Source organism: Myotis daubentonii, chromosome 8 (assembly GCF_963259705.1).
Source record: "Myotis daubentonii chromosome 8, mMyoDau2.1, whole genome shotgun sequence".
NCBI classification, from domain to species: domain Eukaryota; kingdom Metazoa; phylum Chordata; class Mammalia; order Chiroptera; family Vespertilionidae; genus Myotis; species Myotis daubentonii.
The window spans coordinates 95,570,612-95,713,245 of record NC_081847.1 but is presented as its reverse complement, the minus strand read 5'-3'; the positions used below and the strand labels follow the sequence as shown (position 1 = coordinate 95,713,245).

Sequence of the window (142,634 nt, the reverse complement as noted above, 5' to 3'; positions counted from 1 at the left end):
TAACATAAAAAAACCATTGAAACCTGTAAAGAATTTTTGTGAGTTTATTTGAGCCAAACTGTCGACATAGGCCAGGGAGCAGAACCTCAATGAAATGAGATAATGCTCTGGAGAATGGCGGGGTTACATTTGTATTTATACATTTGCAATCAAAGGAGGGACATAGGTGGGTTATATGAAATTCATTGGTGATAGATTAAGGAAGAGGGAGAAAGCAAAGCAGGGGAACCCCTGGGACTGGATAAAAAGTAAAATGATGGACACATACCTAGGTGGGTGCAGGAACAATTAACATATGATGAAGGAATTGGTGGTCTCTGTCCTGGCTCCCAGCACATTTGGCTGTGCCCCAGGGGCTCCAGATACAGGGAAGTCACAAGTGACCCAGACATTTCAAGGGTATGTTATCACAGATGCAAAAAGACAGACAGGCTCAGTGAAGGTAAAGGTTGACCTTGTCAGGGAAGATACTGGCCTAGGACGTAACTGCCCACCATAACCGCTTTAAGTTAAAGTTTAATTTCAGACCATCCTTTGTGGTGACTTTAGGTCTCTGAGTTTGCAAGAATGCCATGCAGGCCTCCCCTGAGCTTGTCAGGTCAGCATGTAGCCCCTTTTGTCCACATATTCAAACCACATCCAGGGGGGGAGGGGGATTGGCCGTGGGGGATGCCAGCTTTTCCGATGGCAGCGACCAATTCATTGCACAAAGCTTACATCCACCACCCATCCCATCAGAGGTACTCACCCAAGATGCTCAAACACCTGGGCAGGCGTGGGCTCACAAAGTCAAGCCTGCACGGGCACAGGGGCACAGCGAGGGGTGGAGGGGGGAGACATGGCCAAGGGACCTCACCACCCAACGCCATCCATCCTCCCAGGAAAACACCTTCACATGCTTCACATATAAAATCCCATCATCTCCATCACTCACACACCAAGCCTCTGCCACCTTACACATCACACAATTGCATGGCCCATCTACAATAAACCTCCACAGAAGGGGCTCCTCACAACATTGGGGACTGCTGGCCTCGCTTCCAACACACTTGCCTAGGGGGAGCAAAAAACACGCAGCACAATGGACAGGAGGACCGCGGGCCTCAGGGCACATGACAAATAGGAAGACACCTATTCCCTTAGCACCAGCTAAGCTGGGGCAGGTCACAGTCAAGCAGCAATTTCAGGCAGGGGGGTGGGGGGGGGATAGAGCCAGCCTTAGGCATTTGGGACAATTGGGCTCCATGGAAAAAAGACAGGGGCACACACTGGGAGAAGGGACAAGGACACAACACAACCAAGCCTGGGGGGCACTCACATCTCCATAACACAAGGGAACACCAACACTCCACTAACGAAATGCAAATACCCCACAAAGGTCAATATTTACAAAAGAAAGACAAGGAAGCCCTGCATTCAGGTGCAAAAGAAGAAAGCTCACAGGGAACGAGGAGGGACAACCTCACGGGGCCCATGGGAGGGTCAACCTTGGAGCCCAGGACTTACTCGATGAACCAACTCCAAGGGTAATATGGACCCAGCAGAGGGACTAGCAGGCACCACAATCTGCACCCTTGACAGGACATACGGAAAGGAACCCAGTGGGACCCTTTTCACCCTCCCTACGTGGCAGTCTGCACTTCGTCTTCAACACAGCTCCACACTTACTACAACACTTTCTATCCGGGAATTCATTCTGCAATTCCGGCGGGAAAAAAATGCGGGTTCCAGTACAAAAAGGATGTAGCCATGGGATCACCCTCCTCCGCTTTATAACAGCCGCTACCAAGGGGCACCTCTGCCCTCAGTGCCCACTCAGTAGCCTCACATCCTGCAGGGATGACAAGCAAATCTCTCCAGCACAAAGACACAAACATTCCTCAGCTAGGTCTTGGCTCCACCTGCTGGACAAGCAGGGACAGGTCTTTCCAAATGCAATCCTCTCACCAACAAGGGCAGACACACATGGGTTCCCACCTTCCTGGGAGGAAGTTTACAAGACTAGGATGCTCTCCTCCCTCCAGACTTCCATTCCAAGGAACATCTTTTCATTCGGAATGCCTGTGGTTTCTAAAAAAATCTTATTTCTGTAGCGTCATATTCGCACAAGGAGTGCGTGGAAGAAAAAAAAAACAGTACAAACCTTTCACTTTCAACAAAGATTGCTTCTCTTTCCTCAGCAGATTTCAAACACAAAATCAGCAGCTTCGACACGGTCAGAAAGTCATCTCACAGGGAACCTCAGGGCACATGTCTCCAGGACGCCCCTTCAAAGGGCTGCAGGGGGTGCACAGCCCACAGCCAGAACAGTGACTTCAGGGAATTCTCTAGCATCAAGGATTCTCTCTCAGCACAGATATTTCTCTCCCTCCCTCCCTCCTTCCCTCCTTCCCGCCCGCCCTCTCTCTCACTTCCTTTCTAAAATAATACAAATAACTTCCTACCTAAATAAAAACATTGTTTCTGTAACAAGCCATTCAGCACAATCTTTTTCTCCTGCTAGTAACACGTTCCGATTACAAAAAATGGCTCCCCCACGCTCAGGCCAAGCTCCCCGGGCTGGGCCCAGGGATGAAGCTGGCAGCCACAGAATTCAAGAGTAACTCACCTGATAGGTAAACACCAGAGATTGCTGCCTTGCACAACCACTTCAAAAATACAACTAAAAGACGGAACGGACATCACCCAGAACCACAGGAAGGCTGGCTGAGGGGAAATTCTACAACTAGAAGGAAAGAGAAAAGCATACTGAGACTCAGAGGCGGCGCAGTGCTGAAGTAAAATACAAAGGTGTGGAGGTGCTTGCGGAGCGGGCTGGCGGCTGAGGGCGCGGCTGTCTGTTTCAATCCGGAGGGAGTCTCAGGCTCTGAGCTCCAGTTCCGGGCGAGTCTCTGGGGACCCAGACTCAAACGGGAGAAGCGGGACTGTCTGGCATCGGTCGGAACTCGAGGGCAGCTTTCTCTCCAAGGTTTGCAGCGGTTGCTGGGACTCTGAGAAGCAGAGCCTCTGGGGATGGGACTGAGAGCAGCCATAACTGCTCAATCCAACCGCCCTGTTGATCCCCTGGGACCCACCCTGCCCAAGCCTTGCACAGAGGCATTTTCGGGATACCCTTAGGCAAAGGCTAGATTAGCACCTCCCTAGAGGACAGAAGTTCTCCCATTGCAGACACAGCTCATTCTCACAGCCAGTTGGCCTGGAGGTCAAATCCCTCCCCCCCCCCCCCAGTATTACCTACAACAATCAAGGCTTAACTACAACAAGACGGCGCACAAAGACCACAAGGGGGTGCACCAAGAAAGCATAAAAAATGCGGAGACAAAGAAACAGGACACAACTGACAGAAATGGAGGATACAGAGCTCAAAACCACACTTTTAAGGTCTCTCAAGAACTGTCTAGAAGCCGCCGATAAACTTAGTAAGGCCCTCGAAAAGACTGGTGAGACCGCCAATAAATATAGTGAGATCCTCAGGAAATCTAATGAGACCCTCGATGTTGTGATAAAGAACCAACTAGAAATTAAGCATACACTGACTGAAATAAAGAATATTATACAGACTCCCAACAGCAGACCAGAGGAGCGCACGAATCAAGTCAAAGATTTAAAATGCGAAGAAGCAAAAAACACCCAACCGGAAAACCAAAATGAAAAAAGAATCCGAAAATACGAAGATAGTGTAAGGAGCCTCTGGGACAGCTTCAAGCGTACTAACATCAGAATTATAGGGGTGCCAGAAGATGAGAGAGAGCAAGATATTGAAAACCTATTTGAAGAAATAATGACAGAAAACTTCCCCCACCTGGTAAAAGAAATAGACTTACAGGTCCAGGAAGCACAGAGAACCCCAAACAAAAGGAATCCAAAGAGAACCACACCAAGACACATCATAATTAAAATGCCAAGAGCAAAAGACAAAGAGAGAATCTTAAAAGCAGCAAGAGAAAGAAACTCAGTTACCTACAAGGGAATACCCATACGACTGTCAGCTGATTTCTCAACAGAAACTTTGCAGGCCAGAAGGGAGTGGCAAGAAATATTCAAAGTGATGAATGCCAAGAACCTACAACCAAGATTACTTTAACCAGCAAAGCTATCATTCAGAATTGAAGGTCAGATAAAGAGCTTCACAGATAAGGAAAAGCTAAAGGAGTTCATCACCACCAAACCAGTATTATATGAAATGTTGAAAGGTATCCTTTAAGGAGAGGAAGAAGAAGAAAAAGGTAAAGATACAAATTATTAACAACAAATACGCATCTATCAACAACTGAATCTAAGAATCAAGTGAATAAATCATCTGATGAACAGAATGAACTGGTGATTATAATAGAATCAGGGGCATAGAATGGGAATGGACTGACTATTCTTGGTGGGGAAAGGGGTGTGGGAGATTCGGGAAGAGACTGGACAAAAATCATGCACCTATGGATGAGGACAGTGGGTGGGGAGTGAGGGCGGAGGGTGGGGTGGGAACTGGGAGGAGGGGAGTTATGGGGGGAAAAAAGAGGAACAAATGTAATAATCTGAACAATAAAGATTTAATTTTAAAAAAAAGAGTAACTCACCTTTTTTCCTTAAATATGTATTTTCATATTTTCTTAATCCTCACCAGGAGTGAGAATATTTTTCCCATTGATTTTTAGAGAGTGGAAGGGAGGAGTGAGGAAGGGGAGAAGAGAGAGAAATAGGCAGGAGAGAGGGAAACATCAACGTGACAGAGACACATCTACTGGTTGCCTCCCACACGTGCCCTAACTGGGGATGGGATCAGACCTGCAACCCAGGTAAGTACCCTTGTCTGTGAATCAAACCTGCAAGCCTCTGGTGCATAGGACGATGCTCTAACCACTGACCAATGGCGGCCAGGGATGCATGTCCATATTTCATATTTTTTTAATTTACAGTAATTTAATGTCTGAGAATTTTTAGTGTTTGCGAAGCTAAATTTTCAATGATAATGAAAAATTAAGCAACCATTATTGCCTACATGGACTTGTATTAATTTTTTTTTAATTTAGGCACCCAAAGATCCCTGCATTATGGCCATTTTAAGATGAGATTTCTAGTGAAATCACCTTATTTCTGTAAAGTGCTTGCCAGTAAAAGGATTCCTATCAGGAGTATTATTGAAGGCTGGGGTCTGGGAGTTTCCAGTCTGGGAGGCACAATTTCCCATGTAAATTGTAGTGGGGTTTTTTGAACTGTGGCAGTCTGAGAAAATTCTCTAGGGTGGCTATGTAGTGGGTCAAAGTGTGCAGCTTATAGGTTGAGCTCTTTGAGGCCCTTGAGTGGTATTCAACCCTCTTCTGTGCCTCGGTTTCTCTCCTCAGCTGTCTAATGCAGCCGTGAGGACTGGGAGCACTAGGTGACCAACCTTTATATGTGCGTCCCTGGATGAGTCAATTTCTTCATTAGAGCTGAGTTGAAGGTTCCCTGTGGAGCCCTTACAAGTCATGAGGAATGACCTCTGACACCTCCACCAAGATTTTTAGTTTCCTAAGAGCATGAGAAATTCAGGCTGGAGAGAGGACGTGCCCCTTATCTTAGGAGCTGAACTAGTTCAGCTCTCATTTACACAGCAAAGGCATTTGTTCAAACTCTCAGAAAACAATTCAAATGGAAAAGCCAAATTTAAAAACCAGGCACCCATTTTTTCTGTCTCACCTTTATAGCCTGGGTTCTGATAACCTCTATCCTTGTCAGGTTAGCAAGTGGCCTGTTTTCATCCACAGAGTGAAACAAAAGAAGGAATTAAAATAGAAGAGACAAGATCAAGGGGCCCTTGGAGACAGGTTCAGGGAGCTAGCCCAGACGAGGTGCCGCTGCCCACTGCTCCCCCATTGCAAGTCTCACAGGGACTGGGACCTTTAGAGCTTAGGAGAAACAAAGTAAAAACAGGAAATAAGAAAAGGAAAGACATAGTAGTGAGGAACAACACACACCTTTGTTTTAAGGGTTTTACCTGTTTTATTTATTTGGGTTTTCAAATACAGTTTTATTGATTTCAGAGATAGGAAAACAGAGGGAAAAAGAGAGAAACATCCATGTGAGAGGTATATCAATCAGTTGCCTTTTGTTGAACCCACAATCTGGGCATGTATCCAGACCTGGAATTGAACAGGTGACCTTTTGATGCATGGGACGATACTCAACCAAGTTAGTCACAATGGGTAGGGCAAAGGTTTTACTTGTTTTGTTTTATTTTGTTTTGTTTTGTTTTGTTTTTTAGTCCTCACCCAAGGATATTTTTTTTTCATTGCTTTTTAGAGAGAATGGAAGAGAGAGGGAAAAACAGAACAGAGAGAAATATCTATGTGAGAGAAACACATTGATTGGTTGCCTCCTGCACAAGCCCCGACCAGGGCCCTTGACCAGAATCAAACCCAGGACCCTTCAGTCCACAAGCTGATGCTCTATCCACTGAGTCAAACTGACCAGGGCAAGGTTTGACCTGGTTTTTAAAGGTGCCAATTTTAGGGAAGGTCTCAATGGAATATCTCAATAGAATATTTATCAAATCTCCAAGTCTGTCCTTTGCTATGCTGATGCATTACAAAGAGCAGAAACAGTGAGACTCATTCTCTGATCAGTTTCACCTTTAAAAATGTCACTGGAAAGGGATCTGAACCAAGGTGGATCTGCCCAGACATGGTCTGGAACCTGTACCCCATTTGCTTCTAAGCATCCTAGGTTAGGGAAGATATGTTTTTATAATTTATTAGTTGTGCCTATAAATTACTAGGCCCTGTTAGAGTCTCAGATTTTCCATTCCACTTGCCAAAGACTTTTCCTAGCTTTTTCATAACCAGCCACAACTCTATAAACTTGGGAACTCTTATTAGTGTTGAATTCAATGCCATGACCATCAGTGGACAGACATTAGATGTCAGAGCCATAATCAGGACCCCAGACACACACCCTGGACTACAGAACGGGGATCCTACAGCAGACCATAAGCCAAAACCTAGACGCCCCGGCCCTGGGATTCAAACTCGAAGCGATTCCCCTGACTCAAGCATACTATGCAGCACAAAAGCCAGAAACCAGATGCCAGAGATTGACAGTTGATTCTTAAGACCAGATTCCATACACCAAAATTTGAATCTATAACTGCACTCAGACCCCACACAGAACCCAGGACACAAAGCCATACCCAAAGAGACCCAAAACCCCAGACACATACCCAAATACATATTTGACCTAAAACCACAGACCCTGGACATATAGCAGGGATCTATGACTAAGACGCATTAGCCGCAATCCAGAGTTGGAGACAGACTCCAAACCTCAGTTGCCAGATGCCAGATGCATGAATTGAACCAGATTCTCACGTTGTACAAAAACCCTTGATTCAATAAAGAGAACCCATGTCACTCTAAGTCCAAGCAGCTAGTTTGACACATACTTTCTTTTCATGCCAATGTCAATGTATAAGAGAAAAAAATAATTCCTGAACTTCAAAATTCTACCAAATCCTGCAGTGCCACACACATAAGGCTAACAGAATGAAAAAATAATAATACTTACCTTTGCTGGCAGGTGTCCATGATCTCTTGGCTGCAGCAGTGTGAGAAGTTAGCCGTGTCCCAGCCGATAATTTCACAAGGCCAGCTCTTCAAAACTGTGGGAGATTTAAAAAGTAATTATTGCCCTAATCGGTTTGACTCAGTGGATAGAGTGTCGACCTGAGGACTCAAGGGTTCCAGGTTCAATTCCAATAAAGTGCATGTACCTTGGTTGCGGGCACATGCCCAGTGGGGAGTGTGCAGGAGGCAGCTGATCGATATTTCTCTCTCATCGATGTTTCTAACTCTCTATCTCTCTCCCTTTCTCTCTGTAAAAAATCAATAAAATATATTTTTTTAAAAAATAAATAAATACAAAGTAATTATTTGCCTCATACCTCGTAAATTCTAACACCTGGGCTAATAACCAAGTTAACATGATCAAATTGACAAGAGATGCACTACATCAAATACATGCACAAGGAAAACTCACATACAAATGAATGCCAAAGACAATCCTATCTAATAAAAGCCTAATATGCAAATAGTCCCCTCAACTGGGAATTCAACTGGTAGTTGGACCAGGAGTTCAACCAGGGGTCAGGGCTGGCAGGGGCAGGCAGCTGGGGGAAGGGAAGCGCCCCGGCTGGCAGCCAGCAGCCACTAGGGATCCTACCCATGCACGAATTGCATGCACTGGGACTCTAGTAAGGTAATATTAGAAACAGGAAATGTTGGAAAATGTGGGACCACGGTCTCAGATTGTGGAGGTGAAATGGGTGATATTTAGGAAGAGTGCAGGATATCTGGCATGTTAATTTTCGTTAGGTGATCTCAAAAACTATAGGATGGAGAGAAGGGGTAAGATATGAGTATCAAGGAAATCCTGGGAGCCTGGACAGTGTGACTCAGTGGTTGAGCGTCAATCCATGAACCAGGATGTCATGTTTGATTCCCAGTCAGGACACATGCCCAGGTTGTGGGCTCGATCCCCAGTGGGGTGTGTGCAGGAGGCAGCCAATCGATGATTCTCTCTCATCATTAATATTTCTGTCTCTCTCTCTCTCTCCCTCCCTCTCCCTTCATATCTGAAATCAATAAACATATATTTGAAAATAATAAAGGAAACTTCTGAAAAAGCAAACGAATGATTAAAAGCTGCACTGACCAGACAGGAAAATGTATTGTGTTATAAAGCTACAGTAATTTAAAAATTTGGGTAATGTCCTGAGAAAAGAAAAGTTGATGGAACAGAATACAAAGTCCAGTAATAGACTAAAATACACATGGAAATTTGATGTAATAAAAATATCTCCTTAGACCACTGGGAAATGGTGTTGGAACAGGAACAACTGAATGGGAAAAAAATATTGAAACAAAATCAACCAATTTCACTCATAACGAGTATAAAAAACTTAAAGCTACCTAAAACATAAGGGTACAAAGAGATCAAACGTGAAAGAATGGAAAAAGATACATTAAGCAAACATAAACCAAATGAAAATTATATGACAACACACAAGACCTAAAGACAAAAAGCATCAATATAAATAAAGAGCACTTCAGATCAATAACTTCATTTTACCAGGAAGATCCACATTCACAAGCACTTCATAACATGAAATCAAAGCACACAGAACAGAGCTACAAGGGAAACTAAATACTTTTATAATAATAAAATTATAATAATAATACATTTAACACACCTCTCTCCCTCAGAGACAGAGCATACCTCTTTCAGAACCAATAGCCTCACACAAAGACCTCAGTAAAGATGTAAAAAACTTCAACAACCTGAGTAGCAAACTATTCCACATTCAGAGAAAACACTACCCAACCTTTCCTGCTGAAAGGCATGAAGGTGTTATTCCAAAGTTGCACACGAGGTGGCAGCAGAGGAGCACACTTCAATTATAGTTTATGTGACCATGCAGTGCTATGAAGCAAGTTTCAATAAACTTCAAAGAACTGAAATCATATACAGTATGTTTCTTGATGTCATTGCAGTTCATCTAGAAATCAGGAACAGAAGGCACCTAGAAACTCCTAACATTTACAAGATATGAAATACATTTCTAAACAACCCACAAAATACATCACAATTCGAGTTAGAAAATAAATTCAACTGAATGATAATAGTTCATACCAAAACTTATGATAAAAAAATGTGCACTCATATATGCACATATTAGGAATAAAAGCTGAAATTTTACATGTTTTGCATCCATATTAAGAGCCTAGCCTGTCTGGTGCAGCTCAGTGGTTGAGCATTGACCTGTGAACCAGGAGGTCACAGTTTAATCCCAAGGCACATGCCCAGGTTGTGGACTCCATCCCCAGTGGGGGGCATGCGGAGGCAGCCAATCCATGATTCTATCTCATCATTGATGTTTCTATCTCTCTCTCTTTCTCCCTTCCTCTCTGAATATATATATATATATATATATATATATATATATATATATATATATATATATATATATATATACCTAAAACAGTAAAATAAATCAAGAGAAAACAGAACAAAGGAAATGTGTGCGTGTATAGATGTCTGAAGGGGGATATACTTAAAATCATAGCTTTTTTTTTTTTACTCTTGGGGTAGAATTTTGAATTAATTTTATTTTTTCTGCATTATTTAAGTAAACTGCAACAAAGGCATTTTCATTTTAGGAAAAAATGTTCTAGAGGAAAACATGGGATAATCTATAATAATAAAACCATAAAATGCAAAACAAATGAACAACCGAACAGCAGAACAACCATTTGGACGACCTTCCGGACAACCATGCTATGACACACACTGGCGTCAGGCCAGCCAAGGTTAGTGCGATGCCATTAGTCGGAGGGCCCCGCAATTGCCCCACAATCACCCCACAGAGGGAGGCCCAGGCCACCCTCTGTGGGGCGATCGATGGGGGGGCTCCATGATTGATTACCCCAAAGAGGGAGGCCCGGGCTACCAGCCAGCAACGCTGTGGTAGGTGTGCGGGGCCAGCCAGCAATCGCCCTGCAGAGGAAGGCCCAGGCCAGCCAAGCCATCACACTCCACGCCTGTCACCTGCAGAGGGAGGCCACTGGAGGCGGGGAAGGGGGGTGCAGCGCTGCACAGGTGGCAAGCAGTGGCAGCAGTGGGCCCGGGGTAAGCTGTCAGCAGCCAGGGAAAGGAAAGCAAAGCACCAATAGGCACTGATCGCAGGCCAGGCCTAGGGACACTATCCGAGGGGTCCCAGATTGCAAGAGGGCGCAGGCCAAGCTGAGGGACACACACACACACACACACACACACACACACACACACACACACAGTGCACAAATCCCGTGCACCGGGCCTCTAGTTTATAAACAATAAGCTAGACTATTGTGGTGACAACACAAGTCTTTCCTTTGCTCACCAACCTTGGTCTCTTAGTCTAAAGAGACTAGAAGTTCTTTCTAATTGTTTAGCCCAAAGTGGCTCCTTTCGGAATATGCACCTCTTCATGTGTAATCCCAGCAGTTCTGAGAGGAAACTCCTACGTTTTGGGTCCCTGGAATTTACCTGAGCCTGGTTCTAACATTTACAAGCTATTTTCTTTTCAACACAGAACAGACCTCTCGGGGTCTTTATTCTGTAAATTGCAAAAGTCACACACACACACACACATACCCTTTTTTTGGTTAATCCTCAACCAAGGATATTTTCTTCATTGATCTTTCAGAGAGAGAGGGAGGGAAGAAGGGGGAAAGAGAGGAATATCCATGTGAAGGAGACACATTGATTGGTTGCCTCCCACACTCACAGGGGACCAAACCTGCAACCCAGACACATGCCCTTGACTGGGAATCAAACCCAAGACCAGTGGTTCTCAATCTTCCTAATACCGTGACCTTTTAATACAGTTCCTCATGTTGTGGTGACCCCCAATTTCATTGTTACAAATTGAACATAATTAAAGCATAGTGATTAATCACAAAAACAATATGTAATTATAGATGTGTTTTCCGATGGTCTTAGGCGACCCCTGTGAAAGGGTTGTTCGACCCCCAAAGGGGTCGCGACCCACAGGTTGAGAACTGCTGCCCAAGACCCTTCAGGATGCAGGCCAACACTCTAACCACTGAGCTACACCGGCCAGGGCAAATCCCCCTGTTTCATAGCTTAGAACATTCATTGCTGACAGACTGAGCCTCAGCGCCTTGGCTGTGCCTCCAGAAAGACTACAGGATGGGAACATGCAGCTCAGTGAACTAACAGAGAAGCGGTGCTCCAGATGCTGGTGTTCAGCATGCAGGACGTGCCCGTGAAAAGTGGTGCCACGGGAAAGGCTCACTAATGTCCACCTGCCTCTCGAGTCAGGAAAAATCCTGCTGGTCGTCCTTTATCTGTGACCCACTGTTTGTCCTGTGTCCCAAAACCAGTTATTTTATGAGGCATGTTAACACAACTGATCTCGGGAGACATCTTTATCATACAAAATTTAATGATGGATTTGCATAATTTACTAAACCTTCTAAGCTTCTCCATTAATTAACATACAAAATATGCAAAAAAAATGATTAAATATTTGGTATATAAAACATTTTGGGAAATGGTGAGGCAAGGTGATATTTAGGGAAAGCGTAGCACACTTGGCAGGTTGTGTTTGTAAAAAAACAAACAAACAAACCAAAAGCAATAGGACATGTATGGGTGGGCGTGGTCAGCAGGCTCCTGTTTAGAGCCTTAAGGTCTAAAGCTGAGGCAATTAGGATAACGTTCCCTTCCTAAAACCAGGTATCTCCATGGAAATCTCTTAGGAGAAAGTTTATTTCTTAAATTCTTTCTTCTTAACTACCAGTTTAAAATCAACATGCAAAATGCAAAACTTTGGTCTTCTTTATTCCCACCTTTGGAATGGTTAATAAAAGTTTTACATCCAGGAGCTAAATTAGTAGATTGTTCCAAATTTCACTGATAAATTCATTCAGTATCAAAAATGTTACTTTATTTATGTTAAAAAATATTTTTATTGATTTCAGAGAGGAAGGGAAAGGGAGAGAGAGCTACAAACATCAATAATGAGAGAGAATCAATGATCAGCTGTCTCCTGCACGGCCCACACTGGGGATCGAGCCCGAAACTAGGACATGTGCCCTTGACCAGAATCAAACCCCAGGATCATTCAGTCTGCAGTCCAACAACGCTCTATCCACTGAGCCAAACTAGCTATGGCCAAAAATGTTTCTTTAGCTAATCTTGCAAAATGACATGAGCAGGCGCTTTAGGAGATGCTATTCCTACTATGCACACTAGGGACGCAGCAAAGAAGAGCATTTTCTTGGCAGGAAAGGGGGCGGGGCCAAAGGTTCTTTCTGAGTCTTGTTCTTGATAAACAGCTTATGATCAAGATTCCAAGTATCAGCATCAGGTGGCAAAATGGTGACCCCTTCATAAGGAATGTGAATTGTCCGTGATACCAGTATTCTTTAGATTGGTAAATGCATGAACAAACACCTTTCTAGAAATACGCTTTCTCATAGTACAATTTTTTAACGTTCCACAGGACATGTTTGCTAATAGTCCCAATGTCTTTATTTCCTCTATAAGATGAAGCAAAGCATGAATAAATCTGTGTTCAGTAACCCCACTCCTCACCCAAACTCTCACTACATTACAACACACACCGTTTCCCACACCAGCCACCCCCCGCTGGTCCTCTGCAGGTGGACACTTGTTCTGCCTCATGGTTTGTGGAGAGGCCTCCGGTCTATGGAGGTGCCCCTATGTGTCTGCTGAGGCACATGGCGCGGCCTCGGGGACACGGTGCCACCTGAGCAGCGGGCAGTGTCTCCGCCCACTTACTGGGCTTCCTGGGCTTCCGGGCTGCGCTGCGGGGTGGTCACTGGACGCCATACCACAGCCTCCACAGGCACAGAGAGGAGACGGGGCGCTCCCTGCAGAGAACATGACCCTCTTGGAGCCGATGCCATGAGGACCCGCTGTAGGCGTGTGAGGATCTGCTCACGGTTCCCCCTTCATCTTCCCTGACATTAAAGAGGAGAAAGAGAGGCCTCGATCTGACAGAGAAACATCAATATGTCACCTCCCTGACACGCCTGGGATAAAAGCCACAATATTGTGTCCAGGACAATGTGGCAACCAACTGAGCCACATGGCAAGCTCTGAACAGGTTGTTATGGCAAAACACATCATTTCTGAGAGAACATCCACTGAAGCCGGGGACAGTGAGACACAAAGGACTCAGCACAGAAGAAGCCAGAGGAGAGCCTGGACGAGCGGCTGTGGCTCCTGAGAAATAAGTCGCAGCGACAAAGGGGAGCCGCCTGGAGCTGCCTCCCCTGTGGCCCTCACACCTCACACCTCTCACCTCACACCTCTCACCTCTCACCTCACACCTCACACCTCACACCTCACACCTCTCACCTCACACCTCTCACCTCACACCTCACCTCACACCTCTCACCTCTCATCTCACACCTCACACCTCTCACCTCACACCTCACACCTCGCACCACACACCTCTCTCCTCACACCTCACACCTCTCACCTCTCTCCTCTCACCTCACACGTCTCACCTCACACCTCACCTCACACCTCTCACCTCTCACCTCACACCTCACACCTCTCACCTCTCACCTCACACCTCACACCTCACTCCTCTCACCTCACACCTCACACCTCACACCTCTCTCCTCACACCTCACACCTCTCTCCTCTCACCTCACACTTCTCACCTCTCACCTCTCACCTCACACCTCTCACCTCACACCTCACACCTCACACCTCTCACCTCACACTTCTCTCCTCTTACCTCACACTTCTCACCTCACACCTCTCACCTCACACCTCAGACCTCTCACCTCTCACCTCACACCTCTCACCTCACACCTCACCTCACACCTCTCACCTCTCACCTCACACATCTCACCTCACACCTCACACCTCACACCTCTCACCTCACACCTCACCTCACACTTCTCTCCTCTCACCTCACACCTCACACCTCTCACCTCTCACCTCACACCTCTCACCTCACACCTCTCACCTCACAGCTCACCTCACACCTCTCACCTCTCACCTCACACATCTCACCTCACACCTCACACCTCACCTCACACTTCTCTCCTCTCACCTCACACCTCTCACCTCTCACCTCTCACCTCTCACCTCACACCTCTCACCTCTCACCCGGCAGCCTCTCTGCACGTCCTTCACAGCCCTCACTTCTCACCTCAGAACCGGCCTCACTGCTCCCAGGCCACCACTTGCCTCAGGTCCACCAGCTGCCTGCCATGTACCCTGAACCCGTGTAGGCTCCAGTTAGGCCACCTTCCTCTCCTCAGGTCCACACCTCCGCTCCCCTCAGGTTCACGGGGCCTCTTGCCTCCATTCCCTCTCAGCTGCACATCCTGGTGGTAGTCCCACAGGAAAGGCTCACTGATGTCCACCTGTCTCTCAAGTCAGGAAAAATCCTGCTGGTTGTCTTTTATCTGTGACCCACTGTTTGTCCCGTGTCCCAAAATCAGTTATTTTACGAGGCGTGTTGATGCAACTGATCTATGGAGACATTTGTATCTTACACAATTTACTGATGGTTTGGGGTCATTTACTAACACTTCTATGCTGTTCCATTAATTTACATACAAATTTTGGAATATAAACACTTTGGAAACGGTGAGGTAGGGTGATATTTAGGAAAAGCTCAGCACACTCGGCAGGTTGTGTTTATACGAAAACCCAAACCAATGGGACGTGTGCAGGTGGGGGGCCCGCAGGCTCCTGTTTGCACCTTAAGGTCTGAGGCTGAGGCCATTGGGCTCACGCTCCCTCCTGACACCAGGCGTCGCCATGGAAACCTTAGGAAGAAATGGGGGGGGTGGGCCACAGGTTCTTTCTTAACTTACCCACCAGTTTAACATCAACGTGCCCGATGCACAGCTGTGTCCTCTGTATCCCACCTTTGGACGGTAAATAAAAGCTTCACATCCAGACTCTTAAACTGTCTACATATTTCCCCCCTTTAATCCTCACTGATTTCAGTGGAAGGGGAGGAGCTGGAGAAACCCGGACCCGCCGGGACCTGGGATCACAGCCGACACTGTTTGCGTCCAGGACCAGCCGAGTCACATCACGGGGCCATGTTGTTGCAGCTGAAACTCATCTCCGTTCCTCAGAGACCGTCCTTCAAGCTGCGGACAGTGACACCCAGAGGCTCCGCGCAGAAGCCACAGGAGAGCCCGGGGCGGCTGCGGCTCCTGAGACATAAAAGTCCCAGCGACAGGGGAGCCGCCCGAAGCCGCCTCACCTGGGTTCCCGGCCACGGTGCCACCTCACTCCTCACACCCGGAGGCCTCTCCTCACGGCCTCTGCCCCCCTCACCTCACGCCTCACACCCCTGTGCCCCCCTCACCTCGTGCCCCTCTCCTCATGACCTCCGCGGGCTCACCTCAGCCTCAGCCTCACGCCCGCCGCCCTCTCCTTGAGCCGCTGGCCTCACCTCAGGACCCGGCCACGCTGCTCCCATGCCACCACTCGCCTCAGACCCGCCAGTGCCTGCCTCGTACCTGAACCCAAGTGGCTCCACTTGGGACACCTTCCCCTCCTCAGGTCCACCCTCCGCTCCCCTCAGGCTCAATGCGCCTCTCGCCTCAGTTCCCGCTCTGCCCGCATGTCAGGGCGGGTCCTTTGGTTGAAGTCACACAGCGAGGCCACGCCCCTACGTCCCAGACCAGCTCCAGCCTCAGGTCTGGCCCCGCCCCTCCAGAATAAAGCTTTGCGGTTTAGCCTTTTTGTCAGTTGTCAATCCTCAGGTTGAGAACTGCTGGTTTGATGGATCACGGGATAAAGTAAAAGCCAACAGTTACAGGACACTTACTCTATGGGCCAAACAGACTTATACCCACTCTCATTTAACCCTTATAAGTGCATTCTGAGGTACGTTTATCCATCAGCCTTCTGTGAGTTTGGTTTCTGGATATCGGACTCCAAAAGCCTGATTCGCTCTGGGGACCTGATGAGACTGAGTATCTGAACTTGCAAAGTTACGAGTTGGGACATGAGCACTCCGCCAACACGCAGCTTCGAAGGATGCCAGGCTGAGACAGATGGCTGGGCACAAAAGAGATCATCTGTCCCAACCCTTGGTTGACCCAGGCAGCTTATCAAAGTCATTTGTTGCAAGATGCGAGACTCCAAATAGGCAAAACCCAGATGAGAACAGTGACATGCCATGGAGCTCCAATGGGTCATCTCTAGAAACCTGAACTGCTTGCATGATACATGCTGTACTTTCGAAGGCTTGTAAGTAGAAACAAGAATGTGTTCCACTAAAGCAGTTGATGTGTCTCAAACAGCTTGTGGGGGCAAAAGAGGGCATGGGGTAGGGGAGTGCATTGGCAAGGATTCTAACTGCTCAGGAAAGAAGAGGAAACCCTGCTCCCCAAAAAAGCATCTTGATGGAAGACTTGAAACTTAGATCATTGACATTATAATCTTGCCACAATGTATGAATATCTAAAAGGAGAGAATCATTATTATTCTAACTGCACTCTGAGCTGATGAGTCCAAGACCATGATCGCCCTGTGGCCTGTGGCGTGTGGAGTTCCCATCCACTCACTCAGTCATCTGAGCCAGCAGGGTGGGCGGGGCTGGCTAAGTGGCTCTGGTTTGGGGATTAGACCCTTTATTACAGTCTCAAAAGGAAAGCCAGGCCTAGCAACTTTCTTTGACAGTGAAATATTTCTACCTTCCTCCAGACTAGAATACTGATCCAGAGATGTATGTTTATAGCAAGAAAAAATTTTAAAAAAATATGGGCGTTGAAGATCACAGACAACTTGTAAAATAGCACATACCTAAGATCTGGAAGGCAGTGAGGCAGCCTCAGTATAATACGAATGGACGGATTAATGCAGACCCCAGGATATAGCATCGGCGTGGGCTTCAGAGAGACACGGATAGGGAGGAAAAGGAGTGTTTAAAAATATATTTAACATATGTCATATTTATATATGTTTACTAGATATATTTTAATAACTCCTTTCCTTCCCTTCCGTGTCTCCTTGAAGTCCATGCTTGCGCAGTACCCTGGGGTCCACATTTATCCATCCCCTCCTTTCTCCTATTCTTCCATGATGAAATGTGGGAGATCAGATTGTGAACAATGAACAGAGTAGTTGTGGTATTTTTGTTTCAGGATGTGGGGAGTGGTACAAAAGGACAACTATCTCTAAGACTGTGTCTCTGCACACAGGGACAGAACATTCCAACAATTCCAACTGTCTCTTTCAATCACACCAAGCATAGCAATCTGTCCTCACCCATGAGACGGACTAGCTGATCCTCCCAGCTCTCCATAGCTGTATAGAGAAAAAAAACAAAATCAGAAACACATCGATCCCATTGCAATTATTTTATGAAGCAGTTTCAGAATGGTGGCAATTTAGTGCAAATTTGGATGAGTTTTGGGCCAGTGAAAGTAATTATAGACAGAAAGCTATTTTTTTAATTTCACAATTTTTAAAGCTTATATTTTTATTATATATGTATGTATTATTGATTTCAGAAAGGAAGACAGAGGGAAAGAAACATCAGTGATCCCCTACTGGGGATCAAGCCCAAAACCCCAGCGTGTGCCTTGACCAGAATCAAACCCTGGACCCTTCAATCCGCAGTTCAATGCTCTATCCCAAACCAGCTAGGGCTAATTTCACAATTTTTAAATTTTTTAACTGATTTTTTAAAAAATATTTTATTGATTTTTTACAGAGAAGAAGGGAGAGGGATAGAGAGCCAGAAACATCAATGAGAGAGATCGATCAGCTGCCTCCTGCACGCCCCACACTGGGGATGTGCCCGCAACCAAGGTACATGCCCTTGACCGGAATTGAACCCAGGACCCTCCAGTCCGCAGACCGACGCTCCATCCACTGAGCCAAACCGGTTCGGCATAACTGATTTTTAATAATGCATCCCATTGCAGAAAAGTCATCAAGGCATAAAGAAAATAAGAATCACCAATAGCCCTCTTTCCTCCCAGCTGTGAAGGCAGAGCTAAGTGAATCTTCCATGGTCAAGAACCCTAAAATGCTGTGGTATCTGCCCTTCATTCTGAGTGTCTCATGCATAGTCCCCCAGCCAGTGTTGGCACTTCCTGGGCCACCCTTAGTCGTGGGCAGAATTGGGAGCCCCTAGAAAGTGAACGTTCAGGATCCTCAAGAAGGCTTCTGCCCAGAAATACGCTTTTCCCATCTGCTCCCCAGGGTGAGAACACAGGAAACAGCACTTGTTATCTAGTTAAAATTGACTAAATGGAAACACGCATTGCCTTAGACTCACTCACATGGAAACGTTAGTTAAGGACTTTCTGTGTGTCCAGGAGGAGAAGGAGACACCGCAGGACTCTAGGCATCTGGGTTAGGAGGCAGGTGCTCATTCAGGAACAGCCATTCTAATGTCAGGCAGGCCTTCGTCTCAACGGCTCTTTTGAAGCCCAAATGGATCCTAGGGTAACTTTACACATGACCATTCTTTGAGCAAAAGCCACAGAGGGGCTTGTCCCCTGGTGAAATGGCACCATAGCATCTCCATCACCAGGGAAGCTGGTCTGGACACAAGTCAGATCACAGACATCATTTCTTTCCTACCTTCTTCTCTGAAAATAGCCTCTTTCTCTCATGCCTACTAACTGTTAAAATTAATTTAAAATAGCAGTGAGCCTAATCGGGCCAAGTTGTCCAGTTTCACATGAGAATTTCTCATCTTTCCATCGCACACAAATCTTCACACAGTTTATTTTCAAGCCTGATTAGACATGGCTTTGGGGTCACTGAACCGAAAATTGATTAAATCCCTTAAATCTCCTTTGGGAAAGAGTCATTCTGTGTGTTTATTAAATAAAATTATCTAGTCTTTCAGATTCTTTTACAATGAACTAATTCCCTAGTTTCTTTGGAATTCTTTGATGTTCCAAAAGCTTCTGGCACATTTTACATGTGTCTTTTCTAGGTTATTCTTCTTTAGAAACAGGAAGTTGATAAAAAGCTCCAAATATTTATTTTTGTTCCCAAAATTGGGATGGGGGATGTCCAGTGAGCTCTAAAAATAGCAAAAAGCCTTTTAACATTGAATCTTGTTTTTTATCAAAAGATTCAATGGATTTATATTTTTTTAAAATATTTTTTTATTGATTTTTTACAGAGAGGAAGGAAGAGGGGTAGAGAGTTAGAAACATCGATGAGAGAGAAACATCAATCAGCTGCCTCCTTCACACTCCCCACTGGGAATGTGCCCGCAACCAAAGTACATGCCCTTGACCGGAACTGAACCCGGGACCCTTGAGTCTGCAGGCAGATGCTCTACCCACTGAGCCAAACCGGTTAGGGCCAATGGATTTATATTTAGTCTAAAATGTGTCCAAAAGTCTCATGGTTAGGTTTGCATGCATCTTCACATTTGTTAATATTCTTGGCTGTGAATATTACTCCTGTAAATTCTTTTTATGTCTGTTCCTTGACAAGATAGATATTATAATAACAACAAACCTCCCTGGCCAAAAAAAAAAACAACCCAAAAACAAAAAAAAACCCTGTTCTTTAAACCATTATATTGTCTCTTTTATAACAGGAACTGGGATATTATATAGTCTATGGGCCATATCTATACACTTTGTTGTCCTTTTAAAAAAAGATTTATTGAAGTGCAATTCACATGACAAAATTAGTTGTTTTGACGTGAATAATTAAGAGGCATTTAGTAAATTCACAGTGTTGTGCAACCACCACCTCTATCTCAATCCAAACATCTTTATCATTCCAAAGTAAAACCCTGTACCCATGAAACAATTTCTCTCTATTTCCTCTTTCCCCTAGCTCCTGGCATCCACCAATCTGTGTTCTATCTATGGATTTATTTAATCTGGATCTTTCATATAAAAGAAATCATACAATATGTAGGCTTTCATGTCTAGCTTCTTTCATTTAGCACAATGGAGGTTGATCCACTTAGTGGTGTGTGTGGATACTTCATCCCTTTTTATGCTGAATACTTTTCTATTGTCTATGTATCCAACAACTTATTTATCGATAGATGGACATCTGGGCTATATCTACCTTTGGACTGTTGTGAATAGGCTGCTATGAACATGTGGGTACATGTACTTGTTTGAGTCACTGTTTTCATTCTCTTAGGTACATACCTAGGAGTAAAACTGTCATATCATGTGGAGAGCGGCTATAGTGTTTGGACAGGTTCAAGCCTCGGACTAATGAGAGGGCACAGTCCTCTCATGGCCACGTGTAAGTCCCACCTTGGAGGACAGGGCCCTCCCAGCACAATTATAGCCAACAGCTATAGTTGTAAGCTTGAGCCTATGGTCCAAACACGTGGCCCCATGTGCCTGAGTGATGTGGGCTTGATAGAGTTCAGGTGCATGTAATTGAATAGGATTGAAACCCACGAGAACGTTGTAAACATCTTGACCACGCCCTTACTTTGTCTCCTGGAATCTGGCTATAAAATAAAGACACAGCTGTGGGCGCTGTCACTGTCTCTCCATCAGAGAAGCAGCGTCCCACCGAGACCCAGCTTTCATTCTCTTGTCTGTCTTTTCTCAACCCTTCGCCCTCTTTTCTCAGGTTCACCCTTGGCCATGCTGGTGCGGCACAAGGTCATATAGTAACTCTGTGTCCAGGTTTTTGAGGACGTGCCAAAACGTTTTCCACAGCAGCTGCACCATTTTACATTCCTACCAGCAATGTACAAGAGTTCAAATTTCTCCACATCTTTCTAACCTTGCTTTTCTTTTTTTAAATTGTTACAGCCATCTCAGTGTCATTGCCTGTTTTGTGAATAAAGTTTTATAGGAACACAGCCATGACCATTCTTTCACTGTCTATGGCTGCTTTTGCTGCAATGGCAGAGACTGCATGGCTCCTAACCCTGAGTATTTACTTTCTGGTGCTTTAAGAAAAAGGTTGCTTAACTCTATTTTAGAAGATTAGTCCATCTTTTTTCTTTGTCATTTCTTCCCACAGCTCACCAAAATAAGACCTAATAAGATCACTGTGATCTTGGTTGACTTGGCTTATTTTTAGTCTTCAGTTTCCTCACCTATAAAAAGATGAGAGAAGCAGAGAGCGTAGCACGAGTATCACACAGAGAGCATCTCCCATCCCACATGCTCCTCTAACATGAATTGAGCACCATGTCATGGTTTACTCATCGCCTGGCTGAAGCATGATAGGTGAACACACGACAAGCACTCAGAGAGGGCTCAGGAGGTCCCTGTCTGTCCCTCTACACGAGGAGTCGGTGGGTGTTCTCAGCCAGTGCCTAGCTCGGCTGGTCTGGCCCAGCTGGGCCGACTTCTGTCATCAGCAGGTTCTACCCATGTATCCCTGCAGTCCCGTGGGTGCCACTCAGAACTGGGTGGCTGCTCCCTGACACGAGACTCTTATGATTACTGTAGAACAGCCTCTGTTCTGAAATTGCTCCAAGTTCTTTTCCTCCCAGCTTTATTGAGGAATGATTGACAAATAAAAATTGTATATATTTAGATTGTACAGCATGATTTTTTAAAGATGCACAATGTAATTTAGTAGTGTCCATTGAGAAATGGTCACCACAATTGAGCTAATTAACACATCATCACCTCACTTAGTTCCCTTTCTTCTTCAGATTCATATTAAAATCCAGGTCACCTGCCCCCTATTCCATGCACCATGAATCTCTTGCTGGTCCCACCCTGATTCCTCCCCACACTTGGGCACAGACTGTTTTCTCTGCTGGAAGGCACAGGTCTTATACTTTGGCCAACTTTTCAAATCTCTCAAGACACAAATCGGATACCACCTCCTTCAGAGAGCCTTCCCTGACCCCATTGTTTTCCTGTCTCACTTTTACCATCGCATGGATCATACTAAAACATGTGTTCCCATTTACTTGTCTCCCTTCACAGCTGGTCTCTGAGATATTTAAACCTGGGAACCACAGTTCCAGTCCACAGTCTGAGCCAGTACATTAGAGGTCGAATAGCTCAGGCCTCTGGATGATGGCACATCTCCCTGGAGGTCCCTCTAACACATCCTTCCTTTTCTTTACTCTTCTCCTCTCTTCTTTCTTTTCAGGGGAAGAAAGCAGAGGTCCCTTTAGAGCCGTGTTAGGTGACATGCTCAGAGTTATACAACTCCTTGTGCCATTTATCCTCACTCCTGCCTCCGTGCCCGTCCTGTGACACTGTGCAAACACCAGACAGTCAGCATGAAGGTAACTGGCTGAAATTAATTACTATTATTTTTTAAATATATTTTATTGATTTTTTTACAGAGAGGAAGGGAAAGGGATAGAGAGTTAGAAACATCAATGAGAGAGAAACATTGATCAGCTGCCTCCTGCACACCCCCTACTGGGGATGTGCCCGCAACCAAAGTACATGCCCTTGACCGGAATCGAACCTGGGACCCTTCAGTCCACAGGCCGATGCTCTATCCCCTGAGCCAAACCAGTCAGGGCTAATTATTGTTTTAAGTAAAAGATTTATATGACTTTATCCTCCCAGTAACAATCATTCAAAGGCATCAGAGTTGATGGTGAATATATATCTTTCCCTTAGATACCATTATGTTTCTTTTAGTTTAATTAATACCAATCTGAAATGCATTCTTTGTTTGCTACTATCATTTCAATTTCTGCTCCCATAAGTTGGCCAGAATATAAGACCTGTGCCTTCCAGCAGAGAAAACAGTCTGTACTGTTTTACTTTCAATTGTCTTAGTTTCAATTAGCTTTTGGTGTTTTCCTTAGGCTGTGTGTGTGTGTGTGTGTGTGTGTGTGTGTGTGTGTGTGTGATGGGAGATGGAGTATTTACAGTCTGACCTGTCATCTGAGAAGCTTTAACATCCCAAAACCACTGTAGCCACAACTCGGAGATGACAGAGATGCCCAGTCAAAACAACCAAGGTGCCCCATGAGCTCAGCACAGCTGTGTCTCAGTGGCAGAGTGACCCCAAAGCTCTAGACATTGGGACGAACCATCACACAGAGCATCTCACCGAAACAAGCCCTACATGGAATCTTCCAGAACTTTGTCCTTACATTGAATGACTGGGGTCACCACAACTCCAGAACATGATCATGGGAACAATGCTTTCTGGTGCCAAGGGGGTATTCAACCGAGAGAAGATAAGAGAGTCAATACATGCCATTGAGAAAGTGGGATGTAAATTTATAGAGGGTGGTGTAGGCAAGAAGTGAGACATTCTAGGAAGAAGACTATCCTATATAATAAAAGGGTAATATGCAAATTGACCCTAACAGCAAATGACTGGACGCTATGATGCACACTGACCACCAGGGGGCAGATGCTCAATGCAGGAGTTGCCCCCTGGTGGTCAGTGTGCTTCCACAGGGGGAGCACCGCTCAACCAGAAGCCAGCTCATGGCTGGCCAGCACAGCGGCAGTGGCAGGAGCCTCTCCTGCCTCTGTGGCAGTGCTAAGGATGTCCAACTAACAGCTTAGGCCCACTCCCCAAGTTGGACATCCCCCAAGGGCTCCCGGGCTACCAGAGGGGTGTCTGACTGCCAGCTTAGGCTTGGGGAGCAGGCCTAAGCCGGCAGGTAGACATCCCCCAAGGGGTCCTGGACTGTGAGAGGGCACAGGCCAGGCTGAGGGACACCCCCACCCCCTGGGTGCATGAATTTTCGTGCACCAGGCCGCTAGTTTGCAAGTAAAAGAGTTTCCCTGTATGAGTCAACACATTCCTCTGAGTTTTTATTTCCTCACCTGTAAGATGGGAATAATAACACTCATCGTACTGATCACCCAGGGTTCACATGAGGAAATTAGATAAATTAGCTCAATATGAAAACTGTAAAGTGCTCTAGAATTCTACTATTGGTATTCTGTAGTGTATATATAAAGGAAGTGAAGTTTCACTGGAATACCATATATAACAGTGAATGACACTAAAACGCACCAGAAAAAATGATGCAATTCATTGTGAGACTTCTACTTAATTTTCTAAATCTAGGGGGAGAGAGGCAGCTTTGCAAACACAAATAATTAACCGAAGCATGGCCAGGTGGCATTAGGCAGGGACACATCAGGAGGGTGAGGCAGGTAAGTGTGCAATCATGGGGCTGCCACCCCAGGAAAGGGGAGCTCAGTTCCAAGACGAATGCTAGCAGCTGCTATGGACTCAGTGGTGGCTCCCAAATGCATATGTGGAAGCCCTAACCTCCCATGTGACACTATTTGGAAATAGTGCCTTTAGCAGGTAATTGAGGTTAAATGAGGGCATGAGGGTGGGGCCTTGATCCAGTAGAATTGGTGGCTTTAAAAAATAAGGAGAGAGATCCCTCTCTCTCCTTCCCCTGCTCCCTGCACTCCCTCTCCCTCAGAGGAAAGGCCACGTGAGAACAAGTAGCCAGGAAGAGAGTTCTCACCAAACATGGAAACTGCTGGGACCTTGATCTTGGATTTGCCAGCCTCTAAAACTGTGAGAAAATAACCTCCCTTGTTTAAGCCAATCACCCAGTGATATTTCTTGCTGGGAGCCAGCCCCGGCAGGTCCAGGGGTTCCCAAAGGTGTGGACGGAGTCGGTAAAGAATAAATGACACGGAGACAGCGTTCAGTTGATCAGCATAGCGAACTGTGTCAAGCAGCAAGGGTGGACAGTCTTCCAGCAATTTCCTTATCACAGCCCAAGAAGATGGAGACAGTGATAAGTTTTCATTTTTGTTTCACAGCTAAAAACATCATATAAATGACATATTTTATTTAAAACATATTAATCTCTGCAGCTTCTACCCATGTGCCCAGTGAAAACGAGGAAAATGCAATTCCAAAGGAAAAGTCTCACGGAGCACCCATGTCTCAAGAGGAAGAAGTAGATTTTCACAATTCTCTGTTCATCTGTCTCATCAAAATCAACCTGCTCTTTACAGATTGATCCATAGAGTCACTGGGCGTTAGAGTTGCACAGGGTTTACATGTTCCTGGTCTAGTTGTTCACACAGGTGTCAACTTCATTCCTACAGTGGAGCAGCTAAGACCACACGTTGGATTCTGACGACCTGAGCTCATATCCTAGCTTTCGAATCCCTTAATTGTGGAAAACAGAGAGACTTAAAAAGTCTCCAAATCCTAGTTTTCACCCTTGCAAGGTGGGATAATAACAACAGCACATGCCTCGGGCTTGTTTTAAAGAGGAAATGACATAACATACCCCAGTGTGTAGCGTCTGCACCTCCTCTGCTAGGGAGAGGACTATGTGATGTCATTACCCGGCACCCACTATCGACCTTACAAAAGTTTGATGTAAAATTACAAAATACTCTGTAATCAAGTTGAAACTAGAGTAGACCTCCTACTGGGGAGTCAACCTGGCACTCTGCTCTACCCACCAAGTGGCTATCTATTGATCTGTAAAACCAATTAACTGAGTATTTATTAAGGGGAAGAAAGGGTATTGGGAAAGAATGAGAATAAAAGTCATTTACGGAAATCCAATTCAGTAAATCCTTTTACTTAACACAAGGGAATCCAATGTCTGCGTGACCCAGAAAGGCATTATTTCTGCAAATGTGCTCACTGCTCTGCCATCCTAGCCCAGCGTCCTTGCTGGTGGTGTGTCAGGGGTGTCAGCAGAGCAGCTTGCTCAGGGCAGGCCCCCTACACTGGACTGGGTGCCTGGAGGATGCCAAGTGCCCCAGAGGTCACAGAAAAAAGAAATATGGCCCAACTTCCTAAAGTGCCGATTTCATGGAGCACAGTGCAGAATTGGCATGAATTTTTAACAAAGACAAAGTATGATACTTCCACCTGCCATCTCTGGTTTCCAGCTGTGCTTCAGTCTGGCAGGGGCCGCTCTGGAGGAAAGTTGAGGTGCTCTGGTTTTCGGGGAAGAGCCTGGACCAGGAGGCAGCCCATATTATCCCTGCAGACTCCCAGCTGTTTCCTCCTTTCCTGCACCCAGATCTCTGTAAACCACATAGCAGGAGCCATCCTCTGGAGCAAACACCTTCAGCGCGTCCCTCTGGCCATGGAGTGAAGTCATGGTTCTTCTCTTGGCACAGGTGCACTCCAGACAGCCTGTGCTCCCACCACTGTACTCCCTCCAACCTCAGGCCTGTTCCTCATCACCTCCCTCCACACCTCAGCCCTGCTCTCCATTATGTTCCCTGTTTGGTCCCTCCATCTACTCACCTTCCCAGGCTGCTCTGGCTCACCTCCTCGTGGGAAGCTCTCTCCACTCCCCCCCCCCCGCCCCCCACCCCCACCCCACGGCTGTTCAGGACATAGGCCAAGGCTGACCACACTAAATACTGTCAGTAGTTAACTGCCAGCCCTAACCAGCTGGCTGCTAAAATTTGTATTTAACTGGTGTCAGGACCCACTGACTACAATTTTGTACCCCTTCACTTTCTAGTTTGCAGAGAAATTTTCTTCCTGAAGTCGAACTGTTCTTTTGAAATGAAATCTCAGAAGATTTAATTTCCAAACAGAATTAAAACAGGAAGTGAGACGCTAACGTGTGTCCCACGTTAGTCCCATTGTGAGACCAGTGTCCCCATCTCAGCAGCTCACAGCTGAGACTCCCTTGAAACTCCCTTCAAGAGGTTCTTCCTGCCTTTATTTCACTTCCACAAGGTCTGAGAGTTTGGGATGCTAAAGAAAGCCCCTGCAGACTCGGAATGGGATCGTGGGAAGGCAGGGTGCAGGGAAGCAGATGGGGGGGGGGGGGGGCGGGGACCAGAGGGAGCTTAGAGGACACAAAAGTGTGTCCATTAAAAAAAAATAACAATCTCTTGTGGAGGAAGTTCTGTGTCCCCAAGCAAGTTCTAACGTCACTAACATGGCTCTGCAGCCTTTTCAGAGAGGGAGGGAGGAGAGTGCCTGTCCTCTCCACACCAGGGCAGAGCAAATTCATAATAAATTCCCTTCGGCTTCTAAACAAACCTAACTCCACTCGTGATTACCCTAATGGATCAGGAAAACCAAAGTCTGTGGTCACAGCATCAGGCCCCAAACACTGCTACTGCTCTGGTTTTGTCTGACCTCGGTCATTTCTCTTGTTCTGCTCTTCCCACAGTTGGCAACGATCAATAACCAAAAATACAGAGAAAAAGATATCAGCACATCCTTCTGCAAACACAGGCGTGCACCAAAGTCGAAAGGCTGTGAGAACCAGGCCTGCTTTCTCCCGCTCTTTTGGATATGCTAATACTGTCCTGTCCAAACTCTAGCACAGCTCCCTCATTTTGTTGCTCATCCATTCATCTCACAGTCAATGAGCTGTTAGGTATTCCGTCATCCATGAGTGCAACTTCAGTGGTTCACCTTTAGACCATCACAGTGACCCCCAATGAATTACTAAGATACGGACTGTGGGCCCAGGACCCCCGAGTGTCCACTAGTGTAGCAATGGGGTGGCCCCGGGGTTTGTATTTCTTAAAAATTCCCAGGGGTGCCACTGTCAAAGCTCTGGGAGCACGGAATGAACACATCCACCACTGAGTCCGTAAAAGGCCCAGGATTTAGAATCTGTTCAATAAATACTCATCTCACTGAATTGCAGCTGCTTGAGAAAAGCCTGGGCTCCCTGAGATCACAGATTGGCGTGTGGACATGTTTACACGTGTTCCCAGCTGAGACAGAGACAACTGCATAGAGCGGGTGCTCGTTCATAGATCAGATTTGGTTGAGAACAGAGTATTTTGCAGCCAACACACTGGTGAGCTGACAGAGGTGTGGCTTTTTCAGGGATGATTAAGAGAAACAGGAAAATCGTTTTATCATCTTTTCCATCTGGCTCTGAAGTGGCCTCCTCTTTCCCTCCTCTTCCTCGTCCCCTCCCTCCCACCTCTCCCCATTCCCGTCAGCTCTGCAAGGTTATCAGCTAACACGTGTACAAATACTTTGAGTTCTTTGAAAGAAAGAAACTGTTTTGTTGCCAAATTAAATACTTTCTCCCTGTTCTTTAAGATAGGGCAATAGTATCATCCAAAATTGTGTCTTCTTTATAACACCCTGTTTATCACACTTTAGGATCAACAAAAAGCCTCACTTTTTTATGACCCAAATGTCCATAGTCTATGCTGATTTGTGGACTCGGTTGTCCAGTTGGCTATTTTAAACAATACTTTTGAATTTGTAACAGTGGCTGGTTTTCTGTAGGGTCATAGCAAATGTCCTCCTGTGTTCCTGGCTCTTGCACTACTGTTAGTTACTGCTAGTCACCAAGTGGCCAACCTGGAGAAACGTAAATTATATAGGTTTATAATTTAGTTTCCGTCCACTCAAGGTCATCTTCCAAAGAGAGAAAAGTAACTTTATAATTCAACTTTAAAAGTAGGCATAAGTCATTAACTCATTTGTATTTCAGATTATCACTCCAGATAATAATTTAATGCATCTTTTACTGCAAGTGTCTCTCCTACATCAGTCTGGTTATATTTTTAGTGCTTTGTCAACTTTTTTAAAGCTTTCTTTTTATGAATATTTATAAGATATACACTCTATATAAGTGTATTGGGGAAGCAATAAAGGCACCTAATGAAATGTCTAGAAACAGATCTTTGTAGCATATCTCTGTATCAGAATCACAAATCACAATTTTAACTACAGACACTCTAACTTTTAAACTTGGCTTTAGCCTTGTATATAAGGAGAGGCTGGCAACATAAATTGAAGCTGTCCTGTTTCTCGTTGTCAACACAAATAATCTAGGGGTGGCCATCAACCCCTGACAGGCGAAGTGAAAAAGGAGCAGGTCTCTGCTTCCTAATACACATCAGAAGGTGAGAGATGAAGCCACAGATGAGTTAGGTGGGTCCCTCAGACTTCGACAGAAGGTGGTAGGTGAGAGAGGAGTCTAGAAAATTATACACAATCTCCCAAAGATGTTCCTTTCTTTAAGGATAATGATAAAAGGGGGAGGGAGGGAGGGAGGGAGGGAGGGAGGGAGGGAGGGAGGGAGAGAGAGAGAAATGATAGATGGCCTCTTTAAAAAAGTTACTACTTATTGAACACTTATTCTATGGTAGGCACTGGCCAATTACTGAATTTATCATTTTTTGGTTGAAATATAACTCACTTACCATAAAATTGATCTTTTTAAAGTGACTATTTGGTGGGTTTCAGTATATTTACAAGTTTGTACAACCATCACCACTATCTAATTTCAGAGCATTTTTATCGCTCTCACAAGTGAGGCGTTCTCTCACGGGGGTTTGAATGTGCATTGCTCTGATTACTGGTGAGGTTGAGCATCTCTGCATACATTTATTTGTCAATCTGAGATTCTCTTTCCCGAATTGTCTATTCATAGCATTGGTCCATTTTCTACTGGCTGCTTTATGCTTTTAAGCAGTTGTGTGGGAATTCTTTATGTTTTTTGAATAATTCTTTGCTAATTGTAGGTATTACAAAGAGCTCCTCCTAGTTCAGTGATGGCGAACGTTTTGAGCTCAGCGTGTCAGCATTTTGAAAAACCCTAACTTAATTCTGGTGCCGTGTCACATATAGAAATTTTTTGCTCTTTGCAGCCATAGTAAAAGAAAGACTTATATTTTTGATATTTATTTTATATATTTAAATGCCACTTAACAAAGAAAAATCAACCAAAAAAATGAGTTCACGTGTCATCTCTGACACGTGTGTCATAGGTTCGCCATCACTGTCCTAGTTGGTGGTGTATTATTTCCCATTATTTTTAACTAGAGGCCCGGTGCACAAAAATTTGTGCACTTGGAGGGGTCCTTCAGCCTGGCCTGTGCCCTCTCGCAGTCTGGGACCCCTTGGGGGATGTCCACTTGCCAGCGGGGAGCAGGCCTAGCTGCAGTCAGACATCCTTAGCGCTGCTGAGGAGGCGGGAGAGGCTCCCACCACCACCGCTGTACTGCCAGCTGTCAGCCTGGCTTATGGCTGAGCAGAGCTCCCCCTGTGGGAGTGCACTGACCACCAGGGGGCAGCTCCTGCATTGAGCATCTGGCCCCTGGTGGTCAGTGTGTATCATAGTGACCAGTCATTCCCAGTCATTCTGCTGTTAGGGTCAATTTGCATATTACTCTTTTATTATATAGGATAGAGGCGTGGTGCACAGATGGGAGCCAGCTGGTTTGCCCTGAAGGGTGACCCGGATCAGGGTGGGGTCCCGCTGGGGTGCCTAGCCAGCCTGGGTGAGGGGCTGATGGCTGTTTGCAGGCTGGCCAAGCCCCCCAGCGGGGATCCTCACCCATGGGGGTGTGGCCAGCCTAGGTGAGGGGCTGAGGGCTGTTTTCAGGCTGGCCACACCCCCTTCAGGGTAGGAGTACCTACTGGGATGCCTGGCCAGCCTGGATGAGGGGCTGATGGCTGTTTCCAGGCTGGCCACGCGCCCCGGCGACCCAAGCTCCCATCCTCTCCTTTTTTTTCTTTTTTCTTTTTTTTCCTGGGATTTATTTATCTTCTATAATTGAAACTTTGTAGCCTTGAGCGGAGCCAAGGGCCAGCCAGGGCAGGTGGGAAGCTTGGCTTCCTCCATCGCCCGGGCCAATCCAAGCCTCCTGCTTGCTCCAGCTCCGTGGCCGCTGCCATCTTAGTTGGGATACTTAATTTGCATACTCACTCCTGATTGGCTTTGTGGGCGTGGCTTTGTGGGCGTGTCTTGTATGTGTGGCTTCAGCGTATCATAGGGATGGTTAACTTGCATGTTCTCTTTTATTATATAGGATGGCTTTTGAGGGACAAAAGATTTTTTGTAAATATGGTAAGAAATATGAGAAAGATCACTGGGTGTTCATGGAATCTCATGCATTGTTTAGAGCAGATGCTTCCTGGTTATTGGATTTTAGCCGCTTATTGTTTTGAGTTATTTTACAACTTTTAAGTTGCAAATGCTGATAGCAATGCAAACTCATTTTTATTTCTAGATGTGAAGATAAATTCTGTCTGGGGCACTAGATTGACTCCTCCTGCCCACACCCCTGACGACCCTCCCACACCTGCCCATGGAGAGAGCTGGCTTCACGTCCATCTGTTCATTTATTTTAGCACTTGTTTATTCCACATGAATCTGTGGCTCCCTGAATTTTCCTTTTAATAATTAATGGCATCTGCCACATTTCCCCATTAATAATGAAGTAAATAAAAGTGTTTTCTGTCAGTATGAAGTCATGATTTTACCTTTTCTGAAAATTTCCCTTAACAAATGTATTAATCTTTTTCTTTACAGTTTATGTTTTGGAACCTTAAGAAATGATTCCCTCCCCAAGCTTATAAAGATACTCTCATCTACCGGTTAATAATGCGGATTTTTTTCAATAGATGGAGTTACACATATGTTGATATATATGCGATTTAATACGTATGCTATTTTGTTGTAGTGACAGTAAGCTTCAAAACTTTATACATCAAATTTGCTGAAGGTGTTAACATCATAGATTTTTTTATGCTTAAAAATGTCGAATTTTGTGCAAAAAAAAAAAGCATTTGAGGGAAGTTTTAATTCATTACTTTATTTTGAAGAAAAGTGCTGCTGAAAGTTATCATATACTTCAGGAAGCTTATGGTGAACATGCTCCATTTCAAGATACTTGTGAACACTGGTTCAAATGCTTCAAAAGTGATGATTTTGAAGCGAAAGACAAAGAACATCCAGGTCAACTGAAAAAGTTTGAAGGCCAACAATTACAAGCATTATTGGATGAAGATGTGTGTCAAACTCAAAAACAACTTGCAGAAAGATTAAACATTGCTCAGCAAACAATTTCCGATTGTTTACAAATTGGAATTCTATCAGATCTAAATTCTATCAGATTCACAGATTATTTTGGAGAGAATTAACTCCTTTAGGAGACTTCTCATCTGTAAATATGGTAGATATCTCTTCATTTGATTAGGGTTCTTAAAATATTTTTCCATAGACTTTTATAATTTCCTCCACACAAGGAAAATGGGTGCCACATCAACTGAACGAAAAACAAATGGAAAACCGAAAAGTCATCAGTAAAATGTTGCTTCAACGGCATGAAAGAAAGTCTTTTTTGCATCAAACTGTGACTGGCGATGAAAAGTGGATTTATTTTGAGAATCCCAAATGCACAAAATCATGGGTTGATCCAGGTCAATCATCAACATGGACTGCAAGGCCAAATCGCTTAAGAAAGAAGACAATGCTCTGCATTTGGTGGGATCAGGAAGGTGTGGTGTATTATGAGCTTCTAAATCCAGGTGAAACCGTTAATACTGATCACTACCGACAACAAATAATCAATTTGAACCACACTTTGATCGTAAAACGACAAGAATGGGCCAGAAGATATGGCAAAGTAATTTTGCTTCATGATGATGCACCTTCACACACTTCAAAACCAGTTAAAGACAGGTTAAAAGATCTTGCCTGGGAAGAATTAATCCACCCGCCATATTCACCAGACCTTGCTCCTTCAGATGACCACTTGTTCTGATCAATGACACATGCACTTTCTGAGCAGCACTTCAAAACGTACGAAGAAGTGGGAAATTTGTTCTCTGAATGGTTTGTCTCAAAACAAGAAAAGTTCTATTGGGACGGTATCCACAAATTACCTGAAAGATGGGGGAAATGTGTAGCTAGCGATGGACATTACTTTGAATAAAGCACTTTTGATGTTTCTCTTGAAATTATCGTGTTTTCTTTGATTACAAAATCTGCATTATTAACCAGTACACCTGGTTATCTATTTTTCAAGGTCTACTAAAGTTTTGCTTTTGTTACTGAAACTATCTGTAATAGGGTTTTGCTTATGGTGTGAGATGGTGATGTAATTTAATTCTTTTCCTGCTGAGAGCCAGTCTTCCCAGAGTGGTATACTGAGCCACCTACCTTTCCCCAACTAATTGCTAATTCTGTCTGTGCTGTGGAGCAAGACTCCTTTATATGTTTCAGGGTTCCCATTCTTTCCATTCCTGCACCCATGTCACCCAAACCTCCTGCATGTTCTTTGTATTTAAAATAACCGTGGCTGGTATTAGGTCTTTAGTTATCTGCCTCAATTTTAGAATCAGCTTATGAAGACCCACACAATGCCCATTGACATTTTCATCTAAATTCTATCAGATTCACAGATTATTTTGGAGAGAATTAACTTCTTTAGGAGACTTCTCATCTATAAATATGGTAGATATCTCTTCATTTGATTAGAGTTCTTAAAATATTTTTCCATAGACTTTTATAATTTCCTCCACACAAGTTTTGTGCATCCTTTGTTAATTTAATTCCTAGGTAACCTTGGGATTTTGTTGATGTTGTAAGTGACATTTTTTTAATGTCTATTGCCAATGTATAGTAATGTAGTTAATTTTTGATATGTTGGTATTATGTTCAGCAACCCACATACGTGCTCACAGTGAGAATTTTAGTGTGTGCTCTCTCAGCAATTCTTAGTCTTTCTTGGACGTTTCATTTCTGTATTTAAAACTTCCTGTGGAAGATTTTTCAACTTAATACGTTGCAGAGCAGCAGACACATTGCAAACACATTCAATAAATAGTATTTAAATAAGTAATGGCCAAAAGAAAACATCTATATTTGAAGAATCATGCATTTCTCTATGGTTCGCCAAGTCCATGTTTAGCTATGAGAACATGCTATATGCATCTCCTACCTCCCAATTTTAATGTGTAAAATTTAGTTAAAATAAACACTGAGGGCAGCCCTAAGAGAAAGAGGGAGAAATGGAATACCACAGACTAACACCTGGGTGAGGTGATGAGGGCACTGTTGCTAGGCAACTGGCTTTAGGTAAGGTCTCCTTACCTCCCTTCTCTCCCTCGTTCCCCCTTCTCAATGGATAGAATCAAGAAAAAGATCACCGGGACAGCGAAAGGTGGGAGTGAGGAGTGAGAGGTACACTGACCAAACCTCACGTCTGGGACAAAGCTGCGGTTCAGTTTCTGAAACGCACGTTACAGATCAAGATTTATTTTCCCCTTTTGGAGAGGATGGGCTGGTCTTAATTTCTTAGTAGGTGATCTATTTCAGGTTCTGTGATCACAGACTTGGACCACTGAGATCTGAAAGGAACCCAGAGGTGCAGCGGGCCATGTTTTTGAAACTATTGTCCCCTGATGAGGCTCATACAGAAGTTCGAGTCAGATGGTGGCTTCAGGGTTCTTCTCTGATACTGAAATGATGTGGGAGATCCACATACATCCTGAGAAGTGGGGACTAGAGGCAGCCGGACTGTGGGAAGCAGAGACCGACATTTGCAGGTCATCAGCTCTGTGTGAGTGGAGGTTAAAGCCAGGGCGGTAGGCAAATGACTGCAGAGGGTTTGAGAAGAGAGGGAGCTGGTCATGGAGCGCTGGGGAATGCCACCTCTTAGAGCAGTGGTTCTCAACCTTCCTAATGTCGTGACCCTTTAATACAGTTCCTCATGTTGTGGTGACCCCCAACCATAACATTATTTTCGTTGCTGCTTCATAACTGTAATTTTTCTACTGTTATGAATCGTCATGTAAATATCTGATATACAAGATGTATTTTCATTGTTACAAATTGAACATAAATAAAGCATAGTGATTAATCACAAAAGCAATATGTAATTATATATGTGTTTTCCAATGGTCTTAGGCGACCCCTGTGAAAGGGTCATTTGACCCCCAAAGGGGTCACAACCCACAGATTGAGAACCGCTGTCTTAGAGGAAGGGGTGGCCAGAGGCAGACGAGCCTGCCAAAGATGCTACAAGGAGCAGCTGGAGAGGTAAAAGGTGGAGGCGATGGGAGGGTGGGGACAGAACCTATGCAATGTTTTGAGGAGAAAATGGGAAATGAGTAAATACCAAGGAGAGATCAAGGAAGATCAGCAGAGAATGGACTTAGTACAAGTTGGCTAATGGCGACCAAGATGAGCCAATGAGTTCTGCGCTGGTGCCCTGTGACCCTAGAGCAGTGATGGCAAACCTATGACATGTGTGTCAGAGGTGACACGCGAACTTGTTTTTTTGGTTGATTTTTCTTTGTTAAATGGCATTTAAATATATAAAATAAATATCAAAAATATAAGTCTTTGTTTTACTATGGTTGCAAAGATCAAAAAATTTCTATATGTGACACGGCACCAGAGTTAAGTTAGGGTTTTTCAAAATGCTGACACGCCGAGCTCAAAAGGTTTCCCATCACTGCCCTAGAGTGACGAGGTCCCTATCTGCTCCTTTGGTCAAGCCACTTCTATGGGTCTCTGTTTGCTCATCTATAAATTGGTCACGATAGCAACTTCCTTCAGGACTGTTCTAAGGATTATTAAAAGGAGGCTTAGTGTTTTATTGATGTCTCTTCACCCTTTCTGTCTCTGTCCTTCCTCACCTGCATCTAACTCTCAGATTTCATCTGACAACCTGCTGCCTCCCATACCATCTGAGCCTCTCTCTGCAAATTGCTTTGTATTTAAGTTTTCTGTGAGGACCCTCTGATGGAAACATGCATGATGGGAGAGCGCTGAACAGCTTCCTTCATCCTGTGCTCCCCACCCCCCTGCAGTAGCAGGGTCCCACCCTCACCCCAAACCGTAACCATCCCTTCTGACCGGGACGTGTATCCCCTGGAAGCTATGGGAACAGATGCGGTAAATGTTTCCTTTGCAAGATACTGTCCTTTGAGTGATTTCTAGTGGAGATGTTCAAGTGACCCTTTAATTTCTCCACCAAAAGGGTGCATGGTTGCCAGGAAACCAGCAACAGGTGTTCGCCACCCCTGCCTTGAAAATGCTCCCAACCGAAAGCACTATAATTACATTCAGAAGAATTAAAGCTGCTGTTCCATTATCGTCTTTCAAGAATGTAATTTAACAATGAATTATTGAATTTGCACATGCAAAAAGCTTGCAAAGCACGGATCTGATCATGTCACTCAATTCAAGAAACTTCTGTGCTCTCTCACAGAAAGAAAAGAAAGAGAAACCTGTTGAATCTGACCAACAAAGCCAGCCTTACCTCCCCACACTCCCCACTCCAGCCTCACCTGGCTGGGGCTCGCGCGCTCCACTCCACCTCTTGGCCTTCTGAGGTCCCAGCCTGGACAAGGCCTTACCGTTCTTCAAAGCCCAGTCTAACAGGTACTGTTCCGTCCAGGCAGAACGAATTGCTCGTTCTGTTCACTGACAATTTCAGGTTTGCAGGCATTCACTCGGCAACAATTTGTCTTCTCACCGAACCCATCTCGTTTGCCTTCTTTCTTTACAGGGCACAGCTGGGAGGTGTTCTATGCCGGCTTCTAGCATAGGATTTCCCCGTCGTGACAAAACTATAGCAACGGGTAATTCTTTTATTTCACAAATTATGGTACTGGCTTCATAAATACAGAGTGGAGAATTTTAAAATGTGAAGAGCAGCTAATAATTATCCCAGAGTGGTTTTTAAAAAATCGTATTCGCTCCGTTACCCAATCGTGCTTAACAAAGCAATGGGAGGCATCCTCCTGTATCCAGGCTTTGCTCGAGTTTTATTAAATGTGGATGTTCTCTACTCAAGAGAACAGCTCTTGGAATCAAAAAGTTCATTCCTTCGCAAGTAAGTGGCTTCTCCACACGATACACAAACAGCCCGCAAGCTGTCAGCCATCAGGCCTGGATCATTAAGATAGCAGATTTTAGTTTTTCTTTTGATGCATGCTTAAAATGCTCTCCAAATCTCTGCGAGTAAACAAGCCCCAGGTTATGCAGCTCCTGCATTTTACCGCTGCCATCGCAACAAATGTACCTGATGGTGCACTAGCTCTGTGCAATAGCCTCCCTCTCTCTGTTCGCTTGAGCTGGCGTGCCATTCCCAGCAGGATCCTTAATTATAATCAATTTGTTGCCAGAATCTAGTGCAGTGGTTCTCAACCTTGGCTGCACATTAGAATCACCTGGGAATCTTTTTAAAAATCCTGATTTCTGGGCCTCATCCTCCAGAAATTCTTTCTTTGTTACTAATATTATGGCCTCACCCCATAACAAAGAAACAGAATTTCCCGAGGATGAAGCTCAGAAATCAGGATTTTAAAAAGATTCCCAGGTGATTCTAATGTGCAGCCAAGGTTGAGAACCGCTGATCTAGTGAGAAAAGCAGAAACCAGTTTGAGTGTTTGGGAGGGAGTTTAATAGAGAATTCATTATGTAAGTGATGAGAGTGCAGAACCAGAGATTAGCAGCACCGGGAGCTCTTGCGTCTGGAAGACAGCAGCAGGGTTCAGCAGCCCAGGGCTTGGCATCGCCTGGCAGACGCCAGTGCCAGAGGAGCAGTGTCATTCCCGGAGGCACCGTCCAAGGTAGAGGCAGAGGGAGAAAAGGACAGGGCTTCTCCCTTCCTCACTTCAGTCTTCCAGTCGCTTCCATTGGGCCCTCAAGCCAGAGGGCCAGGAATTGGACAAGTGAGGGTCCCTGGAGCAGCAGGTAGCAGCGGTGAGAGGCAGGGAATGGGTCTGACAGCAAAAGGGAGCACAGTCCACGCCCCAGAGCCCCTGGGCCCCACGATGCAGCTCGGCCACTCCACGTGCCAGCACTTCTCACCCAGTGCTAGTCGCAGATCCCGTAGTCCCATCGATAACAAGCCCTCTCTTCTCCATGAGGGCTGGTGATGTGGAGGAAACACCAACCTGATTAATTTCTGCTTTGTTTTCCTAATTGTGTTTTAAAATAACTTTCAAAGGGAGAAATAAGTGCCTATGTATTATGATCATGTTTCATATTTCCATTTCAAGTGGTTTTCAAGAGTTTATCTCCAATTAATAAATATCTTTTTTCAACATTTAATATTCAAATACCTGCTCATAAAAATGTACATAAACCGATGAACAAAAACAGATGTAGAGACAGAGAAGCATTGATCAGATGCTCAAAACTCAGAGGGAAGATAGGGGAGGGTGGGGGTGAGGGGGAGAGATCAACCAAAGGACTTGTATGCATGCATACAGGCATGAGCGATGGATGTGGACAACAGGGGGTGAAGGTGAGGGCAGGATTGGGGGGATAGGGACACATTTGTAATATCTTAATCAAGGGAAAAAAATGTACCTCAGTCCTATTTTTGTCACTTTTATTCCCTAGGGGTTTTTCTCAGTTTCCTTCTATGCTTACAGAACTTTTAAGTAGCATGTTGTCTGTCGACCTGCTTTCAGCCCTTCTCCCAGGAAGCGCCCTGGGGTGTGTGTCTCAGGAGAATCACAGCACCTGTGTCTGCACAACGCCTGGGGTGGGGGGCAGTCACACTGGTTTCACACACAGGTCAAAGATGGGTACCAAAAATGCGGCAGTAGGCTCAGGCTCATCCACACCCCAAGCACACGGAGTTTCACTCGAGATCAAGGCTGCCTTCTCACTGAAGCCGGTCTTCCCATGGGTCACCAGCTCCCCAGGTCAAGCCAGCAAACTGCAGGGCCTCTGGCCATGGAAACGTGGAGTTCTGCCTCTGATGGGCCCAGCAAAGTTGGGGGGACAGACCTAAGAAATGGAGAAGATCCCCCTCCCCTTACGTTCTTCCCATACAAATCCTAAAGTCTCCGCCATTCCTGCTCTTCCCCTCTCCCACCCCTGCACTTCCCAAAATGCCTTATGGAATCTCACCTAAAAGGGATTCTTTTTGACTTTCATATAACGGTAACTTCTAGAGACTGTGGTCATATATTTACACATACATTTTTGGGATGCCGTTTTCTCGGCACCTGTGAAATACTTTCAACTGTCAGAGAAGTTGATTCTTCTAGGTCAGTGATGGCGAACCTATGACACGCGTGTCAGGGGTGACACGTGAACTCATTTTTTGGGTTGATTTTTCTTTGTTAAAAATGGCATTTAAATATATAAAATAAATATCAAAAATATAAATCTTTGTTTTACTATGGTTGCAAATATCAAAGAATTTCTATATGTGCCACGGCACCAGAGTTAAGTTAGGGTTTTTCAAAATGCTGACACGCCGAGGTCAAAAGGTTCGCCATCACTGTTCTAGGTTCATAACACAATCTGAGTTCCAGGCTTAGTTATTGGTTCCCACCTGAAGTGTCAGTGAGAGCTGGCGGGAGGAATCAGAAGCTAGGGCTCCGGTGCAAACATGAGCTGTGAACCACAGCAGGGCCGGGAAACATCCCAAGAACAGATGTCCCAGTCCTTCCCCTCAAGACCTCCAGAAAGCCACTGTGGGACATACAGGAACTGTGCAGCCAGGGCCAGGCCTCCACAGCTCCAGGGGGCACCCTTGACCAAAAACGTGCGACTGCCCCCAGGTGTGTGCAGGTACAGGCCTCTGAGCACAAGAACGCTTCTGGGCACAGAATGCTGTGGATTCTCTGGGGACACACACCCCAGGGCGCTTCCTGGGAGGAGGGCTGTTGACTGTCCTGGGCCCGAAAGCACATGCAACACCAGGACTTGGAGAGGATGTGGCTGCCCCTGAATATGACTGAGCTCTTCCTCGTCCACCAGAGCCTCTGGCGGCCTCCCCTGGACTTTGGAAACAGCCCGAGCTTTGGAATGAGGGAGTCTGAAAACTGGTTCTGCTCCTCGAGGGCTGCGTGGCTTTGGGTAAGTGACATACCCGCTCTCTGTCTTGGGTCTGACACCTGCCAAGTGAGTGAACTGTATTTGATACTCAGAGTTCTCCACCCAACGGGACAATGCCCCCTCTCCTCGCAGATTCTGTGCCTTCCTGTGGGGGGTAGGGGAGGAAACTGAGAAGGGCCAAGGTAGGTTGATTGACTTACACGGGAAGAACAAGGTGCTACAGGAAGGAGGAAACATCCATTGAAAAAAATGAGAAAAGGATCAGAGAGAAGGCCAGAGTTGGCCAGGCTGGGGGAACTTGGGGTGTGGAGGAATAAGACTCACAGGGCAGCGGGAGAGCATGGGAGCTACATTTAGAGAGAGTTGGGGACTTTGCACGGTTATTAAATTGCCCTTTAACATTTTTAGAGATAATTCAGTTAAATAAGCAAATAATTTTATGAAAGAGGTCATTGGAAACCATTTCCTTCATTGGCTTGTCCAGGAGTGAAATAAGAACAGAAACAAGGGAAGACCATTAAATAAATGTCCCCTCTTTGGTTCCGTATTCACCCCCAGCTCCAGCCTCTGGAGGTGCTCCAGACTCTAATGCAGCTCCTAGTCCTGGCCCCTCCTGGGCAGGGCTGCAGCAAGGGAGGACAATCCGATGAGTCACTGACTTTATTGTTTTCTGTGGCCCTTCCAGGTTTCAGCCTGAAGAAGGTTGAGAGAGAATTATAGCCCCTCTGAGGTCATTCATGGTCATGTGCCCCATGAGGTGGGATGGAGCGGACCACTCCCTGGGAACATCTGAGATGAGTCATAAACTTTCTAGAAGCATCTATGTAGAGCTCATTTATGTTATTCAAAGCTTCCTAAATCCAAAAGAAACCACTCACACATTTTAGGACATTGCCTAATCTTTTGATAATAGCAATAATAGCATGGAAAAAATACCAGGGAGTCAAAAGAAATGTTTTGTTTAGACTATGGGCAGGCGGGATTCTACACTGTGGACAGGCAGGTTTTAATATTTGGTACAAGCATCTGAACACACATTTTTACAGTTTTTTCCCTTTTTTCTGTCCTATAATATTCACTTTAGTGGTCCCCAAAGTGAAAGGGGGTAGTTTTATGTAGGAATTACTTTTGGAAATAGAGTCTGAGGAAATCATGATAGCTGAGCCACAGGTTTATGTTTTTTTCATTTTAGAGACTATTCCTGTCAGGTGCATTTGTGTATTCCCAGAAAACAGAGACCTTAACGAGGGAGACGATCAGTAAACGGTGTTTCCCTCTTATGGCCCAGTGTCTCACATCCACCCAATGGTTGCTCTGATACATAATGTGGTGGATCCCTAACCTCCACCCCCACGTGCCGTGCACAGGACCACTGTGGCCTCCTTTTACTTCTGATTGGAGGGAATACGGCAAATCAAGCAGGGCATTTGCCCAGGAAACGGAAATGGTCCTGATGGGTAGGAGTGTCGTTTAGATGAACGAAGCCCTCCACTCCCAGACCTTTCCACAGGAAACCTGCGGTATAGTCACCAAGCTCCATGGAATGCAAGCACCTAGTCCCACAGCCGGAAAGATTTACTGCAAGACGAGCTACAAGTACAAACAGTCACCAAAATGACTCCCACCCCCATTCTCAGGAGGGAGTGGGCTGTTGTAAACATGTGCCCGGGGCCTGGGATGTTTTCTGAGCAAACAGCCAGGAATGGCCTTCCCAGCTATCTTTCAGGGGCAAATTCCACACTACTGAAAAAAAAAAATAATGGTATTTTTTCCTGAATAGAAAAGACTGTAACTTAGTGTAGACAGTTTAAAAATATAGAAAAAAGATGAAAAACATAAAATCCAGAATCCTAAAATTTGTGGTGTAAATTTTTCTAGTCTTCTATGAACATTTATGTTTATGGAATATATATATAATATATATATATTACATTTATGTTTATGGACTATATATATATATATATATATATATATATATATATGGATTGAATTAGTTTACATTGCCCTGTAAACTAACTTTATAAAATATTCACTGCCCAGCCAGCATGGCTCAGTGGTTGAGCACTGACCTATGAACCAAGAGTTCATGTTTCGATTCCCAGTTGGGGCACATGCCTGAGTTTTGGGCTCAATCTCACTAGGGGGCGTGCAGAAGGCAGCCGATCAATGATTCTCTCTCATCATTGATATTTCTGTCTCTCTCTCCCTCTCCCTTCCTCTCTGAAATCAATAAAAATGTAAAAAAAAATTAACTATATAACATAAATATGTTTCCACTTCATTAAATATTTCATTTCAGCATTTGAAATAGCTATATCAGTAAGAGTAGTGCTATGATTTACTTAACCAAGTCTCAATTACTGGACATTAACCCAATTTTCTGCTATTATTTCATGGGGCATCTTTGTGTTCAGATCCTGGCAAATCTCAGCAATAAATTCTTTGGCACAGATTGGGGATGTTGAAATGCTGGGTCACAGAGCATGCCCATGTTGAAGGCTTTGACATGCACCTTTAAACATCAATTTCAGACTCCTTAGTCTTGCCAGCATTGCATGTTATCTTAACAAAACTATTTTGCCAATTTTTTAGAATATATTTTGATTGATTTCTGAGAGGAAGGGAAAGGGAGAGATAGAAACATCAATGAATAGAGTCATTGATGGGCTGCCTCCCGCACGCCCCCACTGGGGATCGAGCCCCCACCCGGGCCTGTGCCCCGACCGGAATCAGACCCAGGACCCTCAGTCCACAAGCCGGCCCTCCAGCCACTGAGCAGAGCCAGCTAGGGCTGCTTTGCCAATCTGATCAGAGAGACATGTGATTCCAGTGCGGTTTCACTAAGAATTTCTCTGATTGCTAATGAGGCTGAAGGGTTATTTGAATCTGCCCTGGACGGAGGCCTGGGCGTTCAATACTTAGAGAGGGGGTGGGGGGAATGGTGGGCAGAGGGAGCCTGGAGCAAGCGCCATTTCTGTAGGCCGCCACTTCCTTCTGTAACTCCTCAGGGAGTGGGGTTGGGGCAGGACAGGTGTTTACATGGGCATCAGTTTCAAGCCTCCCCAAGTGGGCACTGCCTGGGTGCTCAACTGGCTACGGTTCCTTGGGCCCACGCGATGATCAAATAGTTAGGACCCTTCGATCCCACGGGGAACACAGGGTGGAGTGGGGGAGGGGTGGGAACAGACCCCCCTCTGTGGGGCAGGGGTTGCCCCAGTCCAGTCGAATCCATGCTTTTAGAAACTACTTTGCCCCTTCTTCAAGAGCTAAAGAATTTTCTAATTTACTCAACTAAACACACACGCACACACACACACTCACACTCACACTCACACTCACTCACACCAAAAAACAAAAAACTTAATATCCAAATAGTAGCATCTGGATTTAGGTTTAATTTGATTTCAGATGCCTTACATCTTGGAGAATTTCCTAAATTAAGAGAGCCCAAAGGTGACTGTTTTCAGCTCCAGGAAACTAAATTGCCAGATGTCCCCTGAATGGCAAACCCCAGGCGATCATCCAAAAGACCCTACTACCTACAAAAGTTAATAAACACGCCTGAGTTGGAGCTGAAAGTTGTGTGGTTACACAGCCGTGGTTCTGACTCCTAGAGCTACAGAGGAGGCACAGGCTGTTCCTTTGCTGGTGTTTTTGCTTGTGCAAAAGTATCACACCCTGCAATGCTTAGGTAGCAATTTGGACCACTCCAGGGTCCCCTGGCTCTTTTGTGGTTTTATGCATTTCGTACATTGTATGCAAGAAGACCTGACCTGGAGCAGGCAGCAAGGAGTGTGTAATTAGAAACACTTCCCAAGGAAATGAGGTGGAGTGAACGCTTGAGGGTTTCCGCAGGAGCCGGAGCTGCAGACTCAGTGCAGGTGCTTGGGACAGGTGCCCACTGACAAGGCGTCTAATTGCTGTGCAGCTGGTTGCAGGCATGCGGCAGCCCAGAGCAGCAGTGTGTCTGTGCAATGCAACGCTCCACTTTTAACCTTTCGTTGCACATAAAAAGAAATTGCTGAGCCCCTCCCCCCCCCCCCCCCCGCCGCCCCGCCTTTTCCTCCTACCAATTTCAGAGTTTGTACCGGCCAGGAATTCTCTCCAGCTCTAATAGTTCCTGGAGGCTAGTGACCAGTGGGGCTCAGTGCCTTTGGCTTCTCCTCCAGTGCTAGCTACTCCAGCTGGTCATTAATTACTGCTCCAGGAAGCCTTTCCAATCACATTAGCGTTTAATCAAAACAAAGACCATGAACTCTTACTGCGGTCAGCAATGACCAACTCTCCCGGTGAGTCTAAGTGGGGTGTGGAGGTTGTACATCCAAGAAGTGTCCTTTGGGGGTCCACTGAGTAGGGCTTTCTCCGGAAACAGCAAAGTTGCTCAGAATACCCTTGAGTTTTCCGGGTACCAGGGCCTGAAACAGTCCTCCCCTGGGCCCGCGGGACCGTATGCTGTAGAGTAAGGAGGAGGCTGCCTGGCAGGCAGGAGACCCAGGAGGTCACACATGCACCACCCTGGCCCAGTCCTTCTTCTCCATCAGTGTCCTCCTGACCTGGCCGCGAAGCCCCACATACTTCTATGGGCGTCTGGGAGGAAAGACTGTGCCCGTGAGCAGTGGCATGACCCCAGTGACCACGCCTCCTGAAAGCTGTGCCAGCCAGGCGCTGTGCCAGGGTTCACACACATGGTCTCCATGAACCCCACACCTCCCCCTCGAGAAGAGTGCAATCATTATCTGTTTCACAGATGGGGAAACTGAGGCGCAGAGAGGCTCACCTAGCCACAAGCAGAGCCTGCTGTGATTACTGCTCACTCTGTAACGGCAACACCAGCTCAAACCGGTCCCATCCTGTTTCTAACAAGACCTGGAAGCCACGTTTAAACCGTGGGCACTCCACTCGCATGTGACATGTTTGAATCTTTAATTGCTCCCTCCATAGAAGCAAGGACAGGAACATTTCAGAGGGCGGGTCCATTGTCCAGGAAGATCGGTGCTGGGACCTCTGAAATCTTGCCCCCAACCCTGGGTCTGGGAGAGAGACAGATTTGAGCCTTGCTTCCTGTCTCCTTGCTAGTTGGCATCACAATAAAAGCTTTTTTGCTTTTCTCAAAAGCTATCAGCCCTGGCTGGTATGGGTCAGTTTGTTGAGCATGTCCCATGCACAAAGGGTCTCCAGTTCAATTCCCGGTCAGGGCACATGCCCAGGTTGCAGCCTTGATCCCCAGTAGGAGGCGTGCAGGAGGCAGCCAATCAATGTTTCTCCCACACTCTCTAAAATCAATAAAAAACATATATATATTTTAAAGCTAGTACTATAGTATTGGCTTTTATGGGCACCAGGCAGCGAGCCCTTGCTTGTTAACAATTCCATCAGAGCCTTTGCTTTTTGTTCATTTTCTAAATTTTATTTGTGGTGGGATACAAATAACGTAAAATTTACCAATGCAGTCATTTTAAAGTGTACAGTTCAGTGGCACTAAGTACACTCATGTTGTGCAGCCGCCATCTCACCATCCCTCTCTAGAACTCCTTTAATCTTGTAAGAATGAAAACTTCGTATCCATTAAACAACAACTCACCATTCCCTTCCCATCCCCTGTGCCCGCCAGCAGCCCCAGGCAACCACCACTCCATTTTCCGTCTCTGAATCTGACTAATGCAGTTGGTGGGATCACACAGTGTTTGTCTGTTTGTAACTGGCCTAGTTCGCTTAACATAATATCCTCAGCATGTCACAGCTGTCCCTTCTAAGACTGAATAATATTCCATTATATGTATACACCACATTTTGTTTGTGCATTCACCTCTGGATGGACAGACACTTGGGTTGCCTCCTTTTGGCTATCTAGTCTATATATATAAAAGGTTAATATGCTAAGTGTCCAACCATCTGACCAGTTGCTATGACACACACTGACCACCAGGTGGCAGATGGTCAACACAGGAGCTGCTGTGATGTGCACAGAGAAATGGCACCGCAGACCTAGCACCCACAAAGCAACACTCGGTTTCCCCCAAATGTGACACAGGCCTGCCACCACCCCAGAGCAACAGCCCACCAAATTGCAGCCAATGCTGCCAAGACCCCGTGGTGCAAAATGCAGCCCACAGCCCAGCCCAGCCTGGAAACGGTCAATGTGGGCACTGGGTAATGATGTCACATAGCAACGCCCAGTTTCCTCTCCCTAGCAACGACTAGCCTCCTTGCAGTTTCTTCAGACCAGGAACACAACCTGCTTTATAGACAGGTGGGAACATTTACACTTTAACCAAATGTCTGCGAAGTGTTTTCCTGTGCCTCATCTCATTTGATCCTCACAGAAGTCCTGGAATAGGTAGATAGGAGACTCAGTGGAATCCTAATTTCTTTTCATTTGCCGTAAAACGGAGATTTATAAAGCTTAGAAACTTGACCCAACTGAAAAGAAGTAGGAAATGGTGGACCTTGAAAATGACTTCAGGTTTTCTCACTGCACAGAATATAGTCAAACATGGCTGCAGTTAAATATTTTACCCTTTGTTCTCCCTGCGTGATCTACAATAATAATCTGCTTCGTGTTGATATATACTGCTGTGTTGCTGACAATTATCTGAAAGAGAAGTTGGGATGCTTCATGGGGCTGGAAAAAGTTTAGCTACATCAGAAAGAAGGTCTAGTTAAGCAAGTTTATTCTATATCTATAAAAGGCTAAGTTGACTCGAGCATGCACAATACATATAAAGCTCTCACTGGTGCCAATCGCACGCGTGTGTTTCCATCTGTCATTGTCGATCGTGAATTTGGTTGACACTTCTATTATAGAGAAAGGGTGAATAGCGATATTAAAATATTTCTTCTAATTAATTTCCTTTCAATGTGCATGAATCCGTGCACCAGGCCACTAGTTGTAAATAATGCTGCTGTGTTTTCTCTTAACCATGAAGATACATCGAGACTTAGAGGAGTGGCTCGAAGGAGGACAGCAAGCCTACAGGTTGCGTGACACACCCCAGACGCCTGATCAGTGGAGTACCATGTGGCCCATCAGCCCATTCAAGAAGGCTCCACCTTCCTGGCTGGGAAGACAGGTGCTTGCAGCCAAAACCTCCTGTAGGTGGGCCAATGGGAGTGCCACAGATCCGCTCTGGCACACCTGATGAAAAACAGGCTGTAATTCCAGTCTGTTTCCCTAAGGGTTAGGTTCCAGGGTAAACAAGGTCCTTCAAATCCAAACAGCTCAGTCTGGACTTGCCTGGGATTCCCCAGCTCGACCAGAGCCTGGGCTCCATGGGCTCAGCACCAGCCCCTGGAAACTTCCTCCACCGGGTGGTTCCACGCGCTGGGAGGAGTTGCTTCCCCTCCTGCAGTCACCACCCAGGGGCTTTGTGGAAATGTCAGGGGCATTTCTGTTCTCATAATGACCCAGTTGGGGGTGCTGCTCATGGTTAACTGCCTACTATGTGAGGCAGTTGCCCACAACAGAATCGTCGGGCCTCCTGAGTCACTTTCAAACATCTCATTAACATGCATCTCGTAAGCAAAGAGCCTCAGTGTCATTATCTGAGCCCAAGACCTAATTATGTTTTACAAATGTACACAAAGTAATTTTGCATGGTTTTATATGCACCAGATTTTCCAGGAATGCAACTATGGAGTACATTGAGAAAGACTGCATTTTTAAATATCTGGAACTTTACTAGAGTTGTTCATCATTTTGTAAAATCACAGCAATGACACTGGTAGTATTTTTGTTGCAAAAAAGTATATACAACTTTATCAGTTGCATTTGAATTGCCACATTCAGAGAGAGTCTACCTTTTAGGGGTAAGTATCCAATTCATTTCTTAGGTCTTCCTGCCCCAGCATTTACATATTGAAATATACCTTATACTCTTATAAACAGCTATTCTTTCATATCTTCATTATTTTACACTCAGGGCATTATAATACTTTTATTTTTAAACATTATGTATGTTAGTCAATTATATTAGACCACAACTCATCATCCAAATATCATGGGGGCCAGATGTGTTTCAGAATTCAGTTTCCCAGATTTTATAAAAGTACATGGTACACTGTGGAGAGTGGCTACAGCGTTTGGACAGGTTCAAACCTCAGACTGACCAGAGGGCATGGTCCTCTTGTAGCAAAGCCACATACAAGTCCCAGCTTGGAGGGCAAAGCCCTCCCAGCACAATTATAGCCAAAGGCTGTGGTTATAAGCGTGACCTTACAGTCTGACCCTATAGTCCTAGGTGGCTGAGGGATGTGGGCTGGGGGAGGTGCAGCAAGCGCTGCCAAAACAAAGCATGATAGAGTTCTCCGGTGCGTGTAATTAAGTATATCTGAAACATGCAAGAACATTGTAAACATCTTGACCACACCCTTGTTTTGCTTTGAGTGATCTGACTATAAAATAAAGACTCGGCTTACAGGCTGTGTCACTGTTTCCTCATCCAGGCACAGTGATCCACCTGGCCCCAACTATATTCTCTTGTCTGTTTTCTTTAATCCTTCACCGCCCCTCCTCAAGTTCACCACTGGCTGTGCTGGATGCGGTTCAGTATACACAATACATTATATAACGCCTTAGTAGGGTCTAAACCAGCATCCTATACTCACTCACACGAGTATTTATGCAGCAAAACACAGACAAACACACAGAGTGGTACAGATAGTCTTTGCAGCTTCAGGTCCACTCAGGGCAGGTTTTGCTGGCAAATAGGTGTTGCTCCTAAACTTAAAACACACACACACACACACACACACACACACACACACTTGGATTATCCAAACTGTTTGGATTCTGGACAGGGGTCTTGGCCCTCTGTTGTCTGTGGCTCTCACTGGACAATAATGAGGGGCCCATGTAAGAAGGTGGCGCTGGATTGATAGGCTGAGAGCACAGCTCCACCCACCAGCTCCCAGTCTGTCTGTCCCTGACCCCCCTCCTCCCCAATCCCATGGGGTCCTCGAGGTCTCCCTTCCCAAACCCCATCTAGGTTCAAGTGGATGTGACCTGGTTATTCTCTTTCCTGGCTGCTGACCCATGGACCTTCACTAATTAACTTGTCAGGAGACCACGATCACGCCTGATGCCCCAGGTAACTGGCCCCATGTGATTGCTGCTCCCAGCTGGGCAGGTATCGGCTGTGAGCTGCCACCAGGACCTCCCAGGCCCCTCCCTTCACTCTCCTACCCGCATTTTCTCCCCTTAAAATGCCGCTCGTCTCCTCCTTGTCCTCTACCTGAAGAGTTCCTTCTTCAGGCCCCAGGTTAAATGTCACCTACTTACGGGACTCCCCCAATGCTTCTGAACAGCATTTGTCTCTCTCTCAGGTGAGATCCTGCAACTCTTGGTGTGTTCATTCCAGAAATATATAGAGATATTGTGTTGTTGTTGAGTGCCTGCTATGAGCCAGGCACTGGTCCAGGCTAAAGAACATGGATTTCATGGGAGAATACCTCCAAAGCCCTACTTAGGGCGTAGGTCACTTATCAGCCCTCTGATCTTCCAAGGAGCCGGGTCCCCCCAGCTCCGCTCCCAGGAACAGTTGTTTCCACAGAGACAGGAACTCATGTTTGTAGGGCAGCTACTACATGTGCCAAACACTCCAAGTTACATTCTCTTCCAAAAGGGGATACTGGCCGTGCCCAAAGACAAAGGCCCGGGATGAATGTGTTGCATTTTTCTAGAATGTTAATTTCAATCTAGAGTTGGGATGGAAAGTTAATTAGTGTAAGATAAGTAATTTAAAACATTATTTTTACATTAAATCAATCGTAGATATATTATGGAGCAGAATGCTAAAGTAACACACATTTTTCTTAATTTAATTTATTACTTGAAGATGTAATACATGTTCCTGGGAGAAAAATCATTCTATATAATAAAAGCCTAATATGCTGTGTCAGACTGTTCACTATGATGTGCAATGACCACCAGTGGGCAGACACTCAGACCAGTAGGTTAGCTTGCTGCTGGGATCCGGCCAATCGGGACTGGGAGAGATGGGCCAGACACACCCTGGAGCCCTCCCGCAGCCCCTCCCTGGCCGGCTAGCCTCCCATGGTCCCTCCCCAGCTGGCTGGCCTTGATCGGCCCTAATCGGGACTGAGACAGGCCAGACACGCCCTGGAGCCCTCCTGTGGTCCCTTCCTGGCCCTGATCATGCACCAGTGGGGTCCCTCAGTCTGACCTGCACCTTCTCACAATCCAGGATCCCTCGGAGGAAGTCGAAGAGCTGGTTTTGGCCTGATCCCCACAGACCAGGCCAAGGGACCCCACCGCTACATGAATCCGTGTACCGGGCCTCTAGTAAAGTATAAAAGAATTAAGAATAAAAATTGACATCTCTGTTCTCCAACTACACGGCTTCACTACCAGGAGGCGACTGCTATTCCTGGGTTCTTAGGAATCATCCCACAGACCAACTATATGTAGTACAATAAATAGCTATGCATGTGAGTTGCTTTTTTTTTTTTTAAGTAAAAATGATAGCATAAAATACACACTGCTTTTCAGCTTGCTTTATTCCAGATAAACACTACATCTTGGAAGTCTTTTCATAACATATTCATAGAATTATTTCATTCTTTTAACAACTGCACAATATTTCACGGTATGGATGAGCCAGAATTTGTCCACCGGCCCAATTACTGCTATTTCCAATATTTTCCTATTACAAACAACACTAAGTAACTATAACCCCAAATTTTCCTCATTGTACACAGGTAGTGTACCTGTAGCAAAATTCCTAGAAGTGGGACCCAGGGTGTACTGTATGGTCCAATCTCTCGATCATCATGCCAGAGTATCTTGCCTCACCCCTTAGCCAACACACAGATATGTGTTTTCAAACTCTCTGACCTTGGCCAATCTGATGAGTAAAAACTGGTATCTCATTAGAGTTTTTATTTGCTTTTCTTAACTATGAAGGAGGTTGAGTATGGTTTTTTTAAATGTTCAAGACCCATTTGTATTTCTTCTTCTGGGAACTGTTTCTTCATATCATTTTCCTATTTGATTGTTGGCTTTTTCCTTCACTGCTGGGATTTCTTTAGATATTAAGGAAAGGTACCTTTTTTAATATGAATTGCAAATATTGCCCTCCGGTATGTTTGTCTTTTGATTTAGTTTCTCCTCCTCGCCAGATAGTCATTTTTAATTTTTTTTTTTGGCAAATTTACCTTTGCTTTTACAGCTTCTGGGTTTTATGGCATATTGGAAAGGATGCTCCCCTATCTGAAGTGATTAAAAAACATTCTTTTATCAATTCATTTCACTGAAAAATTTACTGTGCTCCAACTCTGTGCCCGGCACTGAACAAAACAACAATGAGTCCATGTTCTGAGTTCTTTGGCTCAGGTTTCTAGCACTTTCCTAAGTACTTTCATAGTTTCATTTTTTTTTTTTTTACATTAAATGACTTAAATCTTAATTCCATCAGGAATTTAATCTGGTGTAAATGGTGAGGTATTTGCCTTTTTCTCCCCAAGTGACAACCCAGTTGTCTCAACATCATTGACTGAATAACATCTCTTTTCCTTACTGACTTGATATGTCAATTTTATCATATGCTAAATTCCCATAGATCAAACAAAAAATTTTTTTAATCCTCCCCTGAGGATATTTTTTACTGATTTGAGAGAGAGAGAAACATTGATCATTTGCTTCCCTTAGGGTCTGGGACCAGAGTTTAAATCTGCAACCCAACCCAAAACCTTTTGGTGTATAGGATGACGTTCCTACCGACTGACCCAGAGCCATAGATCATACATTTTTAAGTTAAAAAGAAACCTGAAAGGGATGTCTTGCTTGAAGCTCCATCAACAGACCCCTCAGACTGTGAGTCCACTCTCTCCGATCTTTAGGAGCCCTTGGTGGGAAGACTGGGCATCAAATATTTTAACCTGCTTTCATCTTCACAACAATAAATTCCAAGGCAGATTGTTATCTACATTTTCTTTTAAACTAGAGGCCCAGTGCATGGATTTGTACACCACTGGGGTACCTCAGCCTGGCCTGCGGGGATCAGGCTGAAACTGGCTCTCCGACATCCCCCAAGGGGTCCCGGATTGCGAGAGGGTGCAGGCCAGGCCAAGGGTCCCCACTGATGCATGATCAGGGCCAGGGAGGGACCAAGGGAAGGCTCCAGGAAGTGTCCAGCCTGTCTTGCCCGGTCCCGATCGGGGCCGGCTGGCCAGGGAGGGACCATGGAAGGTTGGCCAGCCAGGAAGGGACCGTGGGAGGGCTCCAGGGCATGTCTGACCCATCTCACCCAGTCCCAACTGGCTGGACCCCAGCAGCAAGCTAACCTACCAGTCGGAGCTTCTGCCCCCTGGTGGTCAGTGTGCATCATAGCAACTGGTCAAATGGTCAGACACTTAGCATATTAGGCTTTTATTATATAGGATATGTTTTTATTCATTTTAGAGAAAGAGGACAGTAGAAGGGGAGAAAGAGAGAAACATCAATTGGCTGCCTCCCGCTGAGCCCTAACTGGAGATCGAGCCTGCAACCTGGGCACAGGCCCTGACCAGAAATTGAACCAGTGAGCTTTTGGTGCACGGTATGACGTTCAACCAATTGAGCCACACCAGGTATGGCTCTCCATTTTCCAAGTAAGGAAAATAGGCCTCAGTAAGAAGTGCCCCACTAGGGTCAACCCTTTATTGTCTTATCTGCCCAGCACTTCCTTTCTTCTGGGAATTGCCCACTCCACACACCCCACCCATCTGCTTCCAGAGGTGAACGTGTTAGCATGAGATCCCTCCAGGCTGACTGGTCCAGGACCTGCTCTGCACAAGCTTTGCCAATGATGGTCCATGTTAATTTGAAACAGAAACCTAGAGGGGCCAGTCTCTGTAAGTTACAAAGGTGGGAATCTGTCTGAGGCACATTTCTTGCCTCATGTACCAGAGAAGCAGAGGAACCTACCCAGCAGAGGGAGATGATGGAGCATGACTTGAGCACCGGAGAAGGTTAGTGGACAAGAAAGGGGGATCCCCAAGGTTCACGGCCACAGTTCTCTGTGAGCTGCTGGGCGTCGGCTGTACTCCTGAAGCTGTGTTGGTTGAGACCCTCCTGTATCCTCAGAGTATATTCTCCTTGCGCTGCTTTGACTTGGATGTCTGTCACTTGCCATCAGAGAGGTCCTCGAAAGGCTGGGATGGGCCTGGCCCGGGGATGGTTTGTTTCCGAAGCCTTCTCTTGCGACGTCATGACGGGGAGCCAGGATGCTCTTTCCCTCTGAATTGTGTCTCAAAGGGCAAATGGACTGTGTGAGTGTGGCCAGCCCAGGGTGCTCCCGAGCCCGTCCTCGGCCACTGCAGCTGTGCGCCCTGTGAGGTGACCCCTGTGAGGTGACCACAGTGGAGAGTTGTGCCATGGCAGACGCAGAGCCCTCTTCTCTTCTAGTCATAAGGATGCGGGACACTGTGGTTTAGAAAGATGAGATCTTAGCCTTTGCACTGGGCCACTGTCTGGTGGTATGGAAACTCATGCCAAAATCCAGCCAGCATTTGACCCCTCCTCTGTTCTCCCCTCCCTGGGGTCCTGTTGGTTCTTTCAGAAGTTACAGCTGCCCGCCCCGCCCCAGGTTGGAAATCTGAAAACCAGTTTCTCCTCAATCTCTCGCACTTGACCCTTTTTCCATTCTCAATGCCAATTCCAAGTTTCATTGCCTCAGGCCTGAACTGTTGTAATCGAGTCCTAATGCTATTGCCTGGCCTGAGATGCCCGATCTCACATGTGAACTGGAGTCCAAATTCAAACATCACCTTCTCTGAGGGGCCTCTCAGACCCTAGGAGTAAGCCATCCTGCTGACCCAACCGCCACCCTCAGGGGTTACAGAAGGAATGATCCAGGGATAGCACGGGACCGGGGCATGTCACCATCTTACGTTCAGCCTCTGTCTCTTTACCTGTCAGACAGGATAAACAGCAAGACTGCAGTGAGAAGTCAAAGGATGTAGGTAGAAAAAGCCACTGCAGGGCTCCCAAATAAAACGGAAACCCATTATTTCCATGCGTTTAAAAATATTCTTTAAATTGTCAATTTTAAGCAATTTCTAAAATGACCAGGCACTTATTTCTACTTAGATAAGCAAAAAGAAGCAAGTAGAAATCACCATAATCCTAACAGCCATTGATTTAACCTTTTGATCTAGTTTCTGTTCTGTTTTATTTGGTTAGCATTGTTCTAAAAACCGGTTTTCATGTCCTTAAGAAAGGTTGGTAAAGATAATTTTTTAAAAATAGAAGCATATTATCCAACTGAGTAAGCCATAATTTACTTAGTTTTCCATTGCTCCACATTTAGGATTTCTTTTTTTCAAATTTTATTTTAAACAATGTTGCAATGAATATTTTTGTTCATCAATCTTTGGCCATGTTTCCCAACAGCCCTTTAGGATCATTACAGCAAGTACATTCTTGAGTGCTTTCAAGCACTTACTGCACTGAATCCTCCTAACAATGCTAAAATACTCCCATTTCACAGATGGCAAAACTGAAGCACAAATAAGTAAGTACCGTGCTGACCGACACACTCAAAGCCATGATAGTGGAGCCAAAATGTAACCTGGCCAGGCTGACTCCAAAGCTCATACTCTCAGTCATGGCCTTTTAGGGCTCTTGGTATTATTGCCACATGACTTTCCAGGAAGGCTGTTTCAGCCTCCACTCCACCAGCGGCGTAAGAGTGTCCGTCACTCTTATTTCTCCTCCTTTCAAGCGATTGCCAGGCACATGCATTCCCCTTCCTTTGAGCTGTCTCGGCATGTATCTCTCAGGGAAGGTTGCCATGGACCACCAATCAGTCCAGCTGAACTTCCCAGGGGTGGGCAAAATGGTGATGTGCCCCAAATGTGGCCACATTCACCCCATGCTGATGTGAGAATGGCCTGAACCAGCGGTTCTCAACCTGTGGGTCGCGACCCCTTCATAGGGGTCGCCTAAGACCATTGGAAAACACATATATAATTACATATTGTTTTTGTGATTAATCACTATGCTTTAATTATGTTCAATTTGTAACAGTGAAATTGGGTCACCACAACATGAGGAACTGTATTAAAGGGTCGCGGCATTAGGAAGGTTGAGAACCACTGTATAGTGCCAAACACTATAAAACAATGCTTTTTATACTGGAGACCGAGCCCTCTAGGTCAGCCTATTAGTGCAGAGTCTAACGGCACGTTCATCTGAAGTCTATGCATGCAGCGGGGGCCAACATGGGGCCCCCAGAGCTCAAAACCACAGCCTCTTGTTTCCCACTGTCAGATGGCTTCTGTTAGGAGTGATATCCAGTCACACCTAAACTAATTTCAGTCTTCACAGTCTGCTATGTTTGTTTGTTTTTAAGAGTCAGCCATTACTTGCAGGTTCTTTTTTTTTCTTTTTAAAATTAACCCTTGCCGAAACCGGTTTGGCTCAGTGGATAGAGCATCGGCCTGTGAACTGAAAGGTCCCGGGTTCGATTCCGGTCAAGGGCATGTACCTGGGTTGCAGGCACATCCCCAGTGGGAGATGTGCAGGAGGAAGCTGATCGATGTTTCTCTCTCATCGATGTTTCTAACTCTCTATCTCTCTCCCTTCCTCTTTGTAAAAAATCAATAAAATATATATTAAAAATTTTTTTTAAAAAAATAAAATTAAATTAAATTAACCCTTATATATGTCCATCAAAACATTTCATGCATGCAAAAAAAAGTTTTCAGAATAGGTGCTTCGAAGGGGCAATATGAAAGTAATTGGAAATAAAAACCTTGGTTGATCAAAAGGAATTACATTTTAAGGTCTAGTCTCCTAGGCCTGCAATCCAGGAGGAATTTGTAGAATTTTCTCTCCCAGAAGTGGGCCCTCCTTCCCTTTTTTATTGCCCAGGTCAGCTCTTCCCCTCAGGCCTTACCTCCAATAAAGAGCTCCCTTTTTTCACATTTTGATAACATTTATAGATTGCTCACTTAATCCGAGTCAGCCTTGCATTTTTATTTAAATGTGACCTGAGCTTCTGTTTTCCACTATTTTCACTGTCCAGGGCACCAGGGCTAAAGGTCACTCTTCTTTTTATCCCTTTTGTGGCAAGGTGGCGATATGCCATGGAAGTTGCCCAGATTGATCAGTAACTAGGTGAAAAATAAATAAATTTGGAATAATTCATACAGTAAGCAGATTAGGATGGTTTAAATAACAAAACACATTTTTTAAAAAGTACTTTAAGGCTTTTAAATGCCTCTCGTTCAGTCTCATTTGTACCTCAGAATAACCCACAGAGGAAACTGGTGTGGAGAGGTTAAGAGATTTTTTTTGACACCCAAATCCTCTTGCTCTAATGCTTCTATTATTTCCATTATAGTTGATGCTGAAACCTATACATATAAAAGGCTAATATGCTAAGTGTCAGTCTGGGTAATGACATCAAGTAGCAACGCATGGCTTCCTCTCCCTAGTGACGACTAGCCTCCTTGCAGTTTCTTCAGCCCAGGGACACGACTAGCTTTATAGCCAGGTAAAAACATGTTCACTTTAATCAAATGTCTATGAAGCGTTTTCCTGTGCCTCATCTTGTTTAATCCTCACAGAAGTCCTGGAGTAGGTAGATAGGAGACTCGGTGGAATCCTATTTTCTTTTCATTAGCCAGAAAACAGAGATTTATAAAGCTTAGAAACTTGACCTGACTGAAAAGAAGTAAGAAATGGTGGACCTTGAAAATGACTTCAGGTTTTCTCACTGCGCAGAACATAGTCAAACACGGCTGCAGTTAAATATTTGATCCTTTGTTCTCCCTGCGTGATCTACAATAATAATCTGCTTCGTGTTGATATTTACTGCTGTGTTGCTGACAATTACCTGAAAGAGAAGTTGGGGTGCTTCACTGGGCTGGAAAAAGTTTAGCTACATCAGAAAGCAGGTCTAGTTAAGCAAGTTTATTCTATATCTATAAAAGGCTAAGTTGACTCGCGCATGCGCAATACATATAAAGCTCTCTCTGGGGCCAATTGCACATGTGTGTTTCCATCTGTCATTGTTGATTGTGAATTTGGTTGACACTTCTATTATAGAGAAAGGGTGAATAGCAATATTAAAATATTTCTTCTAATTAATTTCCTTTCAATGTGCACAAATTCATGCACCAGGCCACTACTGCAAATATAAGATTAAATCTGGAGTTGGCCTCCTCCCATAAAACATCCTCACCAGCAGAGAGCGCTAGAACATGTTTGGGTCTTACTGGCCCGATCACTTTAAGAACTAGGTTACCCTGGGGAAATTATTTAATTTTTCTGCGCCTCCTCTGTAAACTATTGATGTAATGCACCCCATCTACAGGGTGGTCATGGGATTAGAAATATTCTGTGGCTGGCACACAGTAGGTGAACAGTAAATCATACCTGCAGTATCCCTATAAGAGGATCACATGAGCAGTGTGGAGGTAAAGTAGATATTGATTCTTATTTGATGATTTAATAAATATTTTAAATTAGTTTGCACATTTGGCATTTAAAATAGGCAGAGTTAGCCCTAACCGGTTTGGCTCAGTGGATAGAGCATTGGCCTGTGACTGAAGGGTCCCAGGTTTGATTCCAGTCAAGGCCATGTGCCTTGGTTGTGGGCACATACCCAATAGGGGGTGTGCAGGAGGCAGCTGATCAATGTTTCTCTCTCGTCGATGTTTCTAACTCTCTATCCCTCTCCCTTCCTCTCTGTAAAAAAAAACAATAAAATATATTTTAAAAATAGGCAGAGTTGTATCAAATGAGCAAAGAAATGAATATTTCTGAAAAAAATGTTAATGCCCAATGCTGGCAAAAGGATGGGAAATCAGATTGGAACTTTTTTAGGTGGAAAGCCTTCAACATGATGTGCTGCTTGCCCCAGAAATTATGTAACCTAAGAAACCAATACTGAATGGCAGCAAGGTTTAGAAAAACAAAGGATGTCATTGCCACTCTAACAGCAAAAGTGGAAATAACCTAAATGTTTAATGTGTGGCACAGGTTTAATGATTTACTCTCTCTGTCAAATTGAACATCATGCAGTCATTCGAATTATGCTGTAGAAGAATATTCTACATGGAAAGATGATCACAACACAGCAAGCTAAAAATCACAAGACACAAACAGCCTGCGTTTGCTTCTGGTTAAAAAACCACACAGGACATAGGGTGGGGGTGGAGGGGGGCTAAAAGTGGCTAATGGGGGGAAAGGGGACATCTGTAATACTTTCAACAATAAAGACAAATTTTAAAAAACCCCACACAACACAAAAATCAAAATTTTAAGTTATTTTCATTGGAAATGAGATTGTTAAGTGATGCCTTTTTTCTACTTTGCTCATCTTATTCTCTAAATGTTCTGCAATGAAAATTTATCACTGTCATAATTTAAAAAATAGGTATTTTTTTACATGTGCCCAGTTGGTGCCATTCGTGAACATTGCCTGCCAGCACAACCAGGCCAGTGGTCATGGAAAGTAAGTTAATTGTAATAAAGCAGCTTGGAAGTTTCTAGGTAGGTAGTTAAACAAAGTAATTAAAATCCTAATGAAATTTCACACAGCTGGTCCTTAAGCTTTGGCTTAGCTGCTGTAAGGCTGCTATAAATAGACACCAGGCTTCCCTCTTACAAAAAGCCTAAAAATGGCATAAAATAAAATATGAGCAATTGTTCGTGTACATGGCCACGTGCCATGTTTGTCCTGAGCAAATGTCACCTGAAACTCCCCCATATCTCGTCCTCCAGGCTGGCGGCACATCTCTGGACAGGGTGTATTTACTCTCCGTTACTCAGCTTACTCCCCTGAACCGGCATGGAGTGGAATTTCCATGCAGTTACCCATTAGCCCCAGGGCTAGAGTTAAACCTTTAGTTAAATTAATCCGTTGATCTCAAACACATTGCTTCTCCCTCAGAAACGTGTAGAGAGGTTTCTTAGATGTCGCAGAGCTTAACTGAGTGTGAAGATGCAAGTCACCCAAGGGAGACCCGCTCCCTCCACACAGCTCTGCCACCCCCTCCCCCCCCCTCCTCCCAAGGGCAGGCACTTACTTGTTGGGGTGGGGCTGGGGTACTGCACTCAAGGATTCTTCCCAGATCCAGAGCTGCAACTCTGGGCAGGAACCCATACTTAGAGAAGACAGGGAAGGTGCAAAATGAGTGTTACCAAATGAATGACAGAAAATACATACTGGCCCCAGTTTATATAAGAAGAAACGAGATCATAAGCCTCCAAAGGGGGAAGGTGTGGGAGGCCATGGTAGTCCGCCTCTGACTTCATAGAAAACGAAGCACATTTCAGGGCCAAAGTGGAAATCCAGGTTGGCCTTTGCTAAGAGATGAAAAGTGACAGCCCCCTCCAGTGGGTCGTGTCAGTCAGTCCGGCCACAGGAAGGATGTCCCCGCGCCCGGACTCAGGCGCCTCAGGCGTGTGCTCATCTCAGGGGCTGCATCCTCCGCCTGAGAGTGAACGAGGCTCAGCCTCCATGGTTTTTAGCTACAGTTTCAAGGTGGGACAGTCCGTGTAAGAGGCTGTGGACCTGCCCCTGTAACTATTAATAACGACTTACTTCTCTGGGCCCAAGGGCAGCGCAGGGTCCAGTTAAAAAGTTCAAGGGCCAAATCTAGACGCTGCTCCAAATAACTGTCCTGCAGACCCCCAACTCCCGGGGCTACCTCCTCACGCAGCGACTGAGGGGTTCTGCTCGCACCCCTAGTCCCCGGAATGCGCGCGCCCAGGAAGTGTCCTCGCCTCCTTCCCTGGTTCCCGCGAGTCCCGGGAACCACCGACTCTCTCCCTGGGAAGCGCGAACCTGGACCGCCCGGCGGATCCCCGCCCGCCACCCACTCCACTTTCTCTTCCTCCTCTTCCTCCTTCTCCTCCTCCCGCGGCCTCGCCGCCCGCCGCCAGGCTCCCCGGCCGCCGCCCGCGGCTTTGTTTTCCTCCAGGTTCCGTGCCCACACGTGACACCGTTAGTGCAAAGAGCGCTCGCAGCGCGAGCGTGGGGCGCGCGCCCCTATAAATACGGACACCGGGCCCGCGGCCGAAGAGCGCGGGGGCAGGGAGCGGCGGGACCGACCGGCCGACCGGGGCCCGCGGGCCGGCAGCCAGCAGCCAGCAGCCAGCAGCCGAGGAGCCGGGGAGCCGCGCGTGGGCCGGGGCGGTGGCGTCCCCGCTCGGACGCCGAGGGGCCAGCATGGCCCGCCCGCGGGGGGGCCGGTCCGCCGCGCACGCCGCCCGCGCCCCGCACCCTGCCCAGCCCGGGCCGCCGGCGCTCGCGCCCGCCGCTTAGCACTGGGCGCCGCGGAAATATCGCCGCCTTTGGACACCATGGCGGCGGCCGCCACCCCCGGCCCCGCCGCCTGCAGCACCGACGCCTCGGGCACCAGCGGAGCGCCGCCGCCGCAGCCCCAGCCCCCGCCCGCCGCCGCCGCCGCGCCGGCCCAGCCGCCGGAGCCCAGGAAGCCGCGCGTGGACCCGCGGCGCCGCCGGGCTGCCCTTTCCTTCCTCACCAGCATCTCGCTGGACGGGCGGCCGCCGCTGCAGGACGAGGAGGGCGGCGGCAGCGAGGACCGCGGCGCGAGGACCCGGCTCAGCCCGCTCGCCGCGGCGGGCACGGCGTTGCCGGAGGCCGGACCGGGGCCCTGCTTCCCCCAGCCCTCCCCGCCGCCGCCGCCCCCGGCCCCCGGCGGCCACGCCGCGCTGCCCGGCCTCGCCGCCTGCGCGCCGCCGCCCGACGGGCCGGAGGAACTGGAGGAGGACGACGCCTTCGCCGGCGCGCAGGGGCCCGCGGCTGCCTTCCTGGGCCCCGCGACCCCCGGGGGCGGCAGCGGCAGCGGCAGCCGGGGCCGTCTCGGCTCGTTCTCTCCGGGGATCCTGCCCATCGCCTTCGCCAGGCAGACCTCGCAGACCCTCTGCGCCCTGGAGGGCCCGGTCTGCGGCGCCGGCGCCCTGGAGCAGCTGCAGAGGTCCCGGTGAGTGTCCGGGGCTCGCGCACGCTCCCCGCGCCCCTCCCGCCGGCTCCGCGCCGCGGAACACGGTCCTTCCCCCGTTCCCTGGGCTTCTGGCCCTCATTCCAAACCACGGGGCACGCGAAGGTGGGAGAGTCCCCCGGCGTGTGTTCACACGAGTGTGCGCAGCCCGCAGAGCAGAAGCACCATGGCCACGCAGGGGTGCAGAGTTAGGAGTTGCGGGAGCCCATTAAAAAGCGGCGCCAACCTCCGGACCCGGACCCGGAGATACGCTCTCTCCAGTCAGGGAGACTTGGCGGGGCGCACAGTGGAGCAGTGGGTCCGCTGGCAGCTCAGGGGCGCATGTGAATCCCTCCTGAGAAATTCCTGCCTGCGCTCAAGTGTTCCTGTGTCTCAGGAAGACTTGGCGTTTTCCTTTTACTTGTCTCAAAAAATGTAAAGTCCTTCTTACATTCCCTTGATCCAGGCCAGGGGTGAAATAGGGCTTGGGTTTCTTTTTTCCATTCCAAGATGAATTTGCTAGAGTTGCTTAAACGCATGTTTTACTTGCTAACTTGTTATCTGCAGATATTGAGCATCTTAGCAAAAACATGAAATGTTGGACATTTGCTGTTGCTCAGGAAGTAGCTGGAGCTGTCACTGTGTTTGGGGGACAGTGGGGAGTTAGACTGTCAGGCAGTGGACTGGAGGTTGGAAGAGGACCGAGGGGCTGGGAATGCTGGCCTGTTCCGGAGAAAGTGTCCAGCCCCCCAGGCCGCTAGTTACAGACTCCACCTGGGCTAGGTTAGTGTGACCTCCTGCGGGCCTGGGTTGCTCTCTGGGATGCAACCTAACTCATAAGTGGCGGGCCTGAGGTGAGGGAGAACCTTTCTGTAATGCAGGGCTGGAAGCTCAGGCATGCTCTGGCCAGTAAGAAGGGGCCTGCTGGAAAACCTCACTTCCTCCCCCAGGGGACAAATGGGGAAGAGCAAGCTGCACTCCTCCAGAAGTTTGCCGAGTCTCCTTCCCAGTGGGTGAGGTCCTGCCTCTGCACACGGGTAGCACAGCAGGGCTGCAGGCAGGGGCAAGGAGCGGGGAAGCAGCCTGGGACTGTGCGGATGAATTATCCAGTCTGGGCACAGGGGACGGTCTGGCCTGGCATTTCTTGTCAGCACTCACCTCTCCCATTAGCGGGTGAGTGTGGGAGGGAAATCCCTTCCCTTCTGGGCAGTGGTGCACACTCAGCAGTTTCTCTCTGGGCAGCTGGGTGTTACCGCCTGACATCACTCACTGGCTCATAATGACTATAGTTTGAGCATAAACCCAGCTAGTCCAGAAGGTCAAGACAGGAATTGCCATAAACATCCATGGTATTCCAAGCCAGTGTGCAAGGCAGGCCTGTGTCTCCTGGTAGACAGATGTGTTCTTGTGTGAAGAGCAGCCAGAGATCAGATGACCTCACGCTTGATCTTCAGGAATGTCCTGTAAGGCCTATGGAGGCTCTTGTGTGTTGGTACTTCTGACCCAAAGAAGAGCTAGAATTTCTTCTCTGATCCTATGACTGCAAAGCCCTTGTCTGTGTGATCTTCCCCCACCACACACACATGAAGATGGTTAGTCAGTGTAAGGTCCCTCCTCACCTGACATTCATCTAACTGCTTAGGGATTTTCTATAACTGACAACTTGGTGAACATGAAAAGAAATTACAGTTGTCCACAGAAACAGCATCAAATGTATTATACAGAGAGGAGGTAAATGGACAAAACTTGACGTAAGGAAGGCCATGAGAGCTAGCCTGACCACAGCTGCTGGGGTGGAAATTCCCTGGGATGCCTGGTTCCCTGCGCTGTCAGAAGTATGCTGCTTTTACGATCCCTAAAGAGCCCTTTAACCTGCCCAGACAAAGTGATGTAGATTGCAAGTGCGCTTGAAGAAAGGATGCCCTTTGCTTTCCTGGTGTGCCTTCCTTTAAGAAACCCTGCGAGGCTGGCTGGGTCCCTGTACGCCTTCATGGAGGTTCCCTGGCATGTCTTTCTAAAATCCAATTATGCTCTCCTTGCACTTGTTCCTTGCTATTTAAACGTTGCTGCTCAAAAGTGTGGGCTTTTTGAGTTCTCAGAAATGTGAACTCTCCGATTCCACTGAGATTACTTGAGACCAGCTCTGCATTTTAACAAGATCCCCAGCTGGTTCCCTACAAAAGGAAATGGGGAGCTCCTTGCCTCAGTGTATCTGAAATCTGTCTCTTTTTTGAACCTGAGATTTCATGTACCTGGTTTGTAATGGGTATATAAGCTTTCAGAATTATCCCCTCTGAAATCTTGAAAGCCTTGCTTTTTTGTTACTTCCACCTGGACACTTGTAAAACTGATCCCAATTATTGCTTGGACTTCTGAACTTTGAAAGACGACACAGGAAATTTCCTGTGCCCAGGCCTGGCACAGATGTGTCCATGGGACGATGACACAATCGCTTTGCCCGTGGCTGGAAGCTTGACATTGATCACATTTAATCCTCACAGCCACCGTGTGTGGATTCTTCCACAGGCCCCGTGTGGCCTCTGCGTTTGGACCCCCCCAGCCTCCCTGCCACTTGCCATTCTTCCTTGTAATTTCTAGGGGACCCAGAACCATGGCCCCATGGCCGGCTCCAGCCTGGGAAGCCTGCACAGGGGTTGGCTCTTTGGCCAGGTGGCGGAAGTGGAAGTCAAAAAGATGCCTCTTCCTTGATACCCTGTCGTGTTTCTCCACTTGGGTTCCCCATGGGGAAGGTGTAATGAGTGAAAGGGAGTGTAAGTTTATGAGGTGTGTTTTCAGGTGTCTTTTCTAAGGCAGCAGCTGGCAGCAGACAGCCACCCAGAAGCCCACAGTCTGAGCCTTGACAGGAAAGGTGCATGGTGACCAGCGTATTCTTTTAAAATAACATGAGGATGTTGCTTCTTAGGACATCTGAGTGAGCATGGTACCTTGTGGGGAGTTAGGACTTCAATAGGACGGGGCCATGGGTACAGAAGAGCCCCGAGTCCTGGGATTGAGTCCTGATGCCACTGTGTGACCTGGAGCAAGTTATGCAGTTTTTCTGAGTGTTTCCTCATAAGAGCCTCAGCCTGTGTCTTGGGCTCTTTTAAGTGCTAATTGCTCTTAACATCTATCACCCAGAACTGGCCCGTGGGATGTCATGACTGCTGTACACCTGAGCTTCTCAGATGTAAATGTGTTTAGAATCACAGGGGACCTCCCTGAAGGCAAGTTCGGGCCCTGCAGGTCTGCAGGGACCTCCATCCCTGTTTCTAAGGAGTTGCCTGGGATGCAGCTGAGTTGCAGTTGAGAACAGGCTCCCAGTGCTGTGCTCCTGTCCTGGGACTGAGAGAGCCTGGGCTCAGAGATGCTGTCACTGCCCACAGTTACTCAGCACTGGGACCGGGCCCAGGCTCCCTGCACACCCACTGCTTTGCAGACTCGAGCTCCGATATCCCTTTCTCTGCACTGCCCTGCTCGGGCGAAACCTGGGCTCCGCTGTGACTGTTGCTCCGTCTCTACTGAAAAGAAAACTGTGAGCTGACTAGGGGATCGACCCCCAGAGGAAGAGAGGGGATTGAACATGTTTCCCTGACTCTCGCCACCTGGCTTTGTGACTTCAGGCAAGGTTACCACTCTGCTCAGCTGTAATCCACTGACCCTCCGGGGTTCAGAGGTCAGTGAAAGACTGAGCTCCTCCGCAGGAAGCCGACCCATGTTACTGTTGAGTCATTTTTTCAGAAACATGAACTATGGAAGCAAAGCTGCCGTCCCAGTCGGCCCTGGTCAGGAGCTCCCCCAAGGCTTGGGGAGGCTGTGCCCTGCAGGACCCAGGCGGTGGCCCAGGTTCACCCGCTGCCCTCCTGGCAGTCACCAAGTCCGAAGTGCTGTGGGTGAGCTCGGAAGGGGAAATAAGTCAGAAGCCTGCTTACTGCTGGCCAGTGCCCAGAGAGGGCAGCAGGCCCAAGTGTGACCTCTGCCCTTCAGGAAGGGCAGGGAGAGCTGCAGCCTGGCTCTGTGCTGTGCCCACGCTGCCCAGGAAGCTCTGCCGGATGGACTTTTTCCCATCGGAAGGAGAGTTGTCAGGCAGGGAGAGGGCCAAGGGCAGGTGGCTTTCGAGTGCACTGGGGAGGAAGGCGGGTGAGGCCGGGGGGCGGGATGGGATCAGGGTGCCAGACCAGACATGGCAGCCCTGGGTCCCGGGCCTGGGCTGTTGGGGCTGGTAACCCTGGGCTGTCGCCTCACACCCTACCTGTCTTCCCTCTCCCTGTGGGATTAGAGCAGCGGTTCTCAACCTTCTGGCCCTTTAAATACAGCTCCTCATGTTGTGACCCAACCATTGAATTATTTTCGTTGCTACTTCATAACTGTCATGTTGCTACTGTGATGAATCGTCATGTAAATATCTGATATGCAGGATGGTCTTAGGCGACCCCTGTGAAAGGGTTGTTCGACCTCCAAAGGGGTCGCGACCCACAGGTTGAGAACCGCTGGATTAGAGGGTTGGGATGGAGTGGCACTGAGGCTCTCCGGGTCTGGGGCTTGAGCGCCCGTAGTCCTGTGTCCTGCTGTGGAGGCTTGTGTGTTTAGCTTGGGGGCGTTTGGATAACCTGACCTTAGAATCAGATGCAGACATGGTGTTAACTTTGTCCCATGTAGCTCTGGTCACAGGACATGGCACGAATGAGTGATGAACGGGTTTCTCTCGGTGTGAGGGAGGCCTTTAAAAAACACCTTCGGCGGAGCTCCATCTGGCAGCGAAGGTGTCACAACTGGACCGGCCGCTTTAGGAGCCATCCAGGCTGGACGCACTGCCCTGGGAGGGGTCAGTCCTCGCCACCCCCCATTCCCTCCACCTCTCCACCCCCCGCATCCCAGAAGTGATCTGTAGGTGTCGCCTCTGTTGCAGGTTGTACACATAGATTTCAGCCCCTACGGACACGGAGGGTCAGGAATCAAGGTCACAGAGGGGCAGAGGGTGACTTGGGCTCTGTTGGCCGTCAGGGATGCTGTGGAGGAAGTCCTGGTATTGGAACTTTATGTCTGTGTCATCCACTCAACACACATTGAACACAGTGACCATCAGGAATGCGGTGCCACTGTGCTGGTCCTACGGACGAGCAGCATGGCCCGCCTGTTGGGCGATTATTCCCGGGAGGGTTTGGCTGAAGCCCCCACCAGGCCTGGGACACTCCCCCCGCTGGGGGTAGGTGCTGGCTCAGTGCCTTGACACAGTATCTTTATGTAACACAGTATCTAAGGGGGATTAAGTGGATTCATGTATGTAACAGCCCTCAGTAGCACACCTTCAACCCTCACCTAGAGCACAGAGAGGTTAAGTGACTTGCTCAGGGTCCCTCAGCCCACACGTGGGACCTGGGCCCAGCCCCAGGCATCTGGCACCGGAGGCTGTGCCCTTCCTTCCCCACTCCGCTCCCTGGGCTGTGGTCTGAATTGGGCTCAGAAATGCTTGTTCAACTGGCTGTGGCTGACCCTCCTCACCCTGGGCTCCCTGATTGTGGTTTCTGCCTTTCAGTCATTCAGGAAGGACCCTGTGCGTGAGGGCCCAGAGGACATTCCAGGGTGGACAGAGGCCTCAGTCACTAGGAAACCTCCTGCCCGGCGCCTGCCTGCTCCCCCTCCCCCCACACCTACTCCCTGACGCCTGGCTGCTGCCTTAAGCACCTGGGGCTCCAGTGCCTGTCGCTGTACTTCCTGGTGGAGTGGGGTCAGGGCCTGGCACCGCGGGAGCTGTTTGTGGCTCTGGCTGTCACTTACTTCCTGACGGTTCTCATCTATGAAATGGGAATAACAATACTTCCTTCCTGTGAGTTTCCTTGGTTTGAACCCTTCGTGTCTTCTCAGCTTCACCCTTTCCCCTACAGCCCAGGGGTCTGCAGGCTGCGCCCCCCATGGGCCCAGTGTGGCCAGGGGCCGTGAGGGAATAAAATCTGCTGTTCATTCCTGTATTGTCTTTGGCTGCCCTTGTGCTCCAAGGACAGCACTGAGAGTTGCGGCTGAGACCACACGGGTGAGAAGTTTAACACTGTTCATTCTCTGGCTCCTGACAGGACAAGTGTGTGACCCCTGTCCTAGTCCAGTGCTCTCTGCCCTGGAGGTGGGTACTGGGCCCTTCCAGCCACCCTCCCTGTCCTGGCCTTCTGGATGCTCCCGGCTTCTGTTTGGACCCACCAATACCTTCTCCCCCAGCTAAAACCCACATCTGCTTCGTGTTAAATTCCTTGTATTTCATGGGAGGCAGCCATGGCCACCACTGCAGCTCCCCTGCTCCCTTGGGGGATTATACCCATTTCAGAGCTATGGAGACTGAGGCTTGTTACCAAACTTGCCCAAGACCTGGTACTTGGAATCGAGAGCTAGACTTTGAAGCTGGTTTCTCTGGCTTCTAAGCGGGTTTTGCCTAGACCCCGTAGTGTGCTCTCGCTGGCTCCTGTGATGGAGGAACCTGAGCTGGGTGGTGACCTGAGTATCTATTTACGCGACAAGATTTGGCCAGCTCTACAAGTCAGGGCTTTTTCTTTCCTCCCATTCTCCCTTGTGGGGCTGTCACTAGAGGAAGAGCGGTGAAAACCAGGCGCTTTTATGAGAATCTGTTACTTCACAGAGTTTTGTGAATTTCCCCATTACCCACGTGCCACCTAAAAAATATCTGACCCATTCAAGTTTCATCCGACAGGCAATTTTAAAACCGAACTTTTCGCAGACACTGTGGGGCTCAAAGAGACTGCATGTGGGAATCAGAAAATCATTAGCCCTCACTCTTCCGTAAAACTGTGTAATGTCGTAGTTTTATTTTTGTTTGTATGTTCTTGGAGGCTTTCAAAAACCAATCAGTCGGTTTCCTGTCCCCTCCCCCCCCCCCCCCCCGCCCTCTTTGTTTGTCTTAGCATTTTGGATCGCTGCACACTAGTTTATATTTAACAGGGTTATCATTAATGTGGTCTGGGGTTTATTGCTGCATTTAGTCAGAAAGACAAAAGCTTCTAAAACGGAACATGCAAGTGCTGGGAGTTGAGGACTTGGAATGTTATAATAATGTGTGTGTATGAAGGACCCTGTCTTGTCCCAGCTTCAGAGGTGTACTTAACTCTAAGGTAAATGTCATGATAAATAGATGACAGACCGTTCAAGGAGAGAATAATCAAATACTCGAGAATGCCAAAGATTTCTATGTGCCTTGCACATCAAGTTTTATTTTAAAGCATTTTATTCACGGACCCACTGATACATAAAGCAAACTGTCTGCTTTGATCATCTTAGGAGGGAGGGGAAATGGGAGGGGCTGGAGGAGAGGTAACGTCTGTCGTTTTTCGGGTAACAACTAACAACAAAGCCTGGCATGTGAGGGGATAAACGGCTGATCCGATGGTGAGAGGTAGTCTTGATGAAGCGTGACATTTTATTGATTTGAATAAAGTTTGCTTTGGGAGAGAGAACAGTGAAGAAGGAAGATGACATTACAAATGTCTGAGGTGATTGTGTGGGCAATTGAGGCTCCAATTCATCCATCACAAAAACATCTGATCATATCAGCTCTATACACTTGTTTGGGGCTTTATAAAAATTTGCAAAATGCTTGCATATATATTATTTCATCAAGCCCTTTCAAGAAAGCAACGTGGTAGCTGTGTTATAGATTAGAGAGTGGAGACCATGAAGAACTGAGTGACTCATCCGTGGTTAAGTCTCCACATGTGGCCCAGCTGGGATTTCGAAACCTACATTTTCTAACAGTAATTGGAGAGGTTGTTTGTCTCTTTAAATTAAAATTGTATTGAGATAACATCAGTTAACATATAAATTTCACGTGTACAATGTTGCAGTTGGATATCTGGATGCTCTGTTGCATGTTCACCACCCAAAAGTCTGGTTTCCATCGTGACTGGATATTTGACCCCTTTACCTATTTCACCCTCCCCATCCCCCCTTACCCTCTGGTAACCTCGGTTCTGTTGTCGTATCTATGAATTTTTTGTTTTGTTAGTTCATTTGTTATTTTAAGTTGAGAGTTTAAAAACAAACAAAAACCTCTACTGTAGCAGTATCACTTAAGAGAAACAAAGAACTCTGTTAGGTGCTGTAAAATTTTTTTCTCCATCTGGTCCAAATCTTCCACTTGTATATTAACCTCAAGAGAACAATGCTGGGCCCACATCCATTTCAGGCGGTGGGCTAAGTCAGTCAAGGGCAGTATGTTAAAATACAAAGAAATAGTGTCCTATAGTTTTGGCTAGCCAGCCTTCTCTTCAAGCCGGATGCTGATTTCCACATGATAACCCTGGGCCGGCCAGCAGAACCCTGGGTTGGGGCCTGAGATGTGGAAAATTACCCCAGTAATGACCTTTCTCCACAGAATAGTTTTGGTGTCGGGTCCTCCTTCCCTGCACCCTGCGGCCTGGCCTCCTCCTCGGGAAGCTGAGTGAACAGATTCAGGAGTAGAAGGACCAGCGTGGGAGTCAGCTTCTGCCCCTTTGCTGGGGTCCAACCCCAGTGGGTCCAGGGGTCCCCAAAGGCATGGACGGAGTCGGCGAAGAAGGAATGACATGGAGACAGCGTTCAGTTGATCAGCAACCTAGCCAGGATCTCTAGCCCGGATCTCCAGAGAGGTTCTGCTTCGGATCTCCAGCGAGGTTCTGTAGCCATGTTCCCTCGCTAGGTTCTCCAGCCAGGTTCTGTCCAGGCTCTCCAGTCAGGTTCAGTGTCCAGGTTCCAGTCAGGTTCTCCTGCCAATCTCTGTAGTCAGGTTCAGTCCAGGATCCCTTGCCATGTTCTCCCGCTAGGCTCTGTCTCTAGGCTCCGAGGCCAGTCCCTCTCCAGGATCCTCCGGCATGCTCTCTCCAGCAAAGTTCTTCTGTCTCTAGGCTCCGTGTAGGTTCTGTCTTCTTGATTCTGTTCTAAGTTCTGAGTGTTTCTGTCTTGTTACAACTGTATTTATACCAGTTGATTCAATCCTATCAATCTCTATTACAAAGGTTAGGGCGTTTCTTATCTCCATTCCAGGGAGAAAAGATTATGTAGTTTAAGCATGATTGTTCGTAGTTAAAGGGATTAATTACCCGCCTGGCACTTAGTTGAGGGGTTTTATTCCCTCCCTAACTTCAGGGGAAAATCCCTACCTGGGGATTCAACCTTTCTCGGAGAGGTGACCTTGGTTAAAACACAGCGCCAAGAAGATGAGCAAACATATTAAGAACCGTATGCCATATATGCCAGGTCCCTTGAAACAGCAAGGATGGACCGGCTCCCGGCACCCCTTAGTGGTCCCTTTTGGGCAACTCACTGAATCTCTCTGAGCCTCAGCGTCCTCGTCTGAAAAATGGAAGTAATGATCCCTGCCTTCGGGGGTATCGCATGCAGTGCCAGCAGAGGTTTGGGCCATGGGGGTTGGTCAGTAACACTGTAGCTGCTAATTCTGTTCACAGTTGCCTTGTGCCCTACACTGTCTGTCTGTCGAGAAGCAGTTGAGCCCTGGCCAGATGGCTCCGTAGGAGTATGGTCCCAAACACCAAGAAGTCATGGGTTCAATTGATTCCTGTGCAGGGCACAGACCTGGGTTGCAGGTCGATCCCTAGGCAGGGCACATATGAGAGGCACCTGATCAATGATGTTTCTCTCTTTCTCCCTTCCTCTCTCTCTTAAAAAAAAAAAAAAAAAGTATATACTATTAAAAAAAAAAAGCAGTTGAGAAACTTGACAAGGTCGCTGGGGTCATGGGAGGGAGCTGTTTGCTTTGGAGGAGCTGTGCTGCAGGGGAGAGATGATGGGCTGCGCTGTGTTAATTTTCAGTAAAGTACAAAAGACTCAGAGAAGCCCAGGAAGACGGTGCCCCTCCGTCAGGCCGTGCATTTCGGCCCGAGTAACACGGAGTCTTAACAATTTCCGTTGCCAAAATAAAGGCCTTAGGGACAGGGAGGGAGGACAAGGTGCATTCACACATTCAGGGGTGACCCTTCGAGCAGAACGGCGAGGTTATGAGTGACAGCGCATCCAGCCCACGCCGGACCCAGGATGCTGCCTGTGTGGGATCCCTGTAGCCCTCATGGGCCGCACGAGTGGGCTGTGTCCCCACGGACAATTCTGGAAGATGCATCTTGGCTCACTCCCTTTGCAGAAGCCACGGCCCTCGCCCTGTGGTCCTTGTGCTGCCCGCTTAGCCCCCTTTTCTAAGCAGGGCACCCTGATGTGCGGCTCCTGGGGGCCCTGGGGCCCATGTGGCTGAGAGTCGCTCTGGTGACTAGGCCTTACCTTTCCCTCACTTCCCCTCCCTGTTCACAGGTCTCCCTGCACCTGACCCCACCTCCTCTCTGAGCCCTGGAGAGACTGAGTTGGACTATCCAGGACCCCAGTGGAGCCAGCCCACCTGGCATCAGTCAGCCCACACCCTTCTGTGTGCCAGGTTCACACACCTCTGTGCAGCAACCACGTGGTTGGGTTGTTCCAACATCATGGGGGCCAGCGCCCAACTCCCAGAAGAGAAGGAGAATTACAGCCCAGGCAGCTGGGCTGGGCGTCAGGGGCAGTCAGGATCCTGTGCCTACCGTGGGAGCGGGCGGCCACCTGGACCCGGCCCTTGAGCTGGGTCTTTGGGGTGAACAAGGGCTTGGAGGACTGGCCAGACTGCAGAGTGGCCTGGGCCGACTTACAGTGGGAAAGAGAAGGGAGCCCTGGAGGGAGCAGATGGAGGGCCGTGTGCCTGCAGCTCAGAGGGAGGAGGGGAGAGGGAAATAGGGCCACCTGAGGATTTTGATCTGCGTCCTCAGCCTGGTGGGGCCCCCAAGGGCGGAGTCAGAATGAGGCTTGTTTTGAAAGGTGTGCACCATGGCGGTGGGAAAACAGGTGCAGAACGAAGCCAGAGTCCACCGCCACGGTCCCGGCAGGAGGCGGCCGCCCTCGGGAGAGTGTAGTGAAGAGGGGGGCGGCGGGGGGGGGACGGAGGGGAGAGCCAGGAGGCAGTGGAGGGACTTGGAGATGGACTGGCTGTGGAGGATGGGAGACGCAGTCAAGGGAGACGCCTTCGGTGTGTGGCCTGGTTGGACAGCGGTGCCATCTCTGTGGCCGGAGGAGACTGGGGCGCAGGCTGATGCCGTGCATTTCAGAACCCCGCCCAGGGCAGAGTTGTGGAACCGAAGGTGGCCCTGCTTCCTTTCATTTCTTTCTTCTTCTTTTCCCCAACTTGTGCCTTGACTCTCCAGAGCTCCCGGTGGCGGAGCTTCGGCGTATAGGTGACGTGCTGATGAGGATGTGTGGGGACGTTTTCCTCTTTCTTCCAGCGTGGGTGCCGTTCATACTTAATGAGATCATCTCCAGTTTTATGCTCATTTCCAACTTTTTGGGCCTAAAAATTCTAATAATACCTATTAAGGTAAATGTTGACCATATCCGTTTCAAATAACCCAAATCAGATTTCACTCATTTATTTTCGGTTAAAGATACATCATTTACTTTTATTAAAGAAAAAAACACCCTTCAGTGAGATCACGAGATTTTTCCAACAGTCCCCAGTTCAGCGCGCACGTGTCTGCCGAAGCCTGAGTGACTGAATTTTGGAGAGTAGAGATTTGTTCCTGAAGAGAGAAGCAAAAGCCTTTGCCAAATGCACGGCTTCCATGACTGATCAGGTACCCAGGGTCGCATGGGTCCCTACTTCCGCATAAGGCCGGGTGCAGTCTTAATAGTCCAGCAGCAATCGCATCTCTTTCTAGTTTTCTTGGTGGTTTTGTGTAATACTCCCCCCTTTATCCTTGGGGATATGTCTCAGATGCCCAGCCCCTCTGGATGCCGGAACCGTGATGAGTACTGAGTCCTATTTTCACTATGTTTCTTCCTACATGGGAATACCTAGGATAAAGTTTAATGTGTGAGGTGAGCACGGTAAGAGAGGAACAGCAATAACTAGTTAGAGGTTCTGTGACGTGGTCCCCGGCCTTCCCACTGCAGTTTGACAGTCTGTTCCATGCTGCTCTGCCTCTGTATCTATTTTTGTTCATCAGTTTATAATGGTCTTTATTATCCATAAATGAGTGAGATCATGTGGTATTTTTCTTTCATTGACTGGCTTATTTCACTTAGCATAATGCTCTCCAATTCTATCCATGCTGTTGCAAATGGTAAGAATTCCTTCCTTTTTAGAGCAGCATAGTGTTCCATCGTGTAGATGTACCACAGTTTTCTAATCCATTCATCTGCTGATGGGCACTTAGGCTGTTTCCAAAGGAAACTAAAGAGAAAATAAACAAATGGGACTACATCAAAATAAAAAGCTTCTGCACAGCAATAGAAACCATCACCAAAACAACAAGAAAGCCCACTGCATGGGAGAACATATTTGCCAATGTTGTCACCGGTAAGGGTTTAATCTCCAACATTTACAGGGAACTCATACAACTTAAAAGGAAGATAAACAATCCAATCAAAAAATGGGCAAAGGACCTAAATAGACACTTTCCAAAAGAAGACATAAGAAAGGCCAAGAGACATATGAAAACATGCTCAAATTCACAAATCATCTAAGAGATGCAAATCAAAACGACAATCCGGTACCATCACACACCTGTCAGAATGACTATCATCAACAAATCAACAAACAACAAGTGCTGGAGACGATGTGGAGAAAAAGGAACCCTCGTGCACTGCTGGTGGGAATGCAGACTGGTGCAGCCACTGTGGAGTTTCCTCAAAAAGTTAAAAATGGAGCTCCCATTTGACCCAGTGATCCCACTTCTAGGAATATATCCCAAGAAACCAGAAACACCAATCAGAAAGGATATATGCATCCCTATGTTCATAGCAGCACAATTCACCATAGCAAAGATTTGGAAACAGCTTAGCTCTTTATTATATGGGATATTTACACAGGAGTTCAAATTTGATTTTATATTGTCACAAATTAATCCCAGATGCCTGCATTTCAGACAGACTTCAGAGTATGAGTTGGAAAACAAATCACTTGTCTGTTTGGAATGCTGATTGATGTTTTAAGATTTCCTTTTTGTTTTCATGAGTGTAAATAATGCATATTACAGGCCTTGCAAACAGGAACTTCATAAATGGCAATTAGCAGAAGATGCCTGAGGGAGGAAGTCTCTAGTTTCTTTTTATGACCCTGGCAAAGGGATTGGGTGACACTTTATCAGCCTTGGGTCTCCTGTGAGCAGGGGGAGGAGTTGGGCCTGTGTAGCCATGTCCCAAGCTGGTCACTGGTCCCCAGTTTCCCTCTCCTAAGGAAGGAGGAGAAACACAAGAGCAGCTCTGTCTGGGGAGTGGCCTCCTGGGTCTCCAGGTGGCAGGACCCTGGGCTTGGGGGCAACAGGGGGTTGCCCATTTCCCACTATGGCTTAAAAAAGTGGCTTTTGATTGTGAGTCTGAGGTTTGGTCTCAACAGTGTTCCCTTATCCCATGGGCCACCTTTTTGCTGGCACCTGAATAACTCATAAAGTGAGCTTGAACAGCCCGACACCTCTGGGTGCCCCCTGCGTGCTTTCTAGTAGGGGCTGCTGCGTGGGAACACCTGCCAAGTCTCCCCTTGAGCGGCTGGAGCGTCACGCAGGTAACCGGGTGAGCCGCGTCGGTTCTGGCTCTGCACCCTTGAGTTCTCACTAAATTGAGAGCGACACTCACTCTGCCAGGCTTTGGTGAGCATCACTGGGAGGGAAAAGAGGAATCAGAGCTGGGTGGTCTGAGGGAGAGGAGTGCAGTGAGGCTGCTCCCAGGCCTGTCCTGGCATTTCCCACAGGAGCCAGGCCATCAGCGTTCAGCTGCCCGAGAAGGGATCTCAGAGGCCCACAGAGGTGAGGCTGCCGTGCACTGAGCCCCAGGCGTGGATGGGTACATGGGGACCTCGCCACAGGCCTTCAGCGTTGGACGGAGACGCGGAGAGCCCAGGCGGTGTGTGCAGGCTTCTCCGTTTCCTCCCTAGAGCCTGGTGGCTGCACTTCACCCCCTTCACTGCCTTTACCGCAGGCAGGGAATTGTGTTCCAAGTGCCCAGCTTGTGTAGCAATCCTCAGTCTCAGAGTTATGTTCTGTAACGTTGCCGTGGACTCGCCGTAGCTGCTGACACCGAATACGGAGCCATGGCTCCAAGCGGAAATTCGGGGTTCAGCTTGCAAGGCTCTGGTCTCCTTTTCATCGTCCAGTCGATTCACGTGCTCTCTGTGTGTTCCTGTGTAAAGATGCCTGACTTCACACGTGTGGTTAGTTCACTGGCATTGCGCTCCCGGCGGCAGTAACGCAGCCTGCAGGCCCCTCTCACGCAGTGTTCTCCGTGGCCATGTGGCCCCTCACCTCAGGGCTTCGCCCGCGCCCGCCATTTTAACAGCCTCTTCGGCGTTTCTCTGCTCTTCAGTGCACGTGTCCACGGATGAAGGACAAGCATCCCGAAGACTGACTTTGGAGCTGCAAATACAAGTAAACAAGTAGGAGAATTCGCAGCCACGAAATCTTCATAAAATGAGAACCCAGCGTGCAGGTCCCCCCCCTCAGGGTTTCGCCTTCCTCCGTCTCAGTTACCCACAGCCCACTGCGGTCCCAAAATATGAACTGGAAAATGCCAGAAATAAACAACTAGTACAGATAAAATTGCACGCCGAGCTGAGTAGCACGCTGAAATCTCGCACCATCCCGCGAGGGATAGGAATCCTCCCTTTGTCCAGCGCATCGCACGGGAGACATTCCCAGCCCCTGCGATGAGTAGCCCTCATCCCAGTCATCAGGTCGACGTGGCTGTATCCCAGGGCCTGCGCTCAGGTCCCCTATTTCCCCTAAGGGTGTCCCCACAGCCAAGCATGTGACGCTAGCTGTTGACCGAGGAGATATGAGTGTACAGGAAAACCATCGCGTACGTGAGGTTTGGTGCTACCCTCGGTCTCTGGCATCCACTGGGGGTCTTGGACTGAGTCCCCGCGGACGAGGGAGGACGGCTGTACTTCACGCAGGTGTTCCTCACGCGTGTGCCGTGCGCTGGAGCTTCCCAGGACTGGGCCGTTGTTTTCTGTCTGGCAGAGGCTGCCCATTGGTTCCCATTGTATTCCTGAGCGCACCTTCGGGAAGGGCTGGCTTTCTTGACGAGGAAACGAGAACAGAGCAGGTGTCGCTCGGGTCCCAGCGGGAAGTGAGCGTGACCTTCTGGCACCGAATGCCCTGTTCTTCCCACCACGCTGGGCTGGCGGGCGTCGGCACACAATAAGCCAGGTGCTTCCGACAGTAGGATCCGAAGGCTGACATCATAGGCTAACACTGCTTAAAAGTCACCTGTAGCATCGTTCATTTACGATTCACTTAACGAGGGCAGCATGGCCTTGTGCCCGAGCCACTCCCTGCCTGTGGGGCTGGGGCAACTTAGAAATCACAGAAAACCTGACTCCTGGCTTGCTTCTTTGTAAATAAAGACAGTGAACACCCGGTGTGTGGGGTTGGTGAGAACCAGGTGAGTTGATTCATGTTTAGTTCTGAGGTCTGCGCCTGGCACAGGGTGTGTGTGAGCCACGGTGCCACCCGGGTGATGGCTCCTCAGGGAGCGCGTGCCCCGCTGATCAGCGCTGGCTCTGAAATAAGGGAACGGTGAGGGTGGTGGCCATCGCACAGCTCGGAGCCGAGAGGAGAGTTTGCAGCTTTCCAGTCTTTTCGGTCCGTTTGGGTCACAGCGCTGAGACCTGGAAAGTCTGTTTAGAGCTTTATTCGTCCAGTTTGACAGCCAGCGGCCAGCACGTGAAACAGGCGTTGTCAAGTCTGTCATTTTGGATGAGCGGACAGCTAATCAATGAGCAAATATTAGTGGTCACCTGCTGGGTGCCGAGCCACCCGCCAGTTTAATGGTTCCTCCTGTGAATATTCAAGTGGTGGGAGAGCAGAATGACAGAGGGGACGTTGCAAAGCAGAGTGTCATTAAGGCATGAAAAGAGCAAATTTGTGTGTCGCCCCAAAACCTCTGTCTCTACAGCTGCTAAAGTGATTTAAAGCTGCCAGGGTGTCCTTCCCTCCCTTCTGCTCAGCATCTGGCGGAGATGTTAGCAGAAAGCGGCGGCATGCCCCCAAGGGTGGGAGAGCACAGTGTGTGGAGGGTCCCCACCTGAGTCACCCCCAGACCTCAGCCCTGTGCCCTCTTACCAGACCTCAGCAGCCAGTCCATCTGCTTGGCACTGCCCTCAGGTCACCAGCAGGAGGTAGCTCACAGGAGGCGGACTTGCTGCCACATCCGCACAATTCCCAGGTGGCAGTCACTTGGAAACCGGTTCTTTATCTTTCTCTGGAAGCCTCGCTCTGGGCAGTTAGTTACTTTCTCCGTGTCTTTGTTCCACAGACCTGGGCTCACAGTTGAGTGGCACAAAATTAAACTTTCTGTGGGTTTAGCTGGGAGCAAGGACATAAGGCAGCAGTGAGAGCAACATAGGACATTCTCTGTGCTTTCTAGAAACGGAGTCTGGAACATTCCAGCCCTCGTGTGTGTGTGTGTGTGTGTGTGTGTGTGTGTGTTCGTTCACTGTTATTTGCTTGCAAAGAAATTGCAGCCCTAAATTCACATTTGTTCTGTTATCTAATATTAAGCTTTGCTTTGCCTACCCTGGTTGTGTTCATAAATACAAGCTTGAAGGAGTTTCTTGTTAGGAAACTTCTATTTCCTTAAGGGGAGAAGGGTGCCTTTCCTATAAGCAAGTGTTTGGAGACGCGTGTTAAGTAGACAGTCTATCGAAGATGTTGTCTGCTGTGCACACTTTTGTTTAGTGAACAAGTGATTCCTCTGTGTCTGTGTTTACGGAGCCCAAGGCGACCGTGGGAGACTCGCTGTTAACAGATGCCAGCCGGTGATCATGGCTGTGTGCGCTCAGAAAAGACCTGTTGAGTTTAAGAAGACGACCGAGCACATGCACAGACAGGTGCTGCCAGCCTGCTCGGACTTCGTCTGCGTTACAGAGGCTCTTCATGTTCCTCTCAAAAGAATTTAGGATTTTCAAAATTTCCCCTAAGGATACCAGCCCAGGTAGTTAGAAGACACAGGTTTGCATTGTTTTTCACTCGTTGTCCAGTTCTACAGCGACAACATCCTCCCCCGGTGCTGGGACCCTCTGCGTCTCTGGAGAATTGCAGGGTCATTCTTGTCCGTGGCAGCTCGGAAATTGCCCAAATAAGATAACTCCTCTCAAAAACATGTTGATTTTCAGGTAACGGTATTGATAGCGGATGGATGACCAGAGCCCCGGGTGGGGAGATGGGGAGGAGGTAACCACGTCAGCCTCCAGCTCGCTGCTGGGAGCCCCTTGCCCAGTGCAGTGCCAAGCAGGGGCGTGCAGGCACCAGGGGGCTACGCCCTGTGGCCCTGTGCTGCCTGCTGGCCTCCAGCCGGCCCTCCTGGGGGGACCAGGCACCTCTATCGTCTGCAGTCATTACAGCAGAAGGCCCCTGGGGGAGGGGCCCTGGGCTTGCCTCCCAGAGGCTCCCAGAGGCACTTTGTAGGCGCTGTGCACCTGGGGACGCCCCGTCCAAATACAAACTGACGCGGGGACTGTGATAAAATCTTCCTTTGAAAAACACACCATTCCTTTATCTGTCATGTCTCACCGTCAGCCTTTCTCCTGAAATACTGTAGTCTTTTGTGTGGGCTGTGCATTCAAGGGAAGGTGCTTTTCTGTTGTATATTTTCTTAAACTTTTTTAATGTATTGATTTTAGAGAGAGAGGAAGGAAGAGAGAGAGAAACAGCGAATTGTTGTTCCACTTACGCATTCATGGGGTGATTCTTACCTGTGTCCTGACAGGGATCGAACCCTCACCTTGGTGTTTGGGGACGATGCTGCTCTCACCAGCTGAGCTGCCTGGCCAGGACCCTGTTGTAGTTTTCAAGGCCTCTGGGCCTCATGGCCAGTTGCAGAAGCAGGAATGATATTCTTTTCCTGGTTAGGTTTAAGTACAGGCGAAGCGAGAGGCGTGATGTCCCGGGAGCGGGTTTCTGGAGGCTAGGAATTGTGCCGTGCACCTGTCAGCAGGCAGCACGGAGTGCACACGACCACACGGGCTTTTACATCACATCTGAGCGATTCTCACCTGTACGGTGCAGTGGTGCTGCTCTGCATGTTTCATGACTGACACTCCGCAGCCATCGACAACTCCTCACTACCCCCCTCCCCCCAGCCCTGGGAACCGCCACCCGCTTTCTGTCTCTGGATTTGACGGCTCTGGGTGCCCCGTATACGTGGAACCCCAGTATTTGTTTGTAACTGGCTTGTTTCACTTTGCATCAGGTTCTTCAGGTCCATCCATGTAGCATGTCAGCATCTCCTTCCTTTCTGAGGCTGCACGACTCCATGGCCTGCACACAGCACGTGCTGTTCATCCGTCCCCTGTCGGTGGGCATGTGGGTGGTTCCACCTCTGGCTGCTGTGGATGCTGCTGCTGTGAGGGCGGGTGTGCCTGGTGCCAGCTTCTCCCTTCCCTCCATCTGGAAGCAGCCTCGTGCGGGTGGCTTTCCAGGGAAAGGCAAGGTTGTTTGAATGCACCGATTCCTCATCAGAATTGATGCCAGAAAACTCACATTTCAGGGAAATGAGTGATTTCCTGTCTTTTGGAAAGAAGCAATTCTAGGAATATTTTGAAATGTGTACAAGCAACTAAGAAATTACCTAATCATAATGGGCTGTCTTATCAACCTTTTATTCTTTTTTTTTTTTTCCTTTTTGCCTTCCTCCCTATTTTCTTCAATTAATGGTGCCAGTTGATTCTCAAATACTACCTAGAATACCATCTCTACATACAGGGGTGGGCAAACGTAGGTTCACAGTGTGAGTATGAGAGACAGCTTATTCTTGTATTACTTATTATTATTTATTATGAACAATTGTAAACCTAATTTTGCCCATCAATGTATATACACATACATATTTATGTCTGCATATAATACAAACATGTCATTTTTCTAAAAACTCCTTTTTCTTTTTCTTTTTGGTAACAAAAAGGAATGCCTGTGTGAAACATTTAGAAAAAACACAAATTCCCATCACGCCTACCCTGCCACCCAGGTGTCCAGTGGCGTGTGGGGCAGGCACGCAGCGGGGCGGGGGGTGAGGGAGGGGGGGGCGGTTGTGTCAAGTGTTTGTGTACATGTTCTCTCTTGTTTCAGTACGAGAGACCAAGCTGCATGTGTCGTTGTGTCATTCTGGAAGGTTCCCTTTTTCATTAAGTCGTGCGTCCTGGCACTGCATCGTGTCCCTGTGACTGTCGGCGGCTGGTCCCGCAGCGACTGCACTGCCCGGAGGAGCCCGACCAGTTCTGCACCCTCAGGCCCAAGTGGGGTGGCTCCTCCCTCATCAGGAGAAGCAACTCCGAGCTCCCCATGCCGGGCCTGACCAGGATGGGGCTGGAACGGAGACCAGGCCACTCCCTGCCTGGTGCTCCTTCACTCGGTAAAACTACTCTCAAGATCACTATCAGCGGAAATTGTTTTCCCTGCTCTCCTGGGAGTGTGCTTTCATAATTTTATGTTTGCTTAATGGTTATTTCAATTCCATGTGTTTTTCTTTCTCTCAAAAAAAAAAAAGAAAGAAAGAAAGAAAGGAAACTGTCCAGGCTTCTTTGGGGGACTTCCTGAATCTCTCCTCGCCCAGAGCTGGAGATCTTGGAGGCCACGAAGCTCACAGAGCCCTGGACCCACCCTCGGAGAGTCCAGGCTTCCAGGGCCAGCTGTAGCCAGTTTCTTCAAAGGCTGGTTAGAGACACGGGGTCTGTTTTATTTACCAGATGCCTCCTTTTTTGCGTTTTATTACCTTGTTCAAAATATGCTGTAAACTTGCACAGATGCCCCCCTGCTGGAATTATTGGTTAGATCTGCCCGCTGTCATCGGTGTGCTGGTAATTGTTTTGAGGGTTTGGGGTGCTGATTATTTTGGTTCGTCCAGCCATTCAGCAGGCATTCACTGTGCACCTAATATGAGGTGTAGCCCTGGATGTAGGGAGCCCTGAGTCATGTAGGAGAGCCAGGCAAGAACATGCAGGATAGTGCAGGGCTGCGGTGGCAGAGCTCTGCTCAGGATGCCATGGGAGCAAGGAGGGACCCTATGTGCAGAGAGGGGTGCAAAGGAGGACGGGAGGGGCCACCCCCCAGCAGGGCCCCTGCAGCCCAAGGTGTGCTCTGGGGGAGCTCAGCAGGTAGCTTTGCCTCATTGGGGGGACGGGTGTGTGGGGCATGAAAGGAGACCAGGCGTGCAAGGGCGTGTGCCCTTGGTCTGTTCCCACCCTAAGAACAGCAGGCAGGTTCCCTGAGCACTGATTGCCGAGCTGGCAGGTCTTGGGGTGATGCCCGCTACTGGGGCAGGACAGAGCCAGGCAGTTCCTGGGGCATCTGGTGACTGAGGCCAGTTTCCCTTCCAGAGTTTAAACAGCCGGCGTGGAGCTTCAGCAGCTCTTTGCCTCCCTGTGCTCATTGCAGCAGGAAGGTGGGAGCAGCCCAAGTGTCGTCAGTGGGTGAATGTTTGCACACGGCTGGTATAGGCTATAGTTCAGCCTTAAAGGAAAGAAGGGACTCTTCCCCCCTCCCCACGTGAGAGTCTGTACTTCTTCAGTAAATTTCCACCTTTGCTATCCTATATAATAAAGAGGGAACATGTAAATTGACTGTCACTCTGCCACAAAGATGGCTACGCCCACAGCGGAGGCCGAGTTCCCATAATGAGCCTTAACAAGCAGCAGGGACCTGAGGCTGCACCCCCCCCCCCCACTGTGGGGCTTGACAGGGGACCTCAGGCCATGCTCCCCACCCGGCAGGGATTGACGGGGGACTTCAAGGTGCACCCCCTGACTGGTGGGGCTTGATAGGGGACCTGAGGCTGTGCCCCTCCCCTCCCGGCAGGGCTTGACAAGGGTGGGACCGGTCAGGTCTGTATCTAGCCCAATGGGGAGGGGCCGGCCAGTCTGGGTCTCGCGTGATTTTGAGGTGCACGTGGGTGGGTGGGGACTTGACTCTGGGCCCCGTGGTGCGCCCCAGACTCTGACAGGAAGAAGATTTTCAGATACATTTTACTAATTTTCTTTCATCTCTGACACTTCCATTGTAGAGAAAGGGCAAATAGCAATATTAAAATATTTCCTCTAATTAATCCCCTTTTAATGTGCATGAATTTTGTGCACTGGGCCACTAGTATCATAAATTAAAAAAGGAAAGAAATTCTGACACGTGCATAGAATGGATGAACCTTGAGGACATCATGCTCAGTGAAGTGAACCAGTCACAAAAGGGCAAACGCTCTGTGACTCTGCTTATAAGAGAGTTACCTACGCGGTCACATTTATAGAACTTTATGCACAGGAGAGGGGTGGTTGCTGAGGGGGAGGGGCGACCGTTTCAGTTAGGGATGATGAAGAATTTCACAGATGGATGGCAGTGCTGATCGCACAACAGTGTAAATGTACTAATGCCACTAAATTATACACGTAAAAATGGTGAGAATGGTAGCGTTAGGTTATGTGTCTATTTTTCCACAGTCAAAACATTATTTTTAATGGAAAAAAAAGGAAAAAATGTGGCCCCGAGCAAAGCTGTGCCCCAGCCAAAGGCTGACTGTTGAGCCATCGGGAGATGCCCCCCTCCACCTCCCTCTGCTGAGGCCTCCCCCGTCCTGAGGAGAAAAAGGGGTCTGTGCACCTGCCCATCTCACCAGAGGGTCGCCCACTGGACCCAGGATGCATGCTCTGCACAGGCTCCAGCCGCCTGGAGCCCTGACCCGACAATGGAACACGGGACTCTTGTGCGGTCAGAGAGTTTCCCAAGAAGCCGCCTGGCCTGCCAGGAAAGCAGTCATTTCTCATGTCAGTGGGCCTGCGAGTTCCAAGCGCGGCCCAATCCAAGGTTCCAAAGTTAACTTTATTTTTAGACCCGTCATTGCTCCCTCCTTGGGTAAAACTTACTTATTTCTTTGGCAAAATAACTTTCATTTGAAAATAAACTTTGAAGTGGCTTGAAGCTAAAACAGCTTCCCCTCCAGCACGGCAGGAACAGAAAGCGCTTCAGTTCCTTTGAAACAGACTTCAGGGGAACTGGTCGGAATTTGAAAGGACAGGAGAGGTGTCCTGTGGCTCGGAGAACTGCCTGGGGGTTGGCGTGGCTGTGACCGGCAGGGGCTCTCCTGAGATGCCTTTGAAATCCCCTTGGCTTCTCCCCTAATTGGAGCCGCCACCCTGTGGGAGCCTGGGGCAGCCTGGAGCAGGAGGCTGTGCCTGGGCTTGGCGGTGGCCCCTGGGGCTGCCAGCGCTGTGGGAGGAGAGGGCACTGAGCAGCCTCCCCACCTCCCTCAGAGACACAGGTTAGCTCTGCCCAGGTGCACGTGTGGGAGGAGAAATGATTTTTATTCGACCTTTCTAAGCTCTCCCAGCTGGTTTAATGCTCCAATTTACATGAACAGGAGAAAATGACTAAGTGTATCCTCCGTACATACACTGAGACCAGGGTGGAGGCTCACCTGCCCCCCGGACTCAGGAGGCGAGGAGGGTTGTGGTTGGGGCTTCAAAGGGCAGGAGGCAGTTCACATGAGATGGGAAGGCAGATGCTTGGGGGCCAGTGAGACCAGAGGCCCTGGAGGAAACGGCCTTGCTAGGTCCCGCACTGTCTCACACACGACTTCATTTCACACTGGACCTGCCAGTGAGGATCTCGCCCTTCCTGGAGCAGGTCCTCGACCCAGATTCTCTCAGACAGCCAGGGAGAGGGAAGGTCAGAAGTGTTTCCTGAATCTTCCATTTCTTAAAAATAACCACCTTAAGCCCTAGCCAATTTGGCTCAGTGGACAGAGGGTCAGCCTGCGAACTGAAGGGTCCTGGGTTTGATTCCGGTCAAGGGCACGTACCTGGGTTTCAGGTTCACCGGCCCTGGTCAGGGCTTGTGCAGGAGACAACCAATCGATGTGTCTCTCTCACATCAATGCTTCTCTCTGTCTCTCCCTCTTCCTTCCACTCTCTCTAAAAATCAATGGAAAAACGTCTTTGGGTGAGGATTAACAAAAAATAAAAATAAAAAAATAACCAGCTTAAAATAGTCACTCTCTTTTTTAAAGGACACATTTTGGGGTAGCAGACTCTGCTTCACCTCACAAAAAGGCATCTCTTTGTCAGTGACACCTCAGAGTGCTTAGTTCTCTGCCCTGTTCCTTATCCATACTACCCCCTGGCTCTGTGGCCTTGGGCAAGTTACATTCCATGTTGGAACCTCAGTTTCTCCATCTGTAAAATGGGAATCAGGATAGTACCAGGCTTACAGGAGTAAAAATTAAATGCAAAGATGTCTGTAAAAGCCTTGGCAAAGTGCATGGTATGTACTGTTTGCAAAATGAAATATAAACTTGTAACCAGGGCCTTGATCTGGCCTGAGCCTTCCTGACGGCTGTTTGCAGGAGTGTGAGGCGGGCACAGGGCAAAAGCCCCTTTCTCTTTCGTCTCCACTCTGACCTCCGGAGGGCTGGGCGGCTGCCACGCTGTCCGCTGTGTTGCCAGGTCCCAAAACCACACCCACAGCTTCTCGCAGCATGGTGACGGGCCATGGGTCTGTGTCTACCCCTTATGCTTTTTATTCATTTAAAATCAGGAGCAGAGGCTGGGTTTTCTAGACCCGGGGAAACGGGCTTGTGCTGGTTGTGAGGCCTTGGCTGTGAAGCGACTGAGTAGGCGAGTCCCGCCTCAGAGCGAGCCCTGCGCGTCCTGACACTCGACGGGCGTCCGTCTCAGAGGACACATCTGAACATGCAGGAACAGAAATCCCGTGGACTGAGCAGGGGACGAGGACCAACTTGAGGGCCTTTTCCCATATGTGGGGGTTGCAGGGAAGGTGAGGTCTGCTTTGCCCTTAGAGACGAGGGTGAAGTGTCGGGCCGGTGGCCTTTGCTAACACGCGACTGCACAGCTGGGCGGGTGTTCTCACCAGGATTCGTGGTCTCCCAGGTCCATCCCAGCACTGACCCCAGGGACCTTCCTGTTAGCTCCTCCTTGGCCCTGCCTTGAGGCCTGGGGTCCCCCTTCTTGCTCCCTAACACCTCAGACTCATCTGTCAGTGCACTCTCCACTCCCATAATTCTCTCTTTTTTATGTCTTTATTGATTTTAGAAAGAGAGAGAGGAGGGGAGAGGGAGAGAGAAACATCAATGATGAGAGAGAGTCATGGATCAGCTGCCTCCTGCACACAACCCGGGCATGTGCCCTGACAGGCCTTGAACTGGGGACTTCTTGGTTCAGTGTGCCCCTGAGCCACACCCACCGGCCATATTCTCTCTCTTAATGTGCACCCCTCCCCCCCAGGTTGTCCTAAGGGCAGGGACCGTGCTCTGTTCATCCTGGATGCCCAGCACCTTGTCGCAGGTGCTCAGTAGGTGACAGATGGATGACGGCACGCACACGTGAGGGACAGTTTGTCGTTCTGCCGAGCTGGGTGCCGGGTGGTGGAGAGCGCTCGGGTGTGTTGAACCATCCCCGATGGAATACTCTTCTCATCAGCCCTGCATGTCTTGTTTCATGCCTCCATTCTTGGCACAGTTGTAATCTTTCTATTTTGCTGTCCTTTCTTTTCCCTTTGACAGATCAAAGTGTTACTGTTTCTCCTTAGGAACCTACCCGATTTCAGATATGGCTTACACTCACCCTGGGCTTTTTCCAACATTCCTGCCACCCACTGACCCCTAGTGGCCTGGCCCCCACGGAGCAGGTCCTCACTGGGCACTCCCCCTCCCCACGTCCACCCTCACGGAACTCTGGGTCCCACCCCCATCGGCCTCGCATCCCTGCTGGCCGGGGCAGGGCTCTGAGCTTGATTGCATCCCAAGCTCTGGTCTGTATTTAACCAAAATCTTGAAGATTTTAGAGCTGTGTCTGCCGTCTCCACCTTGGCCGTGAGCCCCCAGAGCAGGGACCAGCTCTTGCCTTCCTTTATGCTTCTTCGTATTCTCACCCCTAGAAGGGGGGGAGGACATCTGGCCTATGGACCATATAAGACCTGAGAAATCATGGGGTCTGGCCCTGCCATGGCGCTAGGGTGAGTTAATTGAAGGCTAGTTTTCAAGCTGATGATTCTGTGTGGCCCTCGAGTGGTGGTGTAAACACCTGGCAGGAAGAAGGGCCCCTCCCCCGCCCTGAAGAACCTTGAGTCCTTGAATGTGGTGATGACTGTGACAATGACAACTTGCTCCAAGTCACGTGATAGAGACAGAAGTGGGTCTGGGACCCGCCCTGCCACCCCCACTGCCCTCTTAGCACCACCTCTTGCCTGATAGCAGGGCTTCTGGTCTTTTCTTGGGCTCATAGAGAGCAGAAAAGAGGGGAAGGTGGACATAGGTGCACACAGGCGTGCTCTGCCCCTGATTTTAGAAGATGCCCAGACCCTCGGTGGTCCAGGGACCGCAGGCCACAGGTCCTGCCCTGAGGAATGGCACCATTGAGTCCTGGCCGGTGGCTGGGTTGGATTGTTGTCCAATGCACCAAAAGGTTGTGGGTTCCATTCCCGGTGGGGACACAACCTCAGTCGGGGTGAGTATGGGAGGCAACCGATCGATGTTTCTGTCTTTCTCTTCCTTCCTCTCTCTCTCAAAAATAAAAATTAAAAAAAAAATCTAAAAAAATAAAAAACAACAACATATCCTCGGGTGAGGATTAAAAAAGAGAGAGAGAGGATGACACCATTGAACCTCCTTAGGAAAATTAAATGGCAGCTGATTGCATTTATTTTAGTCCATTGCTTTCTGCAAACATTGGTTGAAAATGGTATATCCCCAACTTTCAAGTAGTTCAAAATGTATTCTTTTCCATAATAACTGCGTGGTGTCATACCTGAGCCCTGACATAAAGGGACCATTCAAACCCTTGGGTAGGCTTTTGCCAAGGAAGCCGTCAGCGGACGCCACGTGACAGCTGAGTGAAGATCCATGTGGTTTCAGGCTCGGCTCTCGGCTGCAGATGCGCGTTGGGAACCTTCCCTGAGCAGCCTGCACTGGGCGGCTGATGGTGTCCACGCGAGGCAGCTGCGCTAATATATTTCCAGAGTCCGCACAAGCTGCTGAAAGATTACACTGCCTCCCCAGACGGACCCCGACAGAGGCTCCAGGACACGCTCTGCCTTCCTCCTCCTCCTGGGCACCGCCTCCAAGAGGAGCGTTTGCACGTGTGTCTCAGTGAAGGAACCGGCGCCTCAGCCTCCGAACAAACCCGCTCTGACGGGTGCCATCGGGAGGCTCCCTCTGTGCTGTGGGGAGGCAGGGAGCAGGGTGGACAGGGAGCTGTCGGCAGGTCTGGGCGATGCAGCTTCAGGCGGACCCATTGAACCTGAGGAGCTGCTTTCCATGCTCACCTGGTGCCTGGCCTCCGTGCTCACCTGTGCCTGCGGCTGAACGTCCCTCCCCCACATTAGAAAGGAAAAGGGGGGGGCGTTGGCTCTGCGATGAGGTGGTCTGGGCGGATCCTCGCTCCCCACCATCTAGCTCTGGCCTGGGCAGGTCAGTCCAGCTCAGTCTCCAAGGTGCTAATCAAAGGAAACAGAACCGATCCGTTGTTTTCAGAATTATATTCTCTAGAGCCCAGGGTCTCAGCATGGGCGTTGGGTGGTCCACAAATGGCTGATTCATGTCGCCATGTATTTTTTCCAAAGTATGTCTTTCTTACATACATACATTTTATAATATGTAAGTTTTATAACTGTGTGTGTTTTACATATATAAATTTCATATGTTTTAACGGTTCGATGAGATGTGATTCATACACCATTCATTTAAAGCATACTATTCAGTGGTTTCTAGAATATTCACAGAGTTGTGCAACCATTGCCGGTATCTAGTTTTAGACTACTTTCATCACCCAGGAAAAAAACCCCATGGCCATTAGCGGTCACACCCCATCCTCCCACTCCGCACACCCAGGCCTGGGCAGCCACGAATCTCCTTTCTGTCTGTGGCTTGGTCTCTTCTGGGCAGGTCCTATCCGTGGCATCGTACGCGCTGTGGTCGCTTGTGGCTGCTGTTTTCATTTCGGTAACGTTTCCAAGGTTCATCTATTCCGTGTCAGATGTCAGCACTTCTGTCCTTCCTGTGACTGAATAATAGTGCCTTTTATCCATCCACTCGTCCGGGATGGGCATTTGGGTTGTTTTCACATCCTGGCTCTTGTAAAGAGTGCTGCTGTGGACATTCGTGTACAGATTTCTGTGTGGGCATGCTTTCGTTTTTCTTGGATTAGATCTAGTAATGGAGTTGTAGGGCACATGGGGTAATTCTGTGTTTAACAATTTGAGGTTTGATTTATATGTGTACATATTATATACTTACAGACATTCATAGTGACATAAAGTATTTTTAAAACTGCAGTAAATGTATAAACCCAGCAGTGTTCTATAGCAAACCCTGTCACACTGGTGACCATCAATACATTCGTTACACATTAATTAACTTGTGCTGCCAGAGTCATGTGATTCTGTACAAGTAAACTTCACCTGCCACATTTATTGAATTGGACGCTGAGATGTTTAGAAACGGTTGCCATGGGCACCTACTCATCTGTGTCTGTTGGGATCATCTCCATACTGTACAACTGAGACCAGAAGATAAGTCAGTTAGATGCTGAGATTGACCTGGGACTGCAAGTGCCAGTTACAACTCCTGGTTTCAGATCTATTGTTTATAAAACTAACTTTGTTGCTCTAATAGTGATTGAGTTACAAGGAAATGTGTACGTTCAGATTTATAAGATAATTATTTTAATCTAGTCTAAAAATTTATAATTATTCTAGATTATGTTTTGGGGTTTGACCTAAGGCTTACTTTGAAACACACACACACACACACACACACACACACACACACTCACCCCAACATTCTGTTGCTCAAAAAACAACTGAGGCCAGAGGTCTGATGCTCTGAGGCCGGCTTTGTTTGGGGCCTCTTCCTCGCATGGGCAGGGCTTTGTTGTCTTGCTGAGTCTCTCAGAAACGTGCTCCTCCAACTCCCGGGAGAGAGAGGAGCCAGCCCTGCCCCTGGTGGGCGGGCGTGAGCAGCTGTCCATGCTGTACTTTGGGTGTGTTGGGCACCAACAAGGGAAGATGCTGCTCGTTGAAGGGGATTCAGAGAAGGGACGACAGCAATCTGTCCTCCAGGTGCGTGCGGTCAGCGTGCAGATGAGGGTGTGGGACCAGAGTAAAGGCAATCACTCTGCAGGTGTCCAGATATGAATATTTCCAAATACGGTGAAGACACCACAGGTAGGAATTCAGAAAATGTCAGGGACAGCTTTGCAGAGCAGGTGGCAGCACCCGGCACCTGGGGAGGGCTCGGGTGGGTGGATGGAGCAGATTCTGAGTTTTCCTCTGAAGTGAGATGTGGTCACCCTTGGGCACCCTCACCCCGTTACTCCCTGTGCAGTGGGGTCCGCGGTGCCCACTCGGTGTATAGCATTGGGAATGAACGTCGGTGGTCAGGGAGAAACAAGGCATTTTTAGAGGTTTCCAGAAAGGAATGAGCTCATTTCCTGGAAGGAAAAGGCATGTGTTGACAGACGCTAGATGGATAAGGAAGCATCAGTCTTCATTTCCATGAGCTGCTATTGAGCACAGGTCACCATGAATCTGAAAAACTACAAAATAAAGATGGACGAAATCCCATCAATCTTGAATCTGCTAGAAATTACCGTGGAGTCTCTCCAGCTCCCTCTAGAACTGGCCCTGGTCTGCTGGGGCCCAGCTGCCTCCTGGCTCCTGCTGGCTCCTGCCCTGACTCTGCTTAGGGAGTCCTCTGGGCCTTGCACACACTGGCTGCTGCATTCGGCCCCTCCTGGGCAGCATGTGTGAGAAGTCCTTCCTGGCTTACCCCTGAGCCGTCCACACGGGTCTGGGGAGTCCTTCTCGGGGGTACTCCCCTGTCTTCCCAGTTAAACGGGGCTCCCCTGTTTGCTCACGGCACCTCCCTCTGCTTCCCACGCGCCACACCTGGTCTGTCCTGGCCGTGACCTCTGGGTCCTCGTGCAGGGCACCAGCCACCCTCCCCGCCTGGCTCAGGGAACCCTTTTCACAGGGAACGCTGGATTCGAGTCCTTGAACGCTGATGCCCACCTGGAACACACGCGAGTTGACCCAAACCCCTTGGACTGGTTATGTTAGATCAATGGGCTCTTTTTCCTCCAGGATGAAGCTGGCCCTTTATTCTGAGTGGTTTTCCGTTTGCTGTGTATCCTTCACACCTGCACCCTGTCCTGGCTTGGCCCTCACATGTCCACCCCCCACAATGGGCATCCAGCATGTTATGTAGCAAGGACAAGGTGGTTCGCCTCATCAGCCTTACAACACCCCAAATTTTCCTGGATCCTGCACCCTCCCCCCCCAACTAGTACAACTGCTTTTGGTTTCTCTCTTTGCACACTTGCTCAGCTGGCTCCCTCAGCTGCAGGGCAAGGCTCCGCCCAAGGGGTGGGGCTGAGCAGGAGTTAGAGTCGCGGCCCCCCTTTCGCTCCTACAACCCAAGGCCTCTAGGAGCCTGGGCAGGTGCCTACGGGAGCCTTTGAACTTGTTCCCAGAGGGAATGAAGTGCCTCTCCAGGTGGGAAGTGGCACGACGGACAGGGCACCGGGAGATTAAGGAGTGCGTCCCCGGCCAGGTTTTAAATTCTGCTCATAAAGCCCGGGGCGCCGAGATGACCTCACACCTTCGTTTTCCAGAATTTGACGAGTCTGATGAGAACCTCAAAACGAAGGCAGTCTGGCAGCCGAGGGCCTTTGCATTCTGTGAACATTCAGCCTGTTCCCATGACCTGCTTATAAAAACGTAGAAACAGATCCCGTTTGACAAGGGTTGGCAGTTCTCGGTGTGTTGAGTTATTACCTGACTGTTGCCTGATTCGCCAGCTGGAGACTTGAAAACAGCCAGACTCGAAGTCCGTTCCCTGCGTTTTCTCCGTTTCTGGATCGTGCATCTCCTTTTCTTAAAGGTGACCCTACTTTTCATCCTTTACAAGGAAGACTCCTGTGACTGGTGGGGAGTTTGAAATGCTTCTGTCGGTGTCCTGGGTGTGGGTCCGGCTGCAGGCACAGAAGTGCCCGGGAGAGGAGGCCTTCCCCTCACAAGCCGGCCGGCCGGGTGCCCACTGCAGGGTGGACGGCCCACAGGGTGCTCTGTGGGTGGCCGCAGCCTGGTCACCTGCCCAGCCGTCTGCAGGGCTGTGTCGGAGCCCGCGCTGCCCTTGGGATTCCCTCTCAGCCCGTCCAGCAGCCGCTGCCAGGTGAGCCGGCAAGGCCACGCGCGGTTCATCAGCGGCTTGGCTGCGAGACAAAGCCTAGATCCCCGGACGGGAACGACATCGTGTCTGAGGAGGCGTCGCCAGGCCGACGGCGCTTCTGCTCCGAGACTCTGTGGTGTCTGCTCAGAGGCGACAGCTGCCTTTTCTGTCTTCATCTGTGAACACATATGTGTTGCTGCAAAACAGTTTGCTCCTCCAGTGAACACAGTCTGATTTGACTTCTGCTCTAAGAGCATCTGGAGTCCTGGCTGTGGGGGCTGGCGGATCACGAGCAAAGTTGTCGTCATTTCGCAGCGGAGTCTGGAGAGCGAGCGCATGGTGCTGCGGCCTCGACAGCTCAGCTGCTAGAGGAACGACGGGTAAAATCGTGGCGTTTAGAGGGGCCTTTGGCCTTCAGAGAGCCTGGTATTTGAAAACCAGCGCTTTCACCAAAGATGCATCGAGGAAAGTTAATTCCTGGGTGTGTGGAGGTTCTTCTGTCAGGACCTCGGTCTGCAAGGTACAGCCCAGCCCTGCCATCAGGAGCACTTGTGCCGAGCAGTTCCCAGGACAAACGTGTCTGATGAGGAGCGGACGATCTTAGGACACGTGACGGGGACTCTGTCTGCTGAAGGGCAGCCCTGATTTCTAGGCTGGTGACCCAGGCCCTTTCCTTCTGGGCCCTGGTGGGGCCGTGATGAAAGCTTGTAACTCAAGTCAGAGAAGGAGGCTCAGAGGAAGCCTGTAGGCTCCCGCCCTGCCCGGCCCCTCATCGCCCTGCATCCCCTCCCGGCACCATGCCCCCCTCCTCGCTGGGGCCCTGCAGTACCCGCCCCACCTGGACAGTGGCTAGTCCTGGTAGCTCTCCCGCCCCTAGAATGGTCTCGGGCCTCTGCTCCCACACCTGCAGCTCCACGTGGGGAAGGCTGCTGGGCCCGCAGGGATCACCAGGCCCTGGGGATGAGGTTGGAGCCCTAATCCTACTGCTGCTCCTTCATCTCCCCCCGCCCCCCTCCCAGCTGGTGTGAGCCACCAACAAGGGTCCTTTATGTGACGACTCTTCTTGCAGCCTCACCTATAGCCAGAGACTGGACAGAACTGGGTGCCCAGCACGGGGAACGCCTCCCACCTGGGGAGGAGCCCAATTCCCTCCCGGCTGCTGTCTCCCGAGACTTCGTTCTCCTGCCCGCCCCACGCTCCTATCGGCTCAGACACAAGTGTTGCCAATGGTGGAGCCAGGTTCCAGCTCTGTGCCCGGGCGGCGCTCTTCCTCGTTGCCTTTGTGTTTGAAAAGACAGACCTTTTCCTTCTCACAGTTCTAATGACTGACAGGGCACACGCCAAACTCTGGGCCTTGGGTTAGCAGATCATCCTCAGTTTCTACTTTTTTTTTTTTTCCATCAATAAGAAATTTACTTGTTTTAAAAAAATCCAAATGCTGGCATTGTCCAGAAAAATTTAACAGGTTTTTTATATTGTTATATAGTTGAACTGCTGAAACTTGTTCACTGAAATATTTAACTTGCATTAATCCTTTATGTCCCCGCATTTATATTAAAAAATTCACACACAAATGAAAATGGAAAAACTGCCAAACACCTGATTTCTGTCCCATATTTTCAACTTGCAGTCATATACTTAGGTATCTTTTGACCCCATGGAAAAAGAAACCTAACGTTCAGAACTACCAATAACAGGAAGAAGAGAATTTTTTTTAAGAATGAAATGTTTCCCAGTGCCGGGGTCCAACCCCAGCAGGTCCAGGGGTTCCCAAAGGCGTGGACAGAGTCGGCAAAAGAAGGAATGACACGGAGACAGTGTTCAGTTGATCAGCAGCCTAGCCAGGATCTCTAGCCAGGATCTCCAGCCAAGTTCTGGTCTTGATCTCCAGCGAAGTTCTGGTCTGGATCTCCAGCGAAGTTCTGGTTAGGATCTCCAGCCAGGTTCTGTGTCCATGTTCTCTTGCGAGGTTCTCCAGGTTCTCCAGCCAGATTCTGTAGCCATGTTCCCTCACTAGGTTCTCCAGCCAGGTTCTGTCCAGGTTCTCCAGCCAGGTTCAGTCACCAAGTTCTAGTCAGGTTCTCTTGCCAATTTCTGTAGTCAGGTTCAGTCCAGGATCTTTTGCCATGTTCTCTCCAGCGAAGTTCTTCTGTCTGTAGGTTCTGTGTAGGTTCTGTCTGTAGGTTCTCTCTTCTAAGTTCTGTCTTGTTACATCTGTATTTATACCAGTTGATTCAATCCCATCGATCTCTATTCCAAAGGTTAGGGCGATTCTTATCTCCATTCCAGGGAGTAAAGATTATGTAGCTTAAGCATGATTGTTCATAGTTAAAGGGATTAATTACCCGCCTGGCACTTAGTTGAGGGGTTTTATTCCCTCCCTAACTTCAGGGGAAAATCCCTACCTGGGGATTCAACCTTTCTCGGAGAGGTGACCTTGGTTAAAACACAGCGCCAAGAAGGTGAGCAAACATATTAAGAGCCGTATGCCATATATGCCAGGTCCCTTGAAACAGCAAGGATGGACCGGCTCCCGGCATCCCAGCATAGTGGATCTTAAGCACGTTCTCCAGATGTGCGGCCCGCTCGCTGGATGTCTCCTGGTGTAATTGTCACGAGTTTGGCGTGGAGAGCACACAGGTTGGGGTCTTCAAAAAGGCCACCCAGACAGGCCTCCTGCAAAGCACCCATTGTGCACTTGGGAAGCGCAGGTCTGTGTTGAAGTCCTGAGCAATTTCTCGCACCAGAGGCTGGAAGGGAAGTTTGTGAATGAGAAGCTCAGTGGACTTCTGATAACGTCGGATTTCACGAAGTGCCGGGTGCCAGGCCTGTAACGATGCGGCTTCTTCACCCTCCGGTGGAGGGCGCACCCTTGCGGGCGGCTTTGGTCGCCAGCTGCTTCCGCGGCGCTTTGCCCCAGTCGACTTGTGGGCAGTCTGCTTGGTAGGAGCCATGGCGCAGAGACCTTTGTACTTACCCCCTTCTCCTTCGGCTGGAGCTCGGCGAGCTGGAGGCAGCGCAGGTGTTGGAGAGCGACGGCGGCTGCAAACACCCTCAGTATCTACCTTATGCATTTCCTGGTTTGATTTTTTTTTTAATATTGATTTTAATATATATATTTCAGAGCGGGAGGGAGAGGGAGAGGGAGATAGAAACATCAATGATGAGAGAGAATCATTGATCAGCTGCCTCCTGCACGCCCCCTACTGGGGATTGAGCCACAACCCGGGCCTGTGTGCTGACTGGGGAATTGAACCATGACCTCCTGGTTCATAGGTCAGTGCTCAACCACTGAGCCACACCAGCCAGGCCTGGTTTGAATTTTTTAAAAGTGAGGCATATAAAATTCCATTTGGAAAAATGAACATTGAATAATCTTAAACAGAAGAAATGCATTTTAAACAGATCCCGCCTCATCCCTGTGATCTGCACAGCTGTGCCTGGGGGGGGGCTGTCCCTCCCCCACCCGCCCCTCCCGCTGCACGGTGTCTGCCTCCCTGTCCTGCTTGTAGTGGGGGGCTGGGAGGCTTTCTGAGGGCGACCTCAGGCTTCTGGTGACGGGCTGGGAGCCTGTATGTGGCCGGGCAGGCCCGGGGCAGCGTGTGCAGAAAGCCGTCGCGTGGAGGTCGGAGGTCTCAGGAAATCACAGATGCCTGCCCCCCGACACGGGAGCCCCGGAGTCCTCAGCCTGCCCTTTGCTGAGAGACCCTCCCTGGGCGACAGGTGAGGCGCGGTGTCCCTCCAGGAGCAGCCAACCGTCTGGTGTGGTTCAGTCGGTCGAGGGTGGGAGGAGGTCAGTGGGAGACAGACACGGTGACCAAGCAAATAAATGACAAGTGTGGGGTGTCAGTGACTGTGAGTAAGTTATTTCCATGGTTGGGGTTTTTGTCGTAATAACTGTCTGGACGAACCGAGGTCCTCATGACCCGGCTCCCGTCACCTGTGTGATCGAGGTGCATGAAGCCCTTGCTTCCCCCCACTGTGGCCCGTCTGACAGCCGAGGGGCACTGCAGGGGGTTGGGGCGCGAGAGCCACGTGGGCATGGCCTCCTGTGAGGAGGGAGGTGGGAGCGATGGTCGCCCCCTTGGCCTGGGGTTCTGCCCTCAGAATTTGTTTGGCCTCCAGAGATGTTAACGCTCCCTGGGGTTCCGGGTGCACCAGGGGGAGCGCGTGGACCCAGTTAAACCTCCTCCCTGGACACTGAGGCCAGGGCCGCCCTCCTCGCCGTACGGTCCTACCTCTCAGACAGGAGTCGGCCCCTGTGGTGCCCACAAACTCACATTGGTCTCTGGGCTAAACTGCTGCCCAGGTTACCCCACAAGGGGATCAGCCATGATGAGCTGGCACTGCTGGTCCCATGGGCACCCTGTCCTGGCCTCACCGGTCAGCAGGGACAGCAGTGAGCCCAGAGTCCTGCCATGCCAGCCCTCTCTCCCAGGTGCTCTGCCCACCAAGCCAAGAAGAGATGCCCTTCTCTCCAGACGCTGATGGAGGCGCCCTGAGCCCCGCTCCCACCTCCCCGTCTCTCTCCTGGGTCCCCAGGATGCTGTCCATCAGGACGACGGCAGAGCACAGACCAGGCCGTGGGCTGTTTGCTCCCAGTCATCAGTGGGGTGGGTGGTCAGTGGGGTGGGTGGTCAGTGTGGGTGGGTGGTCAGTGGGGTGGGTGGTCAGTGGGGTGGGTGGTCAGTGTGGGTGGGTGGTCAGTGGGGTGGTGGGTGGTCAGTGGGGTGGGTGGTCAGTGGGTGGGTGGTCAGTGTGGGTGGGTGGTCAGTGGGGTGGGTGGTCAGTGGGGTGGTGGGTGGTCAATGGGGTGGGTGGTCAGTGGGGTGGGTGGTCAGTGTGGGTGGGTGGTCAGTGGGGTGGGTGGTCGGTCAGTGGGGTGGTGGGTGGTCAGTGGGGTGGGTGGTCAGTGGGGTGGTGGGTGGTCAGTGGGGTGGGTGGTCAGTGTGGGTGGTGGGTGGTCAGTGGGGTGGTGGGTGGTCAGTGGGGTGGGTGGTCAGTGTGGGTGGTGGGTGGTCAGTATGGGTGGGTGGTCAGTGGGGTGGTGGGTGGTCAGTGTGGGTGGGTGGTCAGTGGGGTGGGTGGTCAGTGGGGTGGTGGGTGGTCAATGGGGTGGGTGGTCAGTGTGGGTGGGTGGTCAGTGTCGGTGGGTGGTCAGTGGGGTGGGTGGTCGGTCAGTGGGGTGGTGGGTGGTCAGTGGGGTGGGTGGTCGGTCAGTGGGGTGGTGGGTGGTCAGTGGGGTGGGTGGTCAGTTGGGTGGTGGGTGGTCAGTGGGGTGGGTGGTCAGTGTGGGTGGTGGGTGGTCAGTGGGGTGGGTGGTCAGTGTGGGTGGTGGGTGGTCAGTATGGGTGGGTGGTCAGTGGGGTGGTGGGTGGTCAGTGTGGGTGGGTGGTCAGTGTGGGTGGGTGGTCAGTGGGGTGGGTGGTCAGTGGGGTGGTGGGTGGTCAATGGGGTGGGTGGTCAGTGTGGGTGGGTGGTCAGTGTGGGTGGGTGGTCAGTGGGGTGGGTGGTCGGTCAGTGGGGTGGTGGGTGGTCAGTGGGGTGGGTGGTCAGTGTGGGTGGGTGGTCAGTGTGGGTGGGTGGTCACTGGAGTGGTGGGTGGTCAGTGGGGTGGTGGGTCACGCTCCTGCCCCCAAAATGGAGTCAGTGACAGTTTTGTGCTAAATGACACTGGAGAGACTGCACTGGGTCCTGCCTCGCCGCGTCCTCTCTCCAGCGCACGCGTTCCTGCTGGTTCCTCTGCTCCTCCCAGTGGCTCCTCACCTTCCGTGCGGTGGGTTTATTCTGCCTCCACGGTGAGGGGCCCAGGACGGGTCTTGACTCACATGCACCGTTAGCCCTGACGATGCGGATTCACTGGGTGTGAGCGTGCTCACCAGGTGCACAGCCTCGTCCCGGCTGACGATGCCCTCGCTCGGGCCGAGTGGAGCAAGAACAAGGTTCCAGAAGGATCTGGGCTTCAGGGAGGTCGCCGTCGCTGTGGGTGCTGCCTGGGAACCACACGGCCTCAATGTCCTTACGGCCGGGAGGAGGGGCCAGGGTGTCATTGTCAGACAAGACGGAACCTGAGGACTCGCTCTGAGGACCAGACGCAGACGCTTCCCCTTGGTGACGTGGCACCTGATGCTGTTGTTTTGTCTGTCGGCCTCTCACTGGCGTCTGTGGGCTCATAAGGGCAGGACACTGTGGTCCAAGACCAGGTATCGTCCGTCATTACACTACGCAGACCTTGCTTGTTGGCTGTACCTGGTGATAAGGAGTCTGCCTGGCACTGGGCTTCGTGTATGAGGCACGTGTGGGTGGAAAGTGCCTGGTGAGGGTTGGCGCCTGCCCTTCGCCGTCCTTCCATGGCGGGCTTTCCGAGGACAGGAACAAGGGGAGAGGTTGCTGCATTGCTTGGGAGGGCCTGGCAGAGGGCAGAGGGCCCCCTGTGCTACCACCACGGGCAGGCCCTCGAGGCAGCGAACAGGCCCCTGTTTATGCAGGAAGGGCAGCCCCGCGTCCGTCTCCATGGTGCCCGGTGACGGTTTCTTGGTAATGGCCAGTGGTGGTCCTTCCCAAGCTCTGCATCTCGGAGAAAACGCTGCTAGTGCCTCTCACGAGAAAGGGAAGCACGTCGCCCAATTTAAAGGAGCAGTCAGGGTGGGGAGGGGCTAATTTTGTAGTTGGCCAGAGCGTCAGAAAAGGTGACCCGGGAGTTAGTTATGCCTAGAGGTGTACACGCGTAGAAGGAGCAGGGTCCCAGGGAAGCTCAGGCACAAGGCCTTTTGGGGTGACCCTGCCCCTGACTGGGATTGGGTGTGGGCAGAGCTAGGACAGCCCCCCGATCCTGGTCGTTTGAGGGGAAGGCAGGTCAGGGTGCATCTCCCGTGGAGGAAACGAGTGTCAGTCAGAAACCCCGTAGCTGCATGTCAGCAGCTGCCCTGCGTCGAGCACTGCTGAGCCCCTGCTTCCTACTCTCACTTTCCCGTTTCACGGACGAGGACACTGAGGCTCCAGGATGAAGGCATTTGCTAAGCTCCAAAGCCCCCAACCCCAGGGCTGACATGCATGGCTGACGGCACGCGCGCTCCTCGTGCAGCTGCCCTGCCCTTTGGACGAGGCGACGCGGCCGGGCAGGAGGGGTGTGACCTGCTGGGCGTCGGCCTGTCCCTCTGGGGCTTCAGACCAGCCTGGGCGAGGACTGGGAGCAGCCGCGCCTCAGCTGTGGCCCGGACGCTTCAGAGTCACAGCCGCGAGCTGTTGTCCTAGGGTCCCATGAGCCGCGCCCCAAGTTGCAGGGCTGCACAGACAAGCCCGGGGACTGGCGAGTCGGCGCCTGTAAAATTAGCTCCCGTCCCTCAGGCCCCTCCGCACCTTTGCAGCAAAACCAGTGTCTCCCGGGGCCTGGCCTCCCGTCTGGTTGACTGTTGGGCTTCGGGCAGCGTTGCCCACATGGACGTTCCTTGTGAGTCATGGCAGAGCTGAGCTTCAGGCCGCGCAGAAGGTCCCAGTGTCTGAGGACTCTTGGTTCTCACACACCCACAAGTCAGCCGCTCAGCGATGGAGGAGGGGGTGTGGGACGAGCATTTTGGGGAGCACGGGAACGTCACAGAGGAGAAAAGGCTCTTAGAAAGTTGATGGCGCCCTTAAATAGTTTGCAGAAATGAGCTTTCTGAGTGTCTCATCTGATACTGTTTTGTTCTTTAGAACAAAGTTGAACGTAGTTATAATGGCATGTTCTCATCTAAGTTGTGGCAACTGTAATACAACATAGAATTACCCCTCTAATTCTAGTCCCGTGTTTTCCAAGGTGAAGAGAGACCCATTCAGACTCTTCCCACCCCCTCAGCCAGACACTTCCTGGGAAATGATGTCCTCCTGCAGGTGGATTCGCTGTGACGTTCCGGCCGCCCCACCCCATCCCCAGCCCCTTCCCAGGGAGTCTCAGTTACCTGGCTGAGGTGTGGCAGGCGGTTTGCGGTTCCTTAGCAACGGGAAGGAGGAAATGTGTTGTCCTCACTGGTCTCTGAGAGACTCCCCCCAGGAGTGAGGTCATCCTGGTCTCTAACTGCTTTTGAAGTCATGGCCGTCAGAGACCATCACGTCTTTATTGCTCCTAGTGCTGTTATTGCATCCGGATTGCGACTGAATTTAACAGGGTTTTGAAGTGTAATATTCATCAGGCAGCCTGTAGAGACGACTAATATCCGAACACGCAGCAGCGTTGTCTGACGCTCGGTGCCGAGTGCACATTGTAAACGCCACCTTGTCATTTTTGGTCTTTGGGGAAAATTGCAGCATAAAAGGGAGCAGTCCCTTCCCTAATTGCAAAGCAGCCCTGGATGGATGGGAAGCTGGGCCCGGCCTTCAGGGTGCGGCTCGGGGCACGCGGCCTCGTAAAGAAGCTGCTGTCTGATCTCTTTGGACTTTATTGGACTTTCTTTCTTAGAACAGCTTTCGACGTACAGAGCGCCCGGTCCCTTTCACAGGCAGTATTAACACCCAGGCTTCTCCCTTCTCTCCGCAGACGCCGGCTCCTCTCCCAGAGGTCCTCGCTGGAGACGCTGGAAGACATTGAGGAGAACGCGCCCCTGCGGAGGTGAGTGCCCGGCTGGCGTTTCTGTGTGTAAACGGCTCGCTGGGCAAGGTCACAGCCACAGTTCAAACTCCTGATCTGCAGAATTAAGTGTTTAAAATGACGTCTGAGCCCCAGGGTCATAGTTTGGACACTCCTGCCCTGAGGACCAGGAGAACAGTGTGGGGCCCTCCTCCCTTCCCTGCGAAAGCTGCTGGCGATGAAGACAGCCCAGCCTGGCCCCGTCCAGGTGCCATGTGACGCAGCAGACACAGCCCTGGGCTCACTTGGCGGTGCCCACGGTGCCCTGTGCGGCCAGGTGCTGGGCAATGCGTGAGGGGAGCTGAGCCTGCTCCCTGGGGCTGGTCCCTCCCTCCCTGGAGATGACAGAAGTGCTTGCGGCACCTTTTTGGGAGACTGCAGTGCTGAGCTGTGCTGTGCCTCCTCTAGCCCCCTCTGCCGCCCCGTCCAGCCAGGCCTCCTGGAGGAGGCAGCACTCACTGCCGCCCAGCCGGTGGCCCGTGGGGGCTGCTCCTGCAGAAGGAGCTGAGCGAGTTGGGCGCTGGCCGACAGGGCACACGTGGCAGCGGCAGGGGAGCCTGCGGAGGGTGTGCCCTCAGCTGCACCCGCTCCTCCGGGAACCCACACCTGCACCCATGGGTCGGGCCGTGGCTCAGGATTGGGGCGTCCCGGGCCCTTCCCTTTGGGCCTGGGAGGTGCTCATGTGGAGGGAGGCAGCTCACCCTGGAGCCGGCTCCTTCCGGGCCCAGAGCCTCCCCCCAGGTCCTGGGTCTTGTGCACAGACCACCGGGTGGCGGGTGGAACATGGACAGGCCTGCGTCGGGTCGAACGTGTCAGATGCCCTGAGTCTCATCATGGACTTTATTCCAAAGAGACAGTGGGGCTGACGGTTCAGTTTCCGCTTTTGAACCGGTTGTGGCTCACCCGTCCCAGGTGAGTGCATGTGGCTGCGGGACGACGAGGCGCGGTGCCAGCGCCCTTCCGTCCTGGCTGCTGTCAGTGTTGGGAGAAGGGCTGCTTCCTGGAGGGAGAGCTGCAGAAGCTGCACTCAAGTCCGTGGGGGCTGGCGCTGGCCCAGGTGATCAGCGAGGGAGGGCGGTGCTGTGAGCAGGAGCCACACTCGGGAAACCAGCGCGCGGAGCTGGCAGCCTGGTGTCCCCAGGGCCCGAGCAGCTCGTGGTCAGGGTGCCTGTGGCCGTGCGCCAAGGGGGCCCGGTGGGAAGACGTCGCTCCCCTTTAGGGGCCCAGGTGGTTAAGGGGACGAGGAGGCGCTGGGCACACGCTCCTGGTCACACGCCCGTCACCCTGCCCCTCTCAGAATTGGCCCAGGCCGAGCCTACTCTGCCCTTGTGCCCTGGTGGCAACACAGGCAGAGTGAGACCAGGTGTCTCCCTCAGCTCTTCCAGAAACTGCTGAATTCCCAGCAAATCTTGTTCAAATCCAACATTTAACCATCAGTCAGAAATAAGGGAATCGAGGCAGTTTAAGAAGTCTTCATTTTCCCCTCGACTTCTTTCTTAATTAAAATTTTTTTCTTAGAAATATACTTGCTCCTAGGAAATAGCATCAGCATGGCACAGCAGGAGGGGACCTGAGGTTGGGAGTCAGGGGATTTGAGGGCTTGACCGGATTCTTCTACAAACCGGTCACACGGCCTTGGAAGTTCCCTTAGCTCCGCTGGGCCTCAGTCTTCCCATCTGTAACGCGGGAGGGACAAGGGGCTAATCCTGAGGTCCTTCCCAGCTCCCGGGTTCTGTGAAATGAATGTATCATGAACAGCACTGAAGTTTTGGGGGAACTGGGGGTGGAATGCTAATGCCCAACTTGCTTTTAAACTCAGCACATTGAACAAGTGGCTCCAAGGCATCTATTAAAAACCTTTTGCATAATTACGTGTGTCCTATAATCAGTGCTAACAAGAAAGAGCTAATCTTTCATTAAATTAGTTTTTAATTTAATCCTACCCTAATTTAATTTTGCATCACTTAAAGTGTATGTTTTAAAATGGATATTTACATGTTAATTCAGGTGGTTTCAAAATTAATTCATTCTTTGCTCACCCTGCCACAACACGTGCTCAGTCTTCCGGTTTCCTTGGCAATGGTTGCTAACGCCACGATTCCCTAGGGTGTCCTCAGGCTCCCTGGGGGTGGGGTTGAATGCTTAAAAGACGCAGGACAACACACTGCTCCTTGAAAGGGAGCCCAGGCAGCTAGGACCGGGCGCTGAGAGCCGCATAAAGCACCTTTGTTCAGTTCTCCTTTTGAAAGTCTTGCTTTTCTCTTGTGCATCCCAGTGTGTCAGTAAGTTTCCAAGAATTGAGCATTTACAAGGAGGGGGTTTCCTCCGGCCTGGTGGTTACCGAGTGTCCTAGAAATAAGAACCCAGGACTCCCTAGGTGTCCAGAAAAACCTCGTTTACCTGCGCACACGTGGCAGCTGCTGCCGCCCCTGTTTCCAGCCTGTCTGGGTCGGTGGGGGCTGGCTGGTGCACCTCCTCCTTCCCCTGCTGGTGCTGACAGCCACCGATGACTCCCAGTTCCTGCAGAGGCCTGTGGGGCTGTGTCCCCCGACCTGCAGCCCTCTCTGCAGGCCCAGAGGCGGGGAGCAGCCGGGGTTCCTCCTCGGGCCTCGGACTGAGTCGGGCTTCCGGCCCCTGGGGCAGGATGGGAAGGTGCTCACAGTCCTGCTCACTTTGCTGTGGCCACTGTCCTGGACTGGCCGGCCGAGGAAGCTCTCCAGTGGGGAAGGCAGGGGAGGGTGTGAGGCACAACTAACCCCTCGTCCTGTGCAGAATCCCCTGGGAGCGTCCTTGCACTCTCAGAGGCCCCCTTGCCAGGGACTGAGCTTCTAGAATCCTCTGCCGTGTGTGAGAGCGACAGTGGTGACCTTGAGTGACTTGCAGACTCCAGCATTGGTTTCTGGGGGTAGAAGTGAGGCCATGGGGGTCCTGGGCCTGCCCCACAGAGCTGCCCGAGAAGGCAGGAGGAGCCCCCAGGAGACTGAACCTGGGTTAGAGCCTGAGGGGGAGTGGGGTTTGGGGTGCTTCCCCCCGAAGTCCCCAGGAAGCTCTGCTGAAGGCCCTCCGGCAGGCAGTGCAGGTCTTTGAAAGAATCTATTTAAAACCAAGAGCTAGGACCCTTAACAAGGACACACTTTCAGCAACATAGGGGGCGGGTGGTCACCAAGTGTGCACCCTTTGAGGCCACTGGTCTTAAGAACCACGGCACCTGAGACGTGTGTGCATATTTGCATCCACGTGCAAGTGCACGGCTGTGCATGTTTCCATGTGACTGCATCCTGCGCCACCTACAGATGGCGAAGCTCTGTACAGGCCGTCGCGGGAATCCTCACAGGAGCGCCGGGGAAGGGACGACTGTGGGGGTCGGGGCTGCGGACCCTGCTCGGATGCAGTGACCTGACTAGACTCCAAGCCAGGGAACCCCCTTTTCCTCGAGAGTCACCACATATCTGGTGTCATGCCTTTGCTTCGTCGGCACTCACGGCTTCGCTGTGATTGTTTGCAAGCTAAGTCACATTTTAAGGGGCTGTTTCTTAGAAAATAAATAAATGCCGTGCCCTTTGGTGAAAGGCTTCTAGAAAGACTGGCCCTTCCTAGAGGTGGGGAAGGGGCTGGGGGGATGGACACCCTGAGGTCTGCACCTAATTTCCCCTGAGCTTGGCCCTTGGGGGATTTTAGAGGTTGGGTTGCTCTGTGACCCGGCCCCCACCCCACCACCCCCGGGTCCTGAGCCCGCCTGCCCACACACACCTGCTTGTTAGTTACCTTGTTACTCTTGCCCCTGAAGCCTCAAAGTTCAGACAGGACTGAGGTTGGGGACCCAGCCCGGACCTCGCTGTGGCTTCGGCAGTGGGCACAGCTCCTGGAACTTCCTCTCGGAGGCTATGTTCTGGGGTCCCCAATCCCAATGGCAGAATCAGCCCTGGGGTCAGAAAGGTCTAAGTGAACAACAGTATTTGGCAGCAAAAACCAAAACAGACCAGTCAGCTCCCTTTTCCAAGAAAAGACTCGTGTGTGGGGTGTTTTGCTTTCCTTGGTGTTGTTGCAGCTGCGGAGCTTGGAATACACCGGTAACTGTGAAAACACACACACAAGTCAGGTCTTTCAGCCCATGGAAGCCCGTGTCGTACATTCCAGGAAAAATCATTTCAATCTAAGTCGTTCTGTTCAACAAATATTTATTTAAAATTTATCTTAAAAACAAAAAGGAGAAGACGCCGCCCCCTCGCCGGGGCTGATCCTCATTCGAGTGAAGCTCCAGGCGGAGCCGCGTTAGAGCCGCAGCAGCGCAGGCCAGAGGGCTGCGAACAAGAAAGGTGGCTCAGGGTTGTTTCACACGGACTTTTCCCGTGTCGTTTCCCCCCCGAACCCTTTAATTTACAGTTTTCTGTTTCCGTTACCTGCGTTGACACAGAGGATTTCTTTTTTAAGATGACAAGAAAGACTGATGTCTTCGGAACCGGTAGGTGGAGTCATTGTACCTGAGGACAATGGTTTTCGTGAGCTGGCGTTTTGGAGACCCACATAAACTATTATCAGCATCATCAAGGAAGTCGTCTGTCTTCGGTGTTTTTTTAAGCTTTCTTGCTCCCAGCCATATTGTCCTCATTATCCTGGGGTGACTCACCCCGTTTGTCTGGTCTTTCCTTCCTGTCTTTGTGTGGAGGTGGCTCCGCTGTCCGGCGGGCCACTGACTGTATTTTTGAAATGACGTTGTTTTTCAGATGTCGAACTCTCTCCGGTTCGCCCAGACCAAAGACCTTTAAGAAGATCCATTTCATCAAGAACATGCGGCAACACGACACGAGGAACGGCAGGTACCGCACGCACAGACGCCGCCCTCGGCCTCCTGGTTGTAGGAGGGGTGGGTCCCGGGGGAAGGGCGTGGGGACGCCTGATGGCTGGACCCAGCCAAGTGAAGTGCAGGCTCTCCCGTGACCTTTCACCCCCCTCCCGCCAGAACCGTCCCAAGAAGTCTGTAGAAGGCAGTGCTTCCTCACACTGCCCAGAGGCTGGTGAGGTTTAGGTTAACCACGCGCCGTCTTTCATTTTTCACTATATTTTCATTGATCTCAGAGAGAAAGGGAGAGGGAGAGGGAGATAGAACATCCATGATGAGGGAGAATCATGGATCGGCTGCCTCCTGCTCGCCCCCTCTGGGGACCTGAGCCGGCAACCCTGGCCTGTGCCCTGACCGGGAATGGACCTGGACCCTTCAGTCCGCACGCCGACTGGCTCTATCCACTGAGCAAACCGGCCCGGGCCGCACTGAGTCTTTAATACTCTGCACATATATTTGCATGGAAACCTTTGAAGAGAAAAACAATTGAATTTTCGTGTTCTGTCTTTTCCTTCTTTTTCTGCTCTGTTGGGCTGTTTTCTGTTTTCACCTGGGCGGTGCGCCTTGGTCAGCAGATGCCGCCCAGGCCTGTGCTGGGCGCGTCTTGGTGCTGCTGGGGAGCTGCAGGAGCGTGGAGCCATGGCCCTGCCCGCTGGTGCCCCTGGGCACTGGCGCGCTGCCTGGCTGCTGGCACTGGGCGCCTGTTTCTCCAGCTCTTCTTCACGGGGCCTGTCGGAAAGCGCTGTTCAGTGAAAATTTGCACGACCCTGATATGAACACTGTCCCGTGACACGTAGATCGGAGGCATCACTGCTGGCGCATCTGCGAGGGGGTGGCTGCGTCCATTCGTGGCAGCGAGGGCAGCGTTGGACCTGAGCCCAAGGCGGCTTGGGGTCCCTGGTGCTGCACCCTTAGGGGCAGCTCCCTCTGCTGCCCTGTGACCTGGGCAGTGGTTCCCCTGAACGGGGGAGTTAGGGACACTGTCCCAGGGCAGACCACTTCGCTTGAGCTTCTGGTTTGCAAAAGGCCACTAATGTCTACACCAGCGATGGCGAACCTTTTGAGCCCGGCGTGCCGGCATTTTGAAAACCCTAACTTAACTCTGGTGCCGTGTCACATATAGAAATTTTTTGATATCTGCAAGCATAGTAAAACAAAGACTTATATTTTTGATATTTATTTTATATATTTAAATGCATTTAACAAAGAAAAATCAACCAAAAAAAATGAGTTCGCATGTCACCGTGACATACGTGTCATAGGTTCGCCATCACTGGACTAGACTGAAAACAGAACGGCCTCAGGGCCGCTGTGCTCGCCTCCTCCCGCCCCCGGAGAAGGGAACCTGCTCCCGTCGGACTCTGTCCTCTCAGGGCCCAGCTCCCACCTCCTGTGACTCAGGCTGCAGGCCGGATGGGGCTCCTTGGTCCCCAGACCTGCTGCCTGGGGGCAAAGGCTCCGGCTCCGCCAGGACCAGAGGGCGGCTGGCAGGAGGGAGGGCAGCTGTCCTCGGACAAGACGCCTGACCTGGCCCGGAGTGTTCAGCACAGTTTAAGGCAGAAAAGGGGAAAGATCAGAAACTGAAGGCCAAGCGTGATAGGACAATCCTGTGTCTCCTGAAAAACAGCACAAAACACCTCCGTCAGCCTCGTGGTCAGTAACGTCGGGGCAGCTGCTTGGAGATACAGCTGGGGCCTCGGCATCTCCCCGTTCACCCCGTCCTCTCCCCGTTCATCCCGTTCTCTCCCCGTTCACCCCGTCCTCTCCCCGTTCACCCCGTCCTCTCCCCGTTCACCCCGTCCTCTCCCCGTTCACCCCGTCCTCTCCGCGTTCACCCCGTCCTCTCCGCGTTCACCCCGTCCTCTCCCCGTTCACCCCGTCCTCTCCCCGTTCACCCCGTCCTCTCCGCGTTCACCCCGTCCTCTCCCCGTTCACCCCGTCCTCTCCCCGTTCACCCCGTCCTCCCCGCGTTCACCCCGTCCTCCCCGCGTTCACCCCGTCTTCTCTGCGTTCACCCCGTCCTCCCCGCGTTCACCCCGTCCTCCCCGCGTTCACCCCGTCTTCTCTGCGTTCACCCCATCTTCTCTGCGTTCACCCCGTTTGTTCTCTCTGCGTTCACCCCGTCCTCTTCCCATTCTCTCCCCGTTCACCCTGTCCTCTCCGCGTTCACCCCGTCTTCTCTGCGTTCACCCCGTCCTCCCCGCGTTCACCCCGTCCTCCCCGCGTTTACCCCGTCTTCTCTGCGTTCACCCCGTCCTCTCCGCGTTCACCCCGTCTGTTCTCTCTGCGTTCACCCCGTCCTCTCCATGACATCAGACCCCCGGTATGTGGAGGGGAAGTGAGCCTCGGCGGAGGCGTGGTCCCATGGAGGGTGGATCTTCTTTGAGTCAGAACCACCTCCAGGTGTCCGGAATCAGTGAAGCCGGGAAGCTGGATTGGGGACCTGCTGGAGTGAGGGGGTCAGGGAGCGGGTGCCAGGACCGTGGCCGCCACCAGCAGCTGGAAGGAGCAGGGGCCTCGTTAGAGTTCAGAGGGTTGTGGCCCTGCAGACGCTCGGTTTCTGACGTGCAGCTCCAGCACGGGGTGGGCACAGTGTGCTGTGAAGTCGCCCCGTTGTGGTGCATTGTGGGGCAGCCCCAGGGAACGGGCAGCGGCTGCAACCACTTCTTCCCAGCGTGCTCAGCCCGCACCTCAGCCGCTCAGCTGCTCTGGGCCCTGCCACATGGCGGATGCATGGGACATGCTGTTCCAGTTCAGGGGCTGGAGGAGGGAAGGCGCCTCAGAGAAGAGGGACCTAGAAGACTGGCCTTGGAGTGGGCTGGGCCGGGACAGGTCCTGGAGCAGGAACGGGGGCCAACAGTTGGGCACGGGAAAGGGAGAGCCGGACGAAGGGAAGCATGGCCAGCACCGTGGTGAGCGAGGCTGCACAGGGCGTCGGAGCGAGGGGGCGGGGGCGCCGAGCTGGCACAAGTCAGGTGGGAAATGCCTTGCAGGCCTACACGTGCCATGCAGGCTGGTGGTACTGTCATCACGGAGCTGCTAGCCGTCTTTTCATGGCTGTCCTCTGCCATCTCCACAGCCATTCCCATTGATTTCAAAGAGGAAGGGAGAGGGAGGGAGAGAGAAACATCAGTGAGAGAGAATCACCGATCTGCTGCCTCCTGAACATTCCACCTGCAGACCTCAGGCCTCCTCACGCCAAGAGAGATGCCTCGAGGTCTAGAAATAGAGCAAGATGCTGGTTTGGGGCTTCAGAGACAACTCCTACAAGCCCTTGATGACCCTGGACGCCGTCTGCTCAGACACTGGGCCCCGGGCAGCCGGGTTGAAGGCAGATGCAGTGCACGTGGGCCATGGGCTCTGTCGGCTGTGGGGGGCCGTGTGCGTTTCCCGGCCGTCCCGAGCCCTCCGGCATCTCACCAGGGACGCAGGCCTTGTGGCCTGAAGCGCAAGTTCCCTCAGACCAGAAACACTTTCCTAAGCACAGAAAGGGGCTGGTGAAGAAGAAAGTTAGAGGGTGCCTCCTGGAGGGTTTGGAAACCCTGGACCCGAGGGATCCCAGCCATGGGCCTGCCGCACTGACAGACTCTGCGTGTGGGAATGTGATCTCTAATCCCTCAAAGGCCCATCTCTCTGGACTTAGTGCCTCTTTGAAGCCCTTCCCTTCCGTGTTCCACTTCCTGCTCATCCTGACCAGCTCCGGCTCTGTGTCGCAGACGGGAAACGGGGCTTCGCAGGCCACTCGTGCAGGAGAGAAGGCGCCCCCGTGGCCGGAAGCGAGACGTGGAGCCGGCCGGTTTCCCAAGCCCATCGGGCCATCGGAACGGAGCGGGGCTGTCATGTATCTGATCTGCTTCTGATCTGCTTCTGCAAACGCACACGCGTGTAGGGGCTGTGAGTCTGACGTCCTGGTGTGTGTGCAGGACTGACGCTGCCTGGCGCTCACAAAGAGCGAATCGGCACCTTCACAGGAACCCCAGTCTGGACCCTGCGCGGGGCCCCAGAGTCACTGCGTGGAGCTGCCGGTGTGGAAGCAGAGGCACGAGCTTGCCGTCCCCCGGATCCCGGAGCTACTTCAGGACACACGTGGGCTGTGTTCTCGGCGGCTGCAGTGACGATGGCCAGCTCCGTGGGGCGTGCACCGCTGCCGACCTGTGGGACTTCTCTGCCCCTGAGAAAGTGGGCGGGTACGAGAAAGGACGGGACATGCCCAGGGGCATGTGGTCCTCCCTCGCCTCCCCCAGCCCAGCTGCTGGACCGGAGAGGCACCTACTCACTGCTGGGCCTGCCCTGTGCTTAGAGGAACATGCTTTTCTGAATGAGACTCGAGCTGTCGGCCGCTCCCAGGCCTCCTGGCCAGACCACACAGTGCGAGCCCTCGTGTAACGAACAATGCAGCTCATTTACTGACGGGCACGTGGTGGCTGCAGCCTCGGAAAGAATGCTCGCGTTTCACAGGCATTACACGCTCTCATTCTCTTGTTCTCATAAAAATGTCCAAACAAGTTCGGTGTGTGGGAAGGAGGGCACTTTAGCCCGAGTGACGAGATGCCGTCTGCTAAGCCAGACGAGTCTGTCCAACGCTTTCCTTCCTCACCTGGACGGGGAGAGGGCGGGGCTCCAGGCTTTTCTCCTGGTGGAAAGCGGGTGGGGGTGCAGAACCCCTCTCCTCCCGTCTGGGCAGGGGCCCAGGCTGTGCAGAGCGGGGGACACAAAGCCCTGATGTCACAGCTGCTGTTGGGGTCGGTCACCCTCTGTCCCCACCCCACGCTCTGCCTGGTGACCTGCAGGCCGGGCTGAAAGACACCCTTAAGACCGGGTGAAGGCAGATCACTGGGTGTCCGAGGAGCCCTTGGGTGCCCAGCCCAGCCCACAGGAGGAGCCTCTGCTGGTCTCAGAGAGGAGCGTGGCCTCAGGCACCCGAGGTGATGGGGCCCACGGTCAGCCACACCCGCGAGTGTGTCACCTCCCGTGCCCCCTTCGTTACAGCATTTAGATCTGGCGTCTGATAGACACTTGTGAGTAGGAGCTATTACATCTACTTGAGCAAATCAACACGGTGCTGCAGGCAGCCGGGTCTCCGGAGGGGACCAGGGAGCAGCGGGGTGTGGCCTGCAGGCCTCGGCCGCCCCTCCGGGTGGACGCCAGGTCCTTGTAGAAGTGGCCAGGCCTCGGGGCTGTGGCGGCCGATGAGAATCCCCCTTGAGAGAGAAGAGGCCCTCTGTGTGCGTGTCCGTTCACAGACAGGCCACACCTGTGGTCCTTCGTCGTCTGTGGAGCACAGACCACAGGTTCTCAGTCTGAGACTCTGCTGGTGAACTCCTCCCCGCCCCCCCCCCCCCCTCCCCAGGAACGGGCTCCAGGGACTGGGGCGTCCTGAGCTCTCATCGCTGCTGCGACGTTCCAACAAGGCAGTCACAGTTCCTGTCCTTTCCATGTGGGACGCGGGGCCCCCGTGTGTGAAGCTGGGACGTTGTTGGGTCCCGTCGGCCACTGTGGACGGGAGTCACTGTGCAGTGAGCAGCCGCAGTCCTGTCCCCGGTGATGGGGAGGGACTCAGTGCTCCCAGGGCGTTGGGGTGGGGGTGCTGCCAGGTGCCACGGCTGCACCCACCGCGGGAAGAGGGGAGCAGCCCCTGGTTCGCCGCTCTGGGGTCCGTACCCTCCTGAGGAGGAAATCGGGAGCAGAAGCAGCGCCGAGGGGAATGCGTAACTGGGGGAGGGACGGCGGAGCCCGTGTTGAGGGACAAATACGAGTTCCCCAAGTGCCGTGTGGCGCAACAGGCAGAAGGAATAGCAAAGGACAGAGGCGTGCAAGGCGGGACTTGAAGGTGGGTGCGCAAGTCCTTTGTGGTGAGTGAGGGGCGTGGGGGTGCCGTGTGTGAGGGCCAGAGAGGCAGGAAGAGCGAGGAGACAAGCCCGTGCCGTGCTGGGAAGCTCGACTTGCGAGCGTGGAAGCCACGGAATGTCCCAGTGAACCAGGTCAGAGCCCCCCAATCCGATGCCGTTGTGGTGCTGTCTGCTCCGCTGGCTTCAGGATTAGTTACCGAAGGGAAAGATTACAGAAGCCAGCAAGCTTCGCATCTGATGTGTGTTGCCATGGCGCCAAAGAATGTTGTTTTTTAATTTCCACTCGTTTCTCCATTGTTTCCATCCGTCACTCTCTTTCGCAAACGTTATTCTCGATGCCAGGGTAAGTGCTGCTGAGAGCTCGCTAATGCCTGTCTGCGTGCCCTTCGATTGCGTAAGAGCGTCATGTAGAGCCGTTTCCAGGAGTGTCTGTCGCAGGGATGGGGCTGAGGCTGCTGGTCCTTGTTCCTTCATGGACCCTCAGAGCCCGCGTGCCACAGCCTGGGAGACACACCTGCCAAGCGTCTGCGTGTCTCCTGCTCGTGGTTCCTGGCCCGTTGCTCTTGCTCCGTAACTGCAGGGTGGGAGCCAGGGGTTTAATGTGGCTGCGGGCACAGCACCGGGCACCCAGCTCAGCCCTGCGCCCGTCTGGCCTGTGCAGCCCACAGCCAGCAGGTCGCACGGAGGACTCGCTGTGCTCCTTGCAGACCCGCCCAGCAGGGTGTCTCGCTGGCTGACGCTGGGATCAGAGGCCGCGTCAGCATCAATGGAGGGAGGGGCAGACGCCGCTTCGAATCCCATGAGCGCTTCGTAGCTCGGGGATTTTTAAATTTAAGAGTCTTTGCATTTAGTTGTTTGTTGTTTGTTCTTTTTCTGTTTTTATTTTGTAGAATCGTCCTCCTCAGTGGCAGGCGATCCTTCTGCAGCGTGTTCTCAGTGCTGCCGTATCGGGACAGCGCCCAGGCCGGGTACGTACCTGCACTCGCCGTGGCTCTCGGGCGAGAGGCTGTGGGACCACGTGTGGGAAGTGCCGCCCTTCCCTTCCCAGCAGCTGGCCTCTCTCTGAAATTCAGGGAAAGTCAAAGGAAAGAGTTCTACCCTCTTTTCAGCCAGAAAGCGTCCTTGCAGGTGTCTGTGTGTGTGTGTGTCCCCGTGTTTATCTGTGTGTCTGTGTGTGTATCCCCGTATCTGTGTGTGTCCCCGTATTTATCTGTGTTCCTGTGTGTGTGTCCCCGTGTTTATCTGTGTTCCTGTGTGTGTCCCCGTGTTTATCTGTGTTCCTGTGTGTGTGTCCCCGTGTTTATCTGTGTTCCTGTGTGTGTGTCCCCGTGTTTATCTGTGTTCCTGTGTGTGTGTCCCCGTGTTTATCTGTGTTCCTGTGTGTGTGTCCCCGTGTTTATCTGTGTGTTTGTGTGTGTATCCCCATGTCTGTGTGTGTGTCCCCATGTTTGTCTCTGTGTGTGTGTGTGTCCTCGCCATGCTGCCTGCTGCTTCTGATGTGCACGTTGGCATATCCTGATCCTGTGAAGCAAGAACAATGCAAGGCCCACCCCACCCCCCGGGCCTTGCCAGCTCTGTAGACAGGGAGGTCAGGAAAGGAATGACACAGCCGTGTGCCCTCCTTATACTGGGCTTGGGGCTGGAACCCGACCAGCCTGCGGAGCAAATACCAGAGCAAAGCGGACCAGAAGCAGAGGGGGACCGCCACCTCTCAAGGTCAACAACTCCTCCTTTGGTCTGAAAAAAACGTAGGTAGTGAGGCTCTGACCTTGCAAAGCGCTGCCTCCTTTCCCAGCCCCAGACTCTGTGCCTCTCCTCTGAGTCCTGCCCCTCACCCGCACCTGCTCCCTGCATCTGTGTCGTCAGGAAGCTGCAGGGGCTCAGGGCAGGACACTGGGAGCACCGTGGGTGGCGGAGCGCCGTGGGTGCTGGCACTGGCCTCTGCAAACTCATGCAGGGCCTGCTTCTGGGTGCTGTGACGGTCACAGGCTGTCCACATAGGACCTGGCCCGAGGGAGGGCGGCAGGTCCTGGTGCTGCTTCCCCCTTTACGGTGCCCCCTGGTTCACGGGAGATGCATTTAAAGACCCCGTGGGTGCCTAAACTGCGGGTAGTACTGACCCTATATATACCATGTTTTCTCCTGTATGTACACAACTATGATGAAGTTTACTTTATAAATTAGGCACAGAGATTAACAACAGTAACTAGTAATGACATAGAACAGCGGTAACAGTCTGCTGCAATGGAAGTTATGAGGACGTGACATTATTAAGTAAAACCAGGGTGGCTTGGGCACAGACCCTGCGGACTGGGACGGGATCTGATAACGAAGGCGGCCGCTGAGCGACCAGCGGGCGGGGCGTCTGTGGCGTGAACGCACTGACAAGGTGGGCTCCCATCGGGCAGGAAGGAGTGGACACTGAGATTCCATTCTGGCCTGAGGATGGCACGGGATTTAAACTTACGAATTGTTTGTTTCTGGAATTTTCCATTTAATATTTTCGGGCCCCAGTGGGCCAGGGGTCACTGAAACCGCATAAAGCGAAGCCGTGGGTAAGGGAGGGTGGCGGTATTTAGGGGGGTCCCCTGGGGGGTTATTAGGAGACTCGTCTTGCCACTTGTCCCAGGTGCAGACGCAGGCCCGTGGGGCGTAACCTCACATCTTGGATACGAACAATCAAACTCGCCACTCCCTCAGCTTTTATAGATGAGAAACCAAGATGCAGAAAAGGTAATTTCTGTAGCAAAGCCCCCGGCCGGGTCCCCGTGTCACCCAGCAGAGAAGGGAACGTGCTGGCGGGGCGGCACATGCTGACGTCCTCAGGAGAAACTGGCAGCGTGAGTCGGACTGAGCAGCGAGGCTCAGCGTCCTGCTTGTCGTTTTTAAATATATTCTCACTGATGTCAGAGAGGAAGGGAGAGGGAGTGAGAGAGACACATCCATGATGAGAGGGAACCATGGATCAGCTCCTCCCGCACGCCCCCGACTGGGCAGGTGCCTGACGGGGAATCGAACCGTGACCTCTTGTTTCACAGGTCAGTGCTCAACCACTGGGTCACGCTGGCCGGGCCGTTCTGCTTTTTAAATGTTTTAATGAACAGATACCCTATTTATAATAACTGCCACTTATAATTATGATCTTTAAGCTAATTATTGGGAAATAATTATGCTTAAATGACAAGTGTTTATGCTAGTAAATTTATACATGTACATATTTTTAAACTCCTGCAGCTCATGTGCATACTAACTAGTATGTTTTCACTGTGGAAAATTCCTTTACCTTTACGCTAAAGCCTCTCCGTGACCAGGATGTAAGTCCTAGGATTCCCGGGGTGGAAAGGGGGCTTCCCTGCCTTGCAGCTCGAGCCCATAGGCTCCCTGCCCCCACCCTCCCCAGCTGAGCCAGCCACCGGACTCCGGCCACCGGGCTGCTCAACACACGGTTTCTGGCTCCCGTGGTTCCGTGGTGCTTAGGCACGTGGACCAGGCCACGTGTGCCCGATTATTCCGACAGGCGCAGACCAGCCGCGGACGGGTCCATGTGCGTCCCAACTTCATCCCAAGAAAGATTTAAAGACAGGAAACTCAAACGTCCCTTCACTGCACTTGAACCCCTGACTGGAGAGCATCTGTTGGGGTGGCCTTATCTCTTCTGGGTCTGTCTTCTGGCCCCTGCAGCGGCCAGAGCGTCCCAGGCCCTCCGTCCCGCCCCCCAGCTTTGTTCTTGGGTTTAAGCTGAACTGGACTGACTTTGGCTCCTGACATCTGCTGAGCGGAGCAGACAGGCCGGCCCAGGGGAGGCTCCACAGGCGCTTGTGACAGTCGTCCTGCTAGGGCCCCACCGACACAGAGTCGAGTCGAGTCGAGTCGAGTCAGAGCAGTGGGTCTCCACCTTCTGGCCCTTTAAATGCAGTTCCTCATGTTGTGACCCAACCATACAATTATCTTCGTGGCTACTTCATCACTGTCATGTTGCTACTGTTGTGAATCGTCATGTAAATATCTGATATGCGGGATGGTCTTAGGCGACCCCTGTGAAAGGGTCGTTCGCCCACCATAGGGGTCGCGACCCACAGGTTGAGAACCGCTGCCTTAGAGGGAGTGGCTGTCCCAGCCTCCACCTAGTCCCCTCACGTACGTGGATTCATACTCAGACCTCGCCGGCGCTGTGATCCAGCCCGTGTGTGAAAGCCCTGGAAGCCTGCACCTGCGGCTTACGGAGCGCAGACAGCTCTCAGCCCTCAGCTCTCGGCTCTCAGCTCTCCTCTAATCTGAAGAGCAGGTGGGGTGGGGTCCGAGTCCTCAGACGCCCTCTTGTCTGTAGGTTTCCAGGTTCCTTGCTGACTGTCTTGGTGCAGATTCGTTCTCAAGGCCCCTGCTTACTTTGTGTGGCCTTCCCAGAACTCCCAGAATCCACGAGAAGCACCTGCCCCTTTGCCTTGCCCAGCCCCAGGCTGCGCTTCTCTGCAGGTCCCTTCGCCCTCCCTCTCTGCCTCCCTCCTTAGGGAGCTATTAACCCTTTGCTCTCCTGTCCTGCGTGGGGAAGACCATGGCTGGTCAGTGACAAGCTGGCTGCAAATCGCCCACACTGTTTGGACTTGGTTTTTTGTTTTGTTTTGGTTAATCCTCACCCTGGGATGTTTTTCCCAATGATTTTTAGAGAGTGAAAGGGAGGGAGGAGGGGAGAGGCAGAGAGAAACGTTGACGTGAGAGACACATGGATTGATTCCTCCTGCACGAGCTCTCACCCGGGCAGGGGATCAAACCCGTAACCCGGGTGCGTGCCCTCGACCAGGAGTTGAACACGAGACCCTTTGGTCCGCGGGCAGATGCTCTATCCACTGAGCCACACGGGCCAGGGCTGTTTGGCCTTGATTTCACTTTCCTGCCTCAGTTTCCCTATTCACTTGCCCTGGAATTTTCCTGGCTCCTCACTGCCCTGTTAGATAGGAGATGCTTCTAATAACTGTCTTCTTTTCCCGTTCTTTCCCGTTGGGAATGCAGTCTTGCCCGGGGCATGATGGGCACGGAGCGGGGGTGCAGGGCGGATGCATTCAGACAACACCCAGCTCCCCAGTCCCTGTCCACACCCCTCGGGTCTCTGGCTGTCGGCAGTTGGCTGGCCTCGCCCTCCGTCAGCTCCGGTGGGAAATGTCAGTAGCGCGCAGCCGTGTGAGCAGATAAGCACACGGCTCTTTCCACGGGCGCCGGGCTTGCGGGAAGCAGGGACGCTCTTGGCTGCACGTTGAGTTGGAAGCGGGTGGTTTCCCCAGGTCCGTTCTGGGTGGGAGTCGGGAGGTGGGAATATGCAATAGGGGGTCGGCCCGGGACCCAGAGCTTCCTCCTGCTTCCGCCCTCTGGCCTGTTCCTCCTGCGACAGGACCTCCTGCTTGGACCCCAGGCGAGTGCAGCTGCATTACAGGCCAGAAGGGCATCCTGTGGGGCGACTCGTCATGGCGTCCCGTCAGCGGGAACAGGCACGCCCAACCCAGACACCAACTCCAGAGCTTTGGGAGCGGGTCCCCCTGTGAGGGGGAGACTGCAGGCCTGGAGTCGGAGCTGCCCCCGCCGCCCCGTGCACACGGCTGCCATGAGAGCGAGATGGTCTTCAGTCCTGGAGGTGGGGCACCCGCAGGCATTTTGCACATACAGGGCGGGGCAGGAGGGTTACAGCTGTTTCCATGGGAAGCAATACAACGTTAATAAATACGAGAATAAGCTCTTGTTTCTCATACAACCATCAACCTACCTTTATTTTAAATTGATTCCAGAGAGACTGGGAGAGGGAGAAACATCCGTTGGCTGCTCCCTGCATGCCCCCTACTGGGGATTGAGCCTGCCACCCAGGCCTGTGCTCTGACTGGAATTGAGCCAGCAACCTTTGGGGCGATGCCCAACCAACCCAGCCACACTGGCCAGGGCTGTGAGCCTACTTTTCCGTGTAGATCCGACTGGAAGGAGGTCGGAGTGAGTCCAGGAAGCCTGTGGCTGAGGATTCTAGAAAACAACCACGCTCGTGACCCCAACAGAACAGCGCCTGCGAGGAGTGTGTGCTGGGGAGACCCACTGAGAGCCGCGTGCCTGGCTGACGGACAGTCGCTGGGTGAGCCGCCTGCACGGTCGGAGCCTCAGTGTCTCTGACGTGAAGCTTTAAACAGCAGCTTCTGTGAGGCGCTCGTGTCCCCAGCCTTTGTTGCTGGGCATTTCAGGTGAGGTCGTCCCCTCGTCACTCGGTGGCACAGAGGACGGCCCTCCCAGAGAGGCCTCCAGCCTCCACGCCCCTCCCCCACGTCCGTGCATGTTCCCCCAGCGACCGGCTCTGGGATGATCTCACGGGTGAATCATGCCGTGATCGGCTGTTTGTAGGAGCTGCCTGCAGAGGCCCCTCATTGCTGCCAGCGCCCGGGGGTGGCGTGTGGATGGCGAGCTCAGTGGGAGCCCGAAGGCTGGCAGGACTGAACGCTGCTCTGATTGTCCGCAGCCTGGTGGCCTGGCCCGTCCGCTGCTTCTGAACTGGGGGCAGCGCTCTGCTCTGGACCAGCAGGCGGACTTGCCCGGTGGCGGCGGTGCGGGGGCGATGGTGAGGGAACCGCGTTAGCCTCGTGTCGCTGGGCCTGGGGTGCAGCCCCCAGTGGTGCCGGGCTAGAGGCGGCCTTGCTGCCCAGCCAGCCTCACACTCTGCTCTCTGTGAAGCAGATCTCTGGCCTGTTATTTTCTAAGCGTCTGGAAATCCTGTTAACATTTAATTAGCTTTTAAGTTAGTTACACATCCACGTGTTCAACGCATTATTCTTTAAAGATTGATGCCTAGAGGGGCTCCCGGCTGCAACCCCGGCCCGAGAGGCAGCCCCGTCACTGAAGTAAATCCCAGCGGCCGTCCCGGAGGCGGAGGCCCTGAGACGAGCTCATTGGCCACAACACACTTGGGTCACCCACTTCCCAGGTGCTGGTGCTTTACGTCACACGCACGTGCGGCTGCTGCTGTCACTGAGAGGAGTATCGGTTCGTTAGCCAGACGCTCCCTAAGGAACGGGCCTTGGCTCGGCCCTGCTGCCCAGTTCCATGCGGTGCCGCTCAGTGAGCTGGAAGAGGACACGGGAGCACTGTGCCGCCCACAGGAGGGAGTCAGGAGCTGGCCACGTGTGGCCGTGAGCACCGAGGGGACCCCCTCTGGGCACCAGGAGAGCTAGACGGGCCGCTGCTCTGGCCAGACGACCCACCGCGATGAAATGGTGTAGGTCCGCTCTGTGTCAGGGGACAAAACTAAGACGGGCCCGGGGGTTCCCGCCCGAGGTGACCGGCCTCCCAGGAGACCCACGGGGCGAACTGCAGTGCCGTCTGCGAGGCTGGCTCCGCCCCAGAGAGCCCACCTCTGCGTCTGCTTCTCGCTTAGAGGTATCACTGTTGTGGGGTTGTCTCCCCTGGTGTTTTCATCCCCTCCCCATCTTCTGTGGCCTCTTCCCTCTCCCCCTCACACTACCTCCCATCCCTCCCACCCCTTTTGGCCAACCTTTGTAAAAAAAAAAAAAAAAAAAAGTGTGTGCACATGCCCTGGGTTTTCAAAGTGTGTTTGTTGCTTACGGCCTCTGCAAAGGTTAAGAAACTTATATAGGCCCGGCTGGTGTGGCTCAGTGGTTGAGCATTAGCCAGGAACCAGGAGGACACGGTTCGATTCCCATCAGGACACAGGCCCCGGTTGCGGGCTCCATCCCCAGTGTGGGGTGTGCCCGAGGCAACCGATCCATGATTCTCTCATCATCGATGTTTCTGTCTCTCTTCCCTTCCTCTCTGAAATCAATAGAAATATTTTTTTTAAAAATCAACTTAAATAGCATGAGAAACGAGGTCTTGTAGCTAAATAAGCTGAGCAGTCTCCCCTGGGGCTGTGGGCACGGAGGGAATGGGAGCAGGGTTCTGTCAGGGCATCTACACCCACGAGGTCCTGTCCTGAGCCTGACCGACTGTGCCCTCCTGCGAGTCCAAGCGACACGTACACCGTTCCGCTCGCGGTTTTGGACAGGACCCACGTGGGCGGTGGAACTTGCCTCCATTCCATGCTTAGAAGGAGGCAGAACATAAATAAATTCATTTTTGAACTCAACATGCATCTGGGAAAAATGATCTCTGAGGCTCTTCAAACCAATTGCAAAGCCCAGCTTCATTTGCTTTGAAGACCTTCAGCCGCCGTTCCCCAGGGTCCGCCTCCGGTGCCGCAGGGTCAGCGCGGGCACCGCGTGATGTCCGTGCTCACGCCCGTGTTGATGGGAGAGGTGATCTGAGAGGGAATGTGGAGACCTGGTCACCCGTCAGTCCTCGGCCTTCGGCTGCTGCTCCACCGGGTGTTTCCAACCCTCCCTTTGGGGGAACCAGCACACCCTTCCGGGCCTCTCTGCACCCTTCCCACCCTCTCGGGTTCACAAAGAGGGGGCATCAAGGCCACGGTCTCTGGCTTCTCCTCACTCCCCTGAGGCCTATTCCAGCTCCGCCCGGGTCTCCTCCCGGGGCCTGGCTCCCACCCACAGGCTGTGTCAGCCTCAGGGCCCGGACCTTGCTCCACGGGTGTTTCCCTTTGCTCACGATGGGTGCATCGGCTGTCCTCTCTGCTGGAGGAAGTGAGGGCTGCCCTGGAGGCTCCTGGAGGGGGCGAGGCAGGTGGTCCCTGGTTTGTGGCCCTGAGGTGCTGGTCTCCCAGCTGCAGGTTGGAGGCCCACAGCTGGGATGTGAGCTTCCTGTGGGCCCGGCACCTCCATGAAGTGGGGACGCCTGGACCTCGGAGCCCTCGGGGAGCGTGGTCCTGGTGGGGCCACCCCCTCCCCCGGGGGAGCTCAGACTCCTCCAAGAGCACTTCTGTGGCTCAGGACGCCGTGGAGCTCTTGATGGACGAGCTGCACCTCCAAGTGACCTCACAGTTCTCTGACTGTCCGTGGAGGAGGCGAAAGTCACGTACAGTCACATCCAGTCAATGGGGCGGGGGGGGGGGGGGTGCACTGACCAGAGTTTGCGTGTGAAGTGTGAAGACTTTAGTGTCAGTTCCAGAGGGGCCCAGACGCTCTGCGCTGGCAGAACTGGCCTCCATGTGGCTGCAGAAGGCAGTCCTCCTGGGAGCAGGTCGAGGTGGGTCTTTGGAAGATGTTGCTGACCTCACTGTGCATCATAGGATGAGGGAGCCAGTCCATCGTGGGAGCCCACAGGCGAGGAGGACTGCTCAGCACATCAGAGGGTCCTGAGTTCCTCCATGGGGGGCGGGCACTCGTCTCTCCTCCCCCCACTCACCTGGCTCCAGGGCACCTCGCTTTCCCATCGATTCCTTTACCATTTTAAACTTGTTCGTTCTTGCTGAAACAGCCCCCATTCTTACAGGAGACAGCCCTGAGCACGGTGCCTCTCCGGCACACAGAGGCAGCAGCTGGAAGGCGGTCCTTCCTGGATATGGCTGCGATTTAGACCCCTGGGAGCGTTCAGAACTCCTGCACCCACGACAATGGAATCAGCATGGCTGGGGTGGGAGCCAGACCGCAGGAGTTTGTCAGAAATCCCCGGTGATTCCAACACGCAGCTTAGTGAGAACTGCTGCAAGGAGAGGGGGACGTGGCCAGCCATCTGCCTACTCTGGGCCTCGTTTTCTCATCTGTAAAATGGGACAGTAATAGCAACAGCAGTCTGATGAGGGCAGCGGCTCAGTGGTTGAGCGTCGATGTATGAACCAGGAGGTCGTGGTTTGATTCCCGGTCAGCGCACATGCCTAGTGCGGGCTCGATCCCCATTGGGGGGGGGGGGGCAGCAGAGGCCGCTGATCCATGATCCTCTCTCATCACTGATGTTCCTATCTCCCCCTCTTCCTTCCTCTCTGAAATTAGCAAAACTATATTTTTGAAAAAAAGGATGAAAGGGATGGTGTGTGACAGTCTTTGTCAGGTGTGAAGTGTTCTGTGACTGCTTGCTGTTCACACTGGACATTGTTTTATAGAAAGATACTCATTTTCCAGGTGGCCCGCCACGGTAGGAGGGCGACTCTTGTGGCGCTAATTCTCTCATGGCCAGCAGTGAGCCTGAGAGCTGTTCAGGATGAGAAATTCTTCCTCCCGTCGACTAAAGGGGGAGTCGAGAGGGGTCTCCCCCAGATTTAAGAAGAAGCCAGCAGCGAGAGCCCAGCAGAGTGTAGTCCCTGTGCCCGGGGTGCCCCCTGGTGCCTGTGCCATGACTGTCTCAGAGAAGAGAGACTTGCTGAGTGGAGGGAGGCCGGGGATCCACACTCTGCACCCGCCTTTCTCCCTCAGGCACTCGTTCAGCTGCGCGTCCTTCATGTCAGAGTGGGGGGCGTGGGGGGGCTGCCCTTGAGCCGCTGACCCAGCCCAGCGGAGGGGCGAGGGGAGGCCTGCTCGGTCCCTTTCGTCAGCATGACTGGTGTCTCGTAGTGAGCGTCACAGCACCTCTTTTGGGTACAAACAGCAGCTTTCCTCTCTGGCTTGTCCTCCCAGGGACTTGAAGGCGGACGGAGGGAGACAGTCAGCAGGTGCCGTGAGCCTGAAAGAGGTCATTGGCCTGGAAGGCGTGGAGCTGGGCGCTGACGGGAAGGTAAGGCTGCCCGGCTCCCGTTGGCGAGTCTGTGCCCAAGTCACAGGGTTGGGAAGCAGAAGAGGGGGCAGTCCACGCGCCTCGCTCGAGTGGTGGGGGGCACCTTCCTGGGCTCCCAATGGGCAGGCGAAGTCCATCGAGCCCGCGATTACATAGCAACACAAGGTTTCCCTGCCTGCACGCACACACATGTCCACGTGCATGCTCTGGGGTGCAGGGATGTGGGTAGTGTGAACAGCAGTAACGGATGGTGCCCGCAAGCCGCCTCCCCACGACTAGATGGGTGTCGGCCTCCGACGGAGACCCCAGGCCCCAGGGCTGCCACGCTTCTCACACGCAGCTCACCGGGCTGCGGGGTGACGTCTAGGGTGTGAAGGGTGAATCCAGTCTTTCATGAGCCCCCCAAAGCCTGTTGGGGAGACCATGCAGGGTGTCCTTGGGGAGACCGTCCCAGCCGTTTGCATGCACAGGACCCCCCAGCACAGCTCCCCCAGGGCCTGAGCTGTGGTCCCCAGGCCGGCGGAGAGAAAGATACATGTGCTGCTTTCTCTCCTGAAGGCTGAGTGTCCACCCAGGAATGGGGAGGGGGTTGCGGGGGGTAGGAAGCGGAGGTGAGCCCCGTGGATGGATCTGCCGCAGGGCACGGGGTCACGCCCCTTGTCAGGGACTCCAGCCGTCGGGGCCTGGAACGCTGCGGGTGCTGGTTCATGGAAAGTAGTGCCAGTCTGTGCCTCACGCAGCCCACACCATCCCCACAGTGTCTAGGACCATGATGGCGAACCTATGACACGTGTGTCAGAGGTGACACGTAAACTCATTTTTTTGGTTGATTTTCCTTTGTTAAATGGCATTTAAATATATAAAATAAATATCAAAAATATAAATCTTTGTGTTACTGTGGTTGCAGATATCAAAAAATTTCTATATGTGACATGGCACCAGAGTTAAGTTAGGGTTTTTCAAAATGCTGACACACCGAGCTCAAAAGGTTCGCCATCACTGGTCTAGGTCAACACATTGTTATCAAACACACGTCGGCCGCATCACCTGAGCGTTCTCACGGGGGTGGGGGGGGGGGGGGGGTCAGGGACAGCCACAGGCAGCGGTTCTGGCACATATTTGGCCGGAATAGAAGTCATCTTCCAGGTCCCTGGTGTCCGTCACAGTGGGAGACATGCAGTCACTGGGGCGGGCGCGGCCTCACGCTCGCTGCCTGGCCTGTCCCTCACCTGCCCTTTGTCGTCCTTCCAGACGGTGTCGTACACCCAGTTCCTGTGGCCCACAAACGCCTTGGGAGCCCGGAGGGGCACCATCGACTCCACCTCCTCCTTCTCCCACTTCCGCACCCTGAGCCACCGCAGCCTCTCCATAGGGCGGGCCAGCAGCACCCAGGGGAGCCTCGACACAGGTGCCGGCTGCTGGGTCTGGGGGCTGCGGCAGGAGGCGTCTGGGGTACAGTGTGGGTGGGTCTCCTGTGTGCGGACGGGAGGGCCGGGTCCCGGAGTGTGAGCTCATCCCACAGGCGACGTGATTGGGCAAGAGGATTTCAGCCTCACAACCGGCCAGAGGGTGGCCTCTCCAATGAGATGCCTCCGCCCAGCCCCTGAGCGCCCCCCCCGGGAAACCCCATGCCTCGTGCAGAGGGGGCTGGGCAGGATCCGGCTTCTCGCCACCTCTCTGCGCCTCAGAGTTACCTCCCTGTTACCTGCTTCTTGCCTACACTTTTTAGTGCTCAAGTTGGGCTTTTCTTCAAATAATTGGGCCAGAAGCCCAGGATCTGGTGTGAGAACATCCCTTGTGGTTCTCCTCGCGCGAGCGGATGGGCTGTGTGCAGAAGGAGGCTGGGTGCTTCCTGCTCGGCCTGAGTGATCCCCTGGGGCTGACGGGAGCTCTTGGTGAGCAGTGCCACTGCTCGGAGACCCCAGGCGATCGGAGGGCTCAGCCTGTCCAGGTGCTGAGTCAGAAACACTGTCCGTGCTCCCGCCCGCTGGTCCCCAAGTGCACGGGCCTGCTTTGATCCGTGTTTATGTGGGCACAGTAGTCCGCCCAGGAGGGTTCACCCCAAAACGCGCTTCTCACGGGGCTCAGCTGCCAATGCCCTGCAGGGTTAGAAACGAGCCTTTCGGCGCCACGTGTTCTGTCCGGGTGTCCCTGTGCTGTTCATGCTCCGGGGTCCTGTGCTCTCCGGGTCAGGGAGATTCACGTGTCATTTTCTAAAGTGGAAAAGCTCGTCATCAGGTGAAGAATCTGGTGCCCCTGTCGGAGAGGACACGCCTCCTTGCTGCAGAGACCGTGACTGCATGGCAGGCAGGCGACCGAGCTGGTGCCCCGCCCGTCCTCAGTCCCCCGCACGGGTGTTCACCTCGGCGCTGACTGTCCCTCTGCCTGTGGCCCTTAGGCAGCGACCTGGGAGACTTTGTGGACTACGACCCGAACCTCCTGGACGACCCCCAGTGGCCTTGTGGGAAGCACAAGCGGGTCCTCATCTTCCCCTCGTACATGGTGAGTAGCGTGGAGGTGGCAGGCAGGCTTCCCTCGGCTGCGCTGCCCGGAACGGGGCCCTTCAGACCCTGCTCAGCCTGGAGCCCCTCCAGGTGCCGTGCTGACGGGGAGACCAGAACGCGGCCGGTCCAGGGTTCTGCTGGTCACTGGCCTGCACGCATCACAGTAGCTACCGGCTCACTCGCCAAACGTGGCATCTGTAGACCCACTGGGAGAGGGTGGGCCACCGGCCGCGCTGAGGTCAAGCCGGCTGGTAGAGTCCTCGCGAGGGTGGGTCTGCAGTGCCCACTGAGCAAACACGTGGCCCGGGCTCAGGGCGACCGAGCCCGCTCCGGGGAAAGGGAAGCAGGGCAGTGTGGGTGTCGCACGCAAGCCTTCCTCGCAGCTGCCGTTTCTCGGGCTCTTCCTGTTTTCCTCTGAGTCTGGTTTCGGCTCCTGGCTGACCACCTCCCACCGCTCTACTCCTGGCGGCCGTTCCCCGAGATCAGAGGGTCTGGCAGGGCCCGGGTACTTTCTTGGGGAGACGCGCCAACTTGGAGGCAGGCCGAGCCGGGATGCCGTGGGGAGAGGCACGAGGGCTTCCGGGAAACCGCTGCCCCTGGGCTGCACACAGGAATCGGTGGGAGAGCACGGCCAGAGCGCCCTCCCTGCCGGTCGGAGGGCGCAGCTGAGCACAGGGCCCGGCGCCTCCCTCCCCCGCCGTGCGGTCTCTGCACCCGGCCCAGCAGTGAGCCCGGCCCTTCTCCTGGGACACGCGGGGCAGGAGGGCATCTCCGAGGAGACAATGTCCTGGGTCTCGGTCAGAGAGGCTGCAGAAGCCTCGGACCCCGCGCTTAGGGGCAATCAGGCAGGCGGGAGCCAGGGGGGAGTCAGGACAGACCCCGTGTCGTGTCTCGGAAGCCGCAGTGGGCCCAGCCTATGTAGGAAGGGCGCCTGGCACCACTCAGAGCCGAGCGGCCTCTGTGCCGGGCCCCAGGCTCCGGCCTCCTCACAGAACATTTGGCAACGGGCCGACATCAGAGACACCCGGGACCTGGCCAGCTCCGCCCGCGTCTCCTCCTGTAACAAGCAGGGAGCCAGAGACATTCCAGTGCCAGAGTCGGGATGAATTACCAAAGGCATTTAGTGTATTAATTTTTAAAATATATTTTTATTGATTACAGAGAGGGAGAGAGGGAGAGAAACATCAGTGATGCGAGAGAATCATTGACTGGCTGCCTCCTGCACACCCCACACCCCAGCCTGCAGCCCAGGCATGTGCCCTGACTGGGAATCGAACCGTGACCTCCTCGTAGGGCGATACTCAACCTCTGAGCCATGCCGGCCGGGCCAAAGGCATTTAGTTTAAAACTGGCCCTACTCCTTGCTCTTCCCTCCTTATTCCCCGCTGCTGACACAGAAAGCGAACCAGACCTGTGGGTAGTTCTTTCCCACTCTGACCTCTGTGAGGTCACTGCTTCTTTAAAAACAACCACCAGAGCTCATCGATCTGAGCCAGCGCACAGTGAGGAGCTCATCCTTCTGAGCCAGCGCACAGTGAGGAGCTCGTCCGTCTGAGCCAGCGCACAGTGAGGAGCTCGTCGGTCTGAGCCAGCGCACAGTGAGGAGCTCGTCCTTCTGAGCCAGCGCACAGTGAGGAGCTCGTCCTTCTGAGCCAGCGCACAGTGAGAAGCTCGTCCTTCTGAGCCAGCGCACAGTGAGGAGCTCGTCGGTCTGAGCCAGCGCACAGTGAGGAGCTCATCGATCTGAGCCAGCGCACAGTGAGGAGCTCATCGGTCTGAGCCAGCGCACAGTGAGGAACTCATTGGTCTGAGCCAGCGCACAGTGAGGAGCTCGTCGGTCTGAGCCAGCGCACAGTGAGGAGCTCGTCGGTCTGAGCCAGCGCACAGTGAGGAGCTCGTCGGTCTGAGCCAGTGCACAGTGAGGAGCTCGTCGGTCTGAGCCAGCGCACAGTGAGGAACTCGTTGGTCTGAGCCAGCGCACAGTGAGGAGCTCGTCGGTCTGAGCCAGCGCACAGTGAGGAGCTCGTCGGTCTGAGCCAGCGCACAGTGAGGAGCTCGTCGGTCTGAGCCAGTGCACAGTGAGGAGCTCGTCGGTCTGAGCCAGCGCACAGTGAGGAACTCATTGGTCTGAGCCAGCGCACAGTGAGGAGCTCGTCGGTCTGAGCCAGCGCACAGTGAGGAGCTCGTCGGTCTGAGCCAGCGCACAGTGAGGAGCTCGTCGGTCTGAGCCAGCGCACAGTGAGGAGCTCGTCGGTCTGAGCCAGTGCACAGTGAGGAGCTCGTCGGTCTGAGCCAGCGCACAGTGAGGAACTCATTGGTCTGAGCCAGCGCACAGTGAGGAGCTCGTCGGTCTGAGCCAGCGCACAGTGAGGAGCTCATCGGTCTGAGCCAGCGCACAGTAAGTGCTTAGTAAACAGCCAGATGCATTGCCCTGACGTCCAGGGAGAGCAGAGCGGTCATGACTGCAGGAAGAACGCCCCGTGTGGTCCCTGCTCCACTTGTCAGTCACTTCATTTGTTAAGTGACTGGGCAGGAAGCTACTCCGGAGCCCACCGGCTGCCACGGTGACAGACAGGAAGTGGGCGTGGGGCCGGAGCGCCTGGCGCAGAACCTGGCTCCCTTCGCCGCTGAACCCCACAGCCCTCGGTGCCCACGGCCACACCGCCGACTTCGGGACAAGAAAGGGATTCTCTGGGTCAGCAGTTTAACAAACTCTCAGCCCCCAGAGAATCAGGCGCCGTTCTCATGGACGTTGAGGTTTGGTGGGAGCCCGGCCACGGATGGTTCACGTCCGGGATGACACCAGCCCCTCCTGCCGTAGGCCTGGGGTCCGGCTGCTGCCAGGTCGGGGTTTTCTCCTAAAATCATTTCATCGGGAGCTTCGTGGGCTGGGTGCAGTCGCCGTGGGCGCTGCGCACAGGGGGTTCTCCCTCCGTGGGCAGTGGCTGTGTGACCTGCCAGGTCCGCACACGTGTCCCACCCCGTGTTCTGTGTTCCCAAGCCGCTGCCAGGTCCGCACACGTGTCCCACCCCGTGTTCTGTGTTCCCAAGCCGCTGCCAGGTCCGCACACGTGTCCCACCCCGTGTTCTGTGTTCCCAAGCCGCTGCCAGGTCCGCACACGTGTCCCACCCCGTGTTCTGTGTTCCCAAGCCGCTGCCAGGTCCGCACACGTGTCCCACCCCGTGTTCTGTGTTCCCAAGCCGCTCGTTTTTCATTCACCGCCTTGAACCTGCCGTGCTTCCTGCCGGGGTTCGCTTTCCAGAGAAGGAAACGCACCGTCGCTGTAGACACGGGCCCTTCGGGAACACGCAGGCGCCCGCGTTTCGGCACGCTCGTCTCGGTCACGGATGCGCGTGTCACATGAGCCTCACATGCGCCCGGGGGATCCCTCGCCAGACGTGGGTCCGGAGCACAGGCCCCTCACGTGCATCGCACATGGAGCGTGCGGGGGTGCGGGGGGGGGGGTTGCCTTATTTGTGTGTTGGGCAACAGGCATAGGATTTGTCCACCCAGCCAATACTGACGGGCCTACTGTGCGCCAGGCCAAGTGCTTCCTGCTCAGAGAAGGTTAAACCCACCACAGTCCCCATGCTCCTTGACCTCGTGGTAGATGTCAGGGAGGGTTGGAGGTCAGAGGTCAGAGGTGAGAGGCTCTCGAGAAAGGATACTGAGAATGGGTGCTGGGCAGGGAGCCCCCGCGGAGGCCCTGTGGTGTGAGAGAAGCTGACCCGGTGTCAAATCAGTATTTTCAACAGAACAGTCAGCCCGGCCGGCGTGGCTCAGTGGTGAGAGCGTCAACCTATGAAGCAGGAGGTCACGGTTTGATTTCCGGCCAAGGCACATGCCTGGGTTGCAGGCTCGATCCCCAGTGTGGGGCGTGCAGGAGGCAGCCGACCCATGACTCATCACTGATGTTTCTGTCTTCCTCTCCCTTCCTCTCTGAAATCAGTAAAACGAAAAAACAGTAAGTCGCTGTCCTGCTCTTTCTGCACACAGGCGCGCGCGCACATAGACACGCACAGGCACACACGCACACATGCACACACACGCACACAAAGTCGAGCCTGCAGGGTGACGCTCCTGACAAACTGGCCCCCTCTCCCCCGGGTGCGGAGCCTCGTGTGTAACAGGCACTGAGGAGCGAGGACACGGAGGACGCAGCTGCTCCGCCCGGGTTGTCGAGGCCCCTCTGGGGTCTGCGGTCTCAGCCCTTGGGCGGGTGGGCGCTGCCTCCACAGGCCTCGCTGGTGCACGCCCGCTGTGGGGTGACCTCATGTCGGGCGGGCGCCCCTGCAGTGGACGGCAGGCCTGTGCGAGCCTGTGCGGCCCCCACTCTGCCCCCTCCAGGCCCTGCGGAGGCCTTGGCGTGGAGCTTGGGGAGGGGTGGCCTGCTGGGTGCAGAGGTCTGCGCGGCACCCCCTCCCTCAGGGTCGCCCAGGGCCTCTGGCTCTGCTGCTCGTGCCTGTCCCCTTAGGCCCCAGGGCAGCTGAGTTAGCGTCCCCCACCCCCCGTGGGGGCCTCGAGCCTGGAGACCTGGGCTGTGTCCGGTGTTTGGGGGTGTCCTGACCTGTGGGATCCCAGGACTGAGCTGTCCTGTGGCCTCTACAGAGAGAAGCAGCCCTGACTGTGATGAGCTGGTCCTTTGACCCCACCCGACGCTGCTGCACCTCGTTTTCTTACCGTGTGACCCCGACCGGATGCACCGTTCCCAGCGCTCGGGTCCGAGGCTTCTGCAGCCTCTCTGACCGAGACCCGGGACACTGTCTCCTCGGAGATGCCCTCCTGCCCGGCCTCTGCCGTCACCCCTCACAGGCCCCCGCGGTTCTGAGTCCTGTCCCCACGGACCCGGCTCTGCTTACACCAGGGGTTCTCAACCTGTGGGTCACGACCCCTTTGGGGGTCAAACGACCCTTTCACAGGGGTCGCCTAAGACCATTGGAAAACACATATATAATGACATACTGTTTTTGTGATGAATCACTGTGCTTTCATTATGGTCCATTTGTAACAGTGAAATTGGGGGTCACCACAACATGAGGAACTGCATTAGAGGGCGGCGGCGTCAGGAAGGTTGAGAACCGCTGGCTGTCACTCACACGGCACATGAAGGGGATTACGTACTGTGTGCTCTTTTATTTCCTCGTCCGTCTTCCACTCAGTGTCTGAGCTTCTCCTCGGTACCGCGCACAGTAAGCTTTTTACAAATTGCCGAGTAGGATTTCTTTGTGTGAATTCACCAGAGTGGATTCGTCCGGCGTCCTGGTGAGGGACATGGGCTGTATCCAGTTTAGGGGTGCGATGGGCCTCCTGTGCACGGCTCCCTGAGGACGTGTGTTATTTCTTAGGCAGATACCGAGGAGCAGGCGCCCTGTGTCACAGTGTAGGTGACGTTAGCAGCCAGGATGTAGCTGGGTCATAGGTTCACTCATGTTTGCTCCAAGTTCCAAGGCCTCGGGGTCGGGCCGCGGCGTAAAGTGGGGGTTCCGGGGGGCGGACGCGTCCCGGGGCCCAGAGGAGGCCTGTGGTTGACCGGTAGGTACAGTTGGCTTCGCCGTCACGTTCCCATCGTGGTTTTCACGCTGATCCATGCAGGCCTCTCCCGTTAGCCCCCGGAAAGGTCAGAGGTCGTGCCGAACACAGACATTCCCGGGCCAGGCGTGGAGGCCGGACAGGCGAACCCCTAGTGGTCTCGGCCGAGTTAATAGAAGGAGACCACGGCCATGGGAGGGTGCGAGCCCCTGGCTGCCTGCAGGTTCTCGCCGGCCTTCACTAAGGACGGGCAGAGGCCTGGCGTCGGACGGGTCGGCGCTTCTGCTCCGCGTGCCGCCTGCCCGTCATGGAAGTTGGGGGAGGGAGGCTGTTAGAGCAGCCGAGGCCACAGGCCCCCCCCAACCCCCCATGAGTGTGGAGAGCAATCAGGAAGAGAAAGTGAGCCAAAGAGCTGATGAGGCAGCGCCAACAGGAGGAACCTGAGCTGAATGGGTCTCTGGACCCTTTTCCTTTCTCAGGAAAAATAAACCCTCCCACTGTTTGGACACAGACCCTTGGGATGGCTCCCGGGGCCAGTGCCTGCTCCCGATCACTTACTGTGACAACCTCGGTGCCCACAGACCCTCCTCCCGCCGTCTCCCAGGGTGGCGGGAATGTGGCTCAGAACGCGATTTCGGGGGCGGCGTGCGACGCTGAGCGTGGGAAAGGCAGACAAGTCCCTCCCGTGGGCCCTGCCCACCCCCCATGCACGCTGCCTTGTCTGTGGAAGCTCTCGGGACGCACGTCTGCGCCTGCTTGCACACGGCTCACGGAGCAGCCAGAGCAGCTGAGCCGCGGCCTCCCTTGCAGTCCCTTCCGGACACTGAGGTTCGAGGTGCACGGAGCTTCCTCAGGTCAGCAGACCCTGTTGCAGAAAAGTCATGCCAGACACCGTGGGTGCCCCACCTCCTGGACGTGAAGGGGACTCCCCGCTCCTGGGAGAACCTGCTCCAGCTGCGCAGGGGGAGCAGCAGGCCTGTGGGGCGCCAGCCTCGGTGCGGGTGTTACATAAAGTGCTGACTGCGTTGTGGTGGTTTCTGCTGCTCTCTTTCAGGGGTGGGAGGCTGTAACAGCCTTATTGAATACTAGAGGCCCAGTGCACAAATTCCTGCACCAGTGGGGGTCCCTCGGCCTGGCTAACAGGCTCTCTGATATCCCCCAGGGGTCCTGGATTGTGAGAGGGTGCAGGCCAAGCAATCTGGGACTGCTGGCTCCTAACTGCATGCCTGCCTGCTTGCCTGATTGCCCCTAACCACTCTGCCTGCCGGCCTGCTCACCCCCAACTGACCCCCCAACAGCCTTCTCATTCCCAACTGCCCCCCCCTTGCCAGCCTGCTCGCCCCCACTGCCCCCCTGCCAGCCTTATTACCCCCAACTGCCCCCTCTGCCGGCCTGATCGCCCCCAACTGCCCCCCACTGCCAGCCTGATCGCCTCCAACTGCCCCCCACTGCCGGCCTGCTTGCCCCCTACTGCCCCCCCATCAGCCTGATCACCTCCAACTGCCCTCCCCTCCCGGCCTGATCACCCCTAACCACCTCTGCCTCGGCCCCGCCACCATGGCTTTGTCTGGAAGGACGTCCAGGAAGGTCTCTCAGTCTAATTAGCATATTATGCTTTTATTAGTATAGACTAGTAGCCTGGTGCACGAAATTCATGCACTGGGGTAGGGGGGGGAAGGGGCCCCTCAGTCTGGCCTTCACCCTCTCCAATCTGAGACCCCTCAGGGAATGTCCAACTACCTGTTTGTGCCCACACTTTTAACAGATAACAGCTCCATGTTGTTTCTTTCTTATGCTTAAAACCATTGGAATTAGTAGGTATTCAAAGTGTATATACATTTTGGGGGGACACCCTGTATATCTCTCGTCAGCGGTGAAAGAAACCAACAGCAGATTTGGAACCCCCAGACAGGGAACCTCGCTCACTCTCCACATGTCTCCCCACTTCACTTTCCACCTTCGTGGGCAGCAGGAGAATCAACGTTTTCTCTCATTAATTCGGAAGAGCACATCCTGTCACCCGCTGCCTGGCAGGAGTGTCCTAGGCCCCAAGCAAGCGAGGCTCAGTCAGGGCAGCCTTCGCTCATGGGTGCTGGCACCCAAAGTGCACATTCCTCCTCTACAGTCGCCCCGACTATCCCACTGTTTCACTGAGAGGATGGAATTCCTCTCCGCCTCTGGGTTCTTGATCTTGAACGCTGACCAAAGGCACCTCAGCGAGGGCCGCCCGCGCCCACCAGGTGTGTCTGTCTGCACCTGCTCCTGCCTCAGCACCTGCATTAACCCCCTAGAGGTGATCTCATAGCTGCACTGGCCTCCGTGGGAACAGGGCATCACCACTCCGCCCTCGCACTGTCATCTCACAGGCGCCTACCCTCAGCACCCAGAACACCCAGACACTCTCCAAAGGACATGAGCGCATCAGAGGGGATGTGTGCACATCCTGTGGGGGTGTTAAGCATGCCGGGTTGATGGAAGTGCGGTGGAGAGGCGGGGGGAACTTGTGCACGCCTTGGTTTGCAACTGTTGCAGGCGTGGGAGGGTGACAGTGTGCTGGGGGATGTTCTCACGCCAGGGGTGGATGTGCACACTGGAGGCCTCTGGCTTTGCAGATCCGCAAACCCCCATGGTGCGGCCAGGAGGACGTCAGTCTACTAGCCCGCCACAGTGGCTGTCCCTGCAATCCTGCACCTTCTGGGCCAGGAGGCGGATCTTGCGCAGCCACTCTTGGGCGATGATGGCCTGCAGGCTCTACTTCAGCTCAGCCTGCAGGCTCCGCTTGGCGTGCTAACAGCTGTCACCACCGCCATGTGGGAGTACAGGCCGCCCTCCGCCGGCCTGCCTCCCCTGTCCCTGCTCACCTGCACAGAGTGACTGGGGCTGGGCAGAAGCCAGGCGTCCTGCCCTGCCTAACCCCGGCCGATCCGACCCTGTGCGAGCTGCCTCCCCGCCATGAAGGGTCATGGATCCAGGTCCCGGGACCGTGGACTGCCTCAAGCGCTGCCCCCCGCCTGGCAGGGTCACAGATCTGTGTCTTGGTCCCGTGGACAGCCTCAAGCACTGCCCCCCGCCTGGCAGGGTCACAGATCTGGGTCCCGGGACCGTGGACAGCCTCAAGCACTGCCGCCCCACCCTCCAGGTCACGGATCCGGGTCCCAGACCACGGACAGCCTCAAGCACTGCCCTCCACCCGGCAGTCACGGATCTGGGTCCAGGGACAGCGGACAGCCTCCCACAGTGCCCCCCACCCGCCAGGTCACGGATCCGGGTCCCAGACCGCGGACAGCCTCAAGTGCTGCCCCCTGCCCGGCAGGTCACAGATCTGGGTCCCAGGACCGTGGACAGCCTTGCCCGCTGCCACCCGCTTTCAGCATGCAAATTAGCCACCATCTTGTCTATATTTGCAACATTGTTTCTTAGAGTGCAAGCTCAGAGGCAGGCAGTGGCAGGCAGCAGCAGGCGGGGAACCTTGGCTTCCTCCATCACTGGAGCAAGCAAGCCTCCTGTTTGCTTCAGCTGCCTGGCTGCCGGCCGCCATCTTGGTTGGCAGTTAATTTGCATATCCTGATTAGCCAATGGAAAGCGTTCGGGGGTATGGTCGATTTGCATGTTTCTCCTTTATTACATAGGATAGAAGCCTGGTGCATGGGTGGGGGCGGGGCCATCCTGGGTGAGCGGCCTGGGGCAGTTTGCAGGCTGGCCACGCCCCCATCGGGGTGGAGGGTCCCCACTGGGGGGTGTGGCCAGCCTGGGCAAGGGGCTGAGGGCCATTTTCAGGCTGGCCACACCCCAGTTGGGGTGAGGTCCCTGCTGGGGAGCGTGGCTGACCTGGGTGAGGGGCTAAGGGCTGTTTGGGGGCAGTTTGCAGGCCGGCCAAGTCCCCGGCTTTGTCTGGAAGGACATCCGGAAGGTCTCCTGGTCTAATTAGCATATGACTCTTTTATTAGGACAGACAGTTCACATATCACACAGTTCACCTCCCAGTGTGTACAGTGCAGCGGGTTTTAGCATGTTCACAAGGCGTGCAGTCATCACCACAGTTGAGTTGAGGACATTTTTCTCTCCACAAGAAGCCCCATAGTCCCCACCCCATGGGCCCCAGGCAGCACTAACCACTTTCTGTCATAGACTTGGCTGTTCTGGGCGTTTCATAAAATGGAGTCGTACGCCATGTGCCTTCTGCACCTGGTCACGGCGTCACGTGCACCCCTGTCACAGCAGCGTCGGTATTGGGGCGGCTTTTTGAGAACCTTGCCTTCCTTGTAGAAGGTACAGAATGAAATACCAGCTTTTCACTCTACCCAGCATGTGGCAGCAGCTACTCCTGGTCTGTGCATCTGTCTCAGACTTTTGATAATCCAGCTACGTGACCTCCACACACAGTTCACCGGCTCATGCTCTGAGCGCACCGTGCAAACAAAAGTGCGTCCACATCCTGCCGGGTGAGCGTGAACTCGGGCCACATGCAGCCAAGGTCACCCGGGCGGAGAGGATGTTCTGGGAGCTTCTACACGCCCGGTAAATGTTTGACAAATATCTGAAGCTGTGGACCTGCTCTTGCATCTGTTAAACCCACACAGTCGTGTAAACACTGGAAGCGGAGGCCGTTTTTCCTGCGTTTCTCTCCTTAACGTTATTTCTGCGAAGGAACATGAAGAGCTGCTCCCCTCTGGATGGTGAGCGAGAGGAGACCCAGGATTCTGTGTTTGGAACCAATGGGTAGAAATAGCAGCAGATGTGCCGGCCGCCTGCCCGTCCCCATCGCTCCCTGTGGTTTGCTGTCCTCTCGGGGGAAGAATTACTGCACAGAGCAGCCTGGATGCCCAGCTGTTGGTGGTGGGAGAGGTTTGGTTGAGGGTCGCCGTCTGCTTAGTTCGCTGAGTGAGCGGGAGCATGTTTCCCAGCTGAGCTCGGTGGTGGTGGCGAAGGTGGCGACAGGTGCCATAGGAGCAGGTGAGCCTGGCTGGGCAGGGCTCGGTGCTGGGAGAGCCGCAGCGCTCACCCCTCTCCCTCCTTCCTCCAGGACTGAGGGACCAAGGAACCAGGCTTCTGGAGGTGGCCTGCCTGCCCCAGCTCCCGGGGCTCCTGGGCTGGAACCAGCCTCCCTGGACATGTCCTGTCCAGGCCCCTCGGGCCCAGAGGGGAGCAGTAGGGAGTCCACAGCCAGCTCACCCGTTCAGGCTGCCCACGCGGATTTGGGGCGATGTGGAGGGCGGGGGGTGGGGAGGAAGAGGAGATACCAGGAGGCTCCGAGGTAGAGCACCTTCTAGTTTGTTTCTGTTCCCATCAGCGGCCTGTCAGCCGTGAGCCCCACTCTCTCCAGTGCTGTCGCGGGGCCTGTGCGCCTCCCGCCCCCCCACACACCTGCTGCCCCCTTCTCTCCGCTCTGCCCCCCTCCCCTCCCACTGCAGCCCACCCAACCTGAGAGGCCTTCGCTTGGGCATCGAGACGTTGCTGTGGGCCGGGACGGGCCCTCGTTCAGCTCCCTGGAAGCCCTCCCTGCTCTCCTGATGACTCGATCCCATAATTGTTTTCCAGCAAAGGCTGTCTCCCCAGTAGGTGTGGGGACAGCGTGGTCTTACCCTCGCTCCCTGTGACCTCAGAAGGGACTTGGGGTGCCGGCCCTTCCTTCCCTAACTGCCTCCGGCGGGTGGTGGGCGAGCTCCTCTGGGCTGCGTCTCTCGGACCATCTGCGGTCAGTGGCCTCCTCTCAGCAGCGGTGCACATGCCGCTCCCTGCAGCCAGGCAGCGCCCTCTGCAAACACGCAGGTGCCCTGGAGCCGCCACCATCTCCATGTCATGGCCGGCCCAGGTGTCAGCCGCGGCGGCTGCACATGGCCCTGCGTGACCAGGAAGGGACCGCACAGCCTGGGTGCTAGCACCGCGACTCAGTAACATAAGACCACGGTCTGGGCGAGGCGCGTCGCTATGAACTGCAGTTAGACTGAGAGGAGAGCTGGGGAGAAGCCTTGGCCTCGCTTTTCGCTCTCTCTCGGGCCGAGAGGAGGGTGCCCGGGGGCCATGGTGACCCCGTGGCCGGCTCTCAGGATGGTAGGGAGTTGTCTTCCCTCCGAGGGTGGCATCGGCCATCCCAGGTGCATGGTCCACGCAGAGAGTCATGGCTGCTGGACCCCAGAAAGCGTGCCTGAGAGAGAGACTGGGGCTGCGGATGGCAGGGCGGTCACCCCCGGCCCCCAGAACCTGGGCTCAGGAGGACACAACTTACCTGAAACTCCCCGGGCAGCGTCACCTGCAGAGCGGGCCCAGCTCAGACTGTGGGTGGAGCGAGCGGTGCTGCCCTCCCTGCGATACTCTCGATGAGATGCCCGTGGCCTCTCGGTAGGTTCTGTTCTGTCCTCACAGTCAGCCCCTGGGGCAGCCGCCAGGGGTTCTCTCCTGTGCAGAGGAGCAGCGGGGAGGCTCGGGCCAGGTAGCCACGTTCTCAGAGCGACGGGGGGCTGGCATGGGAGCCCTGACCCCACGCAGACCCACTCCTGCTGCTGTTCCATCGGATTAAGGACAGAAAAGCAGGGACGGGTGCGGGACGGGAGCCACACTGGTCCTGCCCGCGCTGCTGAATCTTGCGAAGGAAGGCGATGCTGACACGTGCCACGGCGTGTGTCACGCGTGGATGGGCCCTGAGGACCTGTGTTCAGTGAGACAGCCAGTCTCTGCGGGACAGACACCACACGGTCCCACTCGTCTGAGGACGCGGAGTCGTCAGTCACAGGGACAGGAGGAGCCGAGGGAGGAAGGGGGTTTAATGGGGACGAGTCTCCGTGTCGTGTGTTTTCCCACAATTGGAAAAGTACTCAGTTTGTTGAGTGCGCGCTGAATGCCAAGCACGACGGACGTCTCCCGTGGTTCTCGAAGTAGCCCTCTGGGAGGCAGGGCCGCCTCGCTCTCTGGAGGTGCAGCCTGAGGTTTGGTCACAGTCTCCGGTGGTGGCCGGAGTGGGTGACACCCGTGCGCGTCCGCGATGTGCAAGGGGGGCTCCCTCCCTGCCAGGCGCTGGCCCTGGAGAGCAGAGGCCACGAGTTGCGGGTCCCCCGGTCCTGAGAGCAGGGAGTGGTCTCCCTCTGCCTCTGGAAGCTGGGCCGCCTCAGGCTCGGGGTTCCCCGGGCGTGGCCTCGGTGGGGGGCGTGACCTCGCTGCCTTCCTTACAGACCACAGTGATCGCCTACGTGAAGCCCTCGGACCTCAAGAAGGACATGAACGAGACCTTCAGGGAGAAGTTCCCGCACATCAAGTTAACGCTCAGCAAAATCAGGAGGTAGGTGGCCGTCCGCTCGAGCTCCCTCAGCCCCCCCAGCGCCCATCGCACGTGCTCTGGACGGCGGTTCAAGCGAAAGGTGGGCACGTTCAGCAAAGAGGCTCCTGAGCCCTGGCGGAGGCTCGGTGGTTCGGGCGCCCCCGAGGGTCTCGGTTTGCTTTTCAGTCAAGGGCCCGGACCTGGTTGCAGGTTGGATCGTGGCCTCGGCTTGGGGGGCCGGGGGGGGGGGGCGGGGGGCAACCAATCGATGTGTCTCTCTCATCAATGTTTCTCTCTCCCTCTCTTCCTCTCTCTCTAAAAATCAATGGGAAAATGTCCTTGGGTGAGAACTAACAAAGGCCCATGAGGGGCTAGCTGCTGGGAGGGCCTCTGTGAGCGCCAGGGCAGAGGGCAGGGGGCAGGGGGCGGAGGGCGGGTCTCATGGCAGGAGCTGGCAAGGACCAGGGGAGGCGCCTGTTAGGGAAAAATCGTTTCCGCTGTCATTTCCGCAGCCCGTCCAGTCCGATTTATGTTACGGGAAGCGGCATAGAGACACGGGTTCCCTGCGTTCTCAGATGCAGGCAAAGCAGGAGAGAGGAGCTGGGCCCTGGGTCTGAAATGGCTCCCTGCCCACAGCCACTCCCAGGAGGGACGGCTGAGCCCTGTCATGCAGCAAAGCAGCCGAAGCAAAATCACGTTCCCTCATGGCCGATGGGTCGACTTGGGGGCACATGCCTGCCGGCCAAGTGGTCTCTGGCTGCACCGGAGGGAAACCAGCGTGTGAGGCCTGTGTACCAGGAGAGCGTGTGCGTGCGTGTGGGCATGTGTATGCATGTGTGTGTGTGCGTGTGGGCATGTGTGTGTGGTAATGGGGCTGGACTGCGTGTAACAACGCCATGTTGGAGTAAGTGCCAGCATTTATGTCCGCGTGAATCTTGGTGCTGAGCTGGTGCTGGCGTGTTGGGTTTGAGCAAAGATAAGAAGACGGTCACTCTGTCCTCTCGCTGGGCAGCCGCTCTGAGCTCACGGGGTGCTGAGCCTGACCGTCTGACGTCAGTAGCGAACATGACCGTCACTCCACAGCGCTGACTCCAGACGCCCACCTCACGGCCGTCTCCGTCTCTGGCAGGACCTCGTCCCTCCTGTGGGGTCCCTCTTCCATCTGGGCAGCTCTCCGAGTGTCCAGGGACCCCGTCCGCCCTGGGGTCCAGTGTGCGCCTGTGCCCTGTGGTCTAGACCACGGCCGCGGACCTCGCGGACCACCGGTTGGCGTCCGCCGGTCTAGACGAGTCTCTTCCCCACGCGACACAGCATCTCACGGTTTAGTGCCCGTCCCCTGGGGGACGGCAGGGCAGTGCTTTCTGGGTGAAGTCTTGTCCTCGGGGCCTGGTGCTCAGGCTCCAACAGGCCCCTCCCGCCCCTCCAGCCTGAAGCGCGAGATGCGGAAGCTGGCGCAGGAGGACTGCGGCTTCGAGGAGCCCACGGTGGCCATGGCCTTCGTCTACTTCGAGAAGCTCGCCCTCAAGGGGAAGCTGAACAAGCAGAACCGGAAGCTCTGCGCGGGGGCCTGCGTGCTGCTGGCGGCCAAGATCGGCAGCGACCTCAGGAAGCACGAGGTCAAGCACCTGATTGATGTGAGTGGCCGGGGCCGGGGTCGGCTGCACCGCCCCACCCAGTGTCACTGTCTCAGCCAAGGAGCCACGGAAATGCCACGGGGTCTCGTGGGCAGTCACTCCAGGGCGTCCATCACACACATGGGTCACTGGCCTCGGCCTTGGTGGCCTCCTCTTCAGGGGAGGGCGCGGGTTTCTCCTCTCTCTCAAAGGAGACCCCCTTGGCATAAGGAAACGCTCGTCTCCTTAGGCGAGTACATGAGGCCTGCTTCACGGCACTGAGTTCACGGAGAATGTGGGGGGAGCCAGCAGGGAGGGGGCAGCTGCCACTGAAGAGAGTGTGTCACCGTTCCTACGAGGAGGCGCATGCTAGCTCAGGCTGCCACAGCCAGTGCCCCAAAAACCACAGCCAGTGCCCCACATGCCAAGCCAGTATCCCCACGCCACAGTCAGGGCCTCACACGCCACAGCCAATACACATACACCACAGCCAGTGCCCCATATGCCCAGCCAGTACCCACATACCACAGCCAGTACCTACACACCATAGCCAGTGCCCCACACACCACAGCCAGTACCCCACACGCCATAGCCAGTACCCCACACGCCATAGCCAGTGCCCACACGCCATAGCCAGCATCCACATACCACAGCCCATACCTCCACGCCATAGCCAGTGCCCCACACACCACAACCAGTGCCCCACACACCACAGCCAGTACCCCACATGCCACAGCAAGTACCCACATGCCATAGCCAATACCCACATACCACAGCCAGTACCCACACACCACAGCCAGTGCCCCACATGCCACAGCTAGTACCCACACACCACAGGCAGTACCCACACTCCACAGCCAGAACCCACACACTAGAGCATATACCCCACACACCACAGCCAGTAGCCACACGCCAAAGCCAGTACTCTCACACCATAGCCAGTACCCACACGCCACAGCCAGTGCCCCACACCCCACAGCCAGTGCCCCACATGCCACAGCCAGTGCCCACACGCCACAGCCAGTGCACACATGCCACAGCCAGTGCCCCACATGCCACAGCCAGTGCCCACACGTCACAGCCAGTGCCCCACACGCCATAGCCAGTGCCCCACACGCCACAGCCAGTGCCCCACACGCCACAGCCAGTGCCCCACACGCCACAGCCAGTGCCCCACACGCCATAGCCAGTGCCCCACATGCCTCGGCCAGTGCCTCACATGCCACAGCCAGTGCTCCACACACCACAGCAAGTACTCCACACACCACAGTCAGTGCCCTACATGCCACAGCCAGTGCCCACACGCCACAGCCAGTTCTCACACGCCACAGCCAGTGCTCCACACGCCACAGACAGTGCTCCACACGCCACAGCCAGTGCCCCACACGCCACAGCCAGTGCCTACACACCACAGCCAGTACCTCACCCGCCACAGCCAATATCCCATACGCCGTAGCAAGTGCCCCTCGCCACAGCCAGTGCCCACACGCCACAGCCAGTATCTCACACGCCATAGCCAGTACCCACATGCCACAGCACTAGTCCCGTCGCGAGAACTCCCTCTGCTCCTGAGCTTCTCCACGGCCTTGCCCACCATCCGTTTTTCTGTAAACCTCCCTGGCGGTGGGTAGAGACGTCACACGTGGAGAAAGCCTGGGATTTCGGTCTTTAACGCTAACGTGCCTTTCGGTTTCTCTCTTTCTGTTGCAGAAACTGGAAGAGAAGTTCCGGCTGAACAGACGAGAGTTGATCGCCTTCGAGTTCCCAGTGTTGGTGGCCTTGGAATTTGCCCTTCACCTGCCAGAGCACGAGGTCATGCCCCATTACAGACGCCTGGTCCAGAGCTCCTAGCGCAGGCCCGAGGGTGGGGGCCCTGACACACGCTTCCTGGTGCCGGCTGAGCTCCTAGCACAGGCCTGGGCGGCCTGACGCACACTTCCTGGTGCCGGCAGAGCTCCTAGCACAGGCCTGGGCGGCCTGACGCACACTTCCTGGTGCCGGCAGAGCTCCTAGCACAGGCCCAGGGGCCGGAGGCTTTCGCCAGCACAAGAGCCGCGCCGCTGCTGGAGCTCAGCACACAGGACTCCTCCCAACGCGCTTGTGCGGAGGCTGCCGGGGACCTTTCCAGGAGCCTGGTCTGCTGGCTGAGAGCCCCTGGGAGCTGTGACTACCCACCGGGGGAGGGGAGGCCTGGACCGAAGACACGGTGGCCCTCTGGGCTGTCCACCAGCAAGAGTTCTTACCCCTCCCCCCCCCAGTTCTCCTCCCGGGCACACACAGTCCTGCCGGCAGGTCCAGAACTCTCCAGACCCACGCCACGTCTGAGCGTCAACCCAGAGCAGAGCAGGGACAACAGCATGGACACGTTGAGGGAAGCTTTACAAAGACGCCCTCCCGGTGTCAGAAGAGGGTGCCAGTAGGTCTCTGTACCAGTTGTTGGAGGGCTGTCCCCGGGGGCGTGTGCCCGCGTGAGTGTCAGTGTGTCTGAGAGATGCTGCCTCAGCCCTGAGCCCTTAGCACAGACCTCGCCTGGGACCCCTCACCTGGGGACCCCTCACCTGGGGACCCCTCGCCTGAGGACCCCTCACCTGGGGACCCCTCGCCCAGGGCCATGAGCCAGGCTGGCCTTGATGGTGGTTTCTGGAGAACCTCTGAGTAGCCATTGCTCTCTCAGTACCAGATTGTCTGACAGCTGTGTCCCCAGATAAAAACCTGGCTTCTGTCGCTTCCGCCCCCCACAGGACAAGAGCCAGTCCTCGTGTTGGGGTCCCGCGGGAAGGGTGCTGGCGGCTCCGCACCTTCCTGCATCTGACCTCCGTGCAGGTGTTTACCCCGCCCTTGCCCATGGGGCTGGCGGGGCAGCGCTCCGCAGTGGGCTCGGTGCTCTATGTTAGAGTGCACGCTAGGCACTTTGTTGTGCTGTATGTACCTACGTAACCGTGTTTTATAAAATCAGAACAAGGGTAAGACACGGCTCATACCAGAGGCTTTTAGCCACTGGCACCAGCTGCCTCGGGCTGAGCCTGTGCCCGTTGGAGAGGCGGCGAACTCACCCCTGCGTGCGGGCTGTGCTGACGGCTGGGACTACCTGTACGTGACCAACCTGCATTCACCGCCTGTAGTCACCACGCCTTCACCTTAAAGCCCAAGAGAAGCGCCCACCGAGGTCCGCCCCGCGGGAAGGCCTGTGGCCGTGTAAAGAGAATTAAAGTATTTTATTGTTTCTATATCCGTGTGTCTGTGTGTGTGTGTGTGTGTGTGTGTGTGTGTGTGTGCGCGCACGTGTCTCAGTGGTCACACCCCGCCCTGCATCACTGGTGCTCCTGCCGCCGTTCCCACTGCAGACCTCACACAGGAAGCGAAGCCTCTCACATCTCCAGGCGGGGTGGGCAAGGGGGGTTTGGGCACAGCCTTCCTAGTGGCCTGGACCGAACTCCCTGGCACAGGTCAGAGGTTCTGGTGCCGCTAGAGCGTAAACAGGAGGCTCCCGATGGGCTGTGTTCGGTGCTAAGCAGTTGCTGAATGTTTCCTTCGCTGGATTGCGTGTAAGAGGGATTTTGTGGAGGGTCTGGCTGGACCTGCTAAGATTTAGGGCCCTGCAGCGGGTGAGGCAGGTCTGGGAAGGAGCCCAGTGCTCCCAGCATCTCCATCCCCTGAGGCCCCACATGTCTCCCGGTGTCTTCCCCCAGCTCCCAGGTGGCCCTGGCTCTCGGCCCCCCCATCCCCCAGAGGCCTGGGGAGCGGGAAGCCTCTGCCAGGCAGGGCCATGTCCCCCCCACCCCCACCTCGGACTGAGCCTGGAATCTCTGATGGGTGACAGGCCCTGGCCCAGCTGAGGGAGGAAGCGGGTGCTCCTGGCTGCGGGCTTGTTTGGTGTTACCGTTTCCTTCTACACATTGTTGGTCCACTGGTTCAAGAGACTCAAGTCTCACACTGCTGTGGCCTGTGGGCTGTGAGTGAGGGGCTTTCTGGTTGAATTTAGTTGGGGGGGGGGGATGAAAGATGTGTGTCCAGAGGTCTGTCCATAGCATGAGACCATCTGTACGTCACCCCGAGGGAAAGACAGCCAAGAAGGGGCTGGGAGCTGGGGGAGGGGGCGCTCGCTGCCAGAGCCGCTCAGGAGTCGGGTGGGTGCGTCTCAGACACGGCCTCAGCCCTGGGCTCGGAAGGGGTCAGGACGAGGCCACTCAGCACATTCTAGACCAGTGGCTCCCGACGTGGGCACACGCCCCACAGGGGGCAGTTTGACTTTTAAGGGGGGCGATTCGAGAATGAGAATTAACAGTGAACTTTTTGCATTTTTTATGGTTCTAGGGGCCTCCTATACAGCATATAAATATATGTTGTGACATATTTATGCATTTTAGTTCTCTATTATGTTTTGAAACTTTATTTGCTATTTTCTCATATCACTTCATATTATTTTAACAATTTTCAGTGATGTCTTCCTCAGCACTTCCACTGTCCTTGCGTGCTTTAATTTTTCTCTTTCGTGGATGCCATGTTGCTTGGAAGCTTGTTTAGACCAAGTTCACGGCCTTTTAGGCTCCCTCCACGTGAATAGGAGCTCACTTTTTGAATAATAACAATTATATGTCAGGTGGGGGGGGGCATCAGGATGTTAGAGGTGCTTAGGGGGCGTGGCCGGAAGGAGGCTGGGGACCACTGGTTTAGCCCCTGAGGCCCTGCCCTGCAGCC

At 52.2% G+C, this 142,634-nt stretch overlaps 1 protein-coding gene and 1 long non-coding RNA gene across 2 annotated transcripts; one reads left to right on the top strand and one right to left on the bottom strand.

The window, feature by feature from the left end:
• Positions 1-52,296: 52,296 nt before the first annotated feature.
• LOC132240085 (uncharacterized) lies at positions 52,297-60,616 on the bottom strand. Its single transcript, XR_009454223.1, has 4 exons — positions 60,488-60,616; positions 59,027-59,104; positions 55,888-57,032; positions 52,297-53,899 (listed from the first exon to the last, which is right to left on the bottom strand). It is a non-coding gene; the product is annotated as an uncharacterized LOC132240085 (long non-coding RNA).
• On the top strand, positions 59,768-141,163 carry CABLES1 (Cdk5 and Abl enzyme substrate 1). The gene is made up of 10 exons (XM_059707479.1): positions 59,768-60,949; positions 99,681-99,752; positions 104,495-104,587; positions 111,350-111,427; positions 120,941-121,037; positions 122,289-122,445; positions 123,436-123,539; positions 136,238-136,344; positions 137,750-137,957; positions 139,647-141,163. The coding sequence occupies exons 1-10, from the start codon at positions 60,306-60,308 to the stop codon at positions 139,785-139,787; spliced, it is 1,701 nt and encodes a 566-aa protein (XP_059563462.1). The 5' UTR covers positions 59,768-60,305; the 3' UTR covers positions 139,788-141,163.
• The last annotated feature ends 1,471 nt before the right edge of the window (positions 141,164-142,634 follow it).

Coding starts and splice junctions, on each gene's coding strand:
- CABLES1 (XM_059707479.1), top strand. CDS start 60,306: ATGGCGGCGGCCGCCACCCCCGGCCCCGCCGCCTGCAGCACCGACGCC. Junction 60,950..99,680: donor GAGCAGCTGCAGAGGTCCCG/GTGAGTGTCCGG, acceptor TTCTCTCCGCAG/ACGCCGGCTCCTCTCCCAGA. Junction 111,428..120,940: donor CGGGACAGCGCCCAGGCCGG/GTACGTACCTGC, acceptor TTGTCCTCCCAG/GGACTTGAAGGCGGACGGAG.